The sequence below is a fragment of the Heteronotia binoei genome, chromosome 21 (assembly GCF_032191835.1).
Source record: "Heteronotia binoei isolate CCM8104 ecotype False Entrance Well chromosome 21, APGP_CSIRO_Hbin_v1, whole genome shotgun sequence".
NCBI lineage: Eukaryota > Metazoa > Chordata > Lepidosauria > Squamata > Gekkonidae > Heteronotia > Heteronotia binoei.
In genome coordinates, this window is record NC_083243.1 from 194,291,059 (window position 1) to 194,394,016 (window position 102,958).

General features: G+C 43.3%; 3 protein-coding genes across 3 annotated transcripts; 1 reads left to right on the plus strand and 2 right to left on the minus strand.

The window, feature by feature from the left end:
* Positions 1–557: 557 nt before the first annotated feature.
* Positions 558–19,274, minus strand: DTX3L (deltex E3 ubiquitin ligase 3L). The gene is made up of 5 exons (XM_060262474.1): positions 19,091–19,274; positions 13,172–13,419; positions 10,816–12,360; positions 2,182–2,399; positions 558–820 (listed from the first exon to the last, which is right to left on the minus strand). The coding sequence occupies exons 1-5, from the start codon at positions 19,272–19,274 to the stop codon at positions 751–753; spliced, it is 2,265 nt and encodes a 754-aa protein (XP_060118457.1). The 3' UTR covers positions 558–750.
* Positions 19,275–26,406: 7,132 nt separating this feature from the next.
* On the plus strand, positions 26,407–82,444 carry PARP9 (poly(ADP-ribose) polymerase family member 9). Its single transcript, XM_060262791.1, has 9 exons — positions 26,407–26,484; positions 32,262–33,079; positions 33,811–34,041; positions 34,131–34,349; positions 57,043–57,112; positions 57,260–57,619; positions 61,611–61,756; positions 76,455–76,629; positions 81,887–82,444. The coding sequence occupies exons 2-9, from the start codon at positions 32,270–32,272 to the stop codon at positions 82,213–82,215; spliced, it is 2,340 nt and encodes a 779-aa protein (XP_060118774.1). The 5' UTR covers positions 26,407–26,484; positions 32,262–32,269; the 3' UTR covers positions 82,216–82,444.
* Positions 82,445–87,562: 5,118 nt separating this feature from the next.
* On the minus strand, positions 87,563–100,773 carry FAIM (Fas apoptotic inhibitory molecule). Its single transcript, XM_060261981.1, has 4 exons — positions 100,613–100,773; positions 90,303–90,531; positions 88,344–88,393; positions 87,563–88,000 (listed from the first exon to the last, which is right to left on the minus strand). The coding sequence occupies exons 1-4, from the start codon at positions 100,721–100,723 to the stop codon at positions 87,851–87,853; spliced, it is 540 nt and encodes a 179-aa protein (XP_060117964.1). The 5' UTR covers positions 100,724–100,773; the 3' UTR covers positions 87,563–87,850.
* Positions 100,774–102,958: the final 2,185 nt, after the last annotated feature.

Sequence of the window (102,958 nt, forward strand, 5' to 3'; positions counted from 1 at the left end):
TCACTGTATTGCTTCAGACTACCCACCTGGACCTCATGAAGGTTATTCTGCTGATTTTCTTCCATGAGGTCTTATAGAAGTAAGCACTACCATGTATCCTACCGCTTCCTGGACCAAAGTTTGAAGCCTTCTTCCAATGCAAGAGTCACTTAAGAAGCCTTAGGGACAGCATCACATATATCAACCATAATGAGGAAGTAGTGCATACTTTACTTCAAAAGTATATTTAATGCAATGTAGAATATATCACGAAGAAAGTTTTTTCCTACAGCTGTTGTCTTACAATGAAGCATATATTATAGCCGCAAGATCACACAAGGAGTAGCAGACTATGATCCACGTCCTCACCTGAGTCATATTTTGAGAACATGGTTTCCATTTAGTTTTGCAGTGTAACAAACCCAGAATACAGAGCCTAGTCCCACAAAATGAAATCTTTACTCCAAATCACAATTCTGCAGGTAGTAATACTACTTTCTGAATATGACTGTTTTAACCTGATCATGTATATATCTACTTAGAGCAGTAAAGTTAAATTCTGCTAATAGACTAGATTCTGTAATGTGTTCATATCTTTTATTTAAACGCCCATAATGGCAAGAGATATTTTGCAGTTCACAATCCTGCAGCAGATGACAGGCAAAGCTTTCCAAAGACCATTTAACCTCCCCCCTCCTTCTTAGCAACGTGCTGAAGTAAATGGTATATATTTTAACAGAACGACATTCTGGACTGTGACGGAAAAAACACTCATTCAATTCCTTTTGCCTTCAATTCTTCTCGAACACGCTTCAGATAATTAGGATCAGGATAGCCAAACCTAGGAGAAACAGAGAGTTAAGCAATTGCACCATAAAATGCTGCTACTGTCCAGCATCTTCCATTCAGATACTATATATACTTAATATTTTTTTTAGAAAGGGAAGAGTTTATATACTTAATATTTTTTTTAGAAAGGGAAGAGTTACAGAGAAAGTCAGCTCTGATACCATACTATATCCATCCTCAAAGATCTCTCAAAAGAAACAGAGCAAAAGTGGGTCTGTGGTTAGTTTTGGATGAAGACTCGATTTCTAGTATAATTTAACTACTTCCTAGAGATTGTTTCCCAAGTTCGACTCACAAAGTTCAGCCCATGGAAAAGAACTTGCCTATCTCTTTCTATGCCCTCTGAAATGGGGAGCCTTAAGAACAGCAGTAGGCATGATGTGGGGAACTGCAGTGTGTGGACTAAGAAGAAGTAGTAAAATCTCAAATGGTTAAATGGGCAATCAATGTGAACAGAGAAATACAAATGGATACTTTGGAGCACCTTTGGAAGAATTCTATGAAGATCTCAACTTGTCAGAATATTAAGGAGAACTGTTTTAAGATGATGTACAGGTGGTATATGACTCCGAAAAAGCTGGCTAGGATGAGTAAAAAGATGTTGGATAGATGTTGGAAATGTAGAAACCACGAAGGTTCTTTCTTTCACATGTGGTGGACTTGTGAAAAAGCGAAAGAGTTTTGGAAGATGATACAACAAGAAATCTCCAAAATTTTGGGTTATGATTTTAAGAGAACTGCAGAGACTTTTTTACTTGGATTACAATTAGAAAAATTTCCAAAGGAAGACAGGACTCTAATTTGGTACTTGCTCTCAGCTGCTAGGACATTGTATGCGCAGCTGTGGAAACAAGAAAAAATACCAGAGAAATGGGACTGGATTGTGAAAGTTTTATCGTGGAGTGAGATGGACAAATTAACTAAAACTTTAAGAGACTATGACTTAGATATATTCAAAAAGGAGTGGAAGAAATTTAAAGGATATATGGAGAAAGAGTGGAACGTAAAAAGACATTGGACAATTTTTTAGTATCAATGAGAAAAGAAAAGTATTGAACTTTGATTGGTTAGTGGTACCTTTATAATTGAACTCAAATTTATAACTTTGGGGAAGTCAAGTATTGGAGGGGGGGGGTTGAAATATCATATGGATTAATATAGAAAAGAAATAACTAAATATTGTAACCATATGTTATTAATAAATTGTTAAAACACAATAGTGTTTATTGTTTGAAGTTTGATTGTTTAATTTGTATGTATTGTCTGAAATTCAGAACTGATTGTTAGCCGCCCTGAGTCTGCTTGCGGAGAGGGCGGGGTATAAATTAAAGGTAATAAATAAATAATAATTACCTTTCTGTCCCTCCATGTATGCTAGTTTTGTGATGTATATCATTCCAGGTAACGACATCATTCATTCCAGTTGTACGTGATTGGCCCACTGTGAAAATCAATTTCTGATCAAAAGCCCGCTGAAGCAGTTGCAGAATCTCTCTTCCTTCTCTATTGTCAGGTAAATATGCTGTCCTAATAATTCCATGAAATCTTCTTCCTGGGTTTGGATGGTTTTCCTGGTTTGTGAAGATATTGAAAAACATGGTACATTGTATCAAACTAGCAAGGTGTTCAATAAATTATTACAGTACAAGCACCTGCTACATCAGACCAAGGATCCACTAAAACCAATATTCTTATTTTAACAGAGGTCCTATTCAGATACTGGTGAGGAAGATCCCAAGCAAGACCTTAAGATAATGACTTTACCTGTTTTGTGTCCACCACCTCTTATTTAGCAGCACATTGATGAAATGCAGGTTCTATTTAGTCATGACTAACAGCCACTGAGAGACTTACAATTCACAGATATGTCTAATCCAGTGGTCTTTAACCTACCCAGAACTAGGACCAGTGTCCCCACTAAGCTGAGTTAGCATAAACTAGCTCACAGATTTTTAGCCTTCAGTTCACACCTTTTTGTCTTAGCTCAGGGAAAATGGCCCCAGAGCACAATAATTTATGCAATGGCTCACATCTTTAATGCCAGTAGCTACAAAGTAGAATTTTTGCTCACAAGACCCTGCAGCTTAGAGGGAACACTAACTAGGACCAGTGCTCCCTCTAAGATGCACGTGTGAGGGGCTACTCATCAACACAGGAAGACCCACTCAGCAGCAAACTGGAGCCAGACGGTCTTGTGCTGCCCACTAGCCATTTTAAGATCACAGTAGTTATAGTCTGCTAAGGATGTGAACTAGTTAGAACCTCATAAACTGTGTTCCCTGTAAGCTGAGTTAGTGGGAGCCAGAGCCGGCTCGCCCACTAGGCAAACTAGGTGGTTGCCAGAGGCGTCACTAAGGCAGGGCCAAGGGGGCCATTGGCCCCCCCAGAGCATTGTCATTGGCCCCAGGCACTGACCCATGCCCCCCCCCAAGTTGGCCCCAGGCACTGATCGTCCAGCCCCTGCCCCCAAATTCCCGCCTCAGCTAACCCGGGACCAATTAAATCCAGGGGAGAACCAGGGACAGGGGAGCGGCAGTCCCCCCCCCAGCACCCACCCGAGCCGACGGAGCCCGCACCAGGACTCGAGGTAAGGGGTCTGAGCCGGCGGATGGGGTGAGAAGCCTCGGGGCCAGCGTGGGCGAGGCTGGGGGAGGCCTAGGCCCCAATCCGTGTGTCTGGGGAAGCCGCGGGAAACCAGCAGCTGCTTCGTAGGCGAGCGGGCAGGCAGGACGGCTTCCTTTCTGCTCCTCTCGGGCTTCCCAGGGTCTAAAAGACGGCGCATGGAAAGGAGTCCCCCGCCCACTTGCAAGGAAGGAAGCAGGAGGGAAAGAGGGAGGGAGGAAGGAAGGGAGCCCCTGGGAGGGAGGGAGGCAGAACTCTTGGGGCGCGAAAACAAGAAGCCGGGGAGCGGTTTCCCGGCGAGGCCGGCGTGCTGTGGCTGCTTCACCCGGAGACCTTCGGGGAATGGAGCAAGCGGACTGGCAGGCAGGCCTCCCCCGCCAAGGAGCTGCAGAGAGGGACAGACGGATTGCCAGCCATTGTCCCCCTCGAGCTCAGACGGCGGAGAACCACCCATGGCAACCCCCCCCCCGCCCGCCCTCCCTCCCGCCTGGGATCCTGCCAGCCACGCTTCTGGGTTGCCTGGATGGTCCTTGCTTGGAGGGCAAGCCGAGGCTGGCGGGCGAGGGAGGAGAGCTCTTGGGCCCTGGAGGGATGAAAGGAGCCTCCTCCTAACGCAGCCGATCCCACTCCAGAGTCGCGCTGCAGCCAGCTGGGAGCTGCTGGTTTCCTCGGCCACTTTGGAGGGGGCCTTCGGAAAGGTGGGAGCCGCTTCAGGGCTGGCGTTTGGTGCATTTGGCGGCCGTGGCGGCGGGGGGTGGGGGGGTGCGCGCATGAGAGAGCGCTGGTCCAAAACCAGAGAAATCAAACCGAAGGGAGGGATGTGTGTGTATGTGTGCGATTGCTGCCAAATTCACTTGGCCCCAGGGTGCAACCCACTTGGCCCCAGGGTGCAACCCACGCACTTGGCCCCAGGGTGCAACCCACCCCAGTGACGCCACTGGTGGTTGCTTAGGGTGCCGGCAGGGTGGGGGCGCCGAATTTGGCCTCTCCCCCTAGGCAAATGCCTAGTCCCCCCCCCCGCCTCCTCCTCCCTCCCTTCCCCACCCAGGTCGATTTCAATGTCTGGAAGGGCGATAGAGTGCTGCTCCTGGCTGATCGGTGGGTAAAACCACACTGCGCGCTCACTCAGCACCTGGGTAGGCCAGTGGCAGCTCGAATTAACCTCATCTGGAAAAGGCACCGCGGCTGCTCCCTCCTCTGCACTTCCTTCCCATCTTCCAGAGCAGCCATTTACACAGCAGGGGCACCTTTACACAGTTACTTCCTGTGCTTGATCACCCTTCCAGACATTTAAATTGACCTGGGGTGGGGAAGGGAGGGAGGAGGAGGCATGGTGCCATGGGGGGAGGTGGGGGTGCTGTGGAGGGGGGCAGCAGGCCACACAGTCTGCCTAGGATGCCATGTGACCTTGGGCTGGTGCGAGGTAGCTCTCAGGTTTTTAGCCTCCAGCTCACATATTTTGTCTTAGCTCAAGAAAAATGACCCCAGAACAAACTAATTTATGCCATAGCGCACAACTTTAATGCCAGTAGCTCACAAAGTAGAATTTTAGCTCAGGACTCTCCAGCTTAGAGGGAGTATTGCTCAAGTCCAGGATCACAGACAGTGGACCAAGACAGAGAGGGGCAGGAACACAAGCCAAGCAATAACAGGTATAGTGAGGACAAACAAGGTGTCAGAGCCTGAAAGAACCTGCTCCATTGCTAAGTGACCTCACTTTACTATTGTATTGCCCCCTCAGCATGTACATGGACAGGCAGGAGCCTTGGCACCCTTCCTCTCTAAGCATGTGTTGATGCACACTGGAAACATCTCATTCCAAAAAGCCACAAAAGTATGGTTCTGTAAGGACTATGGATGGGCATGAACTGGTTCGCAAGCCAAAATTCATCATGAATTTGGCCTGGTTTGGAGCCCTTGAACTGGTTCGGCTGTTTGGACCATTTAAACCTAACAGTGGACAGGTGCACCTGCCAGCTGTTAGGTTTAAATGGCTTGGAAGTGGTGGTGGGACCAAAACAGATAGTTGAATTGGCTTGCAGCCATTTAAACCTAAAAGCGGATGGCGCACCTGCCCCACTGTTAGGTTTAAATGGCTAGCAGCAATTAAACCCATCCCTTTTGCTCCTCCCTGCTTCAAAGCAAAGGGAAGTGAGATGGCATAGGCTAAATGGCTGCCAGTCATTTAACAATTCCTGGGCTTGCTGCTGGCAGGAGAAAGGGGCATCTGAACTTACCAGTTTGGAGATTTTGGGCTCAGTTTGGAATTGCCCCGAACCCAACCAGATTTTTCTGGTTCATGTCCATCCCCATTAAGGATTCATGGGCCTGATCTGAATAGCCTTATGCTAGTCAGATTTTGGAAACGAAGCCGTTTCAGACCTGATTACTATTTGGACGGGAGACCAACAAAGAATTACAGGATTCATGGACTGAAAGCGACTGGTCTAATCTAAGAGCCAGAAGAAAATAAAAGGGTTACTAAAATAAGACCAAGACTGATGGTGCAAGTAAATAAAAATATATTATATTGTGTGTTTTTGTCAGTTCTTATCAAAGGCCATAGCTTAGGAAGAGAAAGAACAATACTTCAAATAAATTACTGGCTGTGTCAATGTTGTCATCAGGAAACATTTGGATTTCTGGACCATGGCTTATGCTTTCCAGATGGTGGTCTTCTATCGGGAGATGGTTTGCACCTTATGAAGGTAGAAAAAAGGGTGGTTGGACTTCCGGTTTCGGCAATGCACTGTTAGGAGCGGCTCAGACTGGTGCGTCCTGAGCCCCTTCTAAATCGGACCATCTGAGGGGTCACCCACCAAGGGTGACTCGACTCTGGGACAAGGCAGGGAGCTTGAGTGGTTGAACGGGGGAGGTAGCGGTGGCGGCTGCCCCCCGATTCCGCTCGCTTCTAGCCTCGTTGTTCCAATCGCCATTTTTAAATGGCTTGAGGATCGACTGCCGGCTTCTTTCCTTCCCCTTTCTGATTTAAGTGACACTTCAATGGCAACACAAGCTGCATCTCTATTACTAGAACTATAAGTGTTTTTTTCTTTTTTATGCTGATCTCTAAGGCATCCTCATTGACAAGCAGGAGAACGGAGAACTGAGGCTGAAGCAGAATCCAAGTGGAGGCAAAAAATAGAGAAGGCGGGGGGGGGGGACCCTCTTCTTCTCCTTCAAGGCTTCTAAAAGTTTCCGCTATTTTGGCGATCCTATAACACCTGCATAAGGAGAAGTGCACCAATTCCTAGATACAGAAGAGACTTGATGGCTGAGCTTAATTAAGCTGTTTTAAACCTACGTCTGGGGGAAAAGATTTGACTTTGGGAAAGTTGTGTGTAAGCATATACGGATGTGAAGGACAGTTGGCTTAAGAAACAACTTGCAGCTTAAACTGAAGTGCTCTGAATAAATTCATATGAGCCCCAATTTGATTTTTAAACTCTAGTGGGTTCTGTATATTAACTCATAAAATATAATAGGATTTTTGGTTGAAAGAAGAACATTTGTGCCAATTTTTAAAGTGGATTATAATTCCTTGCTGTTGGATCTTATGGATATAACCTTCTAATTTTGCCTTTGTTTTTTTCCTTCATTCCTGGTTTGAATATTTTTGATAGGATTTGATTATTTTTGGTTTTGGATTTATTTTTTCATTTTTCCTCTCCATGCCTATCAAAGTTGGAGGGTTTTTTTCATTTTTTATTATTTTTTTCTTCTTTTTTTGTTGGGAATGCTTTGTTTTATTTTTCCCTTGGATTATTGGTTTAATTTTTAATCTTTGATCTTATTTTTGGGATTACAAATAGGGCATTCAGCCCTGGATTATAAATTTATATTTTGAAGCAGCTGAAAGACTTGGTAGTGACTTGGACTTCAAGTGCACTTTCATTGGCAGAGAGAGGACTTGCTATAGGGAATTGCATCTGTTGTAGTGAACTGAATTGTTTTGGTTTGGTAGTATCAACTGTGTTTTCCTAAAAAATCTTTATTATTAGTTCTACTATAGTTTGGGGTATCACTGTTGATACAAACTAGAAGGCTGTTTTCCTTTTAAAAATATTTCATAATAAGGACACTGTCTGGCAGAGGTTAGCTTATCTGTTATAAACAGGATTACTGAGTTTCAAAACAAATTTTGAAGAGGCAGTACATAGTGCTGGTGGCTGTGAGTGTATTTAATCTAATAAGAATGGAAAATAAAGCTACGATTTGTTTTAAGGAAGCAGTAAAAAAGGAAAAGGAAATGGAGAAGGAAAACCACCAATACCTTCACCCAGCGCTCCATTTGGCCCAGGGAAATTTACAACTATGCAAGGAGACATGAAAGAGATGCAGAATACTTTATTGACTGCCATGGCACAACTGACTGGTAAAGTAGAAAATCTTAGTGAGCAGATGGCAGAGATCAAACGAGCTTTTGGAGAACCGCAAACAGACAGCAGAGACCAACAAAGCCTTAAAAGTATTAATAATAATATTAAATGCCCAGGTGACAGAGAATACACAAAAGGTGGAACAACTGGGAAAAGGACAGAACATACATGAATCTAGACTCCTGCAGCTGGAAGTGGAGAGAGCTGCCTATATGCTGAGGTTTCAAAACATACCAGAAGAGGAAACTGAAGTTTTGCCGAAAATATTAAGTGAAGCCTTGGCTGAAATTTTACAGGTGACTCCTCAAAGGATGGAAGAAGAGTTCGATCAAGTTAGACAGGTGCCATCAAGCTATACAAGACGGAACAAACTACCTAGCGAAGTGCACTTGAAACTAACAAGTAAGAAGACCAGAGAGGATATTTTGAAGCAAGCAAGAGATAAACCTGTGATGATAGCCGGAAACATGGTGAAAATTTTAAGAGAGGTACCTTGGCCAGTGAGACAAAAGAGGAGAAAATACCACACACTAACAGATTTTCTGAGAGAAAGAGAAATACCCTACACATGGCTAATGCCGGAAGGCCTTCTTTTTACTTTTCAGAACAGGCACAGGATAAACTCCATTTTCAAAGCCCAGATAGAGTGAAGGAAAAGGAGGGCAAGAAAAAGAAAGATAATGAAGAGGAAGAAAGTACTGGTGAAGAGAATCCAAATGAACCATGGAGATATCAGACAAAATAGCACACCGAAAAAGATAAAAAATATAGTGATAAGGAAAACCCATAATGGCTTCAATAGTCTCTATTGATGTGAATGGACTTAACTCTCCTGCCAAAAGGAGAAAGACCTTCAGATATTTGATAAAATTAGAAATGGACATAATTTGTTTGCAAGAAACCCATATTTTAACTAAAGATCAACATCTTTTGAAAAATAAGAAACTTGGTAGCCTATTTACAGCAACAGACAAGAATAAAAAGAAAAGGGGAGTGGCAATATATATTAAGGATAAATTCAACCCACAACTGCAGTATGCTTCTGAAGATGGAAGTTTACATTTTAGGTTTCCTGAATAGTTAATGAAAAGCTAATGATCCTTAGTCTAAGATCAGTGTTTAAAATACTGATAAGGGATAGAATAAACACATTTATGTAAACAACCATATATTATAATCCTATCTATTTGGTAGAACATTGTTGGATTTAAGATAACCAATAACTGAATCCCAATAGTAATGCATATAGTTAGTTATTGATAATAAAGAGTCTCCTAAAAAGAATACATTTTGAGTAATTTGAGACATAATGAAAGTTTCCCAAATTCTATCGTACCATGTTTCGAGTGTAAGTTTAGCCGAATCTTTCCAGCAGGAAGCAATGGTATGTCTGGCAGCTGCTAGTAGCTGGGAAATAAAAAAATCTCTCTTGGATTTTAGCATCGAGATATCCGGCCAGTGATCTAAAAGCAGAAATTCCGGACTGAAAGGGATGTCCACTCTACAATTCGAATCTTGACTTTTGACCAGAGGTTTCTGTAAGATTATTGGGTAATTTTTCTATCCAGAAGATATTATCACAGATGCTTCATTTTATAGTTCTCAAAACTGAATTTGTGTCTGCAGCGATCACATGCCTCTTCTTCAGAGCAAAAATGTTGTAAAATAAACATACAGAGTTAAGTCCTATTGGTCCTCTGCAAATCTCTGCACACAGGATGAGTCCTTTCTCTTTTAAGTGCTAAGTTTCAAGAAGTTCAATAGATAGAAGATTGTTTGGGTGGAACAGATCTGGATAGGGAGATGTTAAGTGTGAGGAGGGAGAGGCAAGCAGCACAAATGAGTGTGAAACTTTTCAAGTAGAATACTCCAGAACTGAGATCTTTATGAGTGTATCCTCACAGAAGTGTAAGCAAATACAAAAATACATGTGCTATATAATGTCATTGTTTTAGTTACATAAAACAATTTAAATGGTTATTGTTAATGATTATGTTATCCTTCCAATAAAGTACAGCTGAAAAGTTGTCCAAATATCAATAATTAACTTATTAAACTGGAGACAGTTCACCTTGCAGTGATTGCATAATTATCTATATAATTAAAATGACCCTGAAAAGGTATTATACTAAAATGCAATCTTCATCTGGGTTGTAAATATTAATTAGCCTTTATGTAGAAAACCATTATTTACATTGTGTCTTACTGAATAGCAATTTAAATCACGATTCACATCAACTTGATTTAAATTAAATGCACCCTGGGCCCCGGTCTTCCTTGGAGGCCTCTCATCCAAATACCAGACAGGGCCAGCCCTCCGGAGCTCCCAAGATCTGATGAGACTGGGCTAACCTGGGCTATCCGAGGCAGGATAAACTAATCCTTAGCTTCTATTTAAAAAGCCAAGGTTTTTTTGCCTGTTGAGACTCATATTGGTACATGATTCTTCTCTCCAGGTAATATCTTAAAACATAAATTTTCTCTTCTCAAAACATACATTTTTAAAAATGTAAATTTTTAATTTGGGATGTTGGGAAAGTTACCAACTTGCTGCTCAATCAGAAAATGCAACAATCTATTCTAGCTTTACCCGACTTGTCTTCTAGAATCCCCTCCTATTTTAATCAAAGCTAAATTGTGACAGTGCGTGAGGTAAAAAGTTGTACTTAATGTGCATTAGATGCAAAAAGCTACTAAAAACCCCATCTGCCACTTCAGCTTCTCTTTTATCTCCAGTATTCCTAGGATATCATGGACATGCCACAAAGATAGTCCAGCTCAAATCAAGCAAAATTAAGCACACTTTTAAGCATTACCTGTTTCAAAGCACACAAATCTCGGTGGCTTCTGTTTTGTTTTTCCTTAGAGATTATGGAGCTCCTGGCCTACTCCCACACTAAATTATTACAGCTTTTCTTTTGTAAAAAAGTAAAATTATCAAAGCCTAATAAGGAGGCAAAGATACCACAATTTTAGACAAACTTACGTTTTGAATGCCATCAAGGATGTGATACGCAATGCTGATAGTACCAGACCCCTCATATCCTGGAAGAGACATTCGCGTTTTACTGATCTCCATCTTCCCTGGTGGTTGATTTCCTTCTATCTTCCCATAGGCCATGTTACACACAGGGCAGACGGACTTATATTTCATTGCCACTTGAATGCACTCCCTACAAAATGCATGCTTGCATTTGGGCAGCACTTCTTTCTGGTCAATTTTATCCATGCAGATGGAGCAGTCTTCTTCCGGTTCAGCCTTTGCCACCTTTACATAGGACGGCTCTCCAGAAGGAAATGAGTGCACTTTATGGCCACCGTTGTACTCAAAGGATGCTCCTGAACTTCTTCCAGCTTTGGGGGTGCGAGTGGGTGACAACACGCCTGCACGAAGAGCAGCGAGGTCAGTGTTCAAAAACCGTAGAATATGCTTTTCAGTAGAACACACATGCTCTGGAAGGCCAAATATAGATAATTTATCTTCCATTTTTTTCAGAAGAACTTTGGGATTTTCTGTTTGTAAATGAACAAAGAATTCATTTACTTTCTCTCCCAGATCCAATGAATGTTTCAAAGGGATAGTTTTTTCTGTATGTGTTTCTAAGACTTTCTGGTAAGCTCTGGAGATACTCTCACAAGCCACTGATGTTAGATCTGGGGTTTTCTTCTTTGTCTCAGGCTTAAAAAGGATGTGTGTTTTTTTACTCTCGGGGAATTTCTTTTTCTCCATTATTGTTCCATACATTTGCTTTATAGTTTGAATTTCCATGAATAACTTTGGTTCCAAGAATTCAAACTTATCTGTATCAACTATAAAACCAGTTTCGGGGAAATTAAATTCAGACTTTTTAGGGAATTCTTTCATAAACTCCTTAGCAGCTGAAAGTTCCCTAGCAGGACCATGAAGAATTAATGTCTTATCCTGGGGCTTTGCAAAGATTCTTTTAAAATTTGTGTTCAACATTTCTGATGTTTTAATGACCTGGTGCGTGTTGTCAAGATAAATGATTTCCTGTTTCAGATCTACTGCTACTCTCTGAAAAGCTGTAACAAAAGTCTGCTGAGCTTTCTCAATGCAGCTAGGGCTCCCAGCAGAAGCAAACTGTATGGATGTCATCCCACTGCCATCTTCTGCACTAGTCAGCTTTACGCTAAACCTTTGCTCCAGATCTTCAGCTTCTGCCTTGCAGACATGGCGAAAGTATTCAAAGACTGCTGAGGGAACTTCGATATTGTTGGATTCTTCAGAATCATTCTCGCTCCCTTCTTTCTGAACATTCACAGTCATCCTTTCCAAATCAGTCTGTTTTTGAAGTTTTGTGGATTCACCACAGTGTTTGGACTTTGCAAGGAGCCTCTTGAAATAATGGTGCAACTCTTCAACATCACCATAATCTCCTGTCACTTTTTCTATACCTAGCTTGCTTGAGCACTTCTCTATTTTTAAGGTGGGCCACAGAGTCGGCACTTTATCCCTTTCCTCTCTTGTGAACAGATCAGTATTTAAAGTGGCAGATACACAGATAAATATCTGGAAAGGAAAAGAAGTCAAGTAGGGCAGGTGAACTGCTAAACAATGGTTAGCATAAATGTCCCCAATGAGTTCCCACAAAATGGCTGCTTTTGGGTTTGGAGGGAAGCCAATCACAAAATGTTGGGAGACTTTAAACCAAACATCCTCCTACAATCAAGGCAGCTGTTTCCAGAAAGATGCTGTAAGCCAGGGGTGGCCAACGGTAGCTCTCCAGATGTTTTTGCCTACAACTCCCATCAGCCCCAGCCAGCATGGTCAATGGCTGGGGCTGATGGGAGTTGTAGGCAAAAAAACATCTGGAGAGCTACCGTTGGCCACCCCTGCTTTAAGCAGATAAAACTGATACCTCCTGGGCTCTTCTGAAGCACCTCCTGTTCCACTGGGGTAGGGGGGAAAGTCATGACTGGCTCCTTACTTGGGGGAAAGAAGGAAGAGCACCAGGAAACAGTGACAGGCATAATGATGCCCATTCCATGAGTACCACACTAGGGATACCTAGGATAGTACCCAGATATCATTCATTCCACATGAGCCAGCTATAAACTGTTCGATTCTTTGTCTGGTATTTTGTTATTGTTATAATTGTTTTAAAAACTTTTATTTTATATGCCCCACATAAAACTACAAAACCCATTAAAATTCTGATTAGCTTTCAGTAATAATTATAATGATTTTTTTAAATGAAGTTACTCAGAAACTCAGAGCTAATGACGTATTAGAAGATCATAAGACTAAAGCACAAAAAATGACATTCCAAGATTTTCATTGGAGATCGAGTTAATTTAGGCAAGGTTGGTTGGAGTCTTACCTTTTTGGTAATACTTGCTAGTGGATTATCAATATATTTTTCACTTGGCTGCGTATTTTCAAAACTATTTTGAGATCGCTGAGTGCTTGAAATAGATAGTGGCGTCCTGGTAGCCTTGCATGACAAGCTCTGCGAAAATGATTTTTCTGCAGAATTCATTACCTCGGAATCTTGCAGGATACGTATGTTCAGAGTTTGTTCACAAGAGTTTATAGAATGGTATTCAGATGCCTGCACTCGTCTCTTTGCTACATTGATTTAAATAAGCAAGAAGCATTAATGTGGGTTTTGTTCCCAAAATTCATAAAACTTGGTTTAAGCCTAATACACCTAAATACTCAGGCCACCAAAGCAGGGGAGAATATATGATCTCACCTAACCCCAAAACAAAATGAACATTTTTAAGATGTGAAAAATTGTTACATACATCTATGTCATGTCCAGTTACTGCATGAAAATATCTTAGAAGCTTGAATGGTAAGCCAAGTTCCATAACAATCTCACCTCAGCCAAGTCCAAACCGTAGTTTTAACAACTTCACATGGATCCTACTTATGGGGTTTTTGTTTTTTTAACATAAGTGTCGTACTAGATAGTCCAGGCTGAGTTTCCCATTACAATTCTTATCTTCCTTTTCCCTTGCCAAACAATAGGGCAATATAACAAAATATTGTTTACTGGCATAAATAAAAAGGTAGATACATCCAGGTGTGCAGCCGTGTTGGTCTGAAGCAGTGGAACAAATTGTGTCCAGCTGCCCTTTTAAGACCAGTAAAAGTTTATGCAAGTATGAGCTTCAGAAACATTAACAGACATTAATGTTTCATATATAGAGACAGATGCCTCTACATAGGTGAAAAGCAAATCAGCATACAACTTAATGAAGATGTTTTGACATATGCAAAGACTAAATAGTAATAGCAAGCTAAATTTATAGCTTAACAGGGATATTGGTTTCTTATCTCATTACATATGCTAAACTCATTCAGTCCTTACATATGTATTCTCGCCAAGAAGGGCTGAACATCCTCTGTATTTTAGTGTATTTCTTTTTTGGAATAGTGAACATGATGTGATGCAATGAATACTGGAATGTGTTCTTCTGACATAACACAGCCCCCACTTCAAAGGAAAGGATGTTGTCAGCTAACTCCATGCTTGAGAGGAGACAAATGGAGTGTAACAGCAAAGTCTCAATTACTTTAATGATAAAGATACTTTTACACATTAGTCTCCTACTTTGACATATTTATTCCTCCACTAGTTTTTTCCGTAATTAAATCCAAACATATTGTGACCTATAAGGTTGTTATTACTATTTAATCTTTGCATTTGTCAAAACATCTTCATTAAGTTGTATGCTAATTTGCTGTTCATGTACACAGAGGCAGGCCTCGGTTTGGGGCGGACCTGCCTGGAGCGGTGCTCCACACTTCAGGTGGGGTGGTGGTGGCTGGAGTCCTTTCAGGTTGGGAGAAAGCCCCCCGGGGAGGTGTTCCGTGCACATGGCAGGGGGCGCCAGGGCAACACAGGGGGTCTCTGGGTGGGGAGGTGTCTGCTGCTGGGCTGCTCACTCCCAGACACACATTCCAGCCACTGTCTATGACAGCGAACTCCTGCACTTGGTACTTCCTGTTTGTCTGCCTGCCATTGGCAGAGTCTCTGACAGCGGGAGGGTGTGAGGGGATGGACGACTTCTCCATGGTCCCATGCAGCTCTGTCTCACCTCTACCCCGCCACCAAGCCAGGCTTCTCGTGCGCGCATGCTCAGCCTCACTCCTGTTCCCTCCCTGTATTGGTGGGACGTCTCTCCTTTGCCTGTGATGGTCTGCCCATCATTGGCTCTATTCTCTGTTTGTGGGCGGGTTGGGGATGGCTATCAGCCTCTCTGGGGCTGCCTCTCCCCATCCCTGACTTTCATGAGCCAAGGCGCATGCACCAGGACTGGCCAATGGGGGGTATGGGCTGGCCCTCCCCTCCGGCTGCCTCCGCCTCCCTTGTGCCTACGCCAGCGGCATTGCCATGGCGACTGTCTCCCTCATGGCAAGCTACGCCTCTCCCCTCCCCACGCTCCAGCGTGCCAAAGTCCTCAGGTAGTCTACTAGCGGCGTGGCAGCTACACTGTGGCCGGCCGTCACTTATGTCTGGATTGGGCTGCCCGTGTACCACAGGAGAAGTTGTCTTGGAACATTACAGTCTTTTGAATTGGTTGGGGTTTGGTCTCCTTAGCATGTGACAGTAAATGAACTAGAGCAATTACACATCCTTAGCATTAGGCAGTGATGGAAAGTGTGGTTTTAACCTGGACACTTATACTATCCCTGTTTTGGGTCCTGAGATGCATAGGAGAAAGGAGAGCATATATTGCTGCAAAGAAACATGATATCAGAGGTGTGTGGCATTTGCAAATGAGTTATGTTAATGAGCTCTGGCACCTCTTTTTCTACAAAATGACCCCTGCGTAGAGGCATCTGCCTATTTATGAGAAACACTGACTTCAATTTCTATGTATCTGAAGAACTGTGCTTGCATAAACCTTTGTTGGTCTTAAAGGTGCCACTGGACTCAACATTTCTTCTAAGGCAGGGGTCCTCAAACTATGGCCCGCGGGCCAGATGCGGCCCGCTGAGGACTTTTATGCGGCCTGCCGGGTTTTGGCAAAATCAGACCGGAAGTGACGTTCGACCTAAACTCGCGTTAGCAACGCACACTTCCGGCACTGGGCTGAGGCGGCGGAGACAGAGTGTGAGGTGATACCGAGGTGAGGTGAGTTCCCAGGCCGGCGTATGTGGTGTGGGGAAGGGAGAGAGATGCAGAAGACGGAGAACTGACGGCCCGCGGCCTTGTACAGTAACGGCAGTCCGGCCCTCCAACAGTCTGAGGGACAGTGAACTGGCACCCTATTTAAAAAGTTTGAGGACCCCTGTTCTAAGGCAATTAGAGATTAGTGGAAACAAAAAAACTCTTTGTCAAAGTGTGACCCGACCAATTAATACTTGAATCTGGTGGGCCCCAAAAGAGACTGATGTATTAGTCAGTCTAAATTTTGCTGAAACTTACTTATCCTATGGGGAGATCTGAAGTGGCTACAGGACAGAGAAGTACCAATAGCAGATAACAATTCCCTGCATAAGTAAATTCACAGCAACAATTTATTTGCTTTGTATAAACTGTAACAAGTTATGCAAAAGTTAAGAATCAAAATGATGGTTCATCCTTCTGCACATTAGATCAAACAACATAGCACAGGAGATCGGAATTTATTCTAACATGCAGGAGGACAAACTTTGCGCAGCAGGAAAATGAAATGTGCAGTAGGGGATCCTTTTTGCGCAGTTGGCACAACGTTATTTTTAAAAAATAGATGTATGAGAAAAAAATACAGAGAAATAGGAAAGTAGGATAATTACCGGCTAATTCTTTTTAGATTGTAGCTGAACATTCTATCTGGATTTTGAATAGTGCAGATTGGGCCCAAACAGATCCATGGGCATATGAAATAAAACACACTTGGATTAGTGGCCCATGTTGCATCTTAATAATAGCTATTCGTACTCACTCCATGGGTGAACACTGTGTAAGCGCTACATTAAGAATGCAGAGATTCGTGCCCAAAACAACTGTTTCATGGTTCGTTCCAAATCAGTTTGGGTACTTGCGCAAAGCACAGTTCACAAAATGGAGCACCTTGTTTTTGGGGCAGTTTATCTGTGTCATTATCAGCGGGAAATCCTCCTCACACACTGTTCCCGGCATGATGACATCACCAAGAGTCACATTATCATGCCAGGCACACCACCGTGGCAAACCTTTTAACTTGCATTTATATTTTTTTATATCTGTCCTGATATTAGGAAGCGACGCTATCGCACTGGGCATGTTTGCTGGGCATGTTTGTGAGAAAGCCCTCCCAAACCAAACCAACAAACCACAATTCATTCAGAAAATTTAAAAAAAAAACCAAAACAACTGAACTGAACTGAACTACCGATTCAGGCAAATCAACAAACCATGAAACAAAACTAACCACCATTTGTGTGTTCCATGCCCATCCCTAGTCTACACTATATTTGATCACTAACAGTGATCAAACTTATCATATACAGTGATTCAAACTTATCATTTAGGTCCATTCTGTATATGATAAGTTTGAACTAACATTTAGGTCCATTCTGTATATGATAAGTTTGAAATATGTTTAACTTATGGAGTGCTCCGCTTGTATTTTGACACTGAGGAAGATTTTTCAGCCAAAATGCGTTTGGTTCTTGCATTTGGACACATTGTGTACCTTTTAACTTGTATTTATATATTCTGATATTTGTCCTAATATTAGGTATAAGCATTTATATAGACATTTATATACAGAACTATAGATATATGGTTTTAGTATTTCCTATGCATAACTCAAATATACATTTTTATATTAGCACAGCATATTTAGCCATATTTGACTATTATTTTCATCCCCCCTCTTTTGGTCTTGACTCTATATTTTGTGACAGCTTTAGAACCTTCTGTCCCTAGTACACCTACATAACTCACAATAACCAGGGGAGTGAATCCTCAGTTTTATAGGGAGTTTCTATTCTCAACAATCATTTATGCAATAAAGATATTCCTTCTGTTTCTTTTATTTTCCTCTCTCTCCTCCTTCAGAGGGGACATACTAAAACTACGAACAGCGATTGCCCATAGACTATACATGATTGCCAATACAGAATGCATGATTGCCCACAGAGAATAATGGAGACCACGCTTGCCCATAGGGGAATAATGGAGAGCAGGATTGCCCTAAAGACAGTGATTGCCCATAGAATATACATGCCAATAGAGAATGGAGGCTTGCCCATAGGGAATAATGGAGACCATGCTTGCCCATAGGGAATAATGGAGAGCAGGACAGCAACATTTTTGCCAACAGGACAAATTTAGGAAGTGCTCAAAGAATTGTGGATTTTGTGCCAGCACTGGCTTTTTGTGCAATAGAGAGGACATACTAAAACTAGGAACAGTGATTACCCAGACTATACATGCTTGCTAATAGAGAATGCACACTTGCAGGGGAGGGACGGTGGCTCAGTGGTAGAGCATCTGCTTGGGAAGCAGAAGGTCCCAGGTTCAATCCCTGGCATCTCCAAAAAAGGGTCCAGGCAAATTGGTGTGGAAAACCTCAGCTTGAGACCCTGGAGAGCCGCTGCCAGTCTGAGCAGACAATACTGACTTTGATGGACCGAGGGTCTGATTCAGTAGAAGGCAGCTTCATATGTTCATATGTGTTCATATATGCCCATAGGGAAAAATGGGGACTACACTTGCCCATAGGAAATAAAGGAGACCAGGCTTGTTCTAAAGACAGCCATTGCCCATAGAGAATACATGATTGCCAATAGAGAAGTCATGATTTCCTATAGGAAATTAGGGAGCCTATGAAGCGACTGCCCACGTTCAAATGTCCCTCCCACCTGGGAGAAGCAGCAACTCTTCCTAACACAAACTCACTGCGCTGTGGAGCGTGGAGCTTGAGGCTGTTCAACCAGCGAGAGTGCGGAGATAATGGGGGTTTGGCAACTTTCAAACTAACCTCTCTTTGGGTGCCTGCTGTTCATCTCTGAAACGGAGCAGCCTATTGAAGCCTCGCAGGCTAAGCTAAGCTGTCAGGCCCCCCCGCCAACTGGAAGACTGCCAACAACTGGGGGGGAAACCCCCAGCAGATAAAGCTTTTCCCAGGTTGGAGCTCAACTTGGGTTAGATCCTGCGGTTGTTCCAGGGGGAAAAGGCGGCCCGGCGGCAACGCCGAGCCTGGAATGACACCCCAGCAGCTCCCAACCGCTGCAGCCGCAATCTGCCGGAGTCTCTTCCTTCTCCGGGTCCCTCCGCTCCGGCTGCTGCAGCCTCCCGCGCGGGCCGGGGCCTCACCTTCCTCGGAGTGGAAGCGCACGCGATAAAGGCCCCGCTCGACGTCCTCGGCTGCCACGTCGCACTCGCCGCCCCCGGAGCGCTTCGACTGGAAATAGAGGAGCAGCTTTTGGGGCAGCCTTTCCGCGGCCGCGCCTGCGGCGGGGGAGACGGCCACGAAGAGCGGCGCGGGCCAGGCGGCCATGGCGAGCCCGGGGCGGCTTTCACTTTCGCTGCCTTGCTGGGAGGAGCTCCGCGGGGCGCGGGAGACGCCTCCTTCCCCACACTGCCCGGCCGAGCAGCGCCGCCGCCGCCGAGCCTCGGGGCAGGGAACGGGGCTCTCCAGATGTTTTCTTGCCTGCCACTGGCCATGCTGCCTGGGGCCGAGGGGCGTCGTAGGCAGAAAACATCTGGCGAGCCAGCGTTCCCTATCCCTGCGCTAAGGAAACCGAGATTCTTCTTTTGAGCCTTTCAGAGGTACACGGCAGGCAATAGTAGGGTTGCCAAGTCCAATTTAAGAAATATCTGGAGATTTGGGGGGTGGAGCCGGGAGATATTAGGGGTGGAGCAAGATCAAGGCTGTGACAAGCATAATTGAACTCCAAAGGGAGTTCTGGCCCTCACATTTAAAGGGACAGCACACCTTTCCAATGCCTTCCTTCTGTAGGAAATAATGAAGGAGAGGGGCACCTTCTTTTGGGGCTCATAGATTTGGACCCCCTGGCCCAATCGTTTTGAAACTTGGGGGATACTTTGGGGAGAGGCACTAGATACTGTACTGAAAATTTGGTGTCTCTACCCCCAAAAACAGCCCCCCCAGAGCCCGAGATACCCGCGGATCAATTCTCCATTATTTTCTATGGGAATAAATCTCCATAGGGATAACAGAGTTCCCAGCAGACATTTCTCTCCCCTCCCCCCGCTTTCTGACGTCCCTGAAGCGGGGGGAGGGCCTCCAAACCGGGGGATCCCCTGCCCCCACCTGGGGATTGGCAACCCTAGGCAATAGATGGCTGGTGTGTGGGAGTGGGCGAGGCAGTTGGGGGTGCCACCTCACCTAAGGGGTGCTACTAGGCAGGGGTCATTTTGTAGAAAAAGAGGTGGTGCAGCTCGTCCAGGGATTGTTATGCGGCTGCACCTGCTATTCAATGGACAAGGTCAGGGACCTGTCTATCTGCGGGACCGCCTTTCTCTGCATATTCCCCAGAGAGCACTGCGTTCAGGGACGAAAAATCTATTGTCCATCCCTGGACCAAAAGAAGCCAGGTTGCGTACGACACGAGCCAGGGCCTTCTCGGTGGCAGCACCAGAACTCTGGAACGCTCTCCCGGAGGCCATAAGGGCCCTGCGGGATTTGTCTACATTCCGCAGGGCCTGTAAGACCGAATTGTTCCGACAGGCCTTCGACATTTAACCGAGAGAGAGCTGCCACTGGACATCATATAGAGCTCCATGCAGAGTACCGATGGTCACCATCGGACTTTCAGAACCGCTATACTATACTGTATTAACACAGCACCATGAAATGTTTTAAATAATTTAAATATGTAATTATGTTTTATATGTTTTATTGGTTTTTAATGGAAGTAATGTGATGTTGTGAGCCGCCCTGAGTCCGCTTGCGGAGATGGCGGGATAGAAGCTTAACGTAATAAATAAATAACAAGGAGGTGGAACGCTCAGAAAGGTTCAGGAGCCGCGCTCCTGTGAGCTCCCATTGAATCTGAGGCCTGCTACGAGGCATCCCTCCTCGCTGGTCTCTGCTTCCCGGAAAGCTGAGAGTGGCTGGACTGCACGTCAGTGGTGCTCTCCTCCAAGCCTGGTTTCCCTTGCAAAGGAAGCCTGTCTTGGCAGAGAATGCGCCCCATCTGGCTGCTCTCGCCTGGAAAGCGAGGGTAGTCAAGGAGGGCAGCTTCTTCTCCTTCAAGCTCAACTTCCCTTGCAGGGGAGGCCGAGCTCAGAGTGGAAGAAGGCAGCCAGCCCCGCCCAGCTGTCTTCACCTTCAAGGCAAGAGCAACCAGGTGGGACACGTTCTCCTCCAAGCCTGGCTTCCCTTGCAAGGAGAAGAACTAGTGCACTTTTGGAGGCGCTCCGAGACTGCCATAAGAAGGGATGCAGTAGCGAGGCAGGTGTGGGTGGGGGGGCACGGGGGCTGGTGCTGGCCTGGAGCACCTAAGCCCCTGGTGCCGGCCTGCCTCCAAGCCTGGCTTCCTTTGCAGGGAAGCGAGACTCAGAGGAGAGCACATGTGGATGCGCTGTCCTGCCGCTCTCAGTGCAACCCGGGAAGCGGAGAGTGGCGGGGGAGGGGTGCCCAGTGGCGCCCCTGTAGGCACGGTGGCGTCCTAGGTGGCCGCCTCCCTTGCCTTCTACGTGCCATGAGTGCAATCCTAAACCCTTCCAACTCCACCGACTCCAGTGGATATAGGAGGCAGATGGCACAGTTGGGAACAGCCCACGGACACATCCTTTCATCTCCGGGAGTTGTGTAAAGCACCTGTGCTCACTTTCCATTTTTGTTCCACCCCTTCCCTACAGCAATAAGCATTTTCCGTTTAACAGGCACCCTCCAGATGCGCATTATGCCTGAGGACCTGTGCTGGGTTGCCATCTCCAGACTGGAAAACTCCTGGAGATTTGGGAGCTGTGAATAGGAGGAAAGTTCCCCAGGAATATGATTGCCAGAGAATCTGGTCTCTGAAGTTGCCATTTTTTTCCCAGGGGAAATAATGACTGCTGTAATCTGGAGATTTATTGTAATTTATGGAGACCTCCAAGCTCTGCTTGGAAGTTGGTAACATTAGTTAAAATAAACATTAATCTTTAAGGTGTCACAAAATGTGTTTGGTTTTGCCTCTAATGCAGCTTCTTGGCAGTGCTGCAGGAATTCTGCCAGGGAAAATCGGGCCAGTTTCTGGGGACCAGTTTCCTCTGGACATTTCTTACGCTGACATCACAAACACCAAATCACCCTTCCGAGTTAATTATAGTAATTCACAAGAATTACCACCTTGATCTTCTCCAAAGTACTAAAATGGATTAGATTTTTACCACTTGTTCCGCCATGTGGTGGAGAGCTCTGTGGCGCAAAGCTGTAGAACTGCAGTCAAACTCTCTGCTCACAACCTGAGTTCGATCCCGGAGGAAGCTGGGTTCAGGTAGCCAGCTTAAGGTTGACTCAGCTTTCCATCCTTCCGAGGTCGGTCAAATGAGGACCCGGCTTGCTGGGGGGAAAGTGTAGATGACTGGGGAAGGCAAACCACCTCGTAAAAAGTCTGCCATGAAAACGTTGTGAAAGCAACATCACCCCAGAGTCGGAAACGACTGGTGCTTGCACAGGGGACTACCTTGACCTTTTAGGGTTCCCTCTAAGCTGAGTTAAGAGCCCCGTGGCGCAGAGTGGTAAAGCTGCAGTACTGCAGTCTGAGCTCTCTGCTCACTACCTGAGTTCGATCCTGGCTGAAGCTGGGTTCAGGTAGACAGCTCAAGGTTGACTCAGCCTTCCATCCTCCCGAGGTCGGTAAAATGAGTACCCAGCTTGCTGGGGGGAAAGTGTAGATGACTGGGGAAGGCAACGGCAAACCACCCCGTCAAAAGTCTGCTGTAAAAATGTCATGATGCGACGTCACCCCAGAGTTGGAAACGACTGATGCTTGCACAGGGGACTACCTTTACCTTTACCAGCCTGATCTTCTCAAAAGCACTAAAATGGATTAGATTTGTACCACTTATTCCGCCATGTAGTAGTGGTAAAAATCTATCCTTTCGTTTTACAAATGTATTTAATTTTCACTTTATTTATTCCCCACCTTTCTGACCTATGGCCCAAAGCAATGAGCCCTACAGTTTTCAATTATGATATTGTGAGCAATGTTCCCTCTAAGCTTCAGAGTCTTGTGAGCATAATTCTACATTGTGAGCTACTGGCATTAAAGTTGTGAGCTCCTGCATCAATTATTGTGCTTTGGGGTCATTTTTCCTGAGCTAGGACAAAAATGTGTGAGCTAGCTCACGCTAACTCAGCTTAGAGGGAACACTGATTGTGATCCAAGAAGCAGCTTGACAGTGTCACTGTGGGTCTCCATAGCAACTAGGCAAGGATTCTAAGGGTGGAGGTTCTGAAGGAAGCAGTTGTTGCTGAAATGGGGATGAGAAGGAATCACATCTAGAAGAGTAGGAAGCAGAGAAAATTCAAGATGGGGAACTTTATGAAACTGATGGTAAGCTGGGTACATATGAAGCTCCCTTATGCTGAATCAGACCCTCGGTCCATCAATGTCAGTATTGTCTACTCAGACTGGCAGCGGCTCTCCTGAGTCTCAAGCTGAGGGTTTTCACCTCAACTTGCCTGGACCCTTTTTAGTTGGAGATGCTGGGGATTGAACCTGGGACCTTCTGCTTACCAAGCAGATGCTCTGCCACTGAGCCACTGCCCCTCCCCCCAAGTTCTTATAATAAAAGATTCAAATAGATTTTGGAACCTGTATATCAATAACTGTGAGTCAATGTGATGTAGTAGCTAGAATCTTACTACCACCAAGGAGACCTAGGTTCAAATCCACCTTAGCTTTGTAGGTGATTCTGAGCCCTTTCTCTCCCCCTCCCCCCTCTGGAGATAGGATAAAAAGTGTACATGGTCAACGAAACAAGTGGTACCAAGACACAGCAGAAGTTCAAAATATAAACTCAGCAACCAAGTCCAGTAATCCAACAAGCATTAAATTCAGGTTCCCTATCCCCCCCCCTCCAGCTATGGTCCTGATTAAATTTAGCTTTCAGATTGTGTAAGAAGTTTTGTCTTGTTAATGGCCAGCTAAAAAATTTTGTTAACTCTTCTGCTTAGTAATAAAGGCAATAACCTCAATGCAGTAGTTTCTCCACTCACAAGCTTGAACTACAGTTCCCAAATTTTTTTTATTCAAATATGAGAAAGCAAATAAGAGTTTAACCTGATTTATATTGAATAATGATACAAAAAGATCCAAGTGGGCAGCTGTGTTGGTCTGAAGCAGTTGAACAAAGCAGCAGTCAAGTTGCACCTTTAAAACCAACCAAGTTTTATTCAGAACATAAGCTTTCGTGTGTTCCCTAAGCACATCTCATCAGACGAGAGGATCAGGTATTGTGGGCTGAAATGCATTATTATTATTATTAAATTTTATTTGTATCCCGCCCTCCCCGCCTAGGCAGGCTCAGGGCGGCTAACAACATTCAAGTAAAACATTATACAGTATACAATAATTAAAAACGACATTAAAATTATACATAGTTAAATACACATCTTAAGACTAATCCAGTTTATATAATTTATAACTTAATTTAACAGCAGCAGAGATGTTCCGGGCGCTATTTATCCATTTACATTTTTATATATGGCAAGGATCACTATACTTTGTTGGATCATCTGTTCGGCCATCCTTTGTCAGCAGTCTATGCATGTAGTTTGTTGATTAAGAGGGCAAACTAGTTGTGGTCACATGGTGAAACAGTGTGGCTTGGCTTTTTGGTCTGGATAGCCATAAAAGGTAATAAAGTTTCCTGCCAGTTGGTGTTTCTGCAAATCTAAGTAAATCACAAAAGGACATGTATTTCCTAGTTGTAGTCCACCTAATTTACTTATCAACATCAATCTATATATTATAACCATCATTCTAGTCTGCCATTAGAAAACAAGAATACATAAAATGAAAATGAATTAAGCATATGTAATGAGATAAATAGCCAATATCCTTTATTTGAGTATGTCAGTATAAAACATTATTCTGATACACTATTATAAAAGAGAAATACATTGGAATACTGTGGATGTATAGCTATATTCACTGAGAGTGGGTTTAGCATCTGTAATGAGATAAAAAACCAATATCCCTGTTCAGTCCTGGGGAGATGTTTGTTCCAAGTTGCATAATAATTTGTAATTCAGCAATTTCTCTCTCCATTCTGTTCTTGAAGTTCCTTTGCAGGAAAACAGCTTAGTTGAGGTCACCCATTGAATGCTTGGAAGGTTAAAGTGTTCCCCCACAGGTTTCTCAGTTCTGTAATTCCTGATGTCAGATTTGTGTCCATTTATCCTTTGGCGTAGGGTTTGTCCTGTTTGCCCTATGAAGAGAACTGAAGGGCATTGTTGGCATTTAATGGCATATATAATGTTGGAGGATGAACAAGTGAATGAGCCTGAGACGGTGTAGTTAATGCTGTTAGGCCCAGTGATTGTGTTGTCTGGGTGTATGTGGCAGCAAAGTTGGCACGGGTTTATTGCAAACTCTGATACCAGTGTCCACGCTCAGATGAGATGCTGTATTGTTGTGAGTGAGGAGTTGTTTGAGATTGGGGGGCTGTCTGTGTGCAAGAAAAGGTTTGCCCCGCAGTACTTTTGAAAGAGAGCTGTCACTGTCCAATAGAGGTTGTAAGTTGTTGATGATACGTTGAACTGTTTTAAGTTGAGAGTTGTGTGTGACCGCTAGTGGTGTTCTGTTATTATCTCTTTTGGGTCTGTCTTGTAACAGGTTTTCTCTGGGTATCATTCTGGCTTTGTTAATCTGTGTCCTGACTTCATCAGGTAGGTACTTTAGTTCCAAAGAGGTTTGTTGTAGATCCCTCAGGTGAGAATCTCTGTCAGCAGGATTGGAGCAAATGTGGCTGTAGCGTAGAGCCTGGCTGTATACAATGGATCGTTTGGGATGGTAGCTGGAGGTATGCAGGTATGTTTGTCAGTCAGTAGGTTTCCGGTATAAGGTGGTGTCAATGCATCCATTGTTTATTTTTATCTGGTGGTGGCCAGAAAATGTATTTCTTGCATACTCTGGTTCATTGTCAGGTTGATGGTAGGGTGAAAGTCATTGAAAGCTCGGTGGAATGCGTCCAGGGCTTCTTTACCATGTGTCCATACCATAAAAATGTCATCAATGTAATATAGGTATAAAGTAGGTATGAGTGGCTGGGAGTCTAGAAAGTGCTGCTCCAAGTCAGCCATAAAGAAGTTAGCATATTGTGGGGCCATGCGGGTGCCCATGGCTGTACCGTTGATCTGTAGAAAAGTTAATTGCCAAATCTGAAACATCAAAAGTATGAAAGGAAAAACAGAAATCTTTCAGTGCAATCTTCTGCAAAGTTATACACTTCTAAGCCCATTGACTTCAGTAGATTCTAAATTTGTTTAGGATTGCACTGTTTGGTTCCTACTCATCTCTGTGTAAGGAAATCTGGATTTTTTTTGTTGCTGGGACCAAGTGGAGAATTGTCCCAGAATGACTGCTGACCTGGAATGTGCTTTCTCCCTCTGGGGGAATTTGTTGAAGCAAGGGGTTTTGAATGAGGAGTAAAATGCACAAACATTATTCCACAGTAGAGGAATTCTGATTATATTTCTATTTTGTTTCCTCAGGCTCCCAGTTCTGAGACAACTGAAAAGAATACAGGTAGGTAACTCTCTTTATGCCTTTTGTTGCATATTAGCAATTTGAATAGGATTTTCTCCTTTTCAGGAGCATCAGAATGAGGCTTTTAGGTGCAGGCCTCCTGTCCAGATTCCTACATGAAAGGGATACTTGTAGTGCTGATCTGCCATCCTTTCTTACTGACAGAGTCACATAAACATATGCATTGTTCATTGAAGGGAGGGAATTATCATATCTTATAGTAAAGAGGTAGGCTTGTACCAATCATAAAAGCATCTAAACTTTCTGCCTTAATGCTTGAACTGTAAGATATCGGTCTTGACCGAAAGACATTATGATAGCTAATGTTTTTTGTTAATAAATTTGTTTTTTGTTTCCATTTTGAAAAATAAAAATAAAATAAAAGCATCTAAACTAGGCCACTAACAGATGAGACCATGTTTTCTGCATATTCTAGCTTAACCAAAATACAAGACACCCCTCAGTAGCCTTAGACTAGATCTCTTAAAAATAGCACCGTCCCTGGTTTAGATGGCTTTCCCGCTGAATTTTATAAAAGATTCAGATCAATTTTAGTTAAACCTTTAACTCATGTGTAATAATATCTTTATGAAAGGCTTATTGCCTCCCTCATGGGAATCGGCAGTGATTGTCCCAATTCCTAAAGAAATGAAAGATGTTTCAGCTCCAAGTAATTACAGACCTATTGCCCTTCTTAACTGTGATTATAAGATTTTTACCACTGTGTTAGCTAATAGATTAAAACAGATTATTAATAATTTGATTCAGTGAGACCAGACTGGCTTTATCCCTGGAAGGGATATTTCAGAGAATATTAGAAGAACTTTGGACATCTTGAATTATTGTACGGTAACCAAACAGGAAGCAGTCTTAATTTCAATCAATATGGTTAAAGCTTTTGATTCTGTGGAGAAAGATTTTTTTATTACTGTCTTTGAGAATATGGGATGTGGTAGGAACTTTTTAAATGGTCTCCGTGCTCTGTACAACAATCTCTCTGCTCAAATTAAGGTTAATGATTGTTACTCTCAGTCTTATCTACTTAAAAGTGGTACACACCAGGGGTGTCCCCTTTCGCTATTAATTTTTGCTATCTCAATGGAACCCCTGGCAGAAAGTGTCTGAAGAAATCACGATATTGAGTGTGTCTCAATAGATTCTAAAGCCCATAAAATAGCGCTCTTTGCTGATGATGTTGTATTATGTACCACTTTCCCAATAAAGTCAATACAGGCTATCAATCAGATCTTACAACAATTTAGTCTCGTGTCTGGGTTAAAAATCAGCCTGGAAAAAACAATTCTGCATCCAATCAATCTGTCAGTTGATACCAAATCAAGGTTAAGGAATCTAGTCTCTTATTCATGGGTGGATAAGAAGTGGTCATATTTAGGGATAAATATTCCAAAGGAAATGAAATTCAACTATGATGAGTTGCTAAAGGAAGTTCAAGCATTATTAGTTAAATAGAACAAAATCAACCTTTCTTGGCATGAATGAATCATGAGTATCAAGTGTGTTATTCTTCCTAATTCTTTATATTTATTCTGGGTTATTAGAAATATCTGATTTTTTAATAAATGGCAACAAATTTTAAATCTATTTATTTGGGATAACACTAGGCCAAGGATAAAATTTTCAATGATGTGTAGACCTATCAAGAAGGGGGAGGTTTTAAATACCCAATCTAAGAATCTACTATTATGCAGCTAACTTTGCCCAAACAGTTAAAATAATAAGGACAAATCCAGTAGAAGCTTGGATCAGTATCAAACAAGAGAATGTTATCTCGTCTTTGAGAGGAACCTTCTGGCCTAAACGTCAGAAGAGATCATATTCTATACCAGCAGATTCTTTCCTGGAAAATTCATTAAGAATATGGGATAAGCTAAGGAAGTGGATTGTGCTGGGTATTTCCCGAGTAGGTAGCTTTTTCAACAAAGTTTGGTTCCCACAATTCATAAAGACTAACTCCAGCCATCCGTGAGGGATTAAGGGGTTGGATAGAATTGGGGAGTGGATTCAAGGAAATAATATTATTGCTAAGGAACAAGCCAAAGAGAAATTAGGAGCTAATATCAATTGGTATCAATACCTTCAAGTTCAGAATATGGTCCACTCTCTTCAGGGGAAAGAAACTATTAGAAATGAATTGATGCCATTTGAAGTCCTTCTTAAAGAGGAGGGCAATGGCAAGAAAGGTTTGCTTTCTAAAATATATCATTATTTAATTGACTCTCTTCACTCAAATCCACCCTCATATTATACATTGGAATTAAATGCTACCTCAAAGGCTAAATGAAAGCGATTGGGAAATGATCTGGAACTCTCCTTCCATTAAGGCTAAAAGCATTGGTATCCAACTCCAATTTTAAAAAATGTATTAACTTTGGTATTTAAACCCAGTCACGATGAGTAAAATCTCTAGGGTCTCAAGTCCAGATTGTGGAGAAATTGTAAAACTAAAGGCTCCCCGTATCATATGTGGTGGGAATGTCCAACAGTGTCAAATTTTTGGAATAAAGTGGTAGAGCAAATAAAACTTATATTCAATCTAAGCATTCTAGTAGTTTTTAAACTTCTTTTATTTGATATCTGGCCTGATAAGTTTGTGAGTAAAGATCAGAAATCTTTAATCTTGACAATATTGGCAATAGTTCGCATGACGATTGCTAAAAATTGGAAACCCCCTCACACCCCCTCGATTGAAATGTGGCATGATAAGTTGTGGGAGCAGTATGTAGTGGGAAAGACAATGGATAACCCTTTCTTCGATAATGATTTGGCTATAGATTATGGTTTGCTTTGGGCCCCGGTTTTGGAATTCTTTGGGAAAATTTCTTTTTTGCCTAACAGAATGAATTATTGTAGGCTATTTCTCAATTCTTAATACCTAGCATATTATTTACTGTTTTTGTAAATTGTTTGTTCTATGCATCCAATGGTCTAAATTGGATCCTTGCATGTTAGATTTGTATTTTTATTATTTTTTCCCTATGCTTTCTTTGTATTGGATTAGATTTAATAAAATAATTTAAAAAATAATAAAAATAAAGTTTACCCCCTATTCTGCGATTTGTCACGGGTCTCCAGTTTCTGCTCTCTAAAACTGAAGTTCATAGTAGAGAGTCTAAATAGTAAGGCAGAAAAATGTTGTCTGCAGAAAAGAAAAAAATTCTGTATTTCCCCAGGTATGCAAAATAATATGAATTTGCAAATTAAAAGTAAGAAGTAAAAAGGGTTTATTGCTGCTGAATATGCTCATTGCCTGCCAGGTGACAAGGAATGTAGAAGGAAGTTGATTGGCAGTTAAAAAAGAAGAAAAAGGGGAGAAGAGGCACAACTGTCTCAATCAAGTTATTGACACCTTGCTGTACCCTAGCATGCATCCCCTGTTTCCCCATCTATCCCTCCTGCACAATGCCATCCTAACCAGTTATACCTATGCAAAACAATAAATGGACATAAATCTAACATAAACTACAACACTAAAGAACAGTGTAAGAAGATTTTAATCTTCCAGGATATTCCATTGCTTACCTAAGAGTAGTAGTCCTCAAACAGACAAACTTCACAGGGAGATTACAATGCCAGATTGCAGAATCCGTGTTCATTAGCATATTCAGAACAATATTTACATTATATTTATATCCCGCCCATTCTATGCAGTCTCCCCCCACCTCAGCTGAACAGGAATATAAGATGCTTATCGCCAGGGATTTATTTTGAGCAGGAACGCAGTTCTGGATGTCTTGGCATCAGGGCGTGTGACCTAATATGCAAATGAGTTCCTGCTGGGCTTTTTCTACAAGCCATTTTTCCTCTGCCATAATCAAGCTGATTATAATGTGCATTGTACCTCTGCATCCTGAGTTCCTTCTTGCAACACATATTATTCTGGGAATTTAGGGGGATGTATTTGTGAATTTCCTGTATTGTATAGAGGGTTAGACAAGATGATACTGGAGGTCCCTTCCAACTCTATGATTCTAGCACCCCTCCCATCTTCTGACAATGATAAAAGGACTCAGAGATCTCCATTCCTACGTATCTAACAAAGGGAGCATTGACTCTTAAAAGCTTATAACTTGAAAATCTTGTTGGTCTCTAAGGTGCTATTGGATTTGAATCTAGCTGTTCTTTTTAGGATAGCTCAGGCTCAAGACTTCCATGAATACCTTTCCAACCATCAAGCTCCTAATCTCAGCAATCAGTGCTGTAGAACTATAGCCTTGCAGTGTAGCGCTTTAAGGCACTGTTTAGCGCATCCCTCCTCTGGGATTCTGACTTGTATTTATTTATTTATTTGATTTACATCCCGCTCTCCCCACAAGAGCAGGCTCAGGACAGCTCACAACATAAAACCACAACAAACAGTTAAAATCCATACAAATTATAAATTATGCATTAAATTAAAACAGTCACATCATCAATAATTAAAACAATCAGAATAATTTGGTGCTAATCTCTTTGATGTTATGTTTCAGTTTTCAGTGGCGACAGTATCTCCACAGTTTCCCTATGACACAGGCTCAACGTCAGTTGAAAGCCAACCAGAAGAGAGTGATCTTACAGGCCTCGTGGAACTGAACAAGGTTCCGCAAGGCCCTTTCTTCCTCTAGTAACTGATTCCACCATCAGGGGGCTGCGATCGAGAAGGCCCTTTCTCTAGTGGTCTTTAATTTTGCCTCCTTCGGCCCGGGGATTACTAATAGATTTTGAGATCCAGATCAAAGTACCCTCTGGGGAACGTGTGGGGAGAGACGGTCCCTAAGGTAGGCAGGTCCTAGGCTATACAGGACTTTAAAGGTAATAACCAGCACCTTGTATCAAATCTGGTACATTATTGGCAGTGCAGTTCCCATAGGCCCAGCTGTATGTGCTCGCACCTGGGAAGCCCTAATAGCAGCCTGGCTGCCGCATTCTGCACTAGCTGCAGTTTTCAGGTTTGACCCAGGGGCAGCCCCAAGTACAGTAGTCCAACCTCGAGGTGACCGTTGCATGGATCGCCGTTGCCAGGTTGCCGCGCTCCAGGAAGGGGACCAACTGCCTCACCTGCCTAAGATGGAAAAAAGTGGACTTAGCAGTGGCTGCTATCTGGGCCTCCATTGTCAAAGCAGGCTCTAGTAGCACCCCCAAGCTTCTGACCCTGTGCACCATTGTCAGTGGTGCACTGTCAAATGCTGGTAAGGGAATATCCCTGCCTAGACCACTGCGACTCAAGCAAAGGACCTCTGTCTTCACTGGATTCAGCTTCAAGCGACTCAGCCTAAGCCATCCTGCCATGGCTTGCAACGCCAGGTCCAGATTTTCTGGAACAGAGCTAGGCTGGCCATCAGCAGATAGAGCTGGGTGTCATCAGCTTACTGATAGCAACCCAACCCATACTTCCGGGCAATCTGGGTAAGGGGGCGCATTGTACATATAATATCCACAGATCTCTTTCCTCCTGGGACTGTGTGCAGTAATAACACTGGGAAAGGTATTGACTCACATGTGTGATGTATTGCTGACATGTATTCAGCCAAAGCAATTATTTACCAGCTCTACAACTTTTAGGTTTGGGCTATTAGCTGATCTTCCATTATAAATAAATTGAGTAACAAATGCAGTTGGTATTTGTTTATGTGAATATGATTTACTGGCCAATAATTTTTCTGTTTTATCTGAAATAATGTTAGTTAGAAAACAAGAAAAAGCTATGAAAGTAAGCAGAGAGAAATAATTTGTTTTGTTCTTAGAAACTCCCCAGATGTTTGCTTTCTTTCATCTTGTAGATAATGGCATGTCTGCGGATGAAGAAATCTTAACAGTTTGCATCAGCAACAACCTTTATGCAATTCTTAAGAGAAGAGAGAACTATCTATGCCGTCTGCTTCAGAAGAAGTTTGGTTGCATAACGGTCCTTAAAAGTAAAAGGAACCCCATTGAAGTTTATAGGAATAACTTGAAAGAAGGAATTGAAGTTTCAGTCTTATTAGATGACCTGACCAGACATGAAGCCGATGCTTTGGTGAATGCAGCCAATGAAAACCTACATCATTTTGGAGATCTTGCATTTGCCCTTCTGAAAACTGGTGGGCCAGAAATTGAAAAGCAGTGCAAGCATTTCATTGAAAAGAATGGACCTCTCCATGCTGGCCAGATTGCAGTCACTAGTGGAGGAAGACTGCCTTGCAAGCAAGTGATCCATATAGTAAGCCCAAGATGGTCCCAAGACCAGAGGGAAGAATGTTGTCTTAGACTTGAAACAGCGATTATAAATATTCTGAAATATAGCAATGCACCAGAAAACAATATCAAGTCGGTAGCCATTCCTGCACTGAGCTCAGGATTTTTCAACTTCCCACAGGATTTATGTGCTCAAGTGGTTGTCCAGACTATAAAGAATTTTATTCAGCTAGCTCCATTATTTGGCTACTTGCAAGAAATCCACCTTGTGAGCACTGATGAGCCCACAGTTGAAATAATGAAAAGGGCTTGTGAAGAGCTGCTTGGGGTTAATGACCTAGTGCCATGGAAGGGAGCATCAGATTCCATCATAGTGAACAATCTCTCCCTGCAGATAAAAAAAGGGAATATAGAAAATCAGCAAGTAAGTTTCTGTATGCTTACAGGCTGCAAACATGTGAACTACAGAAACGGAAGGTTGATTTCACCATTGACTGGTTTTGATGCAGCCATGAGGTTTGGAGTGCTGATTAATTTCCCCGCTGTGACTTAGTCTAAGTGTTCACAGGTGCTAGATAAGCAGTTTAGTGTGGTAGGTAGTGGCAGGTCCTGTATCTTGTCCCCCTGTTGCTCCAAGAATGATTCTTCTTCACTCTACTATAGTGTGTGCACAAGACAGTATGCTAAAGAAAGGCTTTCTCTTGATATGGATTCTACCACTCCACTTGAGAAAGGTTTGTAGCCTTCCTCCAATGGCAGAGCAACTTAAACTGGAGAAAGGCTTCTTAGACTGAAAGAACTTCCTCCAAACAAAGTTGGATTTGCACAACATTCTACCAACATGGTTGGTAGGTACATATCCTTATGATATTGTAAATGAATACTGTGGGTGCCTTGACTTGCCAAGAATACCTGTAATAGGCTGGAAAAATTAATCAACCCCTTGGATTATGTCCATTCAGGCAGTCACTAATTGGGCTTGGTGTCCACATAGCCTTTTGGATGAAGTTCTGTGAACACACTGAAAGTACTCCCAAGTATATCTGAAATGCATCCCTGAGTTGCATGGAGCAAGGACAGGATAAAAACATGATAGATACAGAAATGTATTATATCTCAGTTGAAATGGCTTCAGATTTTACACTTTTGTTCCAGACTGCCATTATTATCAACTCTGTGATTGTGCAAGATGATCTTTCACAAGGAACCATTTCAAGAGCAATTCTAGAAAAAGCTGGTCTACCTTTGCAGGAGCAATTTCTTTCTGAATTACAGAAACTTCCAGCGGATTGCTCTAAACTGGTATGCACCAAAGGGTACAACATCGCCTGTGAGTTTGTACTCCATGTGATATGGCCTTCTCAGAATGAGGGCAACACACAGCAGGTGAGGTCCTTTTCAGTTACCAGTCCAATTTTATCTCCTTTTAATATATATAAACAACCTGCCCCATGTAACTGTGTTTTTCCCCTCAGGCACTAAAAGCAGCTGTTTCTAAAAGCCTTCTCAAGACTCAGGAGCAGCAATTTCCCTCCATTTCTTTTCCTCCTCTTGGACTTGAAGATCTACATTTGCCAAAGGATGAAGTGGCAGATATAATGGTAGAGCAAATAATACGCTTTGCAAAAGAACATCCTGGGGAAAAGCCAGATGTATATATTGTAATTTCACCCACTAACGATGATGTTTATGAGGTAAGATATTTACTATTAACTGCAAACAGGAAGGGCACAAGTTAACTGCCTTGTCTGAGTACTGATTTCAAGCAATTTCTTTTTTATAAATTTTATTTTTAACTTTTAAAAAGGATACAGAATAAAGAAAAAGAGTAGGGGGAAGGAATGAAAAATAAAATTACAAAAGCGCAATACAGAGGGCAATTTTTGTGGATATTAAAGACAACCCTTGATTAAAACATGTGCTTTATAGGAAAAGCAGCCCCCTGGTGCAGAGTGGTAAAGCTGCAGAACTGCAGTCCTAAGCTCTGCTCATGACCTGAGTTGGATCCCGGCGGAAGCTGGGTTCAGGTAGCCAGCTCAAGGTTGATTCAGCATTCCATCTTTCCTAGCTCAAGCTTGCTGGAGGGAAAGTGGAGATGACTGGGGAAGGCAAGGGCAAACCACCTTGTAAAAAAAAGTCTGCCATGAAAACGTGATGCGACATCACCCCAGAGTCGGAAATGACTGGTGCTTGCAGAGGGGACTACCTTCACCTTTAAATATAGGAAAAATGTAGCTTAGTTTAGGAAACCAGTATAACAACCTATTCAACATATTCTACTATTTTTTCATAATATATTTTCATTTTTATCCCCTGATCAGTCAGTTATATAATAAACCATGAATAACCTCTCAGAAACTTTGTATATAATTTTAACATAATAGTTTGTTGTAATAAAAATCACACAAAAGATATTATTAATATTTCATATTAAAACTGTCACATAATGTAAACTATTCAAATATATAACTACAAAGATTAATTATAGTAAGCATAAAAAGCTCACCAGTTGTTTTCAAATTCATATCTTGGTCTTTGATTAATGTAATTTGTCGGTTTTGCCATAGCTGCATGTTCTTGCATTTTATCTATCCAATTCTCATGAGTTGGACAACCCTCTATTTTCCACCTTGATGCAAATACCACTCTTGCAGCAATTAACATGTTATCTAAGCAGTTCATGCATTGTTCTATCTACGTTCACTGGTAGAATTCCTAGTAACATTGTCTCTGGTAACACAGCAAATTTTATATTCAAAATGTTTTGAATTTCAGTATGTATTTCTCTCCAATATAGTAAAAAGTACAATCTATCGCTCTACATTTCCAACACAATTATCATTTTTATCCATCTTTTCATTGTCTTTTGGGGTAATGTGCATTAAAACATTTTGTACCAGATTTCTCTAAGTGCTTGACTTGTCGTAAATTTTGTCTTTTGTATATAGCTTTTCCCATTGTTGAAATGAAATCTCCTTCCTGAAATTTTGTGACCATTTCACCATGCATATCTTAACTTGTTCTGTTTCTGTGTTGTATTGTAGTACAATTTTGTAAATGTATTCTAAAATATTATCTTTTTTTGTTCAATATTACCTTTTCAAAATCAGTCAGATTTCTTAGTCTCTCTTTCTTGATGCATATCTTCTTTAAATGTTGATGTTTAAGATATATTAACCATTGTATCTTTCCCCCTTTTTCATTAATAGCTTGCCAAGACCTTGTTTATTGATCATATCTTGATATGTTATAAAGTCATTATTTTCCCTCTCAGGTTTGTTGTAATACACATGTAGTGGTGACATTATAGGTAATATATATCAAGCAATTTCTTATTCTCTATCACTTGCTGCTCTCTTGACATAGCACACCCCCTCACACACACACCATCACTTGAGGTATGGAAGCTGCAACATTTTTCATTTGAGAGTTAATGTTATTAGAGCTCACTTGTCTGCTCTGTAGTAGACCAGACTCACCAGGCATGGTGGTCCAAAGTGGAACACTCCAAATTAAACCCAACCTGTTCTTCACTCAAGATTTTATTGTGCTCAGTCCATTCCCCCAGTTTCTCTTTGAGATGACTAGCATATAATTTACTTAAGATACTTAAGAGACAAATTGGTCTATAATTATTGGGGTTATTTCTATCTCCTTTCTTACGTATGGGTACTATAACTCCGGTATCCCAACCTTTAGGTATCCTCGCTGACCTAACTAAGTGAATAGTTTGGCAAGCAATGGAGCCCACCAATCTGTGTTTTCTTTTATTCAGCAGGTATTAAATCAAGTCCCATGGTTTTTTTTAGCTTCAGGGCATCAGTTAAGGATCTTACTTTGGAGGGCTCAACCAGCGGCCACTCTGGTGTATCCTCTGGATCTTCCAATAGACAGGCTGTTTTCTCCAGTGCTCCATTCAAGACTTTATAATGATTTCTCCACACTTCTGGTAAAACTGCATTAGTTACCTGGGAGGTAAATTTGTTAGAACTGTTTGCCACCAGTTTCCAGAATAGTGACAATTTTTTAGATCATGCAGCCTGCCCCAGCTGTAACCAAGCTAGTTCATGTGCCTCTTTTTTCTTTCCATCGATAAATTTTTTTATATCTAGATTTCTGTAACTTTAATTGATCTTTATCAACTATCTTTGGGTTAGTCCGATGTTGCAGATAAATTTTGCTGAGTTCCTTTTTTGCCATTAAACATTCCCTGTCAAACCAACCATTGTTCTTTCCCCTTTGCCCTTAGGATTGAATATGTACCGTTCTAGGGCGGATTGTAGAACAAAGTTGAAGTCCATTAGCACCTTTAATATCTACAAAGTTTTATTGAGAATGTAAGCTTTTGTGTGCTAGAAGCACACTTCATCAGAAAATGAAATGGTACAGTTAGCAGTGCTACATATAGCTTGTGGGTAGGACTAAGCATGCAAAATAGTACAAAGTTGCAGTCCAATGGCAAAATAGTGAAATTAACAAATTGAAAGAATAACAGCTTGGTCTGGATAGTATAAGTTGTGCGGAAAAACAGCAAGAGATGATAAACATGTTGGAATTGAAGAATGATTGAGAATGGCAGTAAATGTAGAATCTGTTAATTGCTCTATTTTCCTCAAGACTGGATTGTAGTTACTGAATAAGATCTTAATATAATTTGATGATCTCTTTCCCTTATTCTGAAAGTATATTGCCTCTTGCCAATCTTGATATAGGTTTCTGTCTAAGGAATTCTTGCATATATTTCCGCTTTTTGTCATCCCATTTTATCCTAACATGCGTTCCCCTATATTCAGTGTTTTCCTTAAAGCTATCCTCAATTTGCAGATGAAGGCTGGGGACTGACATGGTCAAAGTGAGGGGGTTATGATCACTGTCACAATAAGTGGCAACTTCAAATGATTCAATAAATGGGGCTAAGTTCCCTGAAATCAGCATGTGATCAATTACACTTAGCCTTACTCCAGATCAATAAGTATATTCTCCAACATGATAATTTGCATGGGAACCATTTAAATTTTTTTAGATTCAGCATACTGGATATACGAGCTAGGAGAAATCCCACATAATTGCTTTTCATATCCTTGGATAATCTTGCATAAGGCAAATAAAGTATTTCAGAACTAGAGGGGCAAACATCGTACCTCTTATATGAGGCCTTATCATCCCTTCCCAATCTGGCATTAAAATTCCCTCCTACTATTACATATTTAGTTGGATATATTCTGATTAAATGCCAAATATAAGTTTTCAAGTCTCTCCAAACCTGTTCTATATGAGCTTTTGTTTTAGCAGGAGGGATATAAACATTCACTATCAGACAGTCAGTTCCTTTAAATTTCAGAATTAGGGCCATCATGATTCAGTCATATGGAGAGGGTTGAGTAATCTTAACTCTGCTGTAGATACCAATACTCCTAGTCCTCCCTTAGCCCTACCTCACACCGAGGGTTCACCCTGCACCTCATATGAATTATAGCTCTCGGGGCAGGGGGAATGTAGATGACTGGGAAAGGCAATGGCAAACCACCCCATAAAAAAGTCTTCTGTAATGCAACGTCACCCCAGAGTCAGAAACGACTGGTGCTTGCACAGGAGATTACCTTTACCTATTAGGGTCAGGGAACCTGAACACCATGTCTCCTGAAGCATTATGATGTCAAATTTCATCATAAGGTTCTTAGCATCAGATTCCTTGGATCTAGCAGCCCAACCCATAACATTCCACAATAGTGTAGCAATTAGATTGGGAGGGGATCCTTTTTCCCATTGGTCCACAAACAGTCAATCTGTCTCTATTGCATCCAAAACCCTGAAAGGATCTTGAAATACACATCCATTATAGTTTTTATTCCATTGTTCTTTGTTAAGCCTTTGATTGATATCCTCAGGATTAACTGGGCTAGGGACATGGGTTCTATGATCAGGATCTTTCCCTAGGGGAGTATTAACTTCAGTTACCTCTTCTAACCACCCTGAATCTTGATTTAACACAAACCTTTAAGTGAAAGAAATTTCACTTCATCAACATCACTTCCCTGGTTACCCTCCATGATCTTATCATCCTCTGATATCTTTTCTTTTTGGAATGCTTGGCTAACTTCAATCAAACTTTTATAAACCCCTCCCAATCTAGAGAGTATGGCTGATTGGTGTCAAAAGTCATCCCCTCCGTATTCCTGTAATGTAATTTTGTCTGGGTGCATTCTTGCTTAGCTTTCCTCCCTGCACTGGGGAACTTTTTATTCAAGCTGTTTCCACTGGCCTCAGGGTCAGATGCTAGTGAAGTAAAGATCAGACACCTGGACTCTAAGACTTGGGGTGGGAGGGGATACCACCAAAAAACTATTCCTGCTTTGTTTTGCCATGCTTGTGCTTGAAATGTAACGGTTGGGGTGAGGGGTTAAAAGGAGAATCACTGGGCTGTCAGTCTTACCAAAGATGGTGTACTACCTTAAGATGCTTATGAAATAAACTGCTGAAACATTGGACTGTGTTATTCCTTGACTCGAGGTCTTACCTTAGCTGCCTATCCATCCCCGAGGATGTCGGGAGACAAGAAGGACAAAGCTAAGGAAGAATCAGCTAAACCAGTGGAGGAGGAACCGAAACCGGAGGGACCGAGATTAGTTCTCCCCTCCGTTACAGTCAGGAAAAAGGAGTGGGGGTCCAGGGGCCTCTGGGAGAGTATTATCAGAGAGTTTATGGGGGACCCCCCTCTCGACATTAGTCATCAGACCTCTATGGAGCCATACACACATGGGGGTCCGATGAGGAGGTCGAGGATGTGGTGTGCTCTTGCTACAGCGGGACGAGCGAAGGCTTGGGTGACTGGATTCACGAAACGCTAATGTCGCAAAGCCGACAACTGCGAGACGAGATGCTGGCGATGAATGAGTTCCTGGTGCAGGAGATGAGAGGCCTCACCCATCAACTACAAGATGTAGCTGCTCAGGTCGCTGGGGTGCCTCCTGACCAAGAACCACCAGCTGCTCCAGGCAGAGGAGCACCGGGGGGAGGGGTGTCAGCAGGCGGCCAACAGCCCCCCCACCACCACTGGGTGTGCTTGAGGAACCAGTCCAGGTGCCAGGCGGCCCAAGAGTCCGTGAAGCAAAATTCGATGGAAATCCAGCAAAGCTGGGTTACTTTATGGTCTTAGTGAGGGGCCACCTCAAGGTGTGGGTGTGCAACTTCCCGACAGAAGAGTTAAAGGTAATCTACATCAGGGGCTGTTTGAAGGGAGCTGTGGAAGCCAGGTTCGTGACCCTTTGAAGCCTGCTCCCCCGTCTTGAACTCTGCTAGGGAGCTGCTTTGGGCCCTACACAACCACTTTGAGGACCCCCTGCAGGAATCTAATGCAATCTCAGCCTTGCAAGAACTACAACAGGGGTCAAAATTGGTGAGAGAATATACCAGCGAATTCCGCCTCCTGAATGCAAAGGTGCATCACTGGGATGACAGGGCCCAAATTGAGTAATTTAAAAGAGGCATCAACTCTAGCATCTTTGGAGAAGCCCTCAAAACGGGGGACCTGCAGTCATTAGTCGACTGGATCCAACTAGCTTGCGAGATTGAAGACCACCAAAAGATCATAGCCCTCCACCGCAAGCAGCAGGGGGAGGGGAACCCCAAGACACTAAGGAGAAGGGTCAGAATTCCCATCTGAGCAGATGGCTCCAGGAACCTCCGCTCACCCCTGGAGAGAGGCAACGTAGGGTGAGGGCCAGGCTGTGCTTCAAATGCGGCGGAGAGAATCACTTAGTCAGCAAATGCCCCAGCAAGCCAAAAGAAGCAAGGCCACCCACCCCAGCAAAGAGGCAGGCCAAGAAGAAATCAGGCACAGCCGGGCCACCACCCAGCAAAGGGAAGACTGCCACGCTGCACTGCCAGGTCCCAACTCCCGAGGCTTTGGGGAAGGAAGACGATGAAGAACAGCTACCGGGAAATGACAACGACCTGCTGTGAAGAGCGTGCAGGAGCAGGTCAGCATGATGGCCACATCACTATGGGTGAGAATCTCAGGAACTTTGTATTTTGTGCCCATCACGCTAGTAAATCCAGTGACTAAAAGGTTCTCATGTATCTGGGCCCTCCTGGACTTGGGGTGTTCGAAGGACCTACCATCCCCAAGTTTAATGGATGCATTGGGACTTAAGAAAGAACCACTCTCCAACCTCCTATTATTCAAACAAATAGATGGGGAGCCATGTACTGAGGGAACAAAAATATGTGCCTTGGGAGTGGGGGAACATTGGGAACCCCGAACTTTCGTGTTAGCGCCCTCTGCCAAGTTCCAGGCTGAGGTCCGTGGTTGGCGGACCACGACTCCTTCGTGCAGTGGAGTGGGAACGCTATCTATTTCCAGGATAAGGGGTGTGATAAACATCATTGGAAATCAGAATGGGGTCCCCAACCACCCCCCAGGTTGAGAAATTGTGCCTAATGGTGCTGGAAGTATCCTCCATCCCCTCAGAATACTGAGATTTACAAGGGGTGTTCAACACCCTCAAAGCGGACAAACTCCCCCCTCACAAACCAACAGACTGTGCGATTGAACTGGTGGAGGGGGAGCCCCTTCCCAAAGCAAAGCTGTATCCGATGAGTAGAGTGGAGAGGGAGGAGCTAAAGAAATTTTTGGATGTAAATTTCCATCGGGTTTTATCCAGCCAGCCAAATCCCCACACGCGGCCCTCATTCTCTTTCGCAAGAAAAAAGATGGCAGTTTGAGACTGTGCACGGATTTTAGGGGCCTGAATGCAATTTCCATGAATAATGCATACCCCCTTTCCCTTATAAGAGACCTGCTAAGTGAAGTCTCGCAGGGGAAGATTTTTACAAAATTGGATCTCAGAGATGCGTACTTCTGGGTCCACATCCAGGAGGGAGATGAATGGAAAACTGCCTTCAACACCCCCCCTAGGCCAATTTGAATACCTAGTGATGCCTTTTGGGTTTAAGGGGGCTCCCGGTGTCTTCATGAACTTAATCAATGAAGTTCTGCATAAGTTTCTCTACAAGGGCATGGTCTGTTATCTGGATGATGTATTAATTTATTCACAAGACCTCCCACGTTCAACTAGTACACCAAGTGTTATAAACCCTCTATGACAATAAACTGTTCACTAAGCTTTCAAAATGTGAATTTCACAAGACAGAACTTGAGTTTCTGGGGTACCAGGTCTCGGCGGGAGGACTGGGGATTCACCTTGCCAAGGTGCAGGCAGTGGTTGGGTGGGAAGCACCCAGGACATGGAAACAACTCCAAAGTTTCCTTGGGTTTGCAAACTTTTACAGAGCATTTATAAACAATTTTGCAGAAATCACCATGCCCCTGACCGGGGGGGTGGGGCATTGCCGCAAATGGCGATGGACACATGAAAACAGAGCTCTCCTCCCTTAAATGAATAGCCAAGGACTCAGCTTCATTTATCTTGCCCTAAAAAGCATGTGAAAAAACTCTGGGCAGTCACAGAAAGCTTTAAAACCCAACACACAGTCCTTGAACAGTTCTGCTCAGCCAAAGAGACATTTGAGGTCTTCTTCTTCTTCGGCCTCTTCTAACGCCTCCAAGATGGCTACTGGAAATTCAGCTGTGCAATCGTCGAACTCCACTTATAGTAAGCAAATTCCATACCTCGCTCATTTCTTTTTAAAAAGAAATATTTGGCCACTTCCAAGATGTATTGCAACCTCTGGTTGACCAACTCAAATCAATACAAACCACATTAAAAGACGTAGAGAATACGGCTGAAGTGGCTATGGTGACTAGCGAAATTAATGCTAAAGAGTTTAAAAAATTAAATACACACGAGAAATGGGTGAAAGACCTCATCTTAACTCTGGACAACAAGCTACGAGATCGGAACATCAAATGTCGCGGATTTGATGATCCAGAAGAAGGTACCGAGTCGCTTAAACTTTTTCTTATGGACTGGCTTGCCCCTCTACTCAAGCTACACAAGTCGTCTGCTTCATTTATCCTACGTGCATATTGCTCTGGATACCGACCCTCAACGTTCCGCAATGCCTCTAGAGATATCATTATTGAATTCATAGATGTTCGACTCAAGAAGAAAATCATGACACTAGCTTGAGAGAAGGGCGGTCTAACCTGTAAAAACAAAACTATTTTAATATTTCCTGATCTCTCTGCTGAGGTTCTTTATAACTGTGCACAACTAAAGTCAGTAGCTCGCCAGCTTGCAGATGCAAATGTGAAATATAGATGGTCTTTTACTGGATTGCTGTTGGTGAAGCATGAAGGTAAATCTTGGACAATAGAGAATCCGGATGCAGCTCTGCATTTACTACAAGTCCTGAATTTAGAAATACCAATGGAACTGAGCAAGCCATCTTCTAAAAGAAAGAGACCTTTTTTCACCACACAAGACTGCCAGAACAAGCCGCCCTCAGGAGGAAGAGAAACTTTAACCTTTACTTATTGGCAGCAGAGTTGGAAATGCCCAAGTAGACTTATGAAAACTACACTGACTAAAGTGGTAGCTAAGTCTGAGTCCTTATTTTACTTTTATTTTTAGCCTTCCTTTTCTCCGCTTTTTCTTTTATGCAGTGTTAATTATAGAGATGCATGTGAAGGCTTGATAGCTAAGGGGGAAATGGGACATAGGAGTAGCTTCTGGGGTTTCTGGTCCCAATACAAAGAAGAGGGCTGCATGAGTGGGCTAGTAAGCCCCGACCCGGTAAGTGTGGATTTTATTTTTTGAGGCACAAACTTTCAATGGAATGCTGAGAGCAGCTGAAGCCCTTGTTAAAACTTTTCTTTTGTTATGGGGTTTTTTGTTTGTAAGTCAGGATGGGAGGGGACTGGGAGGGTTGTGGGTGTCATGAGCTCTTAGGAGGGGGAGCTGGAAGGGTTTACAGACCAGGAAGATCCAACAGCTGGCCCATCAATCACTCTTCCCACATTCCAGGCACCTGCGCCGGCTGTTGACAATCAGTCTCCTCCAAGCTCTCCTCCTCCCATCTCAAGAATGTGCAGCCGTCTTTGACAAACACTGACAGAGCACAAGCGTGCCAATGCTTCCGATCTCTTAGCCCTGATTACTATGAGAACTATGGCCACTCAGAGAGCAGGCTGATTGAGGCACCCATATAACTCACGCCTGGGACTTGGCAACCTCGTGGAAGCAACAAGTTGATTCCCTGGCTTGCATCCACGTTCCTTCCTGATTCCAGTTCCTGACCAGTTTGAATTCCTTGGCACCCTGACCCTTTGGCTTTGGACACTGACCTGCTTCTGGCTTGCGATTCTGCTGTGGTGACTTGGCTCCTGATTGACTTCTTGAACTTTGACTTTGGACCAGCTTTAGACTCCCTCCTGCCTGCGCCCTAAGAATGTGACAGTGGGTGGGGGTCTTGATTCATGTGCTTGTTAACATTGCATGAGTTAACTATTTAAGATTATATCAAAATTTAGCTATAACACTTGTTCTGTATTGTATGAGTATTAGCTCACTTCTTGGGGGATATAAAGGACGGGGGAGCGGGAAATAAGGTTTGTAAGGTTCTACATTTATTTTTGGTTACACAAATATTGATGCAAACAACACTACATTTTATTTTCTTAAAATAGCTACCTAGGCAGAAACTCAATGCCATAGGGTTTTTCCTGAAAGCTAACATAGAAGTATATGCAATGAGTATGTCTAAATGGGTTTTAACCCTATTAAGGATTGTTAATCTCTATCATCATTTCTTGGAATTCACTCCCAGCCTGTTTACAGTTGTCAAAAGTCTAGTGAGAAGAGGGCTTTTGATAGTAGGGAAAATTCACAGGTAGGGAAAATTCCTTCATGTCTCAGATCGCTGCTGTAAATGATAATCTTATACGGAATCCTTGAGCTTTTAAAAGTGAGAATTACTCTGTGGACTTAATTGTCATTAGTGATATCCTCTATCTCTTCCAGATCGATATTCCATCTCCTAAATCTCAATAGGTAGCTTAGTTGTTCCATTACTTTGAATCTAGAATTCCACAGATGTGTTCTTCTTTTGTATTTGCAAACAGTCAAGGCAATCCTGTTGGGCTGCAGAACTAAATGTTGTTCCTGGGCACCTGCGCCCAGCACATACCTGCAGGGGGAGCTCTTTACTCCAAGCCACCTCTTGCTATTTTTCTATTCAAATTTTGAATGTCTTTCCTCTTTATTTCGTATAATTACTTTGCTCAACCTCTCAAGATATTTCCCCATTTCAGACAGTTTGTTAAATATAGACTCCACCACAGTTTGGGCTATCAGTTCAGTCATCTTAGTTGTTAAATCACAAATCGATCCATCTGTCTCACTTGGCTTGTGATTACTGCTTCCTCTTTCACTATTAATCCCAGCAGCAACTCCCTAGACCTCATACTCTTTTTCTTTCACTCCTTCTTTGTCTAGTAATGCAAATTGGTTTGTTACTGGAACATTATAAACTGTCTTATCCCTCATGGGGAAACACTCAATTATTGTTGTCTGTTTGCAAGCAGGCATGTTTTTAACTGCTTCTTCTACTGCACCCATGGTCTCTTTAAAGGGCTCTCTAGAAAAAGGACTGACATCCACAGCTAAAAATATAGATCAAGATTATAGGGGTGTCATCCTATTGCTTTTTAAAGCAAATTAAACATGCTGAGAAACACAGAGAGTAGAACATAAGAACATAAGAGAAGCCATGTTGGATCAGGCCAATGGCCCATCAAGTCCAACACTCTGTGTCACACAGTGGCAAAAAATGTTATATACACACATACACTGTGGCTAATAGCCACTGATGGACCTGTGCTCCATATTTTTATCTAAACCCTTCTTGAAGGTGGCTATACTTGTGGCCGCCACCACCTCCTGTGGCAGTGAATTCCACATGTTAATCACCCTTTGGGTGAAGAAGTACTTCCTTTTATCCGTTTTAACCTGTCTGCTCAGCAATTTCATCGAATGCCCACGAGTTCTTGTATTGTGAGAAAGGGAGAAAAGTACTTCTTTCTCTACTTTCTCCATTCCATGCATTATCTTGTAAACCCCTATCATGTCACCCCGCAGTCGACGTTTCTCCAAGCTAAAGAGTCCCAAGCGTTTCAACCTTTCTTCATAGGGAAAGTACTCCAGCCCTTTAATCATTCTAGTTGCCCTTCTCTGCACCTTCTCTAATGCTATAATATCCTTTTTGAGGTGCGGCGACCAGAACTGCACACAGTACTCCAAATGAGACCGCACCATCGATTTATACAGGGGCATTATGATACTGGCTGATTTGTTTTCAATTCCCTTCCTAATAATTCCCAGCATGGCGTTGGCCTTTTTTATTGCAAACGCACACTGTCTTGACACTTTCAGTGAGTTATCTATCATGACCCCAAGATCTCTCTCTTGGTCAGTCTCTGCCAGTTCACACCCCATCAACTTGTATTTGTAGCTGGGATTCTTAGCCCCAATGTGCATTACTTTGCACTTGGCCACATTGAACCGCATCTGCCACGTTGACGCCCACTCACCCAGCCTCAACAGATCCCTTTGGAGTTCCTCACAATCCTCTCTGGTTCTCACCACCCTGAACAATTTAGTGTCATCCGCAAACTTGGCCACTTCACTGCTCACTCCCAACTCTAAATCATTTATGAACAAGTTAAAGAGCATGGGACCCAGTACCGAGCCCTGCGGCACCCCACTGCTTACCGTCCTCCACTGCGAAGACTGCCCATTTATACTCACTCTCTGCTTCCTATTACTCAGCCAGTTTTTGATCCACAAGAGGACCTGTCCTTTTACTCCATGATTCTCAAGCTTTCTAAGGAGCCTTTGATGAGGAACTTTATCAAAAGCTTTCTGGAAGTCAAGGTAAACAACATCTATCGGGTCTCCTTTGTCCACATGTTTGTTCACCCCCTCAAAGAAATGCAACAGGTTAGTGAGGCAAGATCTTCCCTTGCAGAACCCATGCTGAGTCTTCCTCAACAACCCGTGTTCATCAATGTGCCTACTCATTCTGTCCTTGATAATGGTTTCTACCAACTTTCCCGGTATTGAAGTCAGACTGACTGGCCTGTAATTTCCCGGATCTCCTCTGGAACCTTTTTTAAAGATGGGGGTGACATTTGCTACCTTCCAGTCCTCAGGAACGGAGGCAGATTTCAATGAAAGATTACAGATTTTTGTTAGAAGATCCACAAGTTCAACTTTGAGTTCCTTCAGAACTCTCGGATGTATGCCATCCGGACCCGGTGACTTATTAGTTTTTAATTTGTCTATCAGTTGTAGGACCTCCTCATTTGTCACCTCAATCTGACTCAGGTCTTTCAACACCCCTTCCAAAATTAGTGGTTCTGGGGCGGGCAAAAAGTTCTTGTCTTCTACAGTGAAGACGGAGGCAAAAAATGCATTTAGCTTCTCAGCCATTTCCCTATCCTCCTTCAGTAATCCTTTTACCCCATGGTCATCCAAGGGCCCCACTGCCTCCCTGGCTGGTTTCCTACTTCTAATATATTTGAAGAAAGTTTTATTGTTGGTCTTTATGTTTTTTGCAATATGCTCCTCATAGTCCCTTTTTGCCTGCCTGATCACAGTCTTGCATTTGATTTGCCACAGCCTGTGTTCCCTTTTACTAATCTCACTTGGACTGGTTTTCCACCGCTTAAAGGAGTCCTTCTTACCTTTTACAGCTTCCATTACTTTGTTTGTTAACCACGCAGGCTTTTTCTTATGCCTGTTTGTGCCTTTCCTAACTTGTGGTATGTATTTTATCTGAGCTTCTAGGATTATAGTTTTAAATAGCGTCCAAGCTTCCCCAAGGGTTTTGACCGTATGTACCTTTCCTTTCAGTTTCTTCCTCACATGCCTCCTCATCTCAGTGTATTTACCCCTTTTAAAGTTAAACGTGGTTGTGGCGGTCTTTTTGTAACTTTAGTTGTAGATTTTTCAGGCTGTATGGCCATGGTCTTGGCATAGTAGTACCTGACGTTTAACCAGCAGCTGTGACTGGCATCCTCAGAGGTATAGCACAGAAAGATAGAGGACTGGAAACCATGCCCTATTCATTTTTAAACTCTCTTCTTTCCTGTTGAAATTGTGTTTATATTTGTGGATTTCAATGGCTTCCTTGTGTAATCTGACATGGTGATTGGATGTGTTGTTCAGCATTACAGTGTCTTGGAATAAGATAATGTGTCCTGTTTGAGTTAGGCTGTGTTCCGCCACCGTTGATTTTTCAGGTTGGCCTAGTCTGCAGTGTCTTTCATGCTCTTTTATACTTGTCTCTTTTATACGTTGTGTGGTCCTGATGTAAACCTGTCCACAACTGCAGGGTATGCAGTATACTCCCGCAGGGTTTCCAATTCGGAAAAACACAAAATGCTCTACAGCTTGCAACAGCACTACAGAAAAGATTAAAATTCCAACAGTCATTCCATATGCAAATAACCTCCTCAGGAAAGCTCCATATACAAAAGAACCTCCTCAGGAAAGCTCCTCCATTAACATGTCACGGCCTGAGAACTTCCTACAAGATAATGACTCAGCTCTACCTCACCTTCCTGAGTAGATATAAATTCCTACCATTTCTTTTTCTTTCCTCTCACTTTGACACAGAGAGAGCTCTATCTTTCTGTGTTATACCTCTGAGGATGCTGGTCACAGCTGCTGGTGAAACATCAGGTACCACTATGCCAAGACCATGGCCATACAGCTGGAAAATCTACAACGACTAATGAACTCTGGCTCTGAAAGCCTTCAACAACATACAGAAAGTATCTGTTTCCTCCAGCGAGGAAGGGGGAAGCTCTAATTATTATAAGAGCTCTAAATAATGTTGATAACTCTGAGTGAACAGCTGCATGTAGTGATGTAGCTGTGATGTATTGCAATGGGAACCATACAAGTCATTTGTCATTCTGCATGCCAGTATGTCCAATTGGCATACCCTTCCAAAACCCACTCCCCTCCAAAAACATGGAGTCTGTCTGCTCATTGGCTCCCCCTTCCCCAGCCACTGACTCTGGGGACCTCTGTGATCCCCTGCCCCCTCAGTGTTACCCTCAGAGATGGCTGATAGAAGCACCCCCCCCCCTTCATGCAACCAATTTATTTCCAATCTCCCCAGCCCCCAGTGGCTTACGTAATTCCGCTCTCCTTTATTTCATGCTCACAACAACTCTGTAAGGTGGGTTAGATTGAGGATGTATATCTGGCCCAAGGCCACCACCCATCCTGTTTCCAGATCTATTCTCACCACCACCCATCTAGTTTCCAGATCTATTCTCACACTCCAAGCACCATGTTGGCTTATTCACCCAGACCATTGTTTCCCAACCCTTTCGATATAGCAGTACCCTTGACCTCACTCTTCATATCGCACGATACCCTTGAAGAAAACACCTTTTTTTAAAAAAAAAAAAATTGATTTACTATCTAGTTATATGAGAGACATAATAGTTTATTGCTGTAAAGTTTAGGGTGTGACTCTGCTTAACACAGTATTTTTTTTATTTTTTTTATTTATTCGGGATTTATATCCCGCCCTTCCCACAAGTGGCTCAGGGTGGCTTCCAACAATTGATCAGTATGGTTAGCCCTTGATTGGGTGCACTGCAGCTTTGCAGCCTTTCATCAAGAGTGGCTACTCCAAAATAAACAAAATTAGAAAACATGTCTAAATACTCTGTGCTATTCTTTTAGATCATTAAAAGTAAACAGGAACTGAGGAGGTGACCTGCATGGGAGAGTTGCGCTGCAACTTAGTGCGACACATGGGAGGATCTCTCCCCATGCCTGTGAGGGAGGGGGTCCGTTTTGCACCAGTTCAGCACCCGCCATTTTAGGTGCCTTAGAGAAGAGGGGCAGAGCTCTTGCCGTCACCAACAAGGCTGCCCGCACGGCGCCCACTCTTTGCCTCACCTCCCTGTCCCATCAACCCACCTATCTCCCAGTAGTCCCGGCTCTGTACACTTGCCTTGCCTTGCTGCCTCCCACTCCCTCTGTGCAGGTGGAATCATGCTCAGCAGCTTCAAGAGCCCTGGCCCCTTCCCCTGCACACTCTCCTCACGGCAAGGCATGTTGCTGAACTTGCTGCTTACCAGTCTGCCGTCAACTCAATACTAGGGTCACCAGCAGCACTCAGCTGTCAGTCCGAGGGATGAAGGAGGAGGAAAGCAGCCTGGTGATCTGCTTGGTGGCACGGCAAAAAAGGGGTAGAGGTGTCGGGCATTGACAGCAGTAGCAGTAGGTGACACGTGCTGCTCTGCTCACTGCCTGCTGCTGATCGACACAGTGTGTGCAAAAAAGGAGGACGCCAAGTAGATGGGGCCAGGCAGCGCCTCCTTGCGTGCGCATATGGCAGCGCTGCCAGCCTCATGTGCATGTGTTTTTTGGAGTTGCCTGCACCTGGCTGGCCTGGTCAGAGGGAGGTAGCAGGTGGTGGTGGGGAGTTGGCTGGCGTCACAGTGTTGGTGGTACCCCAGGGTACCACGGAACCCTGGTTGGGAATCACTGACCCAGACCATCCTCTGGCCCTTCCCTCCTTCATACAGAAGCTTGTGAGGTGAGGGACAGAATCTGTTCCTAGGTCAGCTTTCAGCTGCTGGGCGCCTGCTATGTTTGGCACATGACTATGACCAGTGGGGCTCACACAACCATCCGCTGCCATTCAAGGCACCGTAGAGCCCTCCCTTGATATGTCCTCAAGAAGCCCTCAGAGGGAGTGACAGATGGGCTGGATAGGGAATGGGACAGGGACAAGTATGGAGCTCTTGACATGTAGTCAAAACCAAACCAGCAGAGACATAACTGCAAACCAGGGCAAGGTGTGAACATTCTGTTTGCCTCTGCCCTGGGGCCACGGGGAAGAGGATTGAGGATCCACTTCATGGCATACATCTGAGTTTTATGGCATTACAGGAAGAACTTGAAAAGGCTGGCAGGATGCCACACTCCAAGAGGAGAGCTGGAACTACAGACCAAGCAGCGTGCATGTGGGTGGGAGGTGGGTATCACACAAATATGTAATCTTTCTTTAAAATCTGCCTCTATTCCTGAGGATTGGAAGGTAGCTAATGTCACCCCCATCTTTAAAAAGGGTTCCAGAGGAGATCTGGAAAATTACAGGCCAGTCAGTCTGACTTCAATACCGGGAAAGTTGGTAGAAAGCATTATTGACAGAATGAGTAGGCATATTGAGGTTATTGAGGAAGATCAGCATGGGTTCTGTAGGGGAATATCTTGCCTCACTAACCTGTTACATTTCTTTGAGGGGGTGAACAAACATGTGGACAAAGGAGACCCGATAGATGTTGTTTACCTTGACTTCCAGAAAGTTTTTGATAAAGTTCCTCATCAAAGGCTCCTAAATAAGCTCGAGAGTCATGGGGGAAAAGGACAAGTCCTCCTGTGGATCAAAAACTGGCTAATTAATAGGAAACAGAGAGTGAGTATAAATGGGCAAATTTCTCAGTGGAGGATGGTAAGCAGTGGATGCTGCAGGGCTCAGTACTGGGTCCCATGCTCTTTAATTTGTTCATTAATGGTTTGGAGTTGGGAGTAAGCAGTGAAATGGCCAAGTTTGCAGATGACTCTAAATTCTTCAGGGTGGTGAGAACCAGAGAAGATTGTAAGGCACTACAAAGGAATCTGTTGAGGCTGGGTGAGTGGGCGTCAACATGACAAATGAGGTTCCACGTGACCAAGTGCAAGGTAATGCACATTGGGGCAAAAAATCCTAACTATAAATACAAGTTGATGGGGTGTGACTGGCAGACACCATCTTGGTGTCGTGGTAGATAACTCACTGAAAATGTCAAGACAGTGTGCGATTGCAATAAAAAAGGCCAACGCCATGCTGGGAATTATTAGGAAGGGAATTGAAAACAAATCAGCCAGTATCATAATGCCCCTGTATAAATCGATGGTGCGGTCTCATTTGGAATACTGTGTGCAATTCTGATCACCGCACCTCAAAAAGAATATTATAGCATTGGAAAAAGTCCAGAAAAGGGCAACTAGAATGATTAAAGGGTTGGAACACTTTCCCTATGAAGAAAGGTTAAAATGCTTGGGGCTCTTTAGCTTGGAGAAACGTCGACTGCAGGGTGACATGATAGAGGTTTACAAGATTATGCATGGGATGGAGAAAGCAGAGAAGTACTTTTCTCCCTTTCTCACAATACTAGAACTCGTAGGCATTCGATGAAATTTCTGAGCAGTCAAGTTAAACCGGATAAAGGAAGTACTTCTTCACCCAAAGGGTGATTAACATGTGGAATTCACTGCCACAGGAGGTGGCGGCGGCTACAAGCATAGCCAGCTTCAAGAGGGGGTTAGATAAAAATATGGAGCAGAGGTCCATCAGTGGCTATTAGCCACAGTGTGTATATGTGTGTGTGTGTGTGTGTGTGTATTGGCCCCTGTGTGACACAGTGTTGGACATGATGGGCCATTGGCCTGATCTAACATGGCTTCTCGTAAGTGGGACTTGCCAGACCCATAAGTCTCCCTGTTGAATCTCCACCTGCAAGCAAGTAAAACAGAGATACGTCCAGCCATGGATGAATTGTCCTGACAGGGTCAGCAAATCGTTTTAACACTCATGTGTCCTGTATTGAATTGTTCCTGGATTGCTGGTGACCCATCCAGAACAGCACCTGCAATTGTTGTTCGAGGCGCTAATCCTTCAAGGCAGTGGGTTACAGGCTGTAGGCTGTAGGACAAACTGGTTCACAACATGCTGTGGAACTGATCCCAACCCCCCCCCCCCAAAACAACAACAACAACAACAACACAGACGTGCCCTGTCCTCTGCCAAGGGTGCAAAACAGAAAAATGGCAGAGCATTTCCCCTCCCCCCCAGATCTCCCAGAAAACTTCTGGAATCTTTTCCCATGGCATTTCAGGGACCATGGTGTTGTGAGGTCCTAGATTGTGCTGCCCCACCCCGAATTCAATGCTGAGCTTGAGTTCAGAAGACACTGTTGCGACACCTGGCCTCAAGCTAAGGGAATGGGAGAGCAGGTTTGGAATTATTGCCCTTGCTTACCTGTGGCTTGAGCCTTCAAAGGTGGGGTACTTGCTAGGGTTCTGAAATGGGAGAGGCCAGCCACAGAGTATGGACTTTGATCTCCTCATTGGGTGTCAGCGCCAAGTGCTTGCCTGTAGTGCCAAGTGCCTTGTCTGCACAGCTGGCCCGACCACTATGCAAACTAGGCATTTGCCTTGGGCACCAGCAGGGTGGGGGTGCCGAATTTGGCCTCCCCCCTGCCCCACCCCCTGGCCTAAGCAAATCCTTGTTTGCCTCCCCAGCCTCCACCCTCCCTTCTTTACAGTTTTAATGCCCGGGAATGGGCAGTGAAGCACCATGCTCCCAGGCTTTTTAAAGGCCAACCACCCCCACCGATCAGTTGATTGATGGGAAAAACCACACTGGAGGCTGGTGGCTCCTCTGCCGCCCCTCGGGAGCACTCGTGGTCAGTGCTGGGGGCAGCAGCAGCAAGCAAGCCGCTGAAAGAGTGGCAGCACCCTTGCCTCCTCCTCAATTCTTTCTCACCCAGGAAGGAAGTGGGGAGGAGGCAAGGGCGACACCACTCTTTCAGCAGCTCGCTCACCACTGCTGCCCTCAGCACTGATCATGAGTGTGGCTGAGGGAGCCGCCAGCCTCCAGTGCAGTTTTCCCCATTGGTTAGCCGATTGGGGTGGGGTCAATCTTTAAAGAGCCCGGTGATGCACCGCCCGTTCCTGGCCTGGGGCATTAAAATTGTGAAGAATCATAGAGCTGGAAGAGACCTCCAGGGTCATCTAGTCCAAACCCCTGCACAATGCAGGAAACTCACAAACACCTCCCCCTAAATTCACAGTATCTTCATCGCTGTCAGATGGCCATCTAGTCTCTGTTTAAAAACCTCCAAGGAAGGAGAGCCCCCCACCTCCCGAGGAAGCCTGTTCCACTGAGGAATCGCTCTAACAGTCAGGAAATTCTTCCTCATGTTGAGCCGGAAAGTCTTCTGATTTAATTTCAACCCATTAGTTCTGGTCCTACCTTCTGGGGCCACAGAAAACAATTCCACACCATCCTCTCTATGACAGCCCTTCAAGTACTTGAAGATGGTGATCATATCACCTCTCAGCCGCCTCCTCTCCAGGGTAAACATGCCCAGCTCCTTCAACCTTTCTTCACAGGACTTGGTCTCCAGACCCCTCACCATCTTCATTACCCTCCTCTGGACCCGTTCCAGCTTGTCTATATCCTTCTTAAAATGTGGTGCCCAAAACTGAACACAATACTCCAGGTGTGGTCTTACCAGAGCAGAGTAAAGCGATACTATCACTTCACATGATCTGGACACTATACTTCTGTTGATACAGCCCAAAATTGCATTTGCTTTTTTAGCCACCGCATCATGCTGTTGACTTATGTTCAGCGTATGGTCCGCTAAGACTCCTAGATCCTTTTCGCACATACTACTGCTAAGACAAGCCTCCCCCGTCCTATAACCATGCATTGGATTTTTCCTACCCAAATGCAGAACTTTACATTTTTCCCTGTTAAAATTCATTTTATTGGTTTTAGCCCAGTTTTCCAGCCTGTCAAAGTCATCCTGTATCCTGTTTCTGTCTTCTACTGTATTTGCAACCCCTCCCAATTTAGTATCATTGGCAGATCTAATAAGCATTCCCTCTATTCCTTCATCCAAATAATTTATAAAGATGTTGAACAAAACAGGTCCCAGGACAGATCCTTGAGGCACTCCTCTCCAAGAGGATGAGGAACCACTCCCAAGCACCCTTTGAGTGCGATCTGTCAATGAGTTACAGATCCACCTAACGGTAACAGGATCTAAACTACATTTTACCAACTTGTCAACAACAATAGTATGTGGAACCTTATCAAAAGCCTTACTGAAATCAAGATAAACGATGTCTATAGTATCCCCCTGATCCAGCAAGTTGGTCACTTTCTCAAAAAAAAAAGATCAGGTTAGTCTGACATGACTTGTTCTTGAGAAACCTATGCTGGCTCTTAGTAATTACTCACAGCCATCCTTTCTAAATGTTCCAGGACTGACTGTTTGATGATTTGTTCTAAAACTTTTCCAGGTTTAGACGTCAAGCTGATGGGTCGGTAGTTACCTGGATCCTCTTTTTTCCCCTTCTTGAAGATGGGGACAACATTCGCCCACTTCCAATCTTCCAGCACCTCTCCTGTTCTCCAAGAATTCTCAAAAATAATAGCCAGAGGATCAGAAATTACATCCGCAAGCTCTTTTAGAACCTTTGGATGCAGTTCATCTGGCCCTGAGGACTTAGTTTCATTTAAAGAAACTAGGTGTTAACGTACTACCCCTATGCTGATCCTAGGTTGGAACTCCATACCCTCATTATATGTTCTGTTTTTGCCATGCTGAGCACCGTTTCCCTCAGAAGAGAAGACTGAGGAAAAGTAGGAATTGAGCAGTTCTGCCCTCTCTTCATCACCTGTTACAATTTCACTTTCCTGCCCTTGCAATGGGCCTACCCTGACCTTGCTCTTTTTCTTACTCTGAACATAAGAGAAGAACCCTTTGTTGTTGTTTTTAGCATCTTTGGCCAGCCTAAGCTCATAGTGAGCTTTAGCTTTCCTAACTTTTTCTCTACAAGCACTGGTGATTTGTTTATATTCATGCTTGGTTAGAAGGCCCTCCTTCCAAAGAAGGGAGGGAGGAGGAGACACCACAGGGGCAGGGAGGGTGGTGGTGGTGAGGCTGTCTGGGGCACGATCCACCCTAGAGCCGGCCCTGCTTGTCTGTGCTTTCCCCACCACCAAAGTGCCTCACTGCCTGCTCTAAGTCTGCTGGGTAGGAAACTCCAAGGCAGAGTCCCTTGTTATGCACCCTAACTACCGAGTTGAAAGGTATCTTGGTGGAAGTTTTTAGAGGATGGGGGGCTGTGATTGGGTGCTGGGGAGGAGGACTTGGCTGCCCCAGGGAAGAAGGTGATTAGCGGAGTCTGTAGATGCCATCCCGAGCTCCTCCAAGCCTGTGGGCACTGCTGCAGCACCAGGTCAAGACTTGGTTTTCAAGTTCAATGGGCACCTATGGGCCACCGATACATCCTGATGTCACCCTGGCCCTGCTAAGGGGATTTTACGTGTACTCTTAGGACCTGAACTGGAAGGCAGATATTGGCTATATTGCTATTTCCAACATATGTAATTGCTGCTGACATAAGGCCAGGTACATCTGGGGCCTCACAACAACAACACAAATTGTGTGTCACTTATTTCCAGATTGGAACATTCCATTTTGGGCCCCATATTAATTGTTTATTGTCTTACAAGTATAACTGGGACTTGGTTGTATATTGAAATTTGTACTATTTGACCTCTGAAGGAGGCCTCTGCAGGCCAAAACGCATCAGGTCATATATGATCCTTTTTGTGCATTTGTCGCTTCAATGATTTTGTGACGCTTCATTTGGGCCCCTACAAAGTTTTTATATGTTTTTGTAGTAAACGTGTATTTTTTTCCCTATAACTATTGATGTTTTTAACTTTTGGTCCCTTACTAGTACTCTAAAATTCCTTTGGAGATTTTTGCTTGGTTGGTTTAATTTCTTTTTCCCTTTCTTTGTGGTCTCCTATGGGCTACACCATGTTTTTTTGTTGGCATAACTTTCCACCTTTGGCAGGGTTAGGATGAAAGGGTTCAGGGAGGGTTTAGGGTTAGGCTGAAAGGGTTTCCCAGGCTGAAAGCGTTCAGGGAGCCAATTAACTTTGGCCACTCTCCCAAAACTGCCCACAACCACACCAGTGCAATGGCCTACACCTCAGTTGCACCAATGGGCAGCCCCATGGCCTGCTGCTGGTACCCATACGTGACAAAATGATGCTGGGGGCTTGCACCATCATAAGTGGTTCTTACACTGTTGTGTCTTGGACATACACTGACATACAGGTCAGTTGGCCCACTGTGCAATTTCAGCACCCCCCCTGAAAGAGATACTGCAATAAAAACCAGTGTTAAAAAATTAGGTGCCATAGTGATCTGACACCCAGAATTTGTTAAGCTCTGTGTGAGTTTAAGCTTGTGCAACCATTGTGAGTTTTCAGTTCTAACAGTAGAGAAGTAGAACATTTTTTTAGTACCAAGAAAAACACTGAAACAATGGAAATATTGCTCATGATCATATATAACATAGCATAGTTTGCATAGTAACTTGAAAGTATGCTGTTTCCATTATAAAAGATGTTTGGAATAGACATTGGAATCAGTAAAGAATAAATGCATGTAGTCAATATAGAGAAGACTTATTTCCCAGCTTCCTGCTTTGATTCCTGAACTTGAGTAAAGAAGTACGGTATTTAAAACACAGTGCCGCTATTACCAGGTAGAAATAACCATACCTTTCTTTATTGTTTGCTTCACTCTTTTTAAAGGCTTTCTGTACTAAGGTTATGTCAATCAAAAATGAAGAAAGAATGGACTGCTGCAGTATGGATGCTATGGGTAAGAAACAGACAGAATGGATAAAATTAGTGAAGATCCCGAATGGTAAAAATTTAAAAAAATAGATTACACAGCAAAAATGAAGCTTCTTATGCACCTTTTTCTTTGAGATTAAAAATAACAAATTTGCACTAACTGTTTTTCCAGAAGTACAGACTGACATGCAAGCCAATGCATTTCCTGAAAAAAATGGACCGTTTGTAGAACTCATTGGATGTAATCGTGAAACCTTAGAGGAAGCAGGACTTTGGCTGAAGAACATAATACAGGTTGAGGACACACATCAAATTGTTATAAGAAATTATAGCCATCTAAACTTTGGACAGAGTCAGCCTGTTGAACTGTCCCATCTGCAACAACATTTTGGCATCACTGTACTGGAGAGTTTGACTAGAGAGGGGTCAGCATTAGAGATTGAAGGTCCTCCTCAAGCTGTGATTGATGCAACATTTGCCATTGAATTCATGCTACAGAATACAACTGACCAAGAACGCCTGAGGGCAGATGGTATGTAACATTGCACTCTTCATTTATGACATACATGGGTATACCAGAGAGCCAAGAATGTGATGAAGAATTTGGCTTTTTGAAATGTTCTAGTCCTACTGTCCCCCCATGACTCCTTGTGTCTCTTTGACAAACTGCCTTTAGTTTGATTCCTTGCTGTCTGCTTTGCTAATCCTCGTTCAAATGCTGGAACTATATTATTTATTATTATTTATTAATTTATATCCCGCCCTTCCCAACAAGTGGCTCAGGGCAGCTCACAGCATAGAATTCCACATAATAGCATTTAAACATAAAACAGTTAAAATACATTTTAATATTAAAACAGTTTAATACATTTAAAATTATAAAATATTTAAAATTATAAGACATTTAAACCATTTAAAACAATGGGTTGCATTCAGCAAACTTGGAAAGATTCAGTCTTTACATCCATGGTTCATGGGATCTAACTTAATGCAGAAGAATTAGTTATTCAGATTGCAAAAATAGAGGCAATAATGAATAATTGAGTACATTTTTTTCTTTCTCTAATGTAAAATCTGAGAGAGCTTGTTGGGGGAGCAAACTACACTGAAGCCTAATTATATTTTGCAGTTATTTCTTGTTAACAGAGATGCCTGAGTCATATAATTCTGTCAAACTTCATTCTTGGGGTTTATACTTCACAAAGGCACAGATAGAGTAACTTGTAAGATCATGGGCTGTTGGTTATATCTCAGTTACTATGAGAAGGACTCCTTGGGTTCATCCAAGCAAAATCCATCTCTCCAGTAACAGTATATTTCTTCACATCTTTGTTCTGGCCCTTTGTCAGCACATTAGTTCACAGAGATGATTCTATGATAGATGATTTTGAGAAAGAACTACATTGCCACAGAACCTTTTTTAAAAAAATTAGGTTGATTTCTAGGAGACAGAATGTGCTTCTGTGGTAGCTGTTTACAGAGGAAATCCTAGTGCCTGAGCATTTAATGCAGAAAAAGAAACAGAAGGAATAATACCTTCATAAAAGGTGTCATGTTAAGTGAGATTTTATACATTCTTATTGTGGACTAAATAATCCAGGTGTTAAACTCACTTGTTACAAGGGTTGGATGCCACTTTGTTGGGCCAGGCCATGCATGCCATAAAATGTTACATGAGATACCAAAAATATAAACTTTATAAAGGTGATTTCAGATTCCGAATGGCAACAGCAGGTAAATGACAGTGGTGGGCTTGATTGGGTTAGGTGTGATATGCAGAGGGGTAGCAGACGTGGAGATACCTGTGTTGGTAATGAGATAGGAAACCTAGGTCTCAATTCCACCCAGGAGGATGCAAAGAAAAAATGGACATAAGTCTGACAAGAAGAAGAAAAAGAACAAGATTACAATGATATTGTAATCCGCCCTTCACTTTGAATCTCAGAGTCTCAGAGTGGCTTACAATTTCCTTTACCTTCCTCCCCCACAACAGACACCCTGTGAGGTAGACGGGGCTGAGAGAACTCTCACAGAAGCTGCCCTTTCAAGGACAGCTCTGTGAGTTCTATGGCTGACCCAAGGCCATTCCAGCGGCTGCAAGTGGAGGAGTGGGGAATCAAACCTGTTTCTCTCAGATAAGAGTTTGCGCGCTTAACCACTACACCAAACTGGCTCTTAGTGTAAGGTTTTGCCTGGAATCTATCACAAGGCTTCTTGAGTAGATGCAAAAGATGCTTTTAATGAAGAATCAGATAATAAACACTTGTAGCAGGTGCGTTCAAGGCCTTACACAAAGAGCCAGTTTGGTGTAGTGGTTTAAGTGCACACAAGACTTTATACTAAGAGCCAGTTTGGTGTAGTGGTTAATTGTGCAGACTCTTATCTCAGAGAACCAGGTTTGATTCCTCACTCCTCCACTTGCAGCTACTGGAATGGCCAGACTGACAATAAGTGAAAAATCCAGTCCAGATATAGGTTACAGGTTAACAGCTCATCCTTTTTCCTGTCTAACTCTCTCCCATTCAAAAGTCTTTGAATTAGTTCCCAAACCACAGTGCTGCTCTTCTCCAAGGTCACATTTCCAGTCTTCCATTCCCAAGGAGACAAAATTAGGCCCTTGCTTCCCACAATAAATTGCACTCAATTACAGCTTTACATGTTACCACTCCTAGTCTACATAAATCCATAAAAACAAATATAATGAATATACAGACATTATAATATAGGGATTAGTGCAGTCATGAAATTCATACATGTACATAAATGCATATATGAATACATAAGATAATGGAATAGTGGATATATGATTATGCTTGGGACAATTACCCCACTCATCAGCAATGACAATAATATTAGAAAAGTCCATAAGCTGTTACTGAACCACAAGACTGAAACAAATCCTTGTCAGGTGTTTGTACCTTATAATTAGAAACCACAACACTCAGTTGCTGACCTAAGAGTAGCAGTGATCTTACAAAGGAATTTCAGAGGAAGATTAGAAAGAGGCTGTTGAATTGCAACGGATAATGATGTTCAGGACAATGCATCCTCCTGGACTTAATTGAGAGTTAGTTTTCCTGTCTCATTATCAATGCATGCTATTATCATTTGGCATCTGAAATTACTCCACTGTCCAAGATATGAGGACCAACTCAAGTGTTCTGATTCCTAATCAGGATCTTTTTGAAAGAGAATAAATCCAGATAGGAACAGAGAAATCCAATCTTTTTAAAACAACAACTTTTCAGAATAAGCCAAAACCATTTCCTCAATGTACATTGTGTTTGTCAGAAGAATCCATCCACCCTCTCTCCCTCTGAAGAAGTGTGCTTGCACACAAAAACTTATACCTGGACTAAAACATTGTTGGTCTTAAAGCTGTTACGGGACTCCAACTTTGTTTTCTCTTGCTCTCTTTACTCCCCCTCCCTTCCTTCCCAAAAGAGGAAGAGCAGTCCTAGAGAAGGAAGCCGTTGTGTAAGTATGTGAGACTGAATGACTTGTCTTCATCTCTCTCCCACACAAAGCAGGAAGCAGCCATGGAACTCAGTGGGGGGCGGGGTGGGGAGGAGGCAAGAGGCAGGAAGCAAAGAGTGAACAGCTACTGAGGGAGCTGGGGAAAATACTACAGTGCAGCTGCAGTAGCAGCTCTAGAAGAAGAAGCAGGAGAAGGAGAAGGAGGTTGCTTAGGGGGTGGATTTGAACCCTGAGGTCCGTGGGTCTGACACCTCTGATTCAGAATATCAGTGGAGATTGAATATAGGCAACACAAAGTACATCACATTGGTCTAGTCAAGGAGAACATTTAGCATCTACTGATTTAATGGCCAGCTAACTGTAACTGAAAAGGGACGTGGGACTGTCTAACAATTAAATGTTAATAGTAAACTGTCATACAATGTAAATTCTGAAATGACCAATAGCAGATTATAAATTAATGAATCTCAATAATGGTCTTTAAGGATGTTTACACAGATTTTTTTTTGTTTTGTATTGACAAACTCAAATGGGGGATATTGGCTGTTTGTCTTATTGCATATACCAACCCCTCCTCCACTGTATTTTAATGTCTTCCTTTTTTTTCTAATGGCAAACTATAATGGGTGTTATAATCTCTTGAGAAACCATGCCCTCTATTTAAACTAACAAAGCCAGAATGTTACTTAGATTTATGTCACTTTGCACCTACAACAGCAGTCTGCTTTTTATCACCCTCCAGTGTTTTTTCAGCCCTGCTTTGTCCTAACACTAACAAACAGAGATCCCTATTTGTGATTCTTTTAATCTGCTAAAAACATTCCCATGATTCTACACTGCCCACTTATATTAAGAATTGCTGCTTCCATTCACATTTTGTCTGATGAAGTCTGCTTAAGAGCATACAAAAGCTTACATTCTGAATAAAATTTAGTTGGTCTTAAAGGTGCATTTGTCTACTACTTTGTTCCACTAAATGTCTGGTCAGTCCAAATTGGAAGCCTTACTTCTACTGTTATTAAGCGTATCCTGTTACCTGCCTCCAGGACATTTGGGGAATGATCTTCATCAAGAAGGGTGCGCAGAGGTGGCAAGCAAATACTGTTTCCAAGTTATTCCAATAGAGTCGTATCTCCAAGAATTCAAAGACAAAGAAAAACAGCTTGAAAAATCTGGTCTCCGTGTTCTCAAGGTAAAGAAGCCTTCAGCAGGGAAATCATTACGGAAGGGACAAAATCATCAGGTATTCAGAAGAACATATTTGGATGGCAAAAGTAAATTTCCCCCCTAAAAGGCAGAGAGGATCTTATTTATTAAGATAGACTGGGGTGGCCAAACTTGCTTAATGTAAGAGCCACATAGAATAAATGCCAGATGTTTGAGAGGCACCAGTCATGAACGTCAGATGTTTGAGAGCCTCAAGGCAGGGAGGTGGGCAAATAAATGGGGGAAAGAGATGTAGAAAGCAAGCAACTTAAAATGCATTTTCCAAGCCACCATCTGGCTTGGCAAAGTGAGTTAGAGAAACATTTCTTCTCCAAGCCAGTTGATGGGGGTGGTGGGGCTTTCGAGAGCCACACAATATGTGTGAAAGAGCCACATGTGAAAGAGTCGACAGAGTGAAGAGCTTGGGGGGTATTCCTCCAGAACTTGACAGGTAATGCGACGTGCCAATAACAGACATTGTTGGTTTTAATAACAGACATCCGTCTAGTCGCAAGGGGTGGGGAGGATCTATGTAAGTGCAGGATGAGTATGCTGCGTGTCTCCTTTGTTTGGATTGGGATTGGGGCAGAGAGGGTGTGGTAGGGATTGTGAAAGAGCTTTGATGCTGGGCTGGGAGGGATTTAGCTGGTTTAGTCAGTCAGGGGCTGGGAGGGAAGCTTTATTTTTCCTCGGTTCCCCTGTTGAAATTCAGTTTTTTTTCTGTTTCTTTGCTGCAAAATGTGGGAAAATCAGGATTGGATCCATTTAGCAGGATTTTCTTGTGTGCTATCTGCTTCCTTGAGGGTTTTCTTCTCTTTTTAAATTTCATTTTCTTTTGTTCTCACTTTGGGTTGCAGTAAGACAATGAGGAATTGTTTTTTGAGCATTTTTTCCTGGGCTGCTTTTGTGGGGGCCACTTAGTTAAGGGTTGCCAAGATCAAATCAAGAAATATCTGGGGACTTTGGGAGCAGAGCCAGGATACTTTGGAGGTGGAGCCAGGAGACACTGGGGGCGGAGCCAGGAGCAAGGTTGTGACAACCACAACTGAACTCCAAAGGGAGTTCTGGCCATCACATTTAAAGGGATCACACACATTTTGAATGCCTTCCCTCCATTAGAAATGATGAAAGATAGGGGCATCTTCTTTGAGGGCTCATAGAATTGGACCCCCTAGTCCAATCCTTCTGAAACTTGGAGGGTGTTTTGAGGAGAGGCATTGGATGCTATGCCTCTACCTAACAGTTCAATGACATTTTATCTGGAATGTACTAAAAGGAATGATTGTAATCAATGGGAGAGGTCTGAAGGCCCTTGAGAGATAATGGGAGCCAGGAATGCCAATTGACTTGCAGGGGTTCCATTGGAATACATTCCTGCACAAAAAAAAAAAAGTTGCAAAGAAAATACAGAAGGTATTTGCCATTAAGGTCTCTGGGCCCAGACAGACAACTCTGGGACTGGAATGATAGCCCCCAGTAGCAGAGATGCTCTGGGACTGGAATGACAGCTCCCAAAGTTGATTGACAACCTCTGGGAATAGAATTTGTGCTCTAGAACTGGCATGACAGGTTGCAGAGTGAGATGGCAGCCCCTGGGAGAAGCAGAAGTGTTCTGGGACTGGCATGAGAGAGCATAGAGTGGAATGACAGCCTCTGGGAGTTGCAGAAGTGTTTTGGAACGAGAATGACAGCCCCTTGGAGTAGCAAGGGAATGACACTTCCCAAAGTGAAATGATGGTTTGTAGGAAAAAGGCTCAGTGCTCTGGGACTGGAATAACAGCTCCCAGAGAGTTATGCCAGTCCCTGGGAGTAGCAGAAGCATTTGGGGGTTGGAATGACAGCCCCTAGAGAAGAATGACAATCCCTAAGAATAGGCTTAGTGCTCTGGAATCACATATTACAGAGTGGGATGACAGCCCCTGGGAGTAGTGGAAGCTTTCTGGCACTGGAATGACAGCCCCCAAAATTGAATGATGGACCTAGAAATAGCAGAAGTGTTCTAGGACTGGAATGGCAGCCCTTGGGAGTAGCAGAAGTGTTCTGGGACTGGAATGATGGGACACAGAGTGGAATGACAGTCCCTGGCAAGAGAATCAGTGCTCTGGGAAAGGAAAGACAGCTTCTCCCAAACTAGATTGTGTCCTCTCCACTGTGTTATCTTCCTCCACATGTTGGATGCCTCCTCCACATCATCACTGGCTCCCACGTGATGATAAATGCCAGGCAAGCCATGCAGAGAGGACTGCAGGCCAGTGGCACAATGGGTTGTCAAAAACCACTGCGTTATGTACTGGACTTTATGTTTGGTGGGCAGCTTTTGCATACCCAGATAACCGCAGAAATGCTAGAGACTTGGAATATACTTTGAGAGCTGTACTCTAAAAGGGAACCAATGAGCAGTTCTGGCGTGAAGCTTGACTGCCATGATTTAGTATGGGGATCTGGGACATGCATATAAGTGGGGTTGCAACCCTGCCATTTTGTCTTGTTCCAGAGTTACCAATAAAGCATGTTCCTATTTTGAGCATCTATGCATCAAACCCAGTATTTAACATATTGCCTTCCTAAAACAGCCTTAAGGTGGAACCTGGCCAGGGACAGGACAGACGCCAGGCTGGGTGGGTGGTGTTAATCCAACCAGTCATCACTTTGTGGATAGAGAAGAGATTGGTTTTGTATCCTGCTCATCACTCAGAATCACAGAGCGGTTTACAATCTCCTTTCCCTCCCCACAACAGACGGTGTATGAGGTAGGTGGGGTTGAGAGAGCTCTCTGAGGACTGCTCTTGAGAAAACAGCTCTGGAAGAGTTATGACTGACTCAAGGTCACTTCAGCAGTTGCAGGTGAAGGTTTGGGAAAATCAAACCTGCTTCTCCCAGAGAAGAATCCACGCACTTAACCACTACACCAAACTGGCTGTAGTGGGCCCAGGGAGACACCACCACCCACTGCAGTGTGGGAAGCTCTCTGGCCCAGCTGGGGAAGGTTATCTGGACCTGCCACATGATCATGTGGCCTGTTTACTGCCATACTTCCATGGACAACACATCTAGAAAGTTGCTGTAGTGTCTGCATGAGTCCAGCAGGGTAATTAGACGAGTGTCAAGCATGCAATTTTCAACAGAACCAGTCCTTGAATTGAAACAAAGTATGGTTTATTGATAATCCATGTGGCTCTACTGAGCTAGGTATTGGAACTAATACAAAGTAACGGTAGAATGCATGCTTAAAGATGGCACATCAAAGATTCTCTAAACATTGCTACACATTCTAAACAAGCCTGCATTCACGTGTGAAAGTTCACACAGTAACTTCCTTATCTCCCCTATTCTTCCCGGGCCCAGGACTAGCCTGGGAAACTGTCCCTGAGAGCAAATTCCTGCATTTGTTAGTGAAATAATAATAATAACAACAACAACAACAACAACAACAACTTTATTTTTGTATCCCGCCCCCCCCCCCCCGCCAAAGGCGGGCTCAAGGCGGCTCACAGACATGGAATTCCATGATTCAAATAAAACAATATAAACAACAATTTTAAATACAATCAATTACATAAATAAATTAGTTAAAAATAGATAAAATAGGTGCTATAAAATACTAAACGTCATAATCATACATAAGATGGCTAGGTGGCTACAAATCAGTTTAGCCAGGTTCTGTCTTAAAAGCAAGCTGAAAAAGAAATGTTTTGCAAGCCCTGCAGAATTGGTTCAGGTCCCGCAGGGCTCGCACCATCTCTGGAAGTTGATTCCACCATCGAGGGGCCATTGCTGAGAAGGCTTGCTCCCTGGTTGTCTTCAATCTAGCCTCTCTTGGCCCAGGGATTGTTAAAAGATTTTGAGAGCTGGATCTCAGTGCTCTCTGGGGAACATATGGGGAGAGGCGGTCCCTTAGGTAGGCAGGTCCTCAGCCATATAGGGCTTTAAAGGTGATGACCAGCACTTTATAGCGAACACGGTACACAACGAAAGCAAAAAAGGCGCGAAAGCTCTGTCTCTACATTTCTACTTTGATGTGCCCAGGTTTAATTTAGAGTTAGTAACAGCTCTATAATATATTGGTTTTATTCATACAATAAAAGAGAGATTAAACAATGCTTGACAACGAGAACCAACGATAGGCAAAACACGTAGAATCCAACAGCCAAGAAAACAGACAGATAAATGATGCACACACAAAGCATACTAATAAAATACTAATGTAACAGGCTGCAGGTGTATTAATTACAGTAGAAGCAACACTTAAAGAAACATCTTCCCTCTAAGAACAAACAAAAGACAAATCTTTACAAAGAAAAAAATACAGTCATTTATAAGAAGGAAAATGCAAGCAATGATAAAAACTTGAATATGTTATTCAGGTACATATCTTTCTGGTGAAATGACAGCTCTACCCTGAGATATTACATATTTGGATTGTCTATCTTCAGTTTGTGAGACATTTGTCTCATCCTGTATATCACATGTATCCTCATCCTGATGCACGTTTTCCTCTTCACTAGAATCACCCTGTTGTTCCCCCTTTTTCATCTGAGGATCCAAATCTCCTTCTAACTTTACCCCCTGTCCTTCACCATCATACCTGATTTCTCCAGAGTCCCTACGTTGGTACTTAAGTATACGTCTATTTCTCCTATAAATAGATCCATCTGGAGACATAACTTGATAGTTCCGAGGTTGATCACATTTTTGTATTACCTTGGCAAGAAACCATTGCTCCTTGGACTCCACTTATAAGGGTTTAAGGGATCTTGCTGCTCAATCATGGAAATATTTCTGTTTTGTTTGAACCTTCTGGAGATCCTCTCTCACTCCAGTAGGTATTTAGGATGCAGCAAACCTTTTGATACAGCGAGTTTACTTCTTAGCATTCTACCCATCAACATTTGAGCTCCCGTTCGTCATCATCTCGGATGGGGCATTCGTCCCCTTGTTCCCCGTGGTTCCCGCTCTTCCCCCTTTCACGGGCCTCATCAGAAAGGTCTCGTGGTGTGCCGAGGCCTCGTCCATCAGGGTGGTGGAGGTGCGGGGCTCCCCCTTCTGAGGGGTGATGAACAGCTCCTGGATGTGTAGTGGGGACCCACGTCCCCCGACTCTTCGAGCCCCGATGATGTGCCAGGGGGGAGTCTTTACTCCTGCTCCTTCAAAAGGTTCAGTAGGTTCTCTGTTATCTGGCACTTTTTCAGCCATCCGACTTAAAAGTTACTGGTGCAGATAAACTCTTAGTAATGGATCAGTTCCAAAATGTCAAGCAAGCAGATTTCAAAGTAACCAGTCCTTGAGTTGAAACAAAGTATGGTTTATTGATAATCCATGTGCTTCTATTGAGTCAGGTATTGGAACTGATACAAAGTAACAGTAGAATGCATACTTAAAGGTGGCACATCAAAGGTTCTCTAAACATTGCTACAATTGCTAACCAATCCTGTATTCACGTGTGAAATTTCACACAGTACTTCTTTATCTCCCCTGTGGTTACTCTTCCTGGGTCCAGGCTTGGCCTGGGAAACTGTTCCTGTAGGCTTTATCTTCAAAGAGCAAATTCCTGCATTTGTTAGTAAAAGCGAAAGAGGCGTGAAAGAGGCGCCGGCCAATTCTCTACTTTGATGTGCCTCAGCTTAGTTCAGGGTTAGTAACATTTTAAAACATGGCAGTTATATTCAGACCTCTTCCCAGCTCCCTCGGAAGCAGGAAAGGGCTGGGAAGGGGGAGGCAAAGCCTAGGTGGCAGCAGGCACACTCAGAGCTTGCTGCTATGCCCCCCCCCCCACTTCACCGAGACTCAGGCAGCCTCAGCGAGGTCGGGAGTGCAGCGGGCGTGGGCAGCGCGTGAGGAGAGGTGCCGGGTGGCACCCCAGGCCGCCACCTACTTGGCTAAGACCCACGCCCTGCTAACTTGGAATCTACTACACCCTCCTGTTGATAGCAGAAAAACCCTGTTTGTATTTCTGGTTTTTTTTTTTAATATTGTAACACTGTAATTAGGAGATAACAAGATATGAACAATGGCCTTAGTTGGCTACAGATGGAACACACTACAGAATCTCCCTTCCCCCCTTAGCATTGGTTCAAGAGAGTTAAAGAGGAAAGGGAAGGGAGTATTGAGAAAGAGGAAAGGGAAGGGGCTGTCTCCTCTATAGCATTTTGATTGTCAATTAAAGCACTAGGCTGTCCAATACAATGTTTAAAGTACAAATATGTCACATTTTGCCTGAAAAAGGACAGAAAAACACCTCAGAAAATACTGGAATGCAATAGGTTGGCCAAGAAGTTTCTGTCACAAAGTTTGCCTAAAATTTCTAAAATGGGAATCATAAGACAACTTCTCAATTAGAATGAGCAACTGTGCTCTAACGTCTTAAAATAAGGTGTGCTAATTACAATGCTTTTCCTACCTGGCTGGGCAGTTAACTGCAAAACCTTTATGCCACAAACCTGATCTTATATAGTGCTAGGTAATCCCTAAATTTAATAAGAGACCAGGCAAAAATCAGGGCCTGAGCAGCCACGTGGTCCAAACTACATTATTTATTACCAATTTAATTGTACATGGTTCCCTCATGTAGAGAACATAATTGGAATTGTTTGTCTTTCTGCAATTGCTTTAAACCACACACACAAAAAAGACTAAACACAAGTTTAGTTTAGTTGTTTATTTACATCAATATTTCCTATCCCCCCACCTTTATGCCATCAATACTTCCTATCTCCCCATCAACCAGCCTACCTACCTTTTGTCTATCCCTTCATATTCAGCTATGTTCATTTACATCATTTATATGTTGTCTTTTTCCACAACGGGGACCTAAAACAGCTTGTATCATTCTTCCTTCCATTTGCTTCTTAGAACAACGCTGTGAGTTAGAGGTTAGGCTGAGAATGTGTAACTGGCACAAGGGATTCAAACCTGGTCTCCCAGATCCTAGTCCAAAACTTTAACCACTCTGCCACATTGGCTTCCATAGGGTGGCTGCTGTTGAACAATAGCCAGCAGCCAGGCCTGGGTGAGTAATGCAAGTCAGAGAGTAGAGTCATCCAGGGGTTGCTGCAAGGCAAAGAGTCCTCAGCTGAGCTATCGGAGTGCTGCTCCAGCGTCTACTCAGCTTTCAGAAGAGGGAAGGAAGAATGTTGGAGGGGAGCCCAGTTCTGCCTCAGGTGAGAAAGCAGTGGTAGCTCAGGTCTGGCTCAGGAAAAAAGATAGATAGATAGATAGATAGATAGATAGATAGATAGATAGATAGATAGATAGATAGATAGATAGATAGATAGATAGATAGATAGATAGATAGATAGATAAATTTATTGTCATTGTTCTCAAAAAAGGAAAATGAGAGCAACGAAATGAGGTGCTCTTCCACAAACATACCAACACATCAACACTAAAGAAAAGACATATACATAAACCATTTAGCCTACATCTAAAACAAATAACCATTCATAGCCCTGCATTTAGCCTAACCACGGCACTTGGATAGAAGCTGCCCTTAAATCTATTTGTGTAAAAGAGCAGACAGAGTGAAGGGTAGCTCTCCTGGTCGTGTGGCAGAATGATTTAGTCAGGGGTGTCAAAAGTACAGATGTAAAATTTCCGGAAATGTTGACGCTCGGAACCCCCCCCCCCCCCCGTTTTTTTTCCATTTTGTTTCCGGAAAAAAAATTGAAATTTTCAGAAAAACTGAAAAAAATGCTACATTAGCGCTTTTTTCTTTTCCAGATTGAAAGCCATTCTGTTACTTTAGGAACATAAAAATATGACTATGGATAATTTTACTTGGCCTGAAATTATCACAACTAGCATATTAAGAATATAGTGTATCCAAACAATTATTGCAAACAGAATTTACTTTTTAAAATAATATTTATTTTTAATTGTAACAAAGGGAGCAACAGTCTCCTGAACTGTTTACTAGTTTATGTGCAACAGACAAAAAAAACTCCAAAAAACAATTTTTAAAAATCCAGACGTAACAATTATTCATGTTTCCTCTACACAGAATTAAATAAAAATAAAAAACACATTCTCATAAAAAGAACTGAAGAGAGGGGAAGTGTCTAGAAGGGAGTGGAGGACCAAGTTTCAGTGAATGGTTATGACCTAGGACTTGTTTGTCCTCAGTACAAAGAAATTAGAATAATCTGATACCATACATATGTTTTTAGAAATGATTTGGAAAATATTTGAACACCTTGTCTTAAAATATTTTATTCATCATGTTAAAATAAAATGTACCATAATCAATTTTTTTTCTTTTTTTCCAATTTTTCAGGGGGGGAAAGCCTTCAGGGAAAAAAACGGGGAGGGGAAAACTTTTTTTTCCAAATTTTTTCGGGTTTTTTCCAGAACGTCACATCTCTAGTCAAAAGTGCAGCCCATGGAATGCACCCAGCCCACCCAGGGCTTTAATCAGGCCCATGGGTCTTTTCTCCCTCCTCACCCCTCCAACTTCAGCTTGGAGGCTGCTGAAGTTCCCAGCTCCTTCTGCCTTGTCTTTCCCTGCTTCAGCCAGTTGAAGCTGTTGCTTGCTGGAGTGATCTCCTTGCAAATAAAGGCTTGATGCTTTGAGCCAGCTTGTCGCTGCTGAATGGACCAGAGAACTAGTGCCTAGTGAGTACTCTAACCTGGGTACCCGCAGCCAAAGAGGGATATTATCCTGGAGAGCCACTGCCAATCTAAGGAGACCCAGGACTGGGGGGGGGGAGGGGGAGAGAAGCCTGCAATACCCAGCCATTTAATGTTTTCCTAGGCTCAGAGCATTTTATGTGTTTAGTTTCTGCTGTGATCCTTGTGCTTTTTCTTGATGTTGTATTTTAAAAATTGCATTGCCAAATAGTGTCAAAATTGCACTATTCCAATTTTCCATTTTAAACATAATATTGCAAGAGTTTTAAACATGTTTGTATTTTATGTAAAATATATCTTTAATTGTGTTTGTATCCTTTATAAAGTTTATATCTCTGCTACCTGGCATTACATTTTATGACACGTGTGGCCCAGCCCCACAAAATGTCAGATCTGGCCCATGTAATGGATGAGTTTGACACCCCTGGTTTAGCTCTACCGAGAGCCACTTTGATTAGTGGTTAAGAGTGCAAACTCTGTAAGGGAAGATCTTGCCTCACTAACCTGTTACATTTCTTTGAGGGGGTGAACAAACATGTGGACAAAGGAGACTCAGTAGATGTTGTTTACCTTGACTTCCAGAAAGCTTTTGATAAAGTTCCTCATCAAAGGCTCCTTAGTAAGCTCGAGAGTCATGGAGTAAAAGGACAGGTCCTCTTGTGGATCAAAAACTGGCTAATTAATAGGAAGCAGAGAGTGAGTATAAATGGGCAGTCTTCGCAGTGGAGGACGGTAAGCAGTGGGGTGCCGCAGGGCTCAGTACTGGGTCCCATGCTCTTTAACTTGTTCATAAATGATTTGGAGTTGGGAGTAAGCAGTGAAGTGGCCAAGATTGCAGATGACACTGAATTGTTCACGGTGGTGAGAACCAGAGAGGATTGTGAGGAACTCTAAAGGGATCTGTTGAGGCTGGGTGATGGGCATTAACGTGGCAGATGAGGTTCAATGTGGCCAAGTGCAAAGTAATGCACATTGGGGCCAAAAATCCCAGTTGCAAATATAAGTTGATGGGGTGTGAACTGGCAGAGACTGACCAAGAGAGAGATCTCGAAGTCGTGGTAGAGAACTCACTGAAAATGTCAAGACAGTGTGCAATATAAAAGGGCAACGCCATGCTGGGAATTATTAGGAAGGGAAGGGAATTGAAAACAAATCAGCCAGTATCCTAATGCCCATGTATAAATTGATGGTGCGGTCTCATTTGGAATACTGTGTACAATTTTGGTCACCGCACCTCAAAAAAGATATTATAGCATTGTAGAAAGTCCAGAAAAGGGCAACTAGAATGATTAAAGGTTTGGAACACTTTCCCTATGAAGAAAGGCTGAAACGCTTGGGGCTCTTTAGCTTGGAGAAACGTCGACTGCGGGGTGACATGATAGAGGTTTACATGATTATGCATGGGATGGAGAAAGCAGAGAAAGAAGTACTTTACTCCCTTTCTCACAATACAAGAACTCGTGGGCATTCGATGAAATTGCTGAGCAGTCGGGTTAAAAAGGATATAAGGAAGTACTTCTTCACCCAAAGGGTGATTAACATGTGGAATTCACTGCCACAGGAGGTGGTGGCGGCTACAAGCATAGCCAGCTTCAAGAGGGGGTTAGATAAAAATATGGAGCAGAGGTCCATCAGTGGCTATTAGCCACATATATATAATTTTTTTGGCCACTATGTGACACAGAGTGTTGGACTGGATGGGCCATTGGCCTGATCCAACATGGCTTCTCTTATGTTCTAATATGGGAAAGCCAGGTTTGATTTCCCACTCTTCCAAATGGAGCTGCTTATGTGACCTGGGGTCAGTCACAAATTCTCTCTGAGCATTTATCTGAAGAGCAGTTTTTGAAAAAACTCTCACCCCCACCTACCTCACAAGTGTTGTGGGGAAGAGAAGGAAAAGGAGACTGTAAATTGCTCTGAGACTCCCAAGTGAAGGGCAGGGTATAAATCCAATCTCTTCTTCTTTTTCTGTCTCTGGGAAAGAACAGAGTACCTGATCATTAGGCCTGTCTCTGGTAATGACCATTTGTACCATTTAATCAGACTCCTGGGAAAGGGTAGGCTGGTGACGGTGAAATAGGATTGCCTGGATTAGGAAATCTTGAAGACTTTGGGGGGTGGAGCCTGGAGACTTTCCCATTCCCCAAAATAAATATATACAAATAGAGCACGCAGTTCCCCTGAATATAGTCTTTATTTCCTTGTTCTTCTTTTGTCTTCAGAGATCTCCAGCAGCTGCATTTCCACTAAATGAAAGTGTGTTTTGTCATACCCCCCACAAGCCCCTTGTCAGGCTTTGGTAGCATTTCCAAGAATGTTATGGAAGGTTTTCATGGCTGAAGTCCATTGGTTGTTGTAGATTTTCCAAGCTTTGTGGCTGTGGTCTTGGCATTGTGTGACCTGATGTTTCGCCAGCAACTGTGACTGGCATCCTCAAAGGTGTAACCCAGAAAACAGTTTTCCGGGTTACACCTCTGAGGATGCCAGTCACAATTGCTGGCGAAATGTCAGGTCTCACAATGCCAAGACCACGGCTACAAAGCCCGGAAAATCTACTACAACCAAATTTCCAAGAATGGTTTTATTAAGGGATATACACAAAGCAGCCAAAATAAACAATCCTTTTCCAAAGTTTGCAAGCCCACATTTTTATGATCTCACTGGGGCAATGGTATAAATTGCTTTACTCACAGGAGCTGCTGAATGTAACAATCTGCTTTATTTCAACCAGCTTCTTCAGACTAACACTGAAAATGAAAGTAAGGAAGCAGTCAAGGGGGTGGAATTTTCCTCCATCCCAGAATCAGGTTCTAGTTAATTCCTTAGTATCCATTCGACTATATGTACAAATTCTGAAACAAATGCAGTGCTCTCTTCCTCTCTCACATACTCACCTGGAAGAGCCACGTGGCTCATGCCTGCTCATCCCCTTCCATGCAGGTTTCCTCTGGCTGAGATCTAAAGGCAAACACACACATTCCATTTTTTAAAATATCCTGCCAAGATTTAAAGGCACATCATGGCTGCTGGGGTGGGGCTTCCCTTCACTAGCCAGCTGGCTAGGGGCAGGGAGGAGCCTGCAAAATCCGGGGATCCCCCACCTGGACCTCGGGGTTGGCAAGTCTAGGGGGGAATCCTGTGTTTCAGAGGATTCAACCTAATGGCTCGTCAGTAATAGCCTGTGTGTACCTGAAAGCATTAAAGAAGATTCGTATTATTATTTGAAGCCGTAACTAGTTTAAATTGATGTGCCTCAGCCAAGTTATGCTTTGTCTACCTGAAGACTGGTGCTACGGATCTGTTCTTTGAAACCAATCTGCAAATTTTCTTTGTTTATATACTAATCCTGCCTCAGTGATCTTGATATTCTATTTGCACACCACAAAACTTACCTAATGGTGGTGAAACTATTCTTAAGCACTTGCTACCTTAAAACACCTGGTAACTAAGGAGAAGGTTTATAGTTAGAAACAAACTTGGTTCTCAAAAATCATGGGAGGCTGTGTGAGTGCCCTCAATAGGTAGAAAGGCCTGTCACAGCTGGCAATACTGTTTTGTTTGCCTAGCAACAGCCACTCAGAGGGTATTTATTTCTTAAAGCTACAGATACTGCTTCAATGGATTTTTAAAGATGTACTTTTTTTAGATTACAGATTTCTTTGCAGACCTCAGTTCTGTAGAAAGATCTGCCTAGTTTTGGTGGATTGCAAATTGAGTATGAGTACCCAGTGTGATACAGCAGCAAAGAAGGCAAACTTGATCTTAGGGAGTATCAACAGATGCATAATATCTAGGACATGAGATGTGATAGTACCACTGTATACTGCATTCGTCAGACCTCACTTGGATTACTGTGTCCAGTTCTGGAGGCATTTTCATTGGAAAAACATAGCAGCCTTAGAGTGGGTGCAAAGGAGAGCACCACAATTTAAGAAGGATCTAGGCAAGCTGGAATGTGTCCAGAGGAGGGCAATGGAGATGGTGAGGGGTCTGGCGACCAAGTCTGATGAGGAAAGGTTGAAGGAACTGGGGATGTTTAGCCTGAAGAGGAGATGACTGAGAAGTGATATGATCACCATCTTCAAGTACTTGAAGGGCTGTCATATAGAGGATGGTACAGAGTTGTTTTCTGTTACCCCGGAAGGTCAGACCAGAACCAACGGGTTGAAATTAAATCAAAAGAGTTTCCAGCTAAATATTATGAACTACCTAACAGTTACAGCAGTTCCTCAGTGGAACAGGCTTCCTTGGGAGCTAATGGGCTCTCCTTCTTTGGAGGTTTTTAAACAGGGGCTAGATGGCCATGCAGGGCTGATTCGCCCATTAGGCAAACTAGGTGGTTACCTAGGGTGCAGGGAAGGTGGGGGTGCTGAATTGGGCTCCCCCCTCCTGGTGCCCAATGTCAAGCATGTGGGTTCAATGACGAGTCGAAGTTGATACAAAGACTACATTTATTGATAGACCGATACTTTGGCTCAAGCCGTTGCTCGAGAAGAATGAAACTGATACATTGATACACAACTTTTAAGATACATTTCAAAGGGATTCCTACAGGAGGGGAAGCAGGGGAGCGTTCACACATAGAATATCAAAACTACATACATTCCCAGGGCGTTATCAGGCATTCGGCCTTGCATTGCCCAGATGGCTCATCCTCCCGGAGGAGAATTCATGGGAAGGTGCTGATTGCTTTGTTCCCTCTAATTAACAGCCATAAAACAAGAGAAGAGCCAGGAAAGAATAATAAACTAACATTTGGTTCTCTGGAATCCTACGCAGGTCTGCTTTTAGTTAGGCCCTAAAACCATTAGTTATTGATCAGAATTAGCCATGCTTGACACCCAAGACAACCACCTGGTTTGCCTCTCCCCTGCTGCTGCCGCTGCTGCCAGCCACCACCAGACCCCTCCCTTCCCTTTCGCTGTGCTCCGCCTGTCCCCTGAAGCTTGCCACCACCAGTCCCTCCCTTCCCTTTCGCTGTGCCCCGCCCCCCACTCACCCAAGCTTTCCACTGCTGCTAGCCACCTCCAGCCCCCTTTCTTCCCTTTTGCCCTCTGACCGCCCACCCACCCCTGAAGTTTGCCGCCGCTGCTGCTAGCCACCACCAGCCTTCTCCCTTCCCTTCTGCCATGCTCCACCCCCCCTGAAGCCCCCCCCCCATAGCCACTGCTGCCAGCCCCCTTCCTTCCCTTCTGCTGTGCTCTGCCTACCCCCTCGAAGAACAGATGCTGGCTGCCTTGAAGCTGTTAAGGCCCAACCTCATTGCGCTTCGAGGGGAGGGAGGGCGACGGAGCACGGTGCTGCCGAGGGAGGGAAGGAGGTGGCGGGGGGGGGGGGGCACCGGCAGGGAACCTGCCTGGGTTGCCATGCACTCTCAGACCAGCACTGTGACCATATGACAACAATGCTGATTCTGTGAATGTAGGCAGATCATAAGGAGGGCAGGAAGGGTTGCATCAATGTTTAGTTCTTGTAGCCCTTTCTTACACATTCAGGGAAATGCTGATCACCACTTTGGAGTCAGGAAGCAATTTTCTTCAGGCCAGTTTGGCTAAAGGTACTGGATGGTTTGGGGTTTTTTTTTGCCATCTTCTGGGCATGGAGCAGGGATCGCTGGGGATGTGGGGAGGTATTTGTGAAGTTCCTGCATTGAGGGTTGGACTAGATGACCCTAGAGGTCCCTTCCAACTCTATGATTCCATAATAAAGGATGATTAAGAGTTTGAAGACTAAGCCTTATGACAAAAGGCTGTGCAAACTGAGAATGTTCAGCCTGGAGAAAAGGAAGTTAGGGGGATATGATTATTCTTTTTAGAGTCTTTGAAGGGCTATTGTTTAGAGTAGGGCAGCAACTGGACAAGGATTTGTCAGAGATGCTTTAAGGTTGGATTTTATGGTCTTTAGGCCCCTTCCAACTTAAAAAAAAATTATTTCTAGTCTGTTCATTAATCCAGTCTCTAGATTTAAGTTTTCACAGAACAGGCTCTGTTGAAAATTTGGTACATATTGAACTGCGCATAATGAGCTAAAGCATAATATATTGTTAATATTTATTGCAGATAGAGAAAATATATAATCCTGTCTTGGAATCTGCTTTCCAAAGGATTAAAAGAAAAGTAGAAGGAAAAAACAGTGGAAGGCCAGTAACGCACAGGTTATACCATCATGTTCCAGCTCAATATTGCAGTCTGGTCTGCAAAACTGGATTTCAGACAACCTATTCCACTTCACAGGGTAAGCCCAAGCACCTTTGAGTTTATTGAGTAAAAGCAGCATAAGTATATGAAATAAATATTCCCATTAATAGCTAGAATCCTGCAGAAAATTATTTTCACAATTTGACAATCATGCAGGTACATAATTTGAGGATTCCTATTTAAGTATTTCAAAGACAGAACATAAAGAATACCAATAGTACAGTAATATGTCCAGTTATTCTAATTCAGTATATTCATATGATCTTCCTCCCTAAAAGCAAGAAAAATGAAATTTAACATGACACTCAGTTTTGTGATTTCTAAACTGATCTAAGAGACACAGCTGGAGTTTGGATTTTTGCATTGCCCCCATTATTAATTCCATATTGTTCAATGTCAAAGTGATTACACTACATATGGTACACAATCAAATTAATTAAAAAGCGACATGTTGCACTTACAGAAAAGATGTTTTCTACTTTCCTTCTCTTCAGCTCCTGTTATATCTTATAAGTAACACCTTCACATTAATCTTCAAAGCAGTATTGATTACATGCAGTCACACAAGTATAAAACATTTTTCATAGCTGCAATCACTCCCACTTTCCACTCCTAACTTATATACAACCCCCTTAAAGAAACACCATGTTTTCTCAGTCCATAACATAATCCCACATCCAGACAGGTGGTTGTCCCATTCTTCCTTTCCTCTCCATTGCTACAGCCAATGGTGTCTCTTGAGGTGATGATAATGGTGGTGATAATGTCTCTCGAGATGTATCTGAAGGTCCCAACTTACAATTTAGATTGGTTCCCTCATAAACAGGCCCAACATCATTTTGAATCCCTGGTAACAAAGAACCACCATCTAATTCAAAACTCATTTCACTTCCACCAGAATACAAATAAGAAGCATTCCATGCATGTCCATCTGATAATTTATAAGTATATGGCCCTTTTTTCTCCACAATCTTAAGAGGCAAAGTGAACATACGTTCCTTTCACAAAATCCCAGTTCTTCTTACTCTAACAAATGAGCCACATTTAAATTTAAAATCCTTACCATTTTTATCTTGCATAAGCCTACTACTTCTCTTGCTTCTGATCCACTCTTTTTCTCAGTTCAGAGTCTAACGATACATCAGTCCTTGCCTTTAAGATTACAGTAATATTTAACCTGGTACACATCTTTTTCCCATGTAATAATTTTGCGGGTGATCTTTGCATTATAGCAACCCTTGTTGCCCTAAGAACATGAGAAGCCATGTTGGATCAAGCCAATGGCCCATCCAGTCCAACACTGTGCCACACAGTGGCCAAAAAACTAGGTGCCATCAGGAGGTCCATCAGTGGGGCCAGGAGACTAGAAGTCCTCCCAATGTTGCCTCTCCTAAGCACCAAGAATAGACAGCATCACTGCCCTAGACAGAGAAGTCCATCAATACCCTGTGGCTAATAGCCACAAATGGACCTCTGCTCCATATGGTTATCCAATCCCTTGAAGCTGGCTATGCTTGTAGCTGCCGCCACCTCCTGTGGCAGTGAATTCCACATGCTGATCACCCTTTGGGTGAAGAAGTAGTTTCTTTTATCTGTTCTAACCCGAATGCTCAGCAATTTCATTGAGTGTCCATGAGTTCTCGTATTGTGAGAAAGGGAGAAAAGTACTTCTTTCTCTACCTTCTCTATCCCATGCATAATCTTGTAAAAACTGGTGAAAAAAACCAGTCCTAAAAGCAATCCTTGTCTTTCCTCCCAATTAACTGCTTGCAAACTAGCTTTCACACTTCTATTAAACTGTTCAATTTTTCCATTAGCTTGCCGATAGTACACTGATGACCTCCTATGTATATTTTGTTCTAGAAGAAAAGTTTCAAATTCCAAAGAAGTAAATTGAGCCCCATTATCAGAAATCAACTCTTTAGGATCCCCTTCCATACTGAAAACTACAGCACAAACCTTACATCATAGCAGCAGACGTAGTTTGTGATGTACAGTAAATGCTATCTCTGGCCATTTGCTAACGTAATCTATAAGAACAACATAACATTAATAGAAGCAGTCTCAAAAGGTCCCACAATATAAATGGCAACTTTTCCCCAAGCAGAATGTGGGAACATAACTGTCTGTAATGTAGGGTTGCCAATCCCCAGGTGGGGGCAGGGGATCCCCCGGTTTGGAGACCTTCCCCCCGCTTCAGGGTCGTCAGAAAGTGGGGGGAGGGGAGGGAAATGTCTTCTGGGAACTCTATTATTCCCTATGGATATTTATTCCCATAGAAAATCATGGAGAATTGATCCGCGGGTATCTGGGGCTCTGGAGGGCTGTTTTCTGGGGTAAAGGCACCAAATTTTCAGTATAGCATCTAGTGCCTCTCCCCTAAATACCCCCCAAGTTTCAAAAAGATTGGACCAGGGGGTCCAATTCTATGAACCCCAAAAGAAGGTGCCCCTATCCTTCATTATTTCCTATGGAAGGAAGGCACTGAAAAGGTGTGCCATCCCTTTAAATGTGATGGCCAGAACTCCCTTTGGAGTTCAATTATGCTTGTCACAGCCTTGATCTTGGCTCCACCCCTAATGTCTCCTGGCTCCACCCCCAAAGTCCCCAGATATTTCTTGAATTGGACTTGGCAACCCTACTGTAATGGTACTGGGTGTGCTACTGCTATCTTATCATGTAACTGGCAAGTGACACAAGGCTTAATGACTCCTTCCACTTGTGAATCCATCCCAGGCCATCAATGCAAATCTCACAATCATTGTTTAGTGTGTACAATTCCATGCTGTGTATCATAGGCCGGAGAGATAAACGTAGGCCGCAATTCCTCTGGGACAAGCAGTCGATGTGTACCTCATAACATACAACCATGCTGTAATGAAAGCTCATTACTGTCAGGACGTGTCCTGCCATGAGATGTTTATTTGTTCTGTCATGAGATGCTTTATCAGCCCCATAGCCAGGATTTGAAGAATTGGGGGGGCCTGATTTTTTTCAGGGAGCACATAGTGGCCCCAACCTCCATGGCCTTCTCTCCTACCACCGCTGAGAAGGAAAGCTGCCAGCTCGCTGCCATACAGCCTCCCCCCTCCCCACAGCTGCCCCAGGTGATCCCTTTCCACCCTTCTTCCAGCAGCTCTGGTGGGGAGCCACTCAGAGGTTTAGATATGTGCCGCACGGTCTCCTGCCCTTACCTGTAGCATGATCCAGCTAGGCAAGCCCGGTGGGACAAGGGGGGGGGGGGGGGTGGAAGGCGCCACCAAGTTGCAACTGACTTCTGGGGCTACAAGACCTCCAGTTTGGATTTCTTCCTGTTGGAGGGCGAGCCAAGGCTGCCCAAGCGCAGCTCCCACCCTCACTTGGGTGGCCAGCAAGACCAGGCCAGAAAACTCCTGCAGGCAAACATCACCTCTCCACTGATCCCCAGCCCCGGACTGCAGCCAGGACCTCCACTTGTGTGCGCCAGCCTACCCTACCCTGCCCTGCCTGCAATGGAGCCATCCGCCCCCTACTCCCGCTACCCCACTTGAGGGCCAGAACGGCCTCTTCTTGTAGGCGCCCTCTAGCCCAACGTCAGTCCAAGGTGGAGCTTAACTTTCAGTCCTGGGCGCTGAAAGTGCCCCGTTGTTTCTGCTTGCTGGGGGGTCAGAGATTTCTTCCAGCCCCTAAGCAAGCAGAAGCAACATGGAGCTTAACTTTCAGTCCTGGGCACTTGTGCCCCGTTGTTTCTGCTTGCTGAGGGGTCAGAGATTTCTTCCAGCCCCTAAGCAAACAGAAGCAACAGGGAGCTAATAAATCTCTGACCCCTCAGCTAGCAGAAACAATGGGGCACTTTCAGCACCCAGGACTGAAAGTTAAGCTCCACGTTGGGCTGACGTTGGACTAGAGGGCGCCTCTGATTTAAGTCTCTACTGATTTAATTTCTCCCAATTTGGATGACATATTTCTTAGGTCAGCTGAATAGGAAACCCAAGGAATTTCCTTGAGATCAGTCCATCAAGTATGATGCTATAACTTCAAAGAGACTCAGACAGAGAACAACGCCTTTGAACTTTTACCTTGGAATGTAGCAGGATGGACATGCTGCATTTCACAACACCCCAATGTTCTATTTTTTTACCAGAAATATGTTGTTAGTCTTGTACAAGAGACATGGTTGGATGCTGACCTAGTTTTAATTCTTCTAAAGTGAATGTAGTTCCAGGGCAGGGGTTGGGGCGATTGAAAGGGGATTTGGGCATCCTAATATTGACCTCCTGAAAAGTAAAATGTTTAACAAACCTCCCTTGGGGCAATTGGCAACGGCTAAGAGTTTATCTTGGGGAAGGAGAAATTTGATTATTGAAAACAGCTATTTACCCCCTTTAAGCAGAACATCCAAGACAGAAGAAAATTAGATGTCCCTAGAAAATTATGTGGGGGCCTTAATGCTGGAACATCCCGAGGCCATGCTGCTGATGATGTGATGATCTGAATGCCCGATTGAGCCCAGATGACACTTTTTTGGCAGCCAAATTTAAACTGCAGTTGAGTGCACCAACTCAGGCGAATCTCTGGGGATTTGGGGCCAAGAGAGAATGTTTAAAGACCAATGAGCAAACTATGTGAGGTTTGTCTTTTTAAGTTTGCTTTCAGGTTAAGACACTTAATTTTAAATGGATCTGTAAAGGATATAGAATGTCATGTGTATGGTTTCTGGGTTGTGACAGTAGGTGCAAGCCTTCTATGGCCTTTTCTTTTTTTGGCCCTGCCGTGGATCGAGTTAGCCTGAATCTTTACCTTTGCAAAATAGTAGTAACAGCTGTAACAAATTAAGACTTAGATGGCTTCATAGTCATTAATCTTCAAAGCAGTCTTTATGCTCAGTCACACAAGTATAAAACACACCTTACAACTGCAATCTCTCCCACTTCCCACTGCTAACTTATATAGAACCTTCTTAAAGAAACATACACCACAGCTCCCATGCAATTTGAAATGCAGACGTTGAAGGCTGGAGAACCCTGGGTAGTGGTATGACAGTCAGCATCGGGGAAGGGCTGCAGCCAGACCAGGAAGTCGACAGAAATTATAGACCTCCCCATCGAGCTGAAGAGCCTTGTATTCACAATAAGGCTTCTTAGGACGTAACCTAGCACTGTATCTGGGTTGTTATCTGCCCTTCAGGATTGTACCTGAGGCATAATTGAAAGCAGATCAAAGGTGATGCAGAATGAAGTTTCCAACACTCGTGTTTTGCAGTGGTGCCATGACAAGAACATAACCCATGTCAACAGTCTGCTTTTTCCCCCCAGACCAGAAGTACGGAGCTGGCATCTATTTTAACAAGAATCCCAGGAACCTTGTGGCAGATACCAGGGAAAAGTGTGAAATGGACCACCTGCTCTGTGCATTTGAAGCAGAGGTTGTAACGGGCTTATTCACTAGGGGCAATCGAAGCTATGTAGTACCACCATTAATTAATGCAAGCGGAATGAAACTCTATGACAGTGTAGTTGACGATATTCACAACCCTGAAATCTTTGTCATTTTTAATAGGGAACAGGCTCTGCCTCTGTATTTGTTGACTTGTTCCCTGATTTGGAATCCAGGGCAGAAGACAAATTTGGAGCCATCAGCCTAGAAAATATGAGACCTCAGATTTCATCAGAATGTGGGCACTGGGCAATGTCTGTGTATTTAGACGACATCTACAGATGGCAGCCTTTCAATGTAGTGAGAAATCTTGCTATGAAATGATTTAAATTATCCTAATTGCTTAGTGAGCAGCTTCAGCAAAGGAAGTTTAAAACCATGTCATTTTATTTACAACAGAACTGCACTGACAATTGTAAAATAAAATACCAACTTCAAACCCTTTGAAAATTTTATTTTGTGCTGTTTATTATAGTATAGAACACTTAACAATGGCATGGGTCTCACCTAAAATATCCACATGTGATGGATTTCCATCTGTGGAAACACAACTTCCTGACTTCCTCCTCCTGCAGCATGAAATGCTCCTGAAGGCGGCAAGACCCCCTGGAATACCTCAGGAGGGGAGTCCAAACTCTGCTGAAGGAAAGGAAAACCGGCAAAAATCTCCCCCCTGACAACTATGTGGAAATTTTCACTGGGATCCAATCCATGATATATATTTTACTGGGAGTTCTATTTAATATGTGCCTGAATCAGTGCTTACATCCCAAAGAGTTATTTATATAAGATTTTAGGTAATTTGTTTCATTCATTAGCAATGAATAAGAGACAGTTTAATACTGTAGTTTAATGCCACTGCATACAAGCTTACATTAGGTTATACTAGGGGTGGCCAATGGTAGCTCTCCAGATGTTTTTTGGCTACAACTCCCATCAGCCCCAGCCATTGGTGATGCTGGCTGGGGCTGATGGGAGTTGTAGGTAAAAAACATCTGGAGAGCTACCGTTGGCCACCCCTGGGTTATGCCCTAATTAGGGATGGGCATGAACTGTATTTTTGTGATTCAGTTCGCAGTTCCTGGCTGAACCACAAATCCATATGCGAACCAACCTAGTTCATATTGTTTAAACCCCTAGTTTTTGCTCCCGTGGCTTTTTATGGGGAACAGAAAATAGTTAAACCAAACAGCTGAGTGGCAGGGAGCTCCCTACTGTTCAGCTGATTTTTTTGTTAAGAGCAGAAAGAAGGGGTTAAAATTAGGGATATGAAAAAAAAAATCTGGTAAAATTTGAATTCAGGGGCAAAATATTGGGGGGGCCAAATGTCAGATTCAACAGCCAAATCTGATTCATGAGATAGCTGGCTATTCCTGAATATATGGCTCCGTTATACCCTATGGGCCCATTGAAGTCAATAGCAAAATAGGGTATAATGAAAGGCAGCTGGGGGGCAGAGGGAGTGGCACCAAATTTGCAGGGCAGCTGCAGGAGCCTCTCCCCACAGAACCCCCAAGTTCCAAAAAGATTGGATCGGGGTCCAATTCTAGGGGCACCCGAAGAGGGTGCCCCCATTCCCTATGCTTTCCTATGGCAGGGGAGAAAGGTGGAAAAATTGACACTGGAGAGGATGGGGTTTGAGGGAGAGGCACCAAATTTGCAGTTCAGCTGGAACCCCCAAGTTCCAAAAAGATTGGACAAGGAGTTCCAGTTCTATGGGACCCCAAAGTGTTTGTCCCTCTTCCCCATTGTCTCTTATGATGGGAAAAACTTGCAAAAACAGGCAGATTTTTCTAGATAATCTCTGCAGTGGAAAGTCAATTGTGGTAAGGATGCTTGTTTGCAAGGAGCATAACAGTGCTATATGCCCTGCAGAACAAGTGCCACTGTGGCAGTACCAGTGCCACACACAAAAAACCTTAGTTCAAATCTGAGAATTTCTCTGAATTACAAACCTAGGGGGCGGGGTGCTTTCTGCAAGGACCACAGCACAGAAACAGTGCACTGGTGCTCTGTGCCAACCTAAAAGTGACCAGCCCAGTGGAACAACCCTACCAACTACTGCCCAGCACCTAAACCCAGTGCCCTTGTGGCCTGGGTATACTAAAAGATGAATGGACACAAATCTGAAATCAAGATTCACAAAGCTAACCAACCTGTTTTACTGCAGCATCATTTCAGAAACAGGCTCACAAACCACCATGATTATAATTCAGCAATTTCCTCCGGTCTGTTTCTGAAATGATGTCTGGACTGGATATCACAGAATTGCATCCTCTGAAGCTTCAATTTCCTTGGGCGAACTGATCTCTGCAATTTGGAGATCACTTGTAATTCTAGGAGAACTCCAGGACCCAACAAAAAGATGGCAACCTTTTAAAGAGACCATATAATGTGGATTAAGTACACCATATTAAATAAATTATATATTGGTGTCTGCCATCCCTGTTGCAAGGCAACAGGAAATGTCATTCAATTCCTTGCCCTACAGGGAGCTTGTATTTCTTATGCAGTATTTTAAGCAATATTCTAAAACAACAGGAGAGCAATACAGGAAATTAAATGCTTTCTGAAAGGTGTTTCTTCATAAATAAGGAGTTTAATTTGGCTATCAGAAGGCCACATTTTTTTCCCCTAGAGACTCTCTCAAGTCACAAGCAAAAACCTCCCTGTTTATTTCAAGTAGGACTATTAGTAAGAATCCACAAGTTCAGTCACCAGTGGCTATTAGATTATGATTCCAAACACTGAAATAATAGCATTCAGAACTGAAGGTAAAATCATTCTTTACTGTTGGGAAGATACAATTCAGTAGGATTCTCAAACAAGCTGTAAACACAGACAGAGGACTGGGAATGTATAAAGCTAGCATAGATTCTGAATTATGTCTCTTAAGAACATAAGAACATAAGAGAAGCCATGTTGGATCAGGCCAACGGCCCATCAAGTCCAACACTCTGTGTCACACAGTGGCAAAAAATGTTATATACACACATACACTGTGGCTAATAGCCACTGATGGACCTGTGCTCCATATTTTTATCTAAACCCCTCTTGAAGGTGGCTATACTTGTGGCCGCCACCACCTCCTGTGGCAGTGAATTCCACATGTTAATCACCCTTTGGGTGAAGAAGTACTTCCTTTTATCCGTTTTAACCTGTCTACTCAGCAATTTCATCGAATGCCCACGAGTTCTTGTATTGTGAGAAAGGGAGAAAAGTACTTCTTTCTCTACTTTCTCCATTCCATGCATTATCTTGTAAACCTCTATCATGTCACCCCGCAGTCGACATTTCTCCAAGCTAAAGAGTCCCAAGCGTTTCAACCTTTCTTCATAGGGAAAGTGCTCCAGCCCTTTAATCATTCTAGTTGCCCTTCTCTGCACCTTCTCTAAAGCTGTAATATCCTTTTTGAGGTGCGGCGACCAGAACTGCACACAGTACTCCAAATGAGACCGCACCATCGATTTATACAGGGGCATTATGATACTGGCTGATTTGTTTTCAATTCCCTTCCTAATAATTCCCAGCATGGCATTGGCCTTTTTTATTGCAAACGCACACTGTCTTGACACTTTCAGTGAGTTATCTATCATGACCCCAAGATCTCTCTCTTGATCAGTCTCTGCCAGTTCACACCCCATCAACTTGTATTTGTAGCTGGGATTCTTAGCCCCAATGTGCATTACTTTGCACTTGGCCACATTGAACCGCATCTGCCACGTTGACGCCCACTCACCCAGCCTCAACAGATCCCTTTGGAGTTCCTCACAATCCTCTCTGGTTCTCACCACCCTGAACAATTTAGTGTCATCCGCAAACTTGGCCACTTCACTGCTCACTCCCAACTCTAAATCATTTATGAACAAGTTAAAGAGCATGGGACCCAGTACCGAGCCCTGTGGCACCCCACTGCTTACCGTCCTCCACTGCGAAGACTGCCCATTTATACTCACTCTCTGCTTCCTATTACTCAGCCAGTTTTTGATCCACAAGAGGACCTGTCCTTTTACTCCATGATTCTCAAGCTTTCTAAGGAGCCTTTGATGAGGAACTTTATCAAAAGCTTTCTGGAAGTCAAGGTCTTGACTTCCATGCATTGGTAGGTGTGCTGTGCCTTTTGACCCTCAGTCTCTTTCCTCTGGGTATATGAAAGTGGATAAATATAGGACTCAATGGATCACTTTTCACTCTTTCCCTTGGCTAAACAGCAAATAAGCTAAAAGTTATACATATTGGTCCGCTGAAATTCCAGAACAAGAAATATAATTCATGTTAATACCTTTATTAGGGCCATTTTAGTTGGTCCTAATACAAACTATTACATGGTTTTTGTTTCCCCAGCAAACAGCCCTAACTCATGCATGATTCCCATAAACAGATCTTGTTGGCTCTGCTTCTCACTGAGCTGTGAGCAGACTATTACTGCTTAGCATTTAGTAGAAAAAGAGGTGCTGGAGTTCATTAGCACAACTCATTTGCATAACTTATTTGCGTATGCCACATACCCTGACATCACCAGAAGGTGTACTAAATCATATCAGCTCAGCATCTACTTTAAGATGCTTCTTGAATTAGAATTGTTGTAATAAAAGCATATTCTCACCATACTTTTTAAATTAGTTTCTCCTATGTTGCCACAGTGGCATGATGATTTTCATCTGTCTGCTTTATGTTTCAGTTATTTTCCCATTTTTTGTGGGGAAAGTATTAGAAAGTTTGTCAAATCTCAGAGTTCAGCAAAATTCTCAGGGGGTTTGAACAATGGAGCCCAGAAGCAAGTATGGGGGGGAGGGGTGTAAGAAAGAAAGAGCACTCCTGAGCTTCTGCCTAAAAAGAGGCCTGCTGCTTAGAAGAAGAAGATATTGGATTTATATCCTGCCCTCCACTCCGAAGAGTCTCAGAGCGGCTCACAATCTCCTTTACCTTCCCCCCCACAACAGACACCCTGTGAGGTAGATGAAGATATTGGATTTATATCCCGCCCTCCACTCCAAAGAGTCTCAGAGCGGCTCACAATCTCCTTTCCCTTCCTCCCCCACAACAGACACCCTGTGAGGTGGGTGGGGCTGGAGAGGGCTCTCACAGCAGCTGCCCTTTCAAGGCTGGAGTCTCAGAGCGGCTCACAATCTCCTTTCCCTTCCTCCCCCACAACAGACACCCTGTGAGGTGGGTGGGGCTGGAGAGGGCTCTCACAGCAGCTGCCCTTTCAAGGACAACCTCTGCCAGAGCTGTGGCTGACCCAAGGCCATTCCAGCAGGTGCAAGTGGAGGAGTGGGGAATCAAACCCGGTTCTCCCAGATAAGAGTCCGCACACTTAAACACTACACCAAACTGGCTCTCCTGCTGTTGTTAGAAAATGAACAACTACATGCACCCCGGTCAGGAGTATACATTTATACTGGTCAAAAGCTGGCATGGAAGGCAGGCTAACGTGCTCCAGTGAATTACTACAATTTACAGTTTCAAAAACATTTGCTAAAATAAGGCTGACCAAATATTTTAAGGATTTGACAAGAATCATACATCTGAACGACTAAAAACACAGGCCACTGTTTCATTCTGCATTTTTATTGAAATAAAAGTTTCTATGTAAACAATTTGTACATTAGTAAAAATTCCCAATGTTATAATATATATTTATATAATTTACAAAATAGCTAGGAATGCTGGAGGTTGTACATAATTTTACATTCTTATCTGATCCTCCAATAAATTTAATATACAGTAACTAGAAAATAAAACAGCACATTCAAAATGTACCAATTTGTACATATTGAAATTTTCAATTACTGCAGTAATTGAAAATCCCTGATCTTTGCATTAGCCAGAACATCTGAAGATTATTCCAAAGTTTCTGGCATTTCTCTGTCATCAACAATGAGTGTATGAATAATTCCTTCTCTTCTCTTACCACTACTAACTGCTTTAATGCAGCAATCATGGTTTCCAATACTGAAATGGGTTTCTGTCCCATCGTCTACGAATTCACCCTGGAACAAAAAAAGGGGATGCAAAAACTCAATTTTTTCAAATAGTCTGGAATATTGCAAGTATTTGCTAGTCAGTAAAGGACTATTCTAAAGCACAGGCTTGTGTTCAAAATGGCCACAATCCACTCAAAACCACTAAAAGCAGAGATTGCTGAAGTTTTTATTTCCTTGCTTTAGGAGGTTTAACTGTTTCAATTCTGTATTTTAGTTGTCCCAGTTCTACACATTTTGGTAGGAAGAGGAGAGTATCAAGGAATGTACTGTAAAGTTACTGATAACTTTGTTCAGTTTTCTTGACTGTTCAGCCCCCCCCCCAAAGTCCCTTTTATTGAAAGTTACATACCGCAGTTTCCAGTTTTTTACCATTGCACCAGACGTCCATTGTGTCTTTCTCTGTAAAAATAAGACATCACAAAAGAGATTGCAATATGACTTGTTCTATATTATGACGTTTAAGCATCACTACAAGTTTGCTCAGATGACAGCTCCTCTTTTGCAAGTTATGTTTTATTTGATTTTAATTGCTTGTGCATTTGCTATATATATATATATGCAATTTCTTCCTTTAGATTTCTGAGAGGATTTTTTTCAACAGAGGGCAACATTACACAGAGAAAAAATATGGCAAAGGGACCCTGGCTCTCTCTACAAAACCTGAAGTTGCATGATGCCAGAGACCAATGTCCTTCCCTAACAAAAGGAAATTAACATGTAAGAGAGGTGTTTATGGCAACTAGGTTAAAAGTCAACAACAAAAAAAAGCTGAGGTATCTTGAGACATTTATCCCAACATAAAGGACAAGAGAAAGTCAATACCTGTTCAAAGAAGGTAGTTTTTCATGAAACTAGTCCCTGCCCAGAAGTAGGACCGTGATGCACACTGAACAGTTTAAGCAAGTCTTTTGCGATACATATAGGTGCAAATCACACAAAAACATTTTTCTCTGCACGCAGCCTACAGAAGGGTCAGAACAGTTCTATTTCTCATGGTATTGTTAACATGGAGAAAGAGGCCTCTGTAAAAATCCACAACTAACTTTCATAATCCATTTTTTCATCCACAATTATTCCTGTTTTAAGATCCTACGGGCATCTGAGAGCACAGCTTTTAGATTTATACGTTAAGGTGCTAACTGCTCTGCTGATCCTCTCATATGGCCTTTCCATTGCACAAATCTTGGATTTTGTGGCCTGGTCAAGTTATTCTAATTGCATAATTAATCATCTTTGTACAGTAATCGTGCTATTTTAATTATTTTGAATATTCCAGATTTGGTAGTTATGGAGAAGGGCAAGGAGTTCTGAAGTGCTATGAAAGCCCTACTCCAAAACAATGGAAAACTTATTCAACCACCTCTCAGATTTTTGTTATTTCTCACAGACTTACAAACATTTTTTTAGAGCCATAACTGCAAGAAACTCCCCCCTCTCTTTAAAAAAATACAAGATTATTAAGAATCACAGGGTGTTCTGCACTTCTCTGGAACTGTGGTGAACACACAACTCTGGAATAATCCCTTGTGGCAATAGACTTTTTGGTTCTTTGACTAGGCATCAAGCACCTTCATGTTCAGTATTTCTCCTATCCATAATCCAATTCCTTGACTGCAGTTTACAGAGAGTGAGGAACTGCAGAATACACGGTCACATTTTTCTTCTACTAGAATTTAACAAGATGAAACATTAAAAAACCACAGATGAATGGCAGTTGCACATAAGAACATAAGAGAAGCCATGTTAGATCAGGCCAATGGCCCATCCAGTCCAACACTCTGTGTCACATAGTGGCAAAATTTTTTTATATATACATATAAATTTTTTTGCACTGTAAGGTCTAGTGAAGCTTACTTGTTGCAATTACAAGTTACCTGTTGCAATTAATATAGTAAAGATAACTGCTAATAAGTTATTGAATTTAGACTCTACCTTATCATTCAAGATTCCTGCAAACAAATAATCCTGCTTCAACATTACCATAAAACCAACACTGTGCAGTTTAAAATGCACTACTAGCAACAACAGGACTGTAACTACATGACAGGAAAAGTCAAACTCAATTTACTAAAATTCTTTCCTGATCAAAAATATCCTGCACTAATTCTGAAAGTTTTTTGGGGCCAAGCACAAGTAGATGTGATTTTGATTTATTTACTTTACTATTTATTATATATTTTATTTATAATCTGGCTTCCTTGCAGAGACTCAAGGCAGAGCAATGCTCTTTTGGGAGTATCACAGAACTGAATAAAAATATAAACAATCAGTCAAAAGATACACAAGATACTGTAGAAGAATAGCCTACCTAACACGATCCTACAGTCAGCTCCATCCAAGGTTAACACCCAAGTGTTTGTGGTCTTTGATCTGTTCTCCATGTACTTCTTGAGGCTCTTTCCATTAATTTCCAAGGTATATTCATATGCAAAGCCACTAACTGCATCAATGTTAATGGTAGCTTTTGTCTTGGCTTCCCCAACAGTAAATGTCTCTTTTCCTACAAGTTTGAACATCCATTCTTTTCTTATTATTTCCTGAGGGAGGGGGAAAGGAAGTTGGGCATTAGTAGAATTTGCAACTTTGCTACTATGGTGAAAATGTATAGGCAAATTAATGTAATGTTAACATAATCTCTTTTTTATTTTTTTTATTCGGATAAGAGTATTATATAGCCTACTTTATTTGCCAAAAGTGACATCAGTTTAACCTGATCTGGTTTTCCACAAAATCAAGATTACATAGTCCTAAATAGTTGTTCAGGTTCTGGTATATATCTAGGGTACCAGAACAATGCATGAGCTAGATCTTCTGTCAGCCAGATCTTCAAACATATACCTCATTTATCTGAAAGAAACACTACCCTGCCCCCCTCCCCACCCAGGAGTGCCAAGAAGGAAAACAAGTGGTAATTGCAAATTCACATACAAGTTACAGTTCTGTGTATAACCTTTCTTCAGGAGCATCATCTTCCTTTTTTGGTTAAATATGGTATACACATTACTTGAATATTTTAATTTTAAATACCAGATGCAAAATACAAAATAAAACATTCTGATCAAGTGGCTGAGACATTTGGATTTGTGCTGCAGTCTTATCAATGTCTGTACTTTCAAAATATTCATGTATCTCTTTCATCTGAGAAGCACCTGAAAGTTATATTTTATTAGGGAATAAACTGCTGTCATTTAATTTGTCCAGAAAAAATATGTCATGGCTGGAGATCCAAAGAAGATACATGTGGGAGATAACACAGGCAGCTGGAATTCTGTACTCATTTTTTATTCAGATGTTCCTCAATTATATAGACCTCAATTTAGTTTAAGCAGCAGCTTGGCAGCAGAAACTGTTACTGCAAAAAACTGAAAGCAAACTTTGAAGAGGCAAGTGTGCAGCATCCTCTCGAAGGGACAAACGACACAAGATACTCTTTAATGACTTGGGCTCCAAGAAAGTGCCCAAGATTGTCATGTGATACCCATCTGTCCAGATTATAATAAATTGAGAGCAGTAAAATGGAGTTCTGAAAACTATACTTTAGTGTAGAACTTTGATGTTCTCACGTAAATCTGCTCTTGAGAAATTACTTTAGGATCTTGTATGCACAATAGCTGCTGTAAGCCAGAGCAAATCTTCTCCCAGGTTGCCTGAGTACTATAAACCATGTATGGAGATAAGGTCTTGAAACCTACAACCCCCCCCCCCCCCCCCGGTTTAATCTTGCGTGACTAAAAAATAAAGCAGCACCTTTAAGACCAACAAAGTTTTATTCAAGGTGTAAGTGTGTGGGCACACATGAAGCCTTATACCTTGAATAAAACTTCGCTGGCCTTAAAGGCGCTACTGAACTCTAACTTTATTCTGCTGCTGCAGACCAACATGATTTTTTAAAGTTTGCTATCAGGCATTCATAGAATACAGTTCTGCTAGCTCTTCCCCACAAGCTTTTTCAGGAAAAAAAGCATATAAAGCTATATACAAGAGTAAAGAAGCTTGTTTTACTAACTGCCAAAAGCTAATCAGAGCTCCCTGAAATAATATAAATATGAATAACTTGTGGAAGCTAGTTAGTTCTGTTTTACATGCTTGTATCTTCTTGCATACCTGGAAGGAACCCTTTGCTGATATCTTCGCTTTTTGAATGTCAGAGTAAGGAATCCAGCTGAACTACCAGAGTGACCCCCTGTTCAACCAGCTGATATCAATTGTCTGATTTCTCAAATGCAGAATGAGAAGGCCCCCACTGCAGATTTGATTCCCCCAGAACTCTTCAAATCCAGTATCTCATGCTGGAAAGATATACTGGCAACTGTATTCACACAGATAAAGGTGTGCCAGGAGTTATGTCATCCACTTGAAGGCATGCTATCATAATACCACTTCACAGAATCACATAATTGACTCAGCTGGGTTAGAGGAAGGTGCTTGGAGCTGGGACAGAACTGCTGGTGAGGTGTAATTTTTGCTTTTCAAAAACTGCTGGGGAGTATTACCTAGGGTTGCTGAGTGAGAGAACTGTGTGAATGTTTGGAGTCTGCTGGAGAGGGTTTCTGATTGCTTCTGTGTGTCTTTTGTGTGGTTGTTGCTGAGAGAGGAAGGCCTGTTTGCCTGGGGATGGTTGCTGGCCCTGCCCTCCACTTTTGTTCTGACTGTTGAGTCAAGAGGTGGGGGCTTCAGCTTTTAAATTGCAAGGCTCCTCCTCACCAGAGGTGCAAGCCTTTGGTGAGAGCTAAAGCACTCTTGGCCTGTGGCTCTTAGTCTGGAGGTCCTGTAGGAAGGTGAGTAGTGCCTCACAAGTAGTCTCAAGAGGCAGTTTGCAAGTGGAATTTACAGGGAAGTCAAGATAAAGAGAGCTAATTTTGAAATGGATTGCAGCAGCATGAGTGGTGAGGGAGCTGAGATAGTGACATGTAAAGTCTTGGTATGTTTGTATTTTTACCTGACGGCAATATTCCCTTCTAAGCTGCAGAGTCTTGTGAACAAAAATTCTACTTTGTGAGCTACTGGCATTAATGTTGTGAGCGACTGCCATTAAAGTTGTGAGCCATTGCATAAATTAGTGTGCTCAGGAATAAGACAAAAATGTGTGAGCTGGAGGCTAAAAATCTGTGAGCTAGTTCACACTAACTCAGCTTAAAGTGAACACTGCCTAAAGGCAGCAGCAGTTACATTTGCAGCAAGTGTAAGTTGGTAGCCCTGCTGGAGGAGAAGATATGGGGACTTGAGGCACGCTTGTCCACACTACAACATATAAAGGAAAGTGAGGATTTTCTTGACAGAACCCATGAATGCTCTTGAAAGAACAATGGGAGGAAAAGGAAAAGGTATCTCGACAAATGGAAGAGAATCCTATGCAGGAGAAGGATTCGTGGAAAAACATAACGCACAGGAGCAGGAAAATCAGGAGATGTTCTGAGCCTCTGCTGCTCAGCAATCGGTTCCAGATACTGATACTGATTCTGAACCATTGAAACAAGGGCTATTTTCCCAACCTCTGCAAAGCTTGAGGAAAGTTTCTCTGGACCCTGAGAATAAGAAGCCTGGAGCTTCTGCTCCCTCATATAGGAAGAGGAGGGTGCTGGTAATTGGAGATTCCTTGCTCAGAGGAGTAGAGCCTAAAGTGTGCTGACTGGACTTGTCATGTTGAGAGGTATGCTGTCTACCAAGTGCACCCATCCAGGATGTGACAGAAAGGATAGGAAAACTCGTCATGCCCATGTATTATTATCCTTTCTTGATGATCCATATGGAACAAATGAATAAATGAACTGGGATGCTTTCTGGAACAAGCGGGAGCTGTACAAAAGAGACGGTCTCCACCCGGATGGAACAGGCTGCTAGCGCTTAAAAGCAAAAAGGTGGCAGAGCAGTTTTTAAACTAAATCTTGGGGGAAAGCCGACAGGATGTCTCTGGTTCGGGAGGACTCGTCTCAAAGAGATTAAGGGTTGGCTGCTATTTTTCTACTGGGTAACGGATCAGAGTTGTCCACTGTGATGGTGACAAACAGTATGGACTGTCTGCCAGAGTCCCGAGGCGGCAGGAGGAAGGTGGCGGGCCTAGCTTGCCTGGGAAATTATAGATGTTTGTATGCAAATGCTAGAAGTGTTCGAAGTAAAATTGGTGAATTGGAATGCTTAGTGTTGGGAGAAAACATAGACATTGTGGGAATTTCAGAAACTTGGTGGAATGAGGAGAATCAGTGGGACACGGTGATTCCTGGATATAAGTTATATCGGAAGGATAGGGAGGGAAGGGTTGGAGGTGGGGTGGCTCTGTATGTCAGAGAAGATATACAATCCAGTAAGACTGAGGTCAGAGAATTAGATTCCCTTTTAGAAATGCTTTGGGTTGATATAGAGGGCCCAAAAGGAAATTTAACTATGGGAGTTTGTTATCGCCCACCAAATCAAAAGAGAGAGGACGATTATAATATGATGGAAGGCTTAAAGATAGCGGCTAAACGTAAAAACTGTGTCGTAATAGGTGATTTTAACTACCCGCAGATTGATTGGGTCAATATGTGTTCTGGTCAAGAGAAAGAGATTGAGTTTCTTGATGCTCTCAATGACTGTGCTATGGAGCAGATTGTCTCAGAACCTACCAGGGCTGGGGCTATCCTGGATTTGGTCCTAAGTAATGCCCAAGACTTGGTGAGAGATGTAAAAGTGATTGCGCTGCTTGGGAGCAGTGACCATAATGTTATTGATTTCACCGTTTGGATAAATAGGGAGTTGCCCAAAAAGACCGCCACAACCATGTTTAACTTTAAAAGGGGTAAATTCTCTGAGATGAGGAGGCATGTGAGGAGGAAACTGAAAAGAAAGGTAAATACGGTCAAAACCCTTGGGGAAGCTTGGACACTATTTAAAACTATAATCCTAGAAGCTCAGATAAAATACATACCACAAGTTAGGAAAGGCACAAACAGGCATAAGAAAAGGCCTGCATGGTTAACAAACAAAGTAATGGAAGCTGTAAAAGGTAAGAAGGATTCCTTTAAGCGGTGGAAAACCAGTCCAAGTGAGATTAATAAAAGGGAACACAGGCTGTGGCAAATCAAATGCAAGACTGTGATCAGGCAGGCAAAAAGGGACTATGAGGAGCATATTGTAAAAACCATAAAGACCAACAATAAACATTTCTTCAAATATATTAGAAGTAGGAAAGCAGGCAGGGAGGCAGTGGGGCCCTTGGATGACCATGGGGTAAAAGGATTACTGAAGGAGGATAGGGAAATGGCTGAGAAGCTGAATGCATTTTTTGCCTCCGTCTTCACTGTGGAAGATGAGAACTTTTTGCCCGCCCCAGAACCGCTAATTTTGGAAGGGGTGTTGAAAGACCTGAGTCAGATTGAGGTGACAAAAGAGGAGGTCCTGCAACTGATAGACAAATTAAAAACTAATAAGTCACCGGGTCCGGATGGCATACATCCGAGAGTTCTGAAAGAACTCAAAGTTGAACTTGTGGATCTTTTGACAAAAATCTGTAATCTTTCATTGAAATCTGCCTCCGTTCCTGAGGACTGGAAGATAGCAAATGTCACCCCCATCTTTAAAAAGGGTTCCAGAGGAGATCCGGGCAATTACAGGCCAGTCAGTCTGATTTCAATACCGGGAAAGTTGGTAGAAAGCATTATCAAGGACAGAATGAGTAGGCACATTGATGAACACGGGTTATTGAGGAAGACTCAGCATGGGTTCTGCAAGGGAAGATCTTGCCTCACTAACCTGTTGCATTTCTTTGAGGGGGTGAACAAACATGTGGACAAAGGAGACCCGATAGATGTTGTTTACCTTGACTTCCAGAAAGCTTTTGATAAAGTTCCTCATCAAAGGCTCCTTAGAAAGCTTGAGAGTCATGGAGTAAAAGGACAGGTCCTCTTGTGGATCAAAAACTGGCTGAGTAATAGGAAGCAGAGAGTGAGTATAAATGGGGAGTCTTTGCAGTGGAGGACGGTAAGCAGTGGGGTGCCGCAGGGCTCGGTACTGGGTCCCATGCTCTTTAACTTGTTCATAAATGATTTAGAGTTGGGAGTGAGCAGTGAAGTGGCCAAGTTTGCGGATGACACTAAATTGTTCAGGGTGGTGAGAACCAGAGAGGATTGTGAGGAACTCCAAAGGGATCGGGTTGAGGCTGGGTGAGTGGGCGTCAACGTGGCAGATGCGGTTCAATGTGGCCAAGTGCAAAGTAATGCACATTGGGGTCAAGAATCCCAGCTACAAATACAAGTTGATGGGGTGTGAACTGGCAGAGACTGACCAAGAGAGAGATCTTGGGGTTGTGGTAGATAACTCACTGAAAATGTTAAGACAGTGTGCGTTTGCAATAAAAAAGGCCAACGCCATGCTGGGAATTATTAGGAAGGGAATTGAAAACAAATCAGCCAGTATCATAATGCCCCTGTATAAATCGATGGTGCGGTCTCATTTGGAGTACTGTGTGCAGTTCTGGTCGCCGCACCTCAAAAAGGATATTATAGCATTGGAGAAAGTCCAGAAAAGGGCAACTAGAATGATTAAAGGGCTGGAACACTTTCCCTATGAAGAAAGGTTGAAACGCTTGGGACTCTTTAGCTTGGAGAAACGTCGACTGCGGGGTGACATGATAGAGGTTTACAAGATAATGCATGGGATGGAGAAAGTAGAGAAAGAGGTACTTTTCTCCCTTTCTCACAATACAAGAACTCGTGGGCATTCGATGAAATTGCTGAGCAGACAGGTTAAACCGGATAAAAGGAAGTAATTCTTCACCCAAAGAGTGATTAACATGTGGAATTCACTGCCACAGGAGGTGGTGGCGGCCACAAGCATGGCCACCTTCAAGAGGGGTTTAGATAAAAATATGGAGCAGAGGTCCATCAGTGGCTATTAGCCACAGTGTGTGTGTGTATATATATTTAATAAATATATATAACAATTTTTTGGCAACTGTGTGACGCAGAGTGTTGGACTGGATGGGCCATTGGCCTGATCCAACATGGCTTCTCTTATGTTCTTATGAACTGAATGTATTAAGAGAGACTACGTGGCTCTGAGTTAGAAGGTGAAGGAGCTGGGAGTCCAGGTTGCGTTTTCTTCAGTTCTTCCTGTCGAAGGCCACGGCTTAGAATGAGAAAGAACAATACTTCAAATAAATAACTGACTACATCAATGGTGTCATCAAAAAAGGTTTGGTTTTCTAGGCTATGGCTTATGCTTTTGACATGGTGCTCTTTTATCGGGAGATGGTTTACACCTTATGAAGGTAGGAAAAAACGTTTGGTAAGAGCCTTGCTAACCTAATAAGGAGAGCTTTAAACTAAATTGTATGAGGGAGCAAGACAATAATTCAAAGCCTAATATGATGCCAATAACTCCAGATAAAAATGCTGCCTAAAGCTTTGCAGAGAGTGGTGCGTACGCTAGGTAGCATTAACTTGCAGATGTGTGGAAAGGCAGCAGTGGCTGAGCCTCTCCATAGACTCCTGGACAAGAGGACTCCTTGGGTTTGGGGCCGCTGGCAAGCCGCCACCTTCCAGGCAGAAAAGGAACTCTTAACCTCAAATAGCTTGCTGGCATACTTTGATGAGTGGCTGCCTGTCATGCTGGCCTGCAACGCCTCCCCCTACAGGGTGGGCACAGTCCCAGCTCATGTGCTGCTGGATGGCTATTAGGTCCCAGCGGCTTACTATTCAAGGACCTTGCAGAAACCGGAGCGCAATTATGTGCAGATAGATAAGGAGGGTCTGGCCATAGTGGTGGGGGTAAAAAAGTTTCATGATGATCTCTATGGCCGGCCCTTCACCATCCTAACGAACCATAAGCCCTTGCTGGGCCTATTTGCCCCTGACCACCAAACGCCCCAGATGCTATCTCCATGGGTCTTGCAGTGGTCCATCTTCCTTGTGGGGTACCAATAAACCCTCCAGTACTGCCCGGGAAAGGCGGTGGGTCACGCGGATGCCCTGAGCCGCCTGCTGCTGCCATCAGGGGACCCAGATCCTGCTTCAGCACACCAGATTCTGCTGTTCAAGGCCCTCCCGGACCGCTTTGGGGTCCAGTCCCACAGGTGCACACTAAGGACATTGCCCATTTATCCACCAAAGACAAGATCCTCTCCTGAGTTTTGGACTGGGTATGGAGGGGATTGCCAACTAGTTGAGTGGACCCAGATTTCACAGCATACGCATCCTGCCAGAATGAACTTTTGGTACACAAGGGGTGTTTGTTGTGGGGGAGTAGGGCGGTCATGCCCCTGGCTCTGCACCAGCAAGTACTCACTGCGCTGCACGAGACCCACCCGGGGATCATGCGAATGAAGGCATTCGCCTACAGCTATGTTTGGTGGCCTGGGATCAATGAGGCGATCAGATCCTGGGTCACCAGATGCCAGTCCTGCCAGAAGACCTGACCAGCACACCCGGTGCGCCAGCTCAGCATTGGGAGTCCACGCACCCTGGTTCTGCCTACATTTGGACTTTGTGGGGCCCTTCCAGGGGCAGACTTTCTTTCTAATAGTGGACTCCTACTCAAAATGGCTGGAGGTAGTCCCCATGGCATCTACCGCCTCCCAGGCCACCACTGGCGGCCTTTGCTGGGTCTTTGCATCACACAGCTTGCTGGACACTCTCGTATCAGACAATGGGACTGCGTTTACTTCGGGTGAGTTCTAAGATTTTTGTGCCCGGAACTTAATTACGCATATTAGGTTGGCCCCTTTCCACCCGGCCACAAACGGCCAAGCCGAAAGGATGGTGCGAACGACTACGGAATCACTCTACCACATCATCCAGGGGGACTGGGAGGCCCACTTTGCAGAGTTCTTATTGGCCCAGCATGCAGTCCCCTCCACCACCGCCACCCACAGCCTGGCGGAGCTCTTAATGGGCTGGTGGTTGTCCACCTTTCTGGACTGGTTGCACCCAGACTGGGCCCTGGACCTCCAGGAGGTACCAGAGGCAATTAGGGTGCCCCAGGGGTTAGATACTGGAGACCTGGTCTTTGCAAGGAACTTTAGGGGAGGTCCCACATGGATCCCAGCTAGGGTCGCAAGAGTTTTAGGGTCGGTTATGTATAAAGTAACTACAGAGGGCAGGTCAAGCAGCACACTGCCAGCTACGGTTACTCGAGGCCCTGGGGGACGAGGTTGAGGACAACAGTCCTGACGACCTGCCAGCCGCTCCAACTTCTCTACCAACTGAGACGGCCATATCAGAGGCCCCGACTCCAGCACTCCAGGCCGAGCCAGTAGCAACCGAGAACTCAAAACTACCGGCCAAAAATCTGGCATCACTGGTCCCTCCGTTCACCACGCCTGAAGCAGCGACCGCTCCTCCACCCACTCCGGTGCTCAGGCGGTCCACGCAGGAGCACTGCAAGCCTGCCTTCCTAAGGGGGGGGGGGGAGAGATGTTGTGTATGTGAACTGAAATATGTATAGTCAATGCTGTTCCTGCCTGCCTCATTGGAGTCTGTAGGACTGAGCTTGGGGACTCGGGAACAATGGGCAGTAGGATCTGAATTCCTGCTGCCCTGCTCCAATCACGGGCCCCCTGCTGGTTTGAATGATCCAATGACGTGGTTGCGCGGGAACCCTGTAATGTCTATAGTTGGCCCTGTTTGGCAGTCTCAGAGTGTAGCCCTATACTATGCTGTACTGGAATGAAGAGCTAAAATCACTACTACATCTCTTCCGTGTACTGAACCCACTATATTATAACATATTTGACTGCTCTGAGTTCACAGGATAGGCATGCTGTTATGCTGGTGCACCTAATGTTTTGCAAAGGAAGTATATTAAGATACTATGCTATGATAGAGTATGTGGCTGTGGTGTAAGTAGTGTAGATACCTTATATCATGTGACTTTTGAATATAATTACTTTTCAGAGCCTAAAAATCTTTTAATTCTTACTTTGCACCAAAATATTGGAAGATAACCTATCTTTTAGCTGTGATGTTTTATGTGTTTGGATAGATTTCCACAGCCATTGAAACAAGGACTAGCTTTTTATACTTTACTCATCTGCTTAGAAAATTAAGTTAAGAAGCAGTGTGAGGTAGAGAGAGAATGTGTTGAGTACAAGTTTCCCAAAATGCCGCTCCAAAATGGGGCAAATATTTTCCCACAATGCCATTTGGGCTCGGGAAAATGGTGTGGGAGCAAAGCAGGAGCCCCTCTTCCTGTACCCTGGTCTTGAACTGAATCAGCCCCCGCGCTCCCCCCCCCCGGCCAAAAAAAAGATTTTAAATGTTTTCTGTAACTGCTGTGTTGCTGTGTGGAAAGTGAGCTGGGCCTGGGGAACCTGGACCTGACTTGTTAAAAGACATCTTGTGTGGTTTGGACCTAAGTGCATATCCCTTTTTGGATCCTAGCCCAAAACTTTAATTTCAAATTGCAGAATAAAAATTGCAATGCGACAATTGCAGGTCTTCTCAGAATCCTAGTTGAGTCTATTCAATTCTCAGGATCTAGTTGAGTCTACTCCCTGGAAAATGTTTAGGATTACACTGTTGATCTGATACTTCGCCACAGTGTCAGATCAGATTTACTGAAATCTTAGTGACACTCCCTTCATTAGCCTGATTTGACCACTGTTAAAAAAATTACTCCTACATACATTTTATATAACAGTCGTACCTTTCCATCTACATACACAACTCGCTTGCCAGATGTGGTCCCATGTTCAAATTCAATCTTGTGAACACCATCACTTAAAGCAACTTCCCAGACAGCCACCAGATCAGTCATGTTGTCTTGGCAACTGGATTGAGGTCTGTGGTGATACAAGTGTAAACATACATTAATATATGATGAACCCTCAGCATACAATCCAGGTGCTCCTTTAAGTACATGCAAGAGTTTGCACATACACACTAGACTTCACCACCATTACCCATGCTCTTTACTCCTGCATTTGAGTTTGTCTCTGAAATATCTCCAAACTCGCCACCACATTGTGCAGCGGCGGGTGTCCCACGACAGAAAATTTAAAGTTATACACACAGGATTTCTTATGCAGTTGCCCAACAGATCCAGCCCAGGCTTTGATTTGTGTTTAATGAAGCCTTACTAAATAACCCAGGAATGAACAATAATTACTATCAAGATTATCAGAAACTGAATGGCATAAGCATAGCATTTTAATCATAAATGATATGGACTGGAAAGGAAGTTAAACATTTACTTTGACATATATATACTGACCTGGCTCCAGTACAACCATCTCAAACCCTCATCTTCCCAGTTCTTCCACCCCCACACCCCACAACAGCCACCTCTGTCCCCAGGACTGAGGGGCCTGCATGGACTCAAACCCACAGATCAGAAGACTATTATAGTGAAATAATCACTCTCTTCTTCCATTATAATCTCAGGAAACTTGAAACTTGTTCTACATTGAATACAGTGCTGGCCATTCTTATGAAAACGTTCAAAAGTGTTGTCTAATTTGGAAGCTAGTTTCCTAACACCCTCCTGTCCGGAATATCCACCACCAGACATAGTTGGCTTGGACATGCTGCATAATAAAGACTGGGCTTCACTCCAGCAACCTGTATTCAACTATCTCTAGCATGTAGTTCTTCATAGCAGCCCTTCACGGGATTCCTTCCTTCTCAGCCCTTTAACAGAATGTTGTCTGGGTGGCTCAGTATGTTCAAGTTTCTCTCAGCAAACATCTCAATGCAGAACATGCCTACTGTATTTCCTGCTACTGGTATAGGCGCCTTATGTTTTTATGGCACTTGGGTCTGGGTTTTTTGGGCCACTGTGTGACACAGAATGTTGGACTGGATGGACCACTGGCCTGATCCAACATGGCTTCTCTTATGTTCTTGTACTCTGCCTCCAACTCATAACTCTTCTCTCAAGAATAGGGACAACAATAGTATAGGTCACAGGTCTCTGTCATGCTACAATTCCCAGGTTCCTTTGCAGCCCTGTTGCTTCTGTTTGTCAAAATCAATTTTGTTCCACCTCCTTCAGAACTCTCGTATCACATAACTGAGGTTCAACTTCTTTCAGAGACTGAAATTAGGCCTCAGCCCAGCCCCAACAGATTGACATGCCTTACAAACTGAGTGTGGCCAAAGATAATATTGGAGACATAATGGACAGTGAGTTACAGAGATTTAAAGCTGTTTGTGCATTTTGATCAATAAGTCTTCTAATGTAGTCTCCTTCTGTTCTGTAAAGTACCTGATTTCTAAAAGGCACTCCACCAGTTCTGGCAGATTTACTCCCAAATTAGATACTTTCATTTTAAGGGCAGATCTGCTCTTCCTGTTGCACACCTAGAGAATCATAAGGTTAGAGAACGTCTCTCTAAGATTAGAACCACAGAATCACAGAGTTGGAAGGGACCTTCAGGGTCATCTAGTCAAACCCCCGGACTGAACCCAAAAATGGCCAAAGGGCCTCCAGTTCACTCTCTGTATCAAAATTGGCAGGTAGATCATGATGAAGCAACACGACTTTATCCATGAAAAAGCTCATAAACGCCTTAGAATCAATGGCCAAATTATTACCTCTCTTTGAACCTTTTGTTGTGAGGTTTGTGTTAAAGACCGAATTATCCTGAACAACTGAGCTTGGCGTAAGCCCATGGATATGATGGAGGCTGAGTAGAACTCCCTCTTTGCAGCCTTCACTGCCACCTCATAGGATTTCACCAACATCCTATAAGATTTTCATGCTACCTCATCACAAGTATGCTGCCAAACTCAATCTAGTCGCCTAAGCAACTAGATTTTATCCCCCAAAGCTCTTCATACCAGGGGGATGATTTTCCCTGGGAGTGTAGAGGATGTCGAGATGCAATCTCCTTGATGGCTTCAGTGAGACAGGAATTCCAGTCTCCTACCAGCTCATCTATGGAGGAGCAGGAAGGCTGTGGATTCCGCAGAGCATTCTGGAACCCAATGGGGTCCATTAGTCTCCACAGGCAAGCAAAAATCAGTTCAACCACCTAGACAGAAGGAGTGG

Excerpts from the sequence above, each read along its gene's own strand:
- DTX3L (XM_060262474.1), bottom strand. The coding sequence starts at position 19,274 with ATGGCCGCCTGGCCCGCGCCGCTCTTCGTGGCCGTCTCCCCCGCCGCA. Across the intron at positions 2,400-10,815 it reads TCCTTGATGGCATTCAAAAC|GAAAACCATCCAAACCCAGG; the intron begins GTAAGTTTGTCT and ends TTCACAAACCAG. Across the intron at positions 821-2,181 it reads ATACATGGAGGGACAGAAAG|GTTTGGCTATCCTGATCCTA; the intron begins GTAATTATTATT and ends TGTTTCTCCTAG.
- PARP9 (XM_060262791.1), top strand. The coding sequence starts at position 32,270 with ATGTCTGCGGATGAAGAAATCTTAACAGTTTGCATCAGCAACAACCTT. Across the intron at positions 57,113-57,259 it reads CTGCAGTATGGATGCTATGG|AAGTACAGACTGACATGCAA; the intron begins GTAAGAAACAGA and ends CTGTTTTTCCAG. Across the intron at positions 61,757-76,454 it reads CTGGTCTCCGTGTTCTCAAG|ATAGAGAAAATATATAATCC; the intron begins GTAAAGAAGCCT and ends TATTTATTGCAG.
- FAIM (XM_060261981.1), bottom strand. The coding sequence starts at position 100,723 with ATGACTGATCTGGTGGCTGTCTGGGAAGTTGCTTTAAGTGATGGTGTT. Across the intron at positions 90,532-100,612 it reads TTGTGTATGTAGATGGAAAG|GAAATAATAAGAAAAGAATG; the intron begins GTACGACTGTTA and ends CCCCTCCCTCAG. Across the intron at positions 88,001-88,343 it reads GTAAAAAACTGGAAACTGCG|GGTGAATTCGTAGACGATGG; the intron begins GTATGTAACTTT and ends TTTTTGTTCCAG.